Genomic DNA, 130,856 nt, shown 5'->3' on the forward strand with positions numbered 1-130,856 from the left:
GCTGAGCAGAGAGCCCAATGCGGGGCTCGATCCCAGGACCCCGAGATCATGACCTGAGCTGAAGGCAGAGGTTTTAACCCACTGAGCCACCCCGATGCCCCCTGATAATGTTGTAATGTGGATGAACCCTGAAAACAGTACATCTAGAGAAAGAAGCCAGAGCCAGAAGGTCCCATATTACATGATTCCGTTGATCTAAAATGACCCAAAACAGGCACATCCATAGAGACAGAAAGCCCACTGGTGGTTGCCAGTGGAGCTTAGGAGGAGGACAGAATGGGGAGTAATCACCACTGGGTATAACTTGGGGGGTGAAGATGTTTTGGACAGAGGTAGTGTGGGTACAACATCGTGAATATACTCTACGTGACCGAATTGTTCGCTTTAACACAGTTAATTTTATGTTATCAATTTCAGCCCAACTTAAACAAACAACAGTAGGGGCTCTGGGGATGGGCTGCGCTGGGCTGTAACTCCATCTCTGCCTCTTTCCTGCTGGGTGACCACAGGCAAGTCACTTAACCTCTCTCTCCCTTGGTTTTCTCACTTGTTAAGGAGGAAAGAATCAATGAGACCATCTTAAAACCCTCTGTGGCAGGCAGTAAGTGCTGTTTAAATGTCATTTCTACCTGACACGTACCCTTTGGATTCGAAGTTTATTCCGCTGTCCTTTTCTTTATGACAAACTCCTGGCCTCGTCTGCCCTTTGTGGTGTCTTGGGCCAAGGCGATGCGCCAGAAGGCAGGAGTCATATCTGATCGTACTGCTTTGAAAGGGCTGATGAATAATAGACTCCCCTCCACCTCCTCTTCTCCTGGAGACCCTCCAGAGATGTACCCTCCTGCCCTTTTCTCCATATCCCCAGTGCCTAGCTCACAGGCTGGGAAAGGTCACGCCAGGAAGTAATGGCGGCTTGTCTGATTGTGACGGACTGGCTCAGAATGGGAAGGCTGTTTTGTGCCTCACACAGAGTCCGAGTTTTGAGCCCAATAGAGCTGCATTCAAATTCCAGCTCCCAGGGGGCCTGGGTGGCTCAGTGGGTTAAGCCTCTTGCCTTTGTCTTGGGTCCTGGGATCGAATCCCGCATCCGGCTCTCTGCTCAACAGGAAGCCTGCTTCCTCCTCTCTCTGCCTGCCTCTCTGCCTACTTGTGATCTCTCTCTGTCAAATAAATAAATAAAATCTTAAAAAGAAATTCCAGGGGCACCTAGGTGGCTCAATGGGTTAAAGCCTCTGCTTTTGGCTCAGGTCATGATCCCAGGGTCCTGGGTTCAAGCCACACATCGGGCTCTCTGCTCAGCAAGCAGGGAGCCTGTTTCCCCTCCTCTCTCTCTGCCTGCCTCTCTGCCTACTTGTGATCTCTGTCAAATAAATAAATAAAATCTTTAAAAAAAAATTCCAGTTACCCTGTGACCTTGAGCCAGGCATGACACCTCTCTGAGTTCATTGGGAAGATGGAGTTAATAAGCATATGTCCTTCATGGGCCTGTTGGGGGACTTCAGTGACATTTTGCAAAGCGCTCAGCTCCACGCATAGCACACACTGAAATGCAGTGGATTGCATGTGACCGGCAGAAAGATAGCTCTGTCTGCTCACCCTCGGGAACTTGAAACATGATATTATTTGGGAAAAGGGTCTTTGCATATGTAATTAAGGACTTAGAGATGAGATCCTCCTGGATTATCTGGTTGGACCCTAAATCCAAGGACAGGTGCTGAAGACAAACAGAAGAGACAAGGCCATGGGAAGACAGAGGCAGAGATTGGAATGATGTACATGAAGAAGCCAAGTCATGTCTGGAGCCACCAGAGGCTGGAAGAGACATGGAAGGATCTTGCCCTAGAGATGGAGGGAGCATGGCCTTGCTAACAGCTTGATTTCAGACTTCCAGGCTCGAGAACTGTAAGAGAATGCATTTCTGTTTTTGTAAGCCACCCAATACAGTGGCAAACTGTAACAGCAGCTGTAGGAAACTAATACATAAGAATCGGGGGGTGCCTGGGTGGCTCAGTCGGTGGAACATCTGCCTTTGGCTCAAGTTATGATGTCGGGGTCCTGGGATTGAGCCCTGCACTGGGCTCCCTGCCCAGTGGGGAGTCTGTTTCTCTCTCCCTCTGTACTCAGGCTCATGCTCTCTCTCTCATGCTCTCGCTATCCCAAATAAATGAATAAAATCTTAAAAAAAAAAAAAAAGAAGAAGAAGAAGAATCTGGAAATGTTATATGCTCCCAATATTATTATTATTATTTTCATCATCATTGTTTCCAGTCAGCATAAAAATGCAACCAACTTTTACTTGTCCCAAAGAAAGCCACTCTCTCCAAAGTTCTTAACTAATCCTATTTCTGAATGTTCAGTACCATTCTGGTGCATCAAGAAACAAAAAGTGTGGGGCTCCTGGGTGGCTCAGTCATTAATCGTCTGCCTTAGGCTCAGGTCATGATCCCAGAGTCCTGGGATCAAGCCCCGCACTAGGCTCCCTGCTTGGCGGGAAGCCTGCTTCTCCCTCTCCCAGTTCCTCTGCTCGTGTTCCTACTCTCGCTGTATCTCTCTCTGTCAGATAAATAAACAAAATCTTAAAAAAAAAAAAAAAAGAAACAAAAAGTATAAGAATGTTTATGCTGCGGTATCTCCTTCCCAATCTCAGACCCTTCCTTTCCCTTCCAGGTAACCCATTGCTCTTGATTTCCTGCGTATCTTTCTTTCCTTCTTCTTCTTAAAAAAAAAAAAAAAAGTATTTATTTATTTATATTAATAAATTATTATTTTTTAATATATTTATCTGACAGAGAAAAAGAACACAAGCAGGAGGAGAAGCAAAGGGAGAGGGACACACTGACTCCCCACTGAGCAGGGAGCCCCACACAGGACTTGATCCCAGGACCCTGAGATCATGACATGAGCCTAGGTCAGATGCTTAACTAACTAAGCCACCCAGGGGTTCTAGATTTATTTGTTTATTTATTTATTTTTTAAGATTTTATTTGTTTATTTGAGAGAGAGAGATCACAAGTAGGCAGAGAGGCAGGCAGAGAAAGAGGGGGAAGTAGGCTCCCCACTGAGCACGGAGCCTGATGCGGGACTTGATCCCAGGACCCCGAGATCATGACCTGAGCCGAAGCCAGAGGCTTACCCCACTGAGCCACGCAGGGGTCCCTGATTTATTTATTTTAGAGAGACAGAGACAGAGTGCTCATGTGGAGGGAGAGGCAGAAGGAAAAGGAGAGAGAAAATTCTCAAGCAGACTCCTTGTTGAGCTCGAAGCCAGATGTGGGGCTCAGTCCCCAAACCCCGAGATCATTATCTGGGCTGAATTCAAGGGTCAGCTGCTTAACCAACTGGGCTACCCAGGCACCCCCTGAGTATCTTTTCAGAATTTCTATGCACCTGTACAAACAAATATGAATATAGGTTCTTATCCGCCCCCTACACACACACCTGTCTTTACATAAAAGGGAGCATTTAAAATTGTTTATTGTTGTAAAATATGCATGACATAAAATATATCACTTTAACCCATTTTAAGTGTCTCATTCAGCAGCATTAAATACATCACATGTATAGTGTGCAGCCATCACCACCATCCATCTTCAGAGCTCTTCGTCTTCCCAAACTGAAACTCTGTCCCCACTAAATATTAACTCCCCATTTCCCCCACACTTCCGCTCAGCCCCTGATGCCCACCATCCACACTTTCTGTCTCTGGATTTGCCTATTCTATTTCCCTTGTGTAAGTAGATTCATACGGTATTTGTCCTTTAGAGTCTGTCTTCTTGCAGTTAGGACAGTGTTTTCGAGTTCATCCACGTGCAATTTCAATCCAAGGTAGCTTGCTTCCCACACTCTGCTACACCTTGCTTCCCCCACCCCCTGGCCACTTAATAAATGCAGGAGATCTCCTCTTATCAAAATTCTCTTCAGGGGCACCTGGATGGCTCAGTCAGTTCAGCATCCAACCCTTGATTTTTGGCTCAGGTCATGAGCTTAGGGTTGTACCTAAGTCGCTACTCAGTACCTTTTGGCTCAGTACCTGAGCTTAGGGTTGTACCTGGTTGTACCCTGTATCTGGGTCCACGCTGGTCCTACTTAAGATTCTCTCTCTTCCTCTCCCTCTGCTCCTCCCCGACTTCTAAAAAAATAAATAAATAAAACTCTCTCTGTACACTTTGTTATTTTTCTACAGCTACATAGTATTCTGCTGTGTGGATGCCCCCTCGTTAATTTCACTCCTAGAGATGGACATTTTCCCATCCATTTGTTTTTAAGCTAACACTGCAGTGAAAAACTTTGTAGACACATCAGTGCACACATATGCGAGTGTATCAGTGGAAAAATTCCCCAGTGTGAGATTTCGGGCTTGAAGAATATATGTATTTGTGCTTTTTAAAAATCTCATTTATTTTTTATTTTTACTTATTAAAAAAATTTTATCTATCTATTTGAGGGAGACAGAGAGAGAAAATGTGGGGGTGGGGTGGTCAGAGGGAGAAGCAGACTCCCCATTGAGCATGGAGCCAGACGCGGAGCTTGATCTGGAACCCCAGGACCACAGCCTGAGCCAAAGGCAGATGCTTAACCAACTGAGCCACTCAGGAGCACTGTGCTTTTTTTTTTTTTTTTTTTTTTTAAGATTTATTTATTTATTTGAGAGAGTGAGAGCAAGGGGAGGGGTAGAGGCAGAGAGAGAATCTCAACCAGACCCCCTGCTGACCTTGGAGCCCAAAGTGGGGCTCGACCTCATGACCCTGAGAGCATGACCTGAGCTGAAATCAAGCAAGGCTTTACTGACTGAGCCATTCAGTCGCCCCTGTGCATTTGTACTTTTTATAGACATTTCAAATTTTCCTTTTGGGGGATAGATTAATTCACACTCCTTCTGGCAACTAATGAGACTTTTGTTTCTTTATAGCCTCCTTGACAGAATGTATCAACCTTTGGATTTTTGCCAGTATAAAGGATGGAAAATGGTATGTCAGAACGGAGAATATTTACATTTCTCTTCCACAAGTGGCGTGGAACATATTCCATATGTTCCAGAACTATTATAATGTTCTCTTTCCTCTCTGGCCACCTTCTTTATCCATTATTTTTTGGGTTGTTGATCTTTTTCTTCTTGATTTCGAGGGGTTCTTTATATATGAAGGAGATTTACTGTCTGGTTGTAAGATGCATTGTAAATATTTTTCCCAATTTGCCCTTTCTCCAAACTTTTATATTAATTAACACTAACATTTTTTAAGGATTTGATGGGTGCCTGGTTTTGTGCTAGGTGTTTTAAACACACTATCTCATTTCAACCTTATGACAGCATTTTTCATCTCTAAATACCATAGCATGCCCTTCTGGAAAATAAGGACATTTACACAAAGACAAATGTACAATCATTATTAACTATCGTCTTACACCACACACATATTCAAGTTTTCCTGGGTCTCTGAAACATCTTTTCGGGATTGATTTAGAGCATCCCAGGTCAATAGAACTTTCTACAATCATGGGAGTGTTCTATATCTGTGCTTTCCAACATGGTAGCCACAGGGTACATGTGGTTATTGGGTGCTTGAAATGAGTTCGGGAGGAATAAGGAACTAAATTGTTCATTGCGTTTTTACTTTAGTTACTTTTAGTTTTAATAACCACATGGAAAATTATAGGTCAATATCCCTGATGAATACAGGTGCAAAGATCCTCACCAAAATATTAGTGAACCAAACTCAACAATACATTTAAAGGATCACACACCATGAATAAGAGGGATTTATTCCAGGGAAGCTAGAATGGCTCAGTATCTGCAAATCATGTGATACACCACATTAACAAAATGATAAAAGTCATATGATCATCTCTATAGATGCAGAAAAGCATTTGACAAAATTCAATATATTTTCATGATGAAAACTCTCAACAGACTGGGCATAGAGGGAAAATAGCTCAACATGATAAAGGCCATCTTTGACAAGCCCACAGCAGACATCATACTCACTGGTGAAACACTGGAAGCTTGTCTTCTAACATAGGAACAAGAGAAGGGTACCTGTTGCCATTACTTTTATTCAACACAGTACTGGAAATGTTAGCCAGAGCAATTTGGCAAGAGAGGGAGGGTGCTCCTGGCATCTCATGGTGGCCAGGATACTGCCCAGAATCCTATGATGCAGAGGACAGTCCCTTGCCACAAAGAGCAGTTTAGCCCTGGAAAATCCCCACTCCTTTTTTCCGGGACTGACTTATTGAAGAGACCCCCCCCCCCCTCTGCTCTGGATTTATCTGTTGCTTCCTGATGTTTTCTTTTGCTTTTTTTTGTTGTTGGTTTTGTCTTAAGATTTTATTTTAGAGGAGCAGGGAGGGGCAGAGGGAGAGAGATGAATAATCTCAAACTCCTTGCTGAGCTCAGAGCCAGACAAGGGGCTAGATCCCATGACCCCCAGATCATGACCAGAACCAAAACCAAGAGTCAGATGCCCTATAGACTGAGCCACCCAGGGACCCCTGATGTGGACATTTGTCTCTATTCTTTCCATTTTGTGCAAACTGGATGTTAGGTTGAAAGACTTAATCAGAGTCAGGTTTAACATGTTGGCAAGATGTGTCATAGGGGAAATTGTGAACTTACTTCTGAGGCCACAGGTCCCTTTCCTGTGGTGCAGAGCTTCATTGCAACTAACGCTGGTGACAGTCTGGCTTCCGTGATGAAGTCCACTCTTCTACATCCAGCAAGCCACCCGGTACCTGGTGCGTGTTTTGTTTCCTACCATCCCTTCACCTGACCCTTTATAATGCCCACTGATGATCACTGCCAAAATCAATTATTTCCTCAACTTTTGCAAAATGGAGATTTTTCTTTTTTAAAATTTATTTATTTATTGGGGCGCCTGGGTGGCTTAGTGGGTTAAAGCTTCTGCCTTTGGCTCAGGTCATGATTCCAAGGTCCTGAGATTGAGCCCTGCATTGGGCTCTCTGCTTGGCGTGGGGTGGGGGGCTGCTTCCCTTCCTCTCTATCTACTTGTGATTTCTGTCTGTTGAATAAATAAAATCTTAAAATATATTTTTATGACAAAAATAGCGAGAGGGGGAACACAAGCACGGGAGAGCTGGAGAGAGAGAAGCAGACTCCCCACCAAGCAGGGAGCCCGATGTGGGGCTCAATCCCAGGACCCTGGGATCACGACTCCAGCCAAAGGCAGACGCTTAACCAACTGAGTCACCCAGGTGCTTCAGAAAATGGGGATTTTTCTAATTCTCCCATTCCTCCTAAATTTTTAAGCTGGCATTCTTCTTGGGCTGTTAGTAACCACTACAGCTAACACCGGGGAGGCAAGACCATCCTTAATCCCTTACTTTTAAGTACCAGTGTGTCTGAGGGGCGTTGGTCAAACAGCCACTTCCAATAGTATAATGTGTGTAGTACGTGTTTTTAACTTTCAAATTGGAGCATAATGTACATAAAGTGCACAGATTTTTTTTATGATTTTATTTTTATTTACTTGAGAAAGAGAGTGCGAGCAAGGGGAGGAACAGAGGGAGAGGGACAGGCACACTCCACACTGAGTGCAGAGTCCTACACAGAGCCTGATTTCACGACTCTGAGATCATGACCTGAGCTGAAATCAAAAGTCGGATGCTTAACTCACTGAGCCACCCAGGTGCCCCAAGTACATGGTCTTTGAATGGAGAGCTCAGGGCATCTTTATATACCCATGCAAGTACTATCAGATTAAAACAAAAAAATTAGAACATTTCTAGCCCACACTGTCTTCCCTGCCACAAAGGCTTATGAATATTTGTGATTGAAGAAATAATTTTCAGGCTTGGCTGTGCCCACCTTGGGGCTTAGGGATGCCAGAAAGGTGGGGAAATGGGGGGGAGGTGGAAATAGGGCTTCTAGTCCCCATTCCCCATAGGACTGGCCCTGCGACCTCCACCTGTCGCACAGCAGCTGCAGGGCTGAGTGACTCGCTCTGCCAGCTCGGATTTATCCTGGACACCTTATGCCTGGAAGTTTCATGAATTCTTGGGGGAACTTGTCAGGGCTGGGGCTCAGCCAGTGTTTCCAGGCAGGTTGGGACTGCTGCTGCATCGCTTCTTCCTTCGAGGTTCATATCCAGGGGCATGAAAGCACATTGGAAAGTCCCAGAAAAGGAGACAGGCTGTCTGGGCTCTGCTGCCTCCAGTCCTGTGATCCCAAGGGAGCACCTTCCCCCTCTGGGATGCTGCTTGCTTACCCAGCTAGTTGGGTGGGGGGGGGGGGGAGAGAGAATATTCCACTTTGCTGAGTTGTTGGGAGGATATCCGAGAAGTCATCTGGCTACCTGTATTTCTCTGACTTCACCTCTGACCACTTTTCTCTTTGCTCATTCTCCCCCAGCCAGATGTTTGTTCCTTTCCTGCCTGGCTTTTGCCTCTGCAGTTCCCTCCAGCTGGGTTTTATGGGGCTTGCTTCTCACTACTCATGCTCAGTTTGCTTGACCCCTCCTCTGGGGACACAGGCTACAGCACGGACTCTCACTCCTCCCCACATCCTCTTATGGTGCTCTTACAGCCCGCAGAAACGTATCTCATGTATTAATTTCACTAATGATTGTGTCTCCCCTGGTAGAATGCAAGGTCTAAGGATCTGTCTGCTTTCTTTACTTTTACAGCTCGGGCCTTGCACACAGGAAATGTGAAATTGGTTGAACCACGAAACAAGCTCGGAGATAGAGACACTTTGTATCGTTGTCACACAGCCGAAGTCGAATTAGAACCATGGGCTCTGAGTCTTGGCTTTTATTTTCCCCACCGCTTCTGGTGGAGACGAGGGCGCAAAATTTGAAGAGCGGGGTGCCAAAACCCTCACTTATCAAGATAATATTTTGAAAAATCAAAATTAAAGCAAAAAAATTCAATGATTAAAATACGTTTTTGTTTTTAAAAAAGTAAAAGACAAGATCCGATCCTGCACTTGCATGACTCACCTTACCTTAATCTCAGTCCTGGCGGATCTTACCTTTATTTAAAATTTCGGTATTTTGCTCTTTATGGATTTTTTTTCCGTTAATTTTGATACTTAAAAAATAGTGGATTAGAATGTCATTTATCTTGAGTTTTGGCGCCCGAGGCGCGCTCACCCTAATCTTAACCCGCTTCTGTCTCTTCTCGCCGGCGGAAACGGAGGCGAGGAGTACGGTGTTGGGGAGCGCAATGGGGTGGGGGGGTGGTGTGGAGCCCTGAAGGGCAACCGGAGGTCCCCCCGGAGGGGCTGGGTGCCGACCTTTGCTTATCGCCCTCGCTGGAAGCCTCTAATTAAATCCACCGCCTGCGGGAGACCTTTCCCAGGGTCCTCCGCACCGCCTGCGGGGCCGAGATAGCCGCGGCTGTCCCGGCAGCTGTGACCTTTCCCGGCTGGAGAGGGCGGGGAAGCGCGAGCAGGCGCGGAGGCCGGGTCTAGACAGAGGTGGCCGCGGGTGGGGCGGCGGGGCAAGTTTGCTCAGGGGACGGGATCTGGGACCGAACCCCACCTTGGTTCCCCACGACCATCCCACCGCCAGAGGGCAATGAGGGTAGGGTAAGAGCGCCCCGTGACGTCATCGAACCCCTAGCCCGGCCCCCGCAGCTGACGTCACAGAAGAACAGGACACGTCACCATATTCCTCCCGCGACGTAAGCGCCCGATGCCAGGAACTGACCCGCCGGGGAAGCGAGCAGTCTGAAGGAAGAGCGCTTTCCTTTCTCGCCTTTTACAGTTGGTAAGGCGTTTAAAGTACGCAGAGCGGACTACCATTCCCAGTTGGCCTTGCGTAGCGCGCATGCGCACGGTTCCCAGCCAGGGAGCGCGGCAAACCTTTGGAATAGACTGACGTCCCCTTAGGGGAAACATAAGGCAGGTTTTACAGCCGAAAACCAATCCCTACCTCACAGACCCCACCCCTTTATTCTTAGGCCGCGGCTTCCTTGCGGGAGTGACGGGTTCTCCTGCCTTTGAGGGCTCAGTTTCCTTTGATGGACATGCACACCGATGAATCAGAGCTCTGAGAAGTCGAGAGTGTGTTGAAAAGCGTGACTTGGGACCAATAGTTTAGGAGCAGGACCTAGCCCCGTCCAATCACTTCTCTCGGCGCCGCCAATCACCCGGGACTCCGCCCCCGCCAGTGACGTGTGTAGGGTGGGTAGCAACAGTTGCCCCGGTGAGGGAAACGGAGGCGCCATAGCCACGGTAGTCGTGGCGACCAAGCAACCCGGCAACGCGAGTCAACAACAACAACCGCCCGGCCGACCCCCACCCCCACCCCCCCCACCCGGCCCAGGGACCCCGGCACGTTCCGTCCCCCTCCCAACATCGCCTCCGAGACCTCTGGAAAGCCCTTCTGCGGACAGAAGTAGGAAGAAGCCGAGGTAACCGGGGCGGCCCCAGGGTGGCGGGCCGGGCCAGGGACAGCGGCGGGGCCCAGGCGGCGGGTGTCGCTGTAATCATAGTCCGGGGGGAAGGGGCGGTCGGTCAAAATGGCGGCGGCGACTGTCGGGGCCGTGGGGGAGGGGGCCGGGGCCCGGCTGGGGCGACACCACCCGCCCCTGGGGTCCGGGGCCCAGCCCCCGCAAGGGGCGGGCGCTAGCAGGCCGGCGGCGAGTGGAGGTCGGCGGGACGGGGCGGGGGGCTTTTATATGTTGGGAGGTGCGAAGAGGCGGGCCTGGGGAGGCTGGGCCAATGGGAGCGAGGGAGGGGCGAGGCGGGGCCGAGGTGAGTGGGCGGGACCAGGTCGTAGGTGTGGGCGGGGCCGACGGGTTCCGGGGGGCTTGGGGGGAACCGGGTGGGGCAGCTGCCGCCTGGGCCTTACAGCGTGCCAAAGGGATGGGAGGCCACCTGGGCCGCGTCGCTTTAGAATCCCCCCTCCCCTTGCCCAGTCATTCCCACTACACAGTGTGTGCCACATCTCAGGCCTCAGTTTTCCATCCTGTGAAGTGGGGAGAATCGTTGCTGTCGTCCCTTTTCTGCATTTCAGGGACTCCTGACTCCTTTCAGAAATTTCTTTAGGGCTCATCTTTGAACTTTTACCCCATGTGCTGTTTTTGAATGTGGTTTGATAGAACTGTTAGCTAATCTTAATTTCAAACACCGCTGTCCGCTCATAAATCTGCCTTCTCTCTGAGAAAAGGCAAAGGGGAACAAAGTTTCGTGGAGAAGCTGTGGGCTAGGAATATGGCTTTCACGGGGAGGATTTAGTCTGCAGAAATCGGAGCCCATGGCAGGGAGGAGTGATCTCGGGTGACTGAGACAGCACAGAAACTTGAATGCTTCTCCGTGGGCTGTGCTCTTAGGTCTGGTGTCCCTGAGCAGAGGATTTGTTTTCTGGAGCTGGATTGATTTCTAACCATTCTACCCATCAAGGTCTCCCCTTCTGGGGATGGTTAGCAAATGGCGCCGAGGAAGTTTCTTAGATTTCTTAAACTGCTTCTCTTGGCCAGACACATGTTTTTGTGTCAGTCTAGTTGGTGTCAACCGGGTCACATGTCACTGAGGAGGTACCGGCCTCCAGAGCCATGTGGGCAGGCGCAGGACATCAAGATCAGAGGGAAAGGGAAGTGTTCCATGTTTGTTACAGGAGAATCTGAGCGACTGCTTTGCCGGGCAACAGGATCTGCCAGCTTGAGGAAGAGTTTATTTTTTTCAAACAGCCAGCTGGGCCAAGTCCACTTTGCTTATTCTCTGTCTTGCTTTGGAGCTTGGCATCAGCAGAGCAGAGTGGTGGTGTGCAAATTTCAGCCTTTTTCTTTTAAAATCATTAAACTTCAAGGAGAAGAATTATTTCAGGCTCTCCTAAAGCTTTCCCTCAAGAATTTGAGATCAGGTTGCGTGGGGGAGCGTCTCACTTCTCCAGAGACTTTTTCTAGACCAGGTCCTCTTTGAGAGGAGACAGGACCCCTAGGAAGGGTGGAGATTAATTTTCAGTACCAATATGGAAATGCCAGGTCTGCCTGAAAGGTCATCATCACCTGTTGGAAAGGCAAACTTTGAGCAGAAGGTGATACTACCGATCACCTAGTCTTGTTAACTGCCTCTCCCCTGCCGTAACTTTTGTATTTGAAGGGCCCAAGGCCAGAAGGGTCTTTCCACGAGGGTAGAGAGCACTGGTTTGGTTTGCTTTTGGAAACAATCAACTGCTTTCTAGCTGTGTGCCTGTGGATGCATTACTTTACTTCTCTGGACCTCAGTTTCCTCCTGTCTAAGCTAGGGGCAGTGATCATTGGTAATGATTTTGAGCTCATATCACTGTTATGGATCTCGTAAGAGAATACACGTTGAGCATCAGATACCTAGTAATTGCTCAGATGCTCTTAGCTGCCACTGTTGTTCTCAGGATTGGCCCTTCTCGCTCAGCTCTCTGAATTACACCGCTCGCATTTATTTTTATCATTTTGAATTGGGTGAGAGCCTAGTGGCTTAAAAGGTTGACTCACTTGCTGGGCTGTGTGGGCTGATGACAGAGATGACAGAGATCCCAGGAAGCTGGATACCAGGACTCCAGTTTCTAGTGAGAAAATGTCATTCCCCTTGATCCTGAATAGCCTTTCTGCCGCTTTAGGAGAGTAGCCAAAAAGAAAAATTCTCCTGGGCCTGGGCCCAGACTCAGCCCCAAGGCTTCCAAGAGGCAGCTGGGTGAGCCAGGGGTGTGGGTGTCGTGGGAATGGAGCTGAAGTCCTTGTCTTTCCCTCTCCATGTACGTCTCAATAGCTCGGGGATGGGCCAGACAGACTTCCCCAGGGACGTGGTCTGCAGATAGCCACCGGACAGTGCTCTTCTTGGGCTGGGTGCCCCATTCTGGGCCATTGGGCACCAGCCACCCCTGCTGCTGAAGCCTGCTGCCGTCAGAGGCAGGAGGCAGGAACTGGTTCACAAGGGCTCATCAATTGGTAAACTCAAACTGCCCTTTGACACTTACTAGCAGGGTGCTCCTGGCATGGGGACACGTATTTGACAGTAAAAGTTGAGCTCCGACTGTGTGCCCATCAGTGTTCTAGGAGCTGGAGGTACAGTAATGGGCAAGGCAGGCAGGGTCTCTGCTATTGAGGAGCTTGTATTTCTGGTCATGGAGGAAAGGGGAACTATGAATATGAAAATAAACAAACAAGGAAATACAGGGCCCGGAAGAAAACAAAATAGGAGTGTGTGCTTCAGAGTACTTGGGGTTGGGGGAGGAGAGTACACCTGAGACCCAAGAAGGTGACATATAAGCTGAGATCTGAATGATAAGCAGCCAGCAGCAGAGAATGGGGGTAGAGGTGAGGAGAGCATGTCAGTCAGGTGGAAGAGTCTGGTACAAAGGTCCTGAGGCAGAGGAGGCCTGGAGCATTCTAGGAGCAAGAGCCAGTTTGACTAGAACATTCAAGGTGAGATAGGAAGGACCTCAAGGCCCCATAACGCTTGGGAAGGGCTCTGGATTTTATTTCGTCTCTGTGATAAGAGCTGTGGAGCCTTCTGAATAGATGGGTGACAAGATAGGATTTGTGCTTTCAAAGGATCTTATTTTTTTTAAAAAAAGGTATTTGAGAGAGAGCAAGAGAGCAAAGTGCAAGCAGAGGGCAGGGGTAGAGGGAGAAGCAGAATCCCTGCTGAGCAGGGAGCCCAGTGCAGGACCTGATCCCAGGACCCTGGGTTCATGACCCAAACCAAAGGCAGATGCTAAACCGACTGAGCCACCCAGGTGCCCTCAAAGGATCTTAAGGACTATAGAGGCCAGAGTGGAGCGTGGAGCCAGTAAGGAGGATGTTGGAGGGGTCCAGGTAAGAGATGGAGACTGGTCAGAGTAGCAGGGTATTGATGAAGGTGGAGAGAAGTGTCCAGCCTTAGGATCTATTTTGAAGGCATCATTGAGAAGTCCTGAAAACTAACTGGATATAGAAGATGAAGGAAACCTACATCCTTGTATTTATTTTCCCTATTCCACTGCAAGTTCCTCAAGAGAGCCATTCTGCAGATGAGGAAAGGGAGTTTTCTTTCCATATCTTTGGGAGGGCCTTGTGCAAGACATAAACCATTCAGTTATAGAATCTGGAATCCAAACCAGAGGTCAGCAAACTGTGGCTGCCACCTGGTTTTGTGTGGCCTGTGAATTAAAAATAATTTTTTTTATACTTTTAAATGATTGAGGAAGGAATTAAAAGAGAAAATTTTGTGGCCCAAATAAAATGTCAGGACATGTGATACTATGTGAAATTCATATTTCATTGTCTATAAATAAAATTTTATTAGCACATAACCATGTTCGTCTGTTTACATATTATCTATGTCTGCTTTCCCACTGCAGTGGCAGAGTTGAGTAGTTACAACAGAGGCTAGGCTGTCTGCCTAGGCAAAAGTTTTGGCTGTGGCCCTTTATAGAAGTTTGCTGGCCCTGATCTGAAGTAATTGATTCAAACATTCTCCAAAAACAGCTGTTGGCTTTGAAGTTAGATGCAGCCATTGGTGCTTTTCTTGGCAGTTTCATTGCCAAGGACAAATTTGTTGAGGGACTTCCTTGTTTCGTATTCCCTGTTCTGGAAAGAAAGGGATCTCATACTGTTTAATATTTGTGACTTATTTCTCTCTAGAGAGCACCCTGCAGATCTCTGCTTAACCTAGTCATCCACAAATGGAAAGGAAAGTGCTCCCTGGTCGAATAATTGTGGGACACTTGGTATCCTGAATTGCCCTCCTAGAGATTGACAATGACAGTGCTGAGAGGGCCTCCCGTAGAGAAGTGGGTTTAACTGTTTCATTAATCTCCCCTTCACCTTTTCAAACTTGGCTTTGCAGTCTTTGATGTCACCTCCTTCCCCTGCCCCTGAGTGGAAGGGATGGGGCATGCGGGCTTTGTAGCTCAAGGAGGAGCAAACACCTGCAAGTGTGGAGCTTTGAAAGCCCTTTCCTTGTGGGCGGTACCAAGGGAGCACACTCTGCTAGGGCCCAGAAAGCCCAGGCCAGGGTTTTCCAGAGAGTTCCCTCAAGGTCAGCAAGCTTGGAATCCTCCTGAGGGAGAGTCAGCTCAAACAGCAGACTCTGGAGCCATCCCAGACTCCTTGGGCAGAAGCACCCAGGACTCTGCATTTAACTAGCTATGCAGGTGATGCTGATGAACACCAGAGTTGGATTTCCCTTTGGGCACCTCCTTCCTAGAGCCCGAGGAATGTGTGTTTCCTTCCCCTCGCTTCTCCATCTCCACCTGGCATGGGCATTTGTTCAGTTCAAGGATAATGGGGCGCCTGGGTGGCTCAGTGGGTTAAGCCTCTGCCTTCGGCTCGGGTCATGATCCCAGGGTGCTGGGATCAAGCCCCACTTCGGGCTCTCTGCTCAGCGGGGAGCCTGCTTCCTCCTCTCTCTCTGCCTGCCTCTCTGTCTACTTGTGATCCCTCTCTCTGTCCAATAAATAAATAAAATCTTAAAAAAAAAAAAAAAAAGAATGGCTTCCACGTCTCAGCCCTTACTGGGCACTGGGCTTGTATCATTGGATCCTTTTGACAGCCCTCTGAGTTGGTATCCTCATTATCCCCAGTACAAATGGGGAAACTGAGGCCCAGAGGAAGGTCAGTAACATGTTTGTGAATGAAGAGGCAGGTCAGGGTTCATGTCGAGGTGGGTCTGACACGAGGCAGACAGACCTGATCAGCTCCTGGCCTGGACCAGAGTTTGGACCCAGTGGTGTGACGAGCCCCCAGGAGGTAGCTAGCCCCTCTGATGCTGGCAGAAAGGAGTTTGGGAGGGCAGGATCTGGGGGAAAGTGACTTTTTCTTTTGTGTGGCAGGTGTTGAATCTCTGTGGTGATCACAGAGGTGATGCTATCTACTGAGTGTAAGAAATAAAACGAGCCCCGTGCTTGGCTCCAAGTAGGGCTGGAGGCTAAGGACACACATCTGGAGATCAGAAAGACCTGGATTCAAATCGTCTTTTACCAGTTGCTGGGCACCCTTCACACGGTGTTGCTTTCCCCACCCCCTTCCTCTTGCAAATCCTACTCTTAGCCACCTGTGGCTGGAGGGCCGCCCCCTGGCGCATGATGGCACAGAGGCGCTCCAGGGTTAGTGCAGAAAGACCTCTGGCTCAGTGGCCCTGGGGGCTTGGAGTGCCTGCGAGTGTCACTGACAACCGAACGCAGGCAGGACTATTCAACTTAAATACTTCCCTGGGCCAGGCAGGGGCCACGAAAGTATGGAGACTGGAGCTTCTCCTCGTTACCACTCCAGTGTTGGTTCCACCATCCTCAAATGCTCAGGGGTTGGGGATGGCACCGGTTAGTGTGGGCAGCAGGGAAGCCATGTGCCCTTCTTCGGATGAGGCAGGGCTGGGGTGAGAGAGAGGGTGGCGCTTAGCACAGGCATGGGGGGCCGTGAGCTAGAAGGGACAGAGCTAGGCAAGAGGGATGGGTTGCCTAGACCAGGACCCAGGAGAGGGAATACAAGCCCTCAGCAGCCCAAAAAGCTACCTCTGCCTGGTTGGGCCAGTCCCATTCCGAGGTCAGCAGTGACTGGTGAGCCTGCCCTGTGGCTAGGGCCTGCTCTCAGCCCAGCGCCCCTGGACTCAGAAGGGCACTCTTCCTGGGATGAGCTCATATCTGGTATCGTAGCCCATTTTGGTTTATTCAAGGGCCTGAAAGTCCCTGTGGCCACAAGCTGCTCTAAGGGCTTTTCGGACTCAAACACCTTTCCCTTTCTGGCGCCCCACTGGAAATGATACTCAGCCAAGAATCCAAGCCCAAACAACAGGCATGTAGGGAACTGGGACAGGCCATTCCGAAGGCAGCTTTCCCCAAGACTTTACCTTCCAGCAGTTAGCCAACTGCTGCCGTGCTCAGAATGCCCAGGATTCCGCCTCCGCCTGCTGTGTGGTCTGGGTCAAGTTCCTCAACCTCTCTGAGCCTCAGCTCCTCATCTGGCCGAGCAGACCCAAACCCAGACAAGGTTGTTGCAAAGTTTAAAATGAAACAATGTAGAGGAAGCACTCCGCACACACACAGGCTGCATGAGCCCTTGGGAGAGAGGGGCCGTGTGTCTCCCACCGTCCCAAACCTTCCATTTTAGCACAGGGGTCCTCCGGGCACCAGGGCCCGGGGAGGAGGAAGGCAGAAGTCCTGGACTGGGGTGAGTGGAAGAGGCAGAGATCAGTCTCAGTCCGTAACCAGTTCCCCTCAGTGATGGGCTGGCTGGATCTGGCCACCAGCCGCCAGATTTAATTAAGTTAGTGACGAACCTAAACATGTCTCTAGGGAGCCAGGAACTGTCCCTGGTTTCCTCTGCTTGTCGATTAATTCTTGTTTTTCCTTTTTTTTTTTTTTTTTTTCTGTTTCCCTCCTCCTCTTCTTCTTCCCAAGGAAGAAAAAAAAAAGCCTTATTTATTATCATTTTCCCCACTGTTGGCATGGCAACACCAGCGTACGTTACCGAGCTTCAAGCAGCCCCGCAGCCAGCCCCGCCACCGCAGGCCCCGCCCCAGCCCCCGCCGCCACCAGCGGCGCCCCAGCCCCCCCAGCCGCCTGCCACCGCCGCCACCCCCCAGCCCCAGTATGTCACTGAGCTGCAGAGCCCCCAGCCCCAGGCGCAGCCACCAGGCAGCCAGAAGCAGTACGTGACAGAGCTGCCGGCCACCCCCACACCCTCACAGCCGGCCGGTGCCCCCACCCCGTCCCCGGCGTCTCAGCAGTACATCGTGGTCACCGTCTCTGGTAAGTGGACACGCGCTCGGAGCCAGCGTGCTCTGTGAATAACTCAGAGAGGAGTTTGGGGAGCCAGGTATCCTGGGTGTGGGGGGGCACAGTGATGCCCTCCTGCTGTCAGTGTGCCTGTCACCAGCACGGCAGCTTTCAGATCCGCTGGCTTTCCCCTGGGAGACTTGGGAGGGTGTTTCTGGGGAAGGAGTTGTTAGGCCAAGCAGCGAGGCTTCTGTCCACCTAAACTCCTTCCCACTGGGGCAGCTCTTAGGGTTGTTTCTGTCTCTGTCCCCAAGTAAACTGCCACTTGAGGGAAGGACTGGGTGGGAGACTTAAAGTTTGCAAGCATCTCTCGGAGATGGAAGGTGAGGGCGCAGCGGCTGCACTCCTGGCCTGGGTCGTTCCTTACCACACCCTCGGCCGCTCTGCCTGTTTCCTCCTCTGTAAAGCGCTGGTAACAGCTTCGTGAGCTCGGGATACGTGCGAGGTGTTCACGGAGGCATTTCATGGAGGCCAGCTGGGAGGCCTCCCCCGAGATGCAACCTTTTTGGTTCTGGTGGGACCCAGGGGCCGAGGGAGGCCCATTGGTTGGGCAATTTCGTGATCATATGGCCAAGGACCCATTTCTTGGCTCCCCTTACAGCCATGGAGAAAGTGATCCAGAAGCTCAGGTTGTGGCACCCTGATTCCTGCCTGGGCCATCTTCCTCATGCCCCAGTTCTTCCAGGATGGAGATGGGCCGAGCTGGGCCGAGCAGAAGGAACTGGGAGCAGAGGGTCAGGGCAGGCAGTCATTCCCCTGAGAAGGTGGAGCTCAGACCAGGATTGGGCATCATCTGTGGCTTCCAGTGTGTTTAGCGGAGCGGGGAGAATGTGGTGAACCACACACTCCACCCCGGCCTGATCTTTCCAGAGTGGAAAATGAATGGATGGAAATCATAAAGGTATCTTGGGAGGCTGTGGAAGGGGCAGGTCAAGACTGGGTTTAGGAAGATAGGGCAATGTAGAGTGACACATCACAGCTGACATGGCCCCATGGGACCAGAGCAGGTGTAGCCGGGTCCCTGAGCAGCATCCTTTAGGCTCCTGGCAGTGTGGAGGCCCCCAGAGAGGGATGAGGGTGGTGACTCTTTACCACAGGGACTGGTCTGGAGGGATGTCACCTGAGAGCCATGTGAGAGCACCAGCCATGGACGTGGCCAGGGTCTCCAGGCCACAAATCTCTGGCCTGTTCCCGGCACCGCCCAGTTATTCTGCTAGGTTTTCTCACCAGCATGCTCCCCCGACCCCAACAAGAAACCCACCCCCACCTCCATCGTCTTGTCTGATTCCGTGCTCCTTACCCCTGACCCCACTGCCTACCTCCCTGGGAACAGGTGCCACCACGTATCAAGAAGGACCCCATCTCACCTGAGCCAGCCTCTCCCCTCCCAGGGTCATCTGGAGCCACCAGCTCTGCGAATCCGAGGGCAACCCCTCCAAGGCTTTATCGCTTGGTCCCTCTCTTGCCAATCTTTCCCGCCGACCTGCTGAGATGAGACACCTTCCGATTTAATCGGAAACCCCAGTTCCTGTACCCTTTCAGCTGCTGCCCACGTCTTCACTTCCTTTTAAGTCGGAATTCCTTGGAGGATTCACCCTCCCTTCCTTAACTCGTGCTCTCTCCTCTGCTGCCTCTGCCTTTCCCCTCCTGCACCCCAGTCACTCCGGTCGCCCACAGCCCCCACCTTGCCCATCTGCTGCTCATTCTTGGTACTCCTCTTCCTCGGTCCCTCGGAAGTACCTGACATACTTGTCCCCTTCCTCCCGGAACCGCCCCCTGCCTCTACCTACTTTCCCGCCTCCTTTCTCCATCCCCTTTGCTGCTTCCTCCTCTTCGCCCTTCATGGGGGCCTAGTCCAGCGTCTCAGCTTCCACTGCCACCTTGGTGCTAACAACATGCCCACGTCACGGCCTGTGCCCTGGGCTATGGCCATGAACCCCAGCCACCTGTGACGCATCCACTCAGGATGGAACGGGCCTCTCAAGCCAGCAGTGCCGAGTAGAACCTTGGATTTTTCCCCTCATCCAATCACACCCTCCCTCTTCTGAGACTTTTTCATCCTAACAAACAGCAGCCCTGGGCCTGGGTCAGCATGGACTCCTGCCCGGCCCATCTCAGAACCAGACCTCTCGTCCCCGCTTCTGCTCCCAGAAACTACCACCTCTGCCACCTCCAGGGCCCCCAGCCCAGTTCAGCCTCCGCCCTCGCCGGTCACTGTCCACCCCTGCAGTGACCAGGAGGGAGCCCATCACAGCCCAGTTCGATGCAGATGATTCTGAGGCAGATGGCCCTGGAGTCACTGCCTGAGAAACTGTGACTTTGGCGTTCTCCTCTGAGGACGGCTGGCCCCTGTGGCCCCTTCCACTAGGGAAGGGCTTTAAAAGCTCCACACTGCCTGGATCCCCTGCTGACAATTTCCTAGCCTCCCAACTTTGGTCTTGAAGGCCTGTCAGCCCACCAAGCCTCAGCCGGCCCCATCCGTTCCCTCCCACACCTGCTCCAGCCCTCCTGGCCTTCCCGCAGCGGCAAAAACCCACAAGGCTCAGTCTGGCCTCCAGGTCTTTGCATTTGCAGTGCCCTCTGCCTGGAGCACTCCGTCCCCAACCCCCTGGTGGCTCGGCCCTTGTGTTCTGGTGTCTTTGGCTCAGATGCTGCTTCCCTGACGCCCACACCCCCCACCTCCACTGCTCATGCCCTGTGTCCTCACTTTGCTTTGTTTTTCTTCTTAACACTCATGTCACCTGAAGTGCTGACGATGGTGAGGATGTCCATCTCTTGTCCCTGAGGGCGGGGCTCTGTCCGCCGTGTCCCTGTGCCATGAACAGCCACTAGAAGTCTGGCCCGACCCATCGCAGCCCTCACAGTCTGCTAGCCCCCGGCAGCTGAGAGCAGGTGGGAGGCCTCGCCTGTCACTGCTGGAGGACTTTGGTCAGCCTACAGGGCATCCCGTTGGCTCTAGACCTCCTAGGTGCTGGCTTTGGCTGCTTTGGGGCTCCAGGGTCCTCAGGGCAAGGGTCCGGAGAGGGCACATGGCTCGAGGCCCCAGAGCACCCCGACTCCCGGCACATTCGTCTCTCCTTCTCAGCCTCTCCAGTTCCTGCTGCATGCCCCCGGGGGTCTCTGGTGCTTAGAGGTCAAGGCCTTTGTTCCCGCTCCCCGGATCCCCCATCGCACCACAAGGCCGGTCTGTGCTGCTGGGCTGCAGTGAATGGGCTGCTGGTGCAAGTCTCAGGATTCCTTCTTTGGTCTCATGGTACCTTGACGGCCTTTCACAGGGGAAGTGCTGACGATGGTGCTGCCCTGTTGCTCCCTGTTCCAGCGGCAGTGAGGCTGTCCTCAGAAGGGTGACTGGGTGATGCTTCCTTGATACCTTTTCTGAGGAAGAGGAGGTTGGCTGCACCTTGTCATTCCATTGGCCCCTTTTACCCTTCCCCCACCCCCTTGCAGTGATTTCCCAGCATTCCTCTGTGACCCTCTCCTGGGCTAGTGTCCCTTTTCAGCTAAGGGTAGCCTTTGGGCCACTTGAGCCTGTCCCAGGCGTGGCGGGGTGGGGGTGGGGAGTAACTGACACCAGTAAAGGCTACAGCAAGGTGCCTGGGGCTCCGCAGGAGCCAGAGCAATCGGATCTGACCAGGGATCCGGGGAGGGGAGGGAGGGGACAGGGAGGGGACAGGCGGGGCCCCGGACCCACCTTGGAGCCCAGGCTGGAAGCCAGCTGGCAGCTGGCACCACAGGCAGCTCATCCAGCCCGGTCCTCGTGGGCTCTGCCCTAAGGTGTCTTTGGAGCTGATGGGAAGGGAGCTCCAGTTTCCCTGCTCAGGAACAGCCCTCTAGATCTGTAAGGCCCTGTCCTCGCAGGTTGCCACACTCGCACCCGAAACTCAGGGCAGAAGGAGGACACTGTGGGTCCTGACAGCCACCCCCAGGAAGGTGAAAGCAAACCTGCCCGCGACAGACAGCGCTGGGCTGAAGGGACATCTGCGGCTAGCCTTTCTTCCCTGCTTCTCTCACACTCGGAGTCTTGGGAATCCAGCAAGATTTGTGTCCGTGAGAGAGATGGGGGGCTGTTTCTCAGCATCTCCCAGCACAGTTGGGGAAATGGTCAGGACAGACAAGGGCCCCAGGAGCCACCGGCCCTTTCAGAGGCCCTGACTGAAGTCCTCTCCAGGAGCAAAGGATCAGGAGGGAGGGAGCCAGACGCCCCCCCGCCTCCGCCATCCGAGAGGCGTGGGGCCCCAGCTCGTCATCAAGCCTCTCGGGCTTCCTTCAGTCTTCCCCCTCAGAGCTCGCGGCACTGGAGACATGAACAGGTCTCAGTGGGGAAGTGCAGGGCCCAGGGAGGAAGAGATGCTCATCAGATTGAGGGACAGGAAATCAGCTGCCACTTCCTGACTACAGACTTGAGACTGTGGGGGCCCTCCCTGGTCTCATGCACATGCCCAGAATGGAGAAGGCGGACAGACAGATGCAGAGGCTTGCAGACTTAATACGCCAACCCCCAACACATACACACACACACACACACACACACACACACACACAAAACGAGGGCAGGACATGGGCAAGCAGGGACGCACACACACAGGAAGCCTTTCATCCGGACAGTAGACTCTAGAATCTCACCTGCTTATCCTCAGGGTACAGCCCGGCATGCCTGGCAGATGTGAGGGTCCCAGCCTTGAGAGCCAGCCTAGACTGTTTCCTGGGGCTTCCCCATCCCAGGCAGATCCCTGATAGCAGCTCCCCAGGCCTCCCAAATGCTAAGGGTCCCACTGACTGAAGGATCAGCCTCGGCATTTTCTTCCGAGCCTCCAGGCCCCCACTCACTGTCCACCCTGAACTAGGCAAAAACCCATCCGAGGCCGCCTCAGTTGGGTGCCATTCCTTGGGCTGGGCCTGGCTCCCCGTGTCCCACAGACACAGACACCCAGGTGTATCACGGCCCCACACGTGACTTAGGGCTTTCTCGGGTTTCTCCCCAGGGGCCCCTCTCAGTGAGGGCTCCCTCCCTCACTGCTCAGAGAAGCCTAACTAGATGCAGGGGAAGAGTGTAGCCAAATGGAGGAGATGGTGTCTCCTGGAATTGGCTACAGAGGCAGCTGGCCAGGCAGGCCTGAGGTGGTTCCAGTGCCCGTCCCACGTGTGGCCAATGGGAGGCTTCCCCCAGCACCACCTCCCACATCTGGCCGCCACTCCCCCTACACCCAATACATAACACATTCATGAGCCCTGCCCTGGACTTGGTCCCTGAGGTTCTTGCATCTACCTGGGACTGCACTTCTGCCCTGGCCAGGCCCCCCCTCCCTGTGTCCCTACATAGCTGAGGCCCAGCTTCTCACTTTGGAGGCTAGGGATGCTCTGGTCCTTAAATGGTGTTCCCATAGACCCTCACCTTACGGGTCACCACTGCCCTTGGGGTGTCAGCCCAAGAATGACCTGAGGCTCTAGATTTCCATGCACAATGTGAGGTTTATGTGGGCACAGATAACGGGCCAGCCTCCTGGCATGTCAGTTCCCAGCTGGGTGAACTTTTATTACCCCATAATGGGGGTAATAAAAGTTCTTTCTGTCTCCAGCTACCCAGGAAGACCCTAGCACAGCACCTGGGCCACTGGAAACACTCTAGTTACTCCTATTACTCCTTCCCCACCCCCTCCTGTCCTGCCAGGGGACCCCCTCCCCCCACCACGAGGTAGCACTGGGACCTTGGCTGCTGGTAGCAGACCGGAGGAAGGGCAGGCACATATGCGCCCCACAGCCCCAGCCTGTCCTCTGGAACTGCTGGGAGCAAGCGAGGCCTCATGGAGGGGGCGGGGTGGATGGTGTCCTGGCTGGGGATTGGGTGGGGGGGGTCTTCCATCCAGCATCTCTCAAGGACACTTGCCCTCTGAGCCTCTCCCCTTTTCAGCTCCCTTCTTAATCACTCAGTGAGATGTGCATGAAACTTGACCTGTGCCCACCCGATAGCATCTCCAGGTACCAGCCTCCCTCCTGACTTCATAGCAAGGCCCCAGCCCAGGGAGGGCCATGCTTGGGCCACGCCTGCGGGGAGGAGGGTGTTTATTCCAAGAGGGCAGCTGGGGAGCTCTGCATCTACGGGGTGGGGGATTAGCTCCCCAAGGTTGCAGGTATAAAGCCGCCCGCGCACCCTGCTGTTCCCAAAGAGGTGGGTGAGGAGTGAGGAGTGTGGGGCAGGTTCCCCTGGAGAGACGGGGGCAGGAGCGGGGTAGGGGCACCATGTTCTACGATTGCCTCTTCTCGGCTGCCTGTCAGCGTGAGTACCTGCCTGTCCCCCTCCAAGCCCCCTCCTGCCCCCGTCCCACTGAGGACAGGGAGGCTGGGGCCGTGGAGAGGGAGGGCATGCTTGGCCACCGGCTGGCAAGGCCTTCTAGGGTCACTCTTCGGACCATCTTCTATTCTTGGGAAGCCAGGAATCATCTCGAGGAAGGTGGCCCCAGCCCCTTGGTCCTTCTAGGGCAGCTGAGACTCCAGGTTAGGAGGCCAGTCCCTGACCGCCCACGGATCCTATCTGTTGGGAAAAGGGATCCAGGCCTCTGGGCCCCTGCTGCACCTTGGCTCCTCAGCCACCACTTCTAGTCTGGTTTTGGGACGAGGTGGGGTGGGTGGAGCTGCTTCTGCCTGGCAAGGACCAAAGGTCCTTTGGGCTCACCCCCATGGGCAGTGTTAGGGCTGGCCAGGAGGCAGGCAGGATTGCTGGAGAGGCCCGGCCATTCTCGTGGGTTCAGGCTCAGGTTCCGGGTGGGGGTAGGGACGACAGGCAGAGCTGACCCAGTGACCCGTCCTTGCAGAAGGCGCTATGCGGGCCAGTGAGACTGTATCAGAGGCCAGCCCAGGCTCCACAGCCAGCCAGACCGGAGTCCCCACTCAGGTGGTTCAGCAGGTGCAGGGCACCCAGCAGGTAGGACACACTCCTCCCCCCGGGGCTGGTCAGGAGCGTCCGTGAGGGGGCGGTGGTGACTTTGGTCACGGGTGGTTGGCTTCGCTGCCCCCTGTCTGCTCCCATGTTCTTATCAAGATGCCCACTTCAGCCCCCGCTTCCACCCACCTGGGCCAGGCCTCCCCGGGGAAGCTAGCGTGGCTCAGGTCCTTACTCCTTGTCCTCACAGCGTCTGCTGGTCCAGACGAGCGTGCAGGCCAAGCCGGGCCATGTGTCACCCCTCCAGCTCACCAACATCCCAGTGCCCCAGCAGGTAAGGCTGCCACACCCAGCCCTGGCCTCACAGTGCTCCCCCTGCCCCCACCCCCCACCCCTGCCCTGGGTGCACCACCAACCCCCTGTGGCCTGCGCAGATCTGCCCGCAGCAGCATCAAGGACAAAAGCTCTATCCGGGCGCCTCCCCACCTGCTGCCTCCGGCAAGTGAGACCATGGCAGTCAGGGGCCATCGGGGAAGGACGATCTGCACGCCTTCTCTTAATAGACAGAACTGAGGAGTAGCAGTGAGGAAGGCGACTTTCAGGTCCAGCCCCAGTGTCTCAAAGCAGAGAACCCAATGCCAGTTAGGAGCCAAGAGCCCATAGCCAGCACAGGGACTGTGAGTGCATGGTGGTGGTCTGTCCCCCAGAAGGCAGTGGGCAGGGTGGCAGGGCTCAGCACAGAACAGGACAAAGTCCCATCAGGCTTCAAGGGTGAGAGCCATCCCGCGTGGCCTGTGGAGCTGGGCTCCCCGAACACAGACCCTGACTCTGCCACTTACTGGTCCAGGACTTCTGGCAAGCACTCTTCCCATCCTGAGCCTCTCTGTGAAGTGAGGTTACTGTTAGGGCCGCACTGGGACTTGGGGGGCAGTTCTGTGAGCTAAGAGGTGTGCAGCACTGGGGCGTCGCCTGGGATGCTGCCCTGTGCTTGGGAAAACCAAGAGTGAACTGTGGTCCTTTTCCCTCCTGGTTCTAGGCTCTCCCCACGCAGCGTCTGGTGGTGCAGAGCACAGCCACAGGCGGCAAGGGTGGCCAGGTTTCCCTGACGGTGCACGGCCCCCAGCAGGTGCACTCACCGCCTGAGGTAGGTAGTGGCCCCACCAGCTGTGCCTGTACCTCCCCAGGTTGGCCATGTACCCCCAGCATACACCTGGAGGGGTCCCTGTCCCCCAAGCCCACTTGTTCCTCCAAAGTCCAGCCCCACTCAGGACGGGTAGAGGCTCCTCAGACTACCAGGGTGGGCTCTGGGGTCCCCCTCCCCAAACACCAGTGAGGATGTCAGAGGCCGGTAGGCCACAGACAGCTGGGAGCATGGGTGGCAGCATCGGGAGCTTGGGGTCAGGGCCCCAAGCTCAGCCATTTCTCCTGGGGGATGCTGGCCGGGGCTCTGAAGCCTTCTGAGCCCAGTGTTTTCTGTGTGAAACAGCTGATGATACGCAGTGCCACAGTATGGCCCAGAGCCAACAGGGACCTGTAGTCAGTCTGCCTGGGGTCAGTGCCTGGTGCCACCACTCAGCTGTGTGGCCTTGGGACATCCCTTCCCACACGTGCTTTAGCACGTCATCTGTTAAGTGGGGATTCCCTCACCTGAGGGCTGCAGTGTGTCTGATTGTGGCAGCAATGGGTGGCCTCTGAGCTGAGGCCATCTTCGCTGGGGAGGATGGGTCTACCAGTACCTCTGGGCCGGACCCCCAGCTTTGCCTGGGAGGGATCGGGGCAGGAACTTGGCATTCGGATTCATGGAATTTGACCACTTTCCAGTAGAGGAGGTTGAGATCTCTGTGGCTTGCCACCCGCCCCCAACAGCTCTTGGGCGAGCCCTCCTGAAAAGGGTTTTGTCAGGGCCTGGGTGCCCAGATGACACCCCGTGTCTCCTTCCCTTGCAGCGGTCGCCAGTGCAGGCCAACAGCTCCTCCAGCAAGACAGCCGCGGCCCCCACGGGCACAGTGCCGCAGCAGCTGCCGGTCCACGGCGTTCAGCAGAGTGTCCCCGTCACCCAAGAGGTGCCAGGCCAAGGCGGGCAGTGGCTGGGGCAAAGGGCCCTGGCCAGGCAGCCTCTGCAGCCTCCTTAACTGTCTGTGGGAGCTGTGGTGGGGAAAGTTGGTGGGAGCCAAGCAGATGGGGGGACAGCCTCAGCAGAGCCCTCCCCCGCAACCCGGGCCATTGGCAAGCGCCACTATCTCACTCCAGACTCAGCATCCTCATCTAAATAATGGGTTCTGCCCTGGGAACCTGGGGGCAGGGCGGTTGGGGCTGCTGGGAGGTGAAATCTGGTCCTCATTTGGGGGGCGGCACCTAACACTGGGCTCTCAGCAGGCGCTGGAAACAATGAGAAAAGATGCAGCCTCTTTGGGCTCAGTTGCCTAGAGGAAGCCCCAAGGCCAAGTCCTGGCTTACCCCCCCCCCGCCCCCCCAGGGAGCCCAGCGGGAGGCCCAACCTGCAAATCCATGGCCAGTCTTTGGGAGGGGGAGAGGCTCTTCCTCGGACTACAGGGTGGATTCTGGGGACCCCCAGAGTCTGTTGCTCTGAGCTGCCAGTCATGGCAGCTGGAGCAGGTTAAGCGGCAAGGCGTCTCTGCCATCTGGTTGTTATCAGTCAAGTTGCAGGGTTCCAAACCCTTCGGAAAACCAGATGAAAGGCATAGACTCTTCCCCCAAAGGAAAGCACAGACCTCATCCTGAAGGATTCACAGATGTTCCTGCCAGTACCACAGACCCTCTGACCCTCCAGGCCTGGATCTGAGTCCTAATCCACCGCTCAGCAACCCCCACATCTGCCCCCAGCCTCTGCCCCTCACTGTGGGCCCTGATGGTGATATCAGGATTCCCGGGGCACCGTGGGGACGTGGGGGTGTGGGATAACCCATGTAGAGAGTAAGGGGGGAACAGCAAGGACTCCCTCAGACCCAAGTTCAACTTCAGTTCTGACACTTCCTGTGGGCCTCACTCTGATGAGCCTCTGTTCATACGTGTAACTGGGCACCCAGAGTCAGTGCAGTGATAAATCTAAAAGGCACTTGGTGAAGGGTGATCCGGGAAAAGTGGCAGAACGGTGGCCTTTCCCACCAGGCTGCCCTGACCCTTACATGAGGAGTTCATGTGGGCGTGGTGTCAGGGTACTCCGGCATGGGTGGGCCACCAGGGCACCACGGTTACCAGTCTGACTTGCCTTTTCCCTCCACAGAGGTCCGTGGTCCAAGCCACTCCACAGGCGCCCAAAGCCGGCCCTGTGCAGCAGCTCACGGTGCAGGGGCTCCAGCCAGTTCATGTGGCCCAAGAGGTGCGTGTCTCCTCCATCTACCTGGAGGCAAAGTGGGATGGGGCCCTGGCTGGGCTGGGGAGGGGTGCAGTTCTGGCAGGCCGCAGGGAGGGAAGGGAGCTGGGGGTCCTCCAGGGCCCCAGCCCTGCCCCAGGCTCCACCTGGGGCTGTGGGCTGCAGACTCAACCCTTCCCCCTCCCCCACACACACCTGGCAGTTCAAGGGCTCAGGTTTTGCTAAGAAAGATCTGGCTTCTCCCCTTCCACAGACACCGGGTGGGAGATCTGTCGGGTTGCTGCGTGAGCTCAGCTACCCGGTGGGCGGCGGAGGCCTGGAACCCCGCCCGCGGCCGCCCCCGGTGACCCCCCAGTATCTCTGTTTGTCCTCCAGAGCTCAGGCAGTCAGTTTCCCGCTAGGAAGGCAGAGCAGCAGGAGCCCCGGCCCACGCCGCCGCCGGAGCCGCCGCCCCGGCCACCCACGCCCGGGCCCCGGTCGAGCGCGCTGGCCCCGGAGCCGCCGCCGCTCCAGTCCGCGCGCAGCGGCGAGGTCCCGCAGCTAGGCAGCCCCGAGCCGCCGCCGCCCCATTACGAGCCGGGCGCCGAGCAGTGGGTGGAGCTGGTGGGCGTGCTGCCCCCGCACCTGCTCCTGCCGCAGCAGAAAGTGGTCTTCGAGCCACTGCCCGGGCTCCCGGCCCGAGCCAGCCCCGACCAGAGGGTCAGGATCCAGAGAGTCCCCCAGGTGCTAGTGTTCGGCACGGCCGCCACGGCCCTCAAAGTAGGTGGCGGACTTCTGGGCGGGGGGGCATCGGGCGGGCGGGGGCGGGATCCGCCGGCCCCGGCCCGCACCCGGCCCCGGGCTGCCCGTCAGGCGCCCCCAACCTCGGCGGGGCCAGTCTGGGGACCCGCCTCTGACCCCCACCCCACCCCAGGCAGGTTCCTGGTCCCAGGCTTCGCTACCATAGAGGGTGGGGGATGGAGTGGGAAACTCAGGCCCCGCCCCCGAGGCCCTGTCAGTGATTCCAGGCTCCGTCCCACAAACCCGGGCCCCACCCCTGAGCTCTGACTCCGCCCCCAACATCCTGTACTTAGTTTCCAGGCTCCACCCCTGAGGCACTGTTTGTAGTTTTCAGGCTTTGGCTTTGACTTTAGCTTCAGCGACAGCCATGTCCCAGTGCTTGGCTGTCCTCCTGGGGTCCAACTTTCATGCCCACAGTAGGACCCTGGGGTCCCCTCAGGCCCCACTCTTGCTGTCCCCAGCCTAAGCACAGAGTCCTGGCACTCCTGACAGACCCTCACCCGATTCCCAGTCCCGGTGGAGAGTGCAGTCCCTGCGCCTCTGACACCTGGCCCTGTCCAGGATGTGTTCAGAAAGCCCAGAAATGCAGCCTTCCAGCCGGGGAGCCAGGTGTCCTTGCGAGCTTGGACAGCCAGCAGCCCTTTAGGGACAGAGGCAGAGGAGCTGGCCCACCCCTGACCTTCTGTGTGCCCTTCCTCCCCTGCCAGGTGCAGCAGCTCCAGCAGGTGCCTGTCCCACACGTGTACTCCAGCCAAGTGCAGTATGTGGAGGGTGGTGATGCCAGCTACACAGCCAGTGCCATGTGAGTGGGCAGAGGGCTGGGGGAGGGGACGGGAGATGGAACCTTGGTCTGCCCAGGGCCCTGCTAGGACTTGTGTGTATGTGTGTGTGCACACCGGAGTCCCAGCGCCAAGCGTGACAGGGGCTGGTGCTTCCCAAGGATAACCTACAGCTACCAGGCAGGGGGAAAGCGGAGGGGACCCTCACAGCTTCGGAAAGGCTGTCATTGATCTAATGATACCTGGTATCATTTAGGGCTTTGGAGTCAGATGGGCCTGGTTTTTAGAGAAGGAAAAAGAAAATTCCATTTTTACAAGACAGAATTTCTTAAGAGGGAGTGGGAAACAGTAAAGAGGAACTCTTCACGGCTGACCCCAACCCTGCTCCAAAGGGGGTGCTGTGACCTGTTTCTTCGTTTCCTCCCAGAGATACTCTGAGAATAGCAACTACCCCCTTTTTTGTGCAGAAACAGGCACAGTGTTCTGTCTCTTATTTCTTCTACCAGCGGTGTATCTTGACGCTCTTCCATGTTTCTCTGAGTAGCCCCCAGTCCCCCTGCCTAAACGGCTGCGTGGTGCTCCACTGTGCAGATGGAGCGTGAATGACGTGGCCAGTGCCTGCCCGGCCGACCCTCGGTGACCCCTGACCCCCGCTGCTGCACACACACATTGTAGCATGACCGGGTACCCCAGCGGGCGGATGCCACGCCTCAGGCCTGCCCTCGCACCAGCTCTGGCTCCCTCTTGCCCTGGATCCTCCACCCACTACCTTCCCTCTCCTATCATCTGTAGTAATGATTCCAGGATTATAGTGATTGTTGTTTTAATTTTTGGAAGTTTCCCTTGGTTTTCTTTACATTTGTCGTTGTTGTTTTCTTACATCCCCACCTTTGTCCTAAGTGGGGCTGATGCTAGGGATTTGCTCATAGAGCAACTTGGTCCCGGGGTCATGATGCTGTGGCAGATCCCAAGGGTCATGACCCTGGCACCTGAGTCATGGTCATGGTCATGGTCCATGGCATCCACCTACCTCATAGCTCTATTGATTTATTTCTGGTGCTGCCAGTCCCTTAGCCTTGCAGTTGCCCCCTAGGGCCTCCAGGGGTGTTAGAAGCAGAGCTGAGGCACAAGCCCTGGCCCTGCAATACCACTCTGGCTTCTTCTGCCTCCCCTGGTAGCATCTGTGGTTTGCTTCTGTTCTTCTTCCCACCGTGATTGGTACGTGTGATTGCACGTAGCCCCGCATTGCCATCAGATTCTTCTGCTGCGCGAAGTTGTTAGGAGCAGTGTGTCTCTGTCTGTCTCTCGCAGTGGATTTTTACTGGGTGCCCAGCCCTTCGGCAGCAGGTTCCCCAACCCCCGGCCAAAGCCACAGTCCCTGCACCTCTTTCCCTGGCTCTGTCCAGGCCGCATCCAGAGACGCACACATTCAGTCTATCATTCAGCAGATAGCTACCAAAGTCGTATTTTTGGAGCATGTGTTGCGTGGGGGTGGGGGCTGGGCCGGGCTGGGCCAGGGGTGGGGTGGAGGGGGCACTTGATGGTGCCGCTTCAGGCCATGCACTGTTGGTGCTGCTCAGTGCCATTTCAGTACGCGTGGACTGGGGTGCTTTTATCTTGGTGTCCATCAGGCTGGAGGCTCACCTCGGTGACCACGCCTTCTGTCATTCCCCACTAATCCCAACACCCCCTCCCTCTCCTCACTGCCCCCAGAGGCCTATAAGTCTCCTCCCCCTGCTTCCTTCGGGAGACTCCCAACAGTGCCTTTTGAGGCAGGCCCCACCTGGCCAGCCTTGCTTCCTTTTTGGATTTTTAACATTTAATGTTATTTTTAGTCACTAATATGTTAAGAGGGCTCGAAATCGAAACTGTGCCCCCACAGTGTCTTATGAGACACCTGCCACCCTCCATGGGCCCTCCACCACCATGGATGGAGACGGGGATACGAAATGGCCCTCGTCTCCCCCCTCTTCCAGAAACCTCATCCTTCCGTTTCCTCACCTCTTCCGTTCACCTGACAGAATTTTCTGGAGCTGCTTCTTCGGCAGGACCTTCCTCTTTCTCTCTCACCCATCCATAGGATCTCGTCACCTTTCTCTTAACATTCCTCCAAAGATGGACCCAGTTTTCCCACTCTTGCGACGACCTCAGCCTTGTGCCTGCATTCTCTGACCCAGGTCCTGGGACGGCTTGAGGACAAGGCTCCAGGTCACGATGTCGCTGCCTCAAAGGGACATGCATCTGCACACCAAAAGTCATCACTGAGTGGCTCCCCAGGGTGGCCACTGGATGCAGACATAGAAACCACCCCCCCTTCCCCAGCACCCCCCTCCTGCCTTGTTTACCACCTGGGCATGGCCCACCTTCTGCTGTGTCCTCGATTTACCTTCGTGCTTGCTTCTCTGGCTTCCGCACCACCACATCAGCCCCCAGGCAGGGCTTCCTCTGTCTTCCTCTGTTGGGTCTGCAGTGCCTAGAACAGTTTTCAGCATACAGTAGGTACGTGACTTTTTTTTTGTGGATTGACTGAAGCGTGTGGCCTGTTCCAAGTTACCTAGCCATTCTGTCTTGGCTTCTTCACATCTGACACGTGGACTCCCATGCCAGGGGCCGCTTTGATGATTAAATGAGAAATTGTGCCCCGCCAAGCCCTCGGGGGTGCCTGGTCTGGCACAGATGACTGTTGGCTGCACTGGGCTACTGCTCCTTGCTACCTTCCTGGGAGGGGTCTGCCCCACAGGAACCCTCTGGCCCTCTGGCCTTCTGACTCCTCCCTCTGCTTCTCTCTCAGCCGCTCCAGTACCTACTCCTACCCAGAGACGCCGCTGTACACCCAGACAGCGGGCACCAGCTACTACGAAGCCGCGGGCACCACCGCCCAGGTCAGCACACCTGCCACCTCCCAGGCGGTGGCCAGCACTGGCTCCGTGCCCATGTACGTGTCCGGCACCCAGGTGGTCACCAGCTCCACCAGCAGCGGGGGTGGGGCCAGCAGTGGTGGCAGCGGCGGCAGCGGCGGCGGGGGAGGCAGTGGCGGTGGCGGGGGCGGTGGCAGCGGCGGCGGCGGCAGCGGCGGCGGCAGCGGAGCAGGAACCTATGTGATCCAGGGCGGCTACATGCTGGGCAGTGCCAGCCAGTCCTACTCCCACACCACCCGTGCCTCGCCAGCCACTGTAAGTGCCAAAACTCGGGGCCCAGCAGAGTCTGGCAGTGGGAGGAGGGGGGCTGTGGGCTGTGGTGGCGGGTGGGGGGAGCGGGTGGTAGGGGTGGGTGAGTGATCAGTCGCCACCATCAGCCACCGTAAGCGTTGCACCAGAGTTCTCAGATGCAGGTATTCTGGGATCAGATCCTTGCTGGGTAGCCTCAGACAAGTTACTCAGCCTCTCTGGGCCTCAGCTAATATGCATGAAGCTGTTAGAGCGGTGCCCCAAGAAGCGTTGTTTCCTGGGATTATAGCTGATGACAGGTATAGAGTAAGGGGAGGGAGAGGCAGGCCCCAGCATGGGGGGAGCTGCCCTGAGCAAGGTTCTTTGTCCATCTGGAAGGCAGTGAGATAACCTCTCTCCGCCCAGACATGGGCTTATCTGGAGTCACTTGGGGGAGGGCCCCTCACTAGCTCTGTGACTATAGATAGTTCAGGGCCTGGTGGTCCCATGGCAGTCCTCGTCCTTTTGGACCTTGGGGTCTGGAGTGATTTTAACTGGGGCCCTTTGACATAGCAATGCATCCTGGACCACATAATTAAGACAGAAGCTTTCTCAGAAAGTGGGCAGACTCTTCCTTATGCATCCATGTAGCCTGGCTTCTAGTCTCTCGTTTTAAGTGCTGGCTGTGACCCACCTAACTGATTTCATGACCCCGTAATGGGGTCCCTTCTGGGTCCTTTCCCAAAGTTTGCAGACATGCTTCACAGAACAGTGCTGTCCTAGAGAACATTCTCCATTGATGGAAATGTCCCCTCTGTGCTGTTCAGTACAGAGACCTCTGGAGTTTGTTTTTCTTTAAACTATTTTGATATAACTGTAGATTCATAGGAAGTTGCAAAAATAGTACAGGGAGATCCCTCTGGGCCCCGCCCCCCAGCTCCGTTACCCATCTAGTTATGTTTTTTGTAACTGCAGTACAGTATCCAACCAGGAAACTGGGCTTGGAACCGTGTGGGTGTCTACTTGTCTTTTTATCGCGGGTGTACGTTTGGGAAACCACCACTACGGTCAAGATGCAGAACTGTTCCATTGCCACAAAGATCGCTCTCCTGCTCCCCCTTCGATAGTAACCCCCGCTCTCCTCCCTCCCAGCAGCCCTAACCCCCAGCAACCATGAATCTGTTTCCCATTTCTATAATGCTGTCATTCTGCGAACGTTCAGTGACTCATCCTCCATGTGACCTTTTGACATTGGCTTTTTCCACTCAGTATAAGTAAATTTAAATAGCCACATATGATTGGTGGTGACTACATTGGACAGTGCAGCTCTAGAGAATTCCATGGGATTTAGTCCCCCCACCGTGATTATGATATGATGTCCCCTGCAGTGTGGCTGTCAGGATCACAATTGGAAATAGGTACCGAGAGCACTTCACAATGAGTACTCGAGAAACTGAAGTGATTCTTAGTGTTCTTCTGTCCCTGGTCCGGCCCCAGGTTCAGTGGCTCCTAGACAACTATGAGACGGCAGAGGGGGTGAGCCTGCCGCGGAGCACCCTCTACTGCCACTACCTGCTGCACTGCCAGGAGCAAAAGCTGGAGCCCGTCAATGCCGCTTCCTTCGGCAAGCTCATCCGCTCTGTCTTCATGGGCCTGCGCACCCGACGGCTTGGCACCAGGTGGGCCACCCACCCCTACCCGAAGTTCTCCACGGCCACATTTACCACTCTCGTGCCCTCCTTCACTCTGCTCTAGCCCCACTGGCCCCTTCCTCTGATACCCACACACTCCTACCCCAGGGCCTTTGCACCCGCTGTACCTTCTCCTTCATGCGCTTTTCTCCATCTCGTTACTCAGATGCCCCCTGGCCTAACTAAAACAAAAGCCTTCCCACTCCCCGCCTCCCACCTCCCTGACACTCCCCACCATCCCCTTCCCTGCTTGCTTTTCATCCTTACTACGGAGCACCATCCCACATGCCTTTTGTGTTGCTTCTCTTGTGGCTGATCTGGCTTCCAGTGCTAAAATGCACATAACTTGAGGGTGCAGGCACCATACATGGTTGGTGCTTTAATCAGGGCCTTCAAGTCTGGATTCATGTAGGAGGGAACAAGGGGCCCTCCCCTGACCCCACACTTCCCTTCTCCTTCGCAACGCTTACACCTCCCTGGGGTGAGCCCTGCCCATCTCTTGGGTCCAGTTCCCTTCCCGGCTTACGTGTCACCTCATTCACTTACACGTGCATAACCCCTGGGCAGAGTACTGTGTGTCTCTGTGCCACAGTTTCTTCCTCTGTCTCCAGAGGGTGCCAGGAGCACCCTTCGTAGGACAGGGTTAAGGAGCGCGGGGATTTGTATATGCTAAGGGCTCAGAGCAGTGCCTGGCAATTTGTTGTAACTAGTCATCGTCAACAAGTACGTGCTGACTCCTGCCCCGTGCCAGGATCGGAGGTCGAGGAGTTCTCCAGACACTGGCCCTGTCTTCTCAGAACTCAGTTGGTACACGGGACCTCTCTTGGCACCCACAGTCCCTGTACTTCCCCAGCACGGCACCCCTGGCTCCGTGGAACGTGGGTCTTTTCCCCAGGCCATTTGGCCAGGGGGAGACAGATGTGATGCGAAGGTCCCCGGTGGACAGCTGGAGGACCCCCAGCTCTCAGCCTCTGCCCAGCTCTCAGCCTCTGCCTCCCTCTCAGGGGCAACTCTAAATACCACTACTACGGCCTGCGCATCAAGGCCAGCTCGCCCCTGCTGCGGCTCATGGAGGACCAGCAGCACATGGCTATGCGGGGCCAGCCCTTCTCGCAGAAGCAAAGGTAGGAGGACGGGGCCAGCCCCTGGGCTGGTGGGCGGGGAAGGGCGTGCTGGCCTGTCTCAGTGCTCCAACCGCCCCTTCTCCAGGCTCAAGCCCATCCAGAAGATGGAGGGCATGACCAACGGTGTGGCTGTGGGGCCGCAGCAGGCCGCTGGGCTGTCTGACATCAGCGCCCAGGTCCAGCAGTACCAGCAGTTCCTGGGTGAGAGCGCTCTGGCCCATGGGGTGGGGTCTGGGCCAGGGTCTGGGCCAGGGTCTGGGGCCTCTGGAGAGAGTGGAGGTGGTTCGTCTGCCTTCCCGGGGCTGCCTCATTCCCCACTGCCCGTGGGGGACCCCCGCTTGGGAGGAAAGCTATGATAACTTGATAAGACCCCAGGGAGAGGCATGAGGGGGGCAGGCAGGTGGGAGGATGAAGGGCCTCACGGCGCCCCCTCCTGCCTCCAGATGCCTCGAGGAGTCTCCCTGATTTCTCAGAGCTTGACCTCCAGGGCAAAGTCCTCCCCGAGGGCGTTGGGCCTGGGGACATCAAGGCCTTCCAGGTCCTGTACCGGGAACACTGTGAGGTAGGGCAGCTGGGTGAGTGGGCATGGGCGAGGGAAAGCCATGCTGCCGCCCGCCCCCATGTCCCTGAGCATCCAGCCTCCCCCACAGGCCATTGTCGACGTCATGGTGAACCTGCAGTTCACCCTGGTGGAGACGCTGTGGAAAACCTTCTGGAGATACAACCTCAGCCAGCCCAACGAGGCACCTCCACTGGCTGTGTGAGTCCCTCGGTGGGAGCGGGGAGGAGGGAGAGAAGGGGGGGCCCGGTGAGAGTCAGCACCCAGGGGTGGCCAGAGCTCAGACATCAGGTGGAGGGGGGCATCTGCTTGATCCCTGGGGTGTGCGGGGTGCACACAACCTTCCGACCCCCGCTCCAGGGCTTGTGTATCAGTCTGACAGCGTGTGGGGTAGTGTCCCCCGCTAAGCTGTTTCCTCCCTGCAGTGGGTGCACGCCCGTGCCTCATGTGCAGGGTACAAGATCCCCAGCTGACCCCGGGGGCATCGGGGCCCGTGTCAGCCTGACCTCAGGGCTGGGGTGGCTGTCTACAGGCATGACGAGGCTGAGAAGCGGCTGCCCAAGGCCAGCCTGGTGCTCCTCTCCAAGTTTGAACCAGTGCTGCAGTGGACCAAGCACTGTGACAATGTGCTGTACCAGGGCCTGGTGGAGATCCTCATCCCGGACGTGCTGCGGCCCATCCCCAGTGAGTGCAGGACGGCTGCCCCACCACCGGCCCCATCCCCACGTGCCACGGTCCTGATGAGCCCCCGCTGCCACCCACAGGTGCCTTGACCCAAGCGATCCGGAACTTTGCCAAGAGCCTGGAGAGCTGGCTCACGCATGCCATGGTGAACATCCCTGAGGAGATGCTGCGTGTGAAGGTGAGGGTGTGAGGAGGGGGTCTGGGCACAGCCTCACAGGCGGGGGCTGAGCGGCCAGCCTGGGTGCTGGGCCCAGCTCCTGCCACCTGGCTGTGCAGCTGTGGGCTGGGGGCCTCCCTCTCCTCGCCCTCATAGAGGCCCTAGGATTTGTCCCCATGCCTCTTCCCTCACAGTGATCTTCGGGTTATCGTCTTTACCCCCTTCTGAAACACAAACCCTTTGTGGTGTTTTTGTACACAAAACGGTATCTTAAAAAAATAAAAACCAAATGCAACTTGAAGTAATTCTCTTCAGGCAGTTTCAATAGGGGGGCGGGAAACATAAGGGAACAGAGTAGTGGCCCTCTTCGTCAGTGCTGCGTAATCACGAAGTATGCTGAAGTACTCTGACGTGAGGAATTAGATGGGCTGTGTCTGCTCTTGAGCAAAAAAATAAAAGGAAGAGAAGGGGGTTTTTGTCGTCTTTAAAATGTTAATGAGACGGTTATACGGAACTGGGCCTTGAAGCATTGGCCCTGGGCACACTGGACAGGGGTGAGGAGTGGGGAGGTGGGAAGAGTAGAAGCTGGAGCCAATGAAAAAATGAGCAAATGTATTCATTCATTTATTCAGCATGCATTTATTGAGTACCTGCAGTGTGCCAGCGTAGTTCTCAGTGCTGGGAGCACAGCAGTGACCAAGATGGACAACGTTCCACCCTCCCTAACCTGACATTCAAGGGAATAACAGTTCGAGCCCTTTCTAGGCAGTGTCTTCGGTGAATTTCTCGTGTCCTTTCATTAAAAATAATGACGCTGGTCAGACACATTATATTGATTTTTTTTTTTTTTTTTTTTGGTCCCTCACTTCGGGTGTCCACCCTAAATTTGAAAATCCCGACCCCTTGATCCAACAAAAGCAACGACGTACATCCTCCCTTTGGGGAGAAAGAAAGGCTCAGAGAAGTTGCAGCGGCTGGGGTAGGGGATGGGGGGGTTCTCACCAGCCCCAAGCACATCTGCCCCCCCCCCCGCGCCCCGCAGGTGGCAGCAGCCGGCGCCTTTGCGCAGACGCTGCGACGCTACACGTCGCTCAATCACTTGGCGCAAGCAGCCCGCGCGGTGCTGCAGAACACCGCGCAGATCAACCAGATGCTGAGCGACCTCAACCGCGTGGACTTCGCCAACGTGCAAGTGAGTGCGGGACAGGGCCGGGGAGCGCGGGGGCGGCGCGGCGGGGGCGGGCGGGGGGGCGGTGGCCGCTGAGCCACGGGCATTTGCCGCTGTCCTCCAGGAGCAGGCCTCGTGGGTGTGCCGCTGCGAGGACCGCGTGGTGCAGCGGCTGGAGCAGGACTTCAAGGTGACCCTGCAGCAGCAGAACTCACTGGAGCAGTGGGCGGCCTGGCTGGACGGCGTCGTGAGCCAGGTGCTTAAGCCCTACCAGGGCAGCACCGGCTTCCCCAAGGCCGCCAAGCTCTTCCTCCTCAAGTGGTCCTTCTACAGGTGCGCTCCGGCTCGGCGAGAGCCGGCGGGGAAGGGCGGGGTGGGAGGCCCCTCCTCCTGGGGGCGGGGTCTCGAGCCGGCTCCTCCTCTCCGAGGGCTAGCCAAAATGGGATGGGGAAAGAAGCCATTCCTCCTCGCGGAGTTTGGGACCAGGAAGATCCCGCTTCCTTGGAGCTCGGGTCCCTTTTCACCAGGGCAGGGGTCTGTTGGCAGTGGGCAGAGTGAGGACCCTGTGCTCTCACCGCGGGGTGGCATCGGGCCTGACGGCCTCCTCTCGGCCGCCCGCAGCTCCATGGTGATCCGGGACCTGACCCTGCGAAGCGCTGCCAGCTTTGGTTCTTTCCACCTCATCCGGCTGCTCTACGACGAGTACATGTACTACCTGATCGAGCATCGAGTGGCCCAGGCCAAGGGCGAGACCCCAATCGCGGTCATGGGCGAGGTGCGCGCGGCGGGGCGCAGAGGGCGCGGGCGGGGGACCCCTTGGCGGGACCCTCACCCCTTGTCTTGCCTCCTTGCAGTTCGCCAACCTGACCACCTCGCTGAACCCCCTAGACCCGGACAAAGGTAGGCGGGGCGGGGCGTGTCTCTGTCGTGGGGCCGAATCCCAGGAGCTGCAGACAGGGCGGTGGGGATGGAGGAGGCGCCGGCGGTGCTCTGGGGGCGCCGCTGCCCCGCGCTGAGTCGGGCCTCCTCTGTGTGCCCCAGACGAAGAGGAGGAGGAAGAGGAGGAGAGCGAGGATGAGCTGCCGCAGGACATCTCGCTGGCGGCCGGCGGCGAGTCGCCCGCTCTGGGCCCTGATGCCCTGGAGCCGCCTGCCAAGTTGGCACGGACAGACGCGCGTGGCCTCTTCGTGCAGGCGCTGCCCTCCAGCTAAGCCCGCGGCCTCCCCTGCCCCGCCCGCCCGCCCCCGCCGCCCATCCACGCCAGGGTCCCTCACAGCTTCTGTGGCTTCGCTGTCACCGGTCCAGCCTCGGGCGGGGAGGGGGCCTCCAAGACAGGGAAGGCTAGGGGGTCCCTGCCCCCAGTGGGGGCGGCACAATCACAGGGCCAGGCGGAGCCGCAGCTGCAAACTGACACACAAGACGTGCCTTAAGGAACCCGCCGCCGTGCCCAGGTGCCCCGTGGGACAGCCAGCTAGGCTCCTTGGCCCCGAAGGCCTCAGCATCTCCCTCCCCCAGCCCCACCCTCCCCTGTCCCAGGGGGCACGCAGGCAGGCCCCCTCCCCTGTGGAACTGTTAACTTATTCAGCTCGCTGGCTTTGCACAGTCTGTCCCGGACCCAACCCTGAGCCCCAGGTGGGCACAGGTGGGTATCACCTGGGGACCCCCACTGTCAGCAGCAGCCCCGGGACCCCTCCCCCCAGCAACCCCACCGCTCCCCACTCCTTGGTATAAGTGCAATTAAAGCCGTGGGTGTCGCATCTTCTCCAGAGCTGGGCCCTCCCTTGCCCCGCAGCCCTCAGGAGGGCACTGTCCAGCCTGGTTGGGGGGAGGGCGGCGGGGGGCACCGCCTCCAGCTTCCAAAGAGCAGCAGGCTGGGCTGGGGGTGGGAGCCCAGAGGGGCCTACTGCCAGCAGTGGGGCCCAGAAGTGCCCACGCCTGTCCCAGCCCCAGCTAGGGGCTCGGCTCCCAGATCCAAGACCCCAGCATCCCAGGCCACCCGCCTCTGGTTTGTAATGGAACCTCTGTGCTCCTTCTCTCCCGGGAGACTGTGCTTCTCCTCCGTGCAGTGCGACCCGCCCCCCACATGACTATTGTGCGATTTGTGAGCCGCCTGAGCGGAGTTGGTAACTTGTTGGTTTTTTTCCAACCATCATGGCCTTATCTGTTCCGGTTTTCTCAGTGTCTTCAACCTGTGAGATAGATGTTTATGGCAAAAAGCAAAAAAACAAAAAACAAAAAAAGACAAAAAAAGATCTGACCTATTGTATAAAAATCACTATTTTGTGTGCTCCGCGTGCTACAGCTTTTGGGGTGGCCCCCCGACTTCCCCTCCCCACTCCCTCGGGGCCCCCCCTCTCCTGGCCGTGAAAGTGTCCACGCGTGTGGTAGTCTAGTGTGCCGAGCTGTTTTCTACCTTTTTGTAGTCTTTCTTAAAACACAATAAATTCCGCTGTGGTATGTGGCTGCTGCTGACTCACGGGGCCTTGGGGCTGGGGACTCCAACTGGGCCCCGAGCGGCAGTAAAGGGAATTCAGGGAGGTTCAGAAATAAAACATTTATTACATGAAGAGGAACGAGGGGCAGAGGGAGGGGATGGCCACAAGGTCTGCCGCCACAAGTAGGGGGGAGGCTGAGGCAGGGGAAGGGGGGGTCCATTCGGCCTCCCTGGGGGGCAACGTCCACACCTGTAGCCAAGGAAAGGGGCAGATGCGCAGAGAGCAAGGGCCTGTGCCCAGTGCGGGGTGAAGGTGGGCGCTTGAGGCTGGTGGGTCAGGGGGCTCCCTCCCTCTGCCCCTTCCCAACTTAAATAGGCATAAATAAGAAGCGTCCAGACTCTCAGGCCACGAGGGGCTGCCCCGCCCAGCTCCCTTCCCCGCAGCCTAACACGAGCGCTGGTCCGTCGGTCGGTCGGTCATCGGTCGGTCGGCCGGCCAGCCGGGGAGAGGCTGCCAGGAAGGCAACCGGCTCCCAGGCCGCGGAGGTAGTTGGAGTCAGTGTCCAGAGCGGCCGGGCCCTCACAGCACAATCCACGTGTATCGCTCACTGTCTGCCAGAACCTTCAGCGAGCACCCTGCAAGGAAGGGGCAGAAGGGAGCCATGAAGTCCACAGGCCCAGGCTGAGGGGAGGTGCCTGCCTCCTGCCCTGATGTGATTTGGGCCACAAGGTTCCAGAAGGCAATTACCCTGCTGAGTTCTGCAGGCCTCCCCCCGGCAGCTACCCAGTAGAGGTCTGCTCAATGAACGGACTGGCTGGGGGTCCCCAGGCGCCACAGCTGCCAGGTCCTCTGCGAGCCTGCCCTTCCCTCCCCTCACTCCATTCATGGCCAGTGGACTCCATTCAGGAACACAGAGGAATCCACACCTGTTCTAGACCTGACATGGTGCCAGAGGACCTCAGTCCTGACCGTCATCGGGTCCCAGGGCCCACCTTTGTGCAGCGCCTCGTTGGTCATCCTGTTGACATAGCGGCCGCTGCTCTCAGGCACCAGCCACTTCATGACCATGTCCACGCAGCTCTTGCGGTACGAGCTCCAGACACTGCCGCTGAGGGCAAGGGGGTGAGGGCTCTCATCACCCGGGTCGCCCACCCCGGTCCCTGGCCCCCAGCCCTGGCCCCAGCCCCACCTCACCTGGTCTGCCCCTTGACCTCAGTGAGGTCGCCTACACTGACTGTCACGAAGATGCCTGTGTTGAGGTCCCATGCCACCTTGAGGCTGGTGTGATAGGTCTTTGGTCTGCAGTGGGGTGGGGGGCAAAGGAGAAAGGGCTGGGACCCCGGCAACCCTGAGGGTCTGCTCTCTCTGGAGCAGTTACGGTGTGCCTGGTCCAAGTTTTGGGGGCAGGGAAAGTCGTCTCCATCCCCGCTTGCCCACCCCCACAGAAGAATCTGAGTGTGGCTTCCTGCTGGGCAGAGACGGGGGCCACCTCTACTCCCACCGGCTCACCGGAGCTGGCCCTCCTCAGTTGGGGATGGGAATGCCAGGAGCAGCAGGCCAATGTTGATGAGGACTTGATTGGTTTCCGGGCAGACCTTGGTGGGGGCGGGGCGGGGACAACAGTGACAGCTATTGAGGTGACGCCCAGAATACAGAGTCCCTGGGCCCACCCTGTCCCCTCCCCAGGCCCACCTCCAGGATGACAATGTCATAGTCGCTGAAGGAACAAAACTGGTGGGCCCAGGTGGCGTCATGGCGGATGACCTCATTGATGACGTATTCAAAGTCCAGTGTGAGCTGCTCCACCGTCAGATACTGACCCTGTGGGTGGTGGGGAGGGGAGGGTTGCTGTAACTGCGACCCCAGCAGGCTCCCAGGGGCTGCCCCTCGGCCTGCCTCCCACAGGCACCAACCTGGACGGCAGCCCGCTCCCGCATGGGCCGCAGGTTGCGGCCCCGGAGATCAGTCACCACAAAGGGCAAGGAGATCTTGTCATCCTCAAACTCTGAGGGCACAGGAATTGGGAGTAGGGGTGGGAGGGGGAACTTCCACGCCCAGCGCCCTGCCTGCTGCGTGGGTTCCTGACTCACCATCCTCCGGTTCTGTCCCTTCGCTGGACCCCAGCACATAATACAGCTTGGTGTAGTTGACGTAGCCCGGCTCTGGGGCCGGTGCTTCCGCCGCTGGGGGGCTATCTCGGGGTGCCACCTCCCCGCCTGGGGCCAGGGGCTCTGAGGGCAGACGGCAGCGGCTGCCCGAGGGCCCTGGGCAAGGGGGTGGCCGGGCTTCCTCCAAGGTCCCCCCCTTGGCCTCCCTGGCCCTGCGGAAGATGTCGGCCACAAACTCCTTGGCTTTGGCGATGGCAGGTGAGGGCTCGGGGGCCCCAGGGGGCCGGGCGGGAGCTGCTTCAGGGCAGGGGCTGGGGAGGGCAGGGGCCACCTCAGGGCTCTGGGGCCCAGGGGGGCTCGGGGGTGCTGGAGGGGAAGCGGTGTGGTCATACAGAATTTGGCAGAAGCTGCTCTCGCCTGAAACAAAAACAGAGGGAGGTAGGGGTGCTCAACAGACGAGTTCAAGTTTAGGACACTGCCAACCTTCCTAACCGCCCTAGGGCTGCTTCTTAGAAATCCACCTTGAGGAGACCCTCCTAGAAGACTTACTTATATTGAAAGATCAGTCAGAAACACTCAGGAAAAAGGCCTTGTACATGCACGTGTGCACATAAATGACACTTTCATTCAGACTTCAATTTTGAGCATTTACCGAATGCCACACACTGAGGACACGAGTGGAAAGCCACACAAATCCCTGCCCCTGGGCGGCTGACAGTGACAAAAGCTAAAGATCACCGAAGTCTGAGTTTCCTACACAGCCATTCATTGTTCCCAAAGGGAGCTGACTGGCTTGGGCACTCAGCAGCCAAATCCCAGGCCTCCGTCGCTGTCCGCCTGACTAGGGACTGGCTCCCCTCTGGGAGCGTGAGCTCAGCATGGAGAACCCTGAAGCACAGAATGAGCAGCACCAGGACCTCTGCCCGCACCACCTCCATAGGGCCCCCCACAATCAATCTTGAGCGGGGAGGCTGTGTCCTCCCAGTTCAGAGACTAGAGACCGAGGCTCAAGGAGAAACTTGTCCAAGGTCACGCTGCAGGACAGCACGAACCAATGCGCTCCTGTCCACCAGCACAGAAAATGGCCAAGTCAAAACTCACTGTCCCTCTGTAAGTGGTAAGGTGTTAGACATGGGGGACAGTGGCCCCCTCACCCCCGAATGCGTACAGCTGAGTCCTTTCCCACGTGACCCTTCCTACAGGGAGCCACAGCCACAAGTCCAGGGGTATGGGCTCAGCCAGCCCCGGCTTGTTGGGGGCTCACAGCCTGATGAGGGGCAGGGCCTTGCCCACAGTGGCAAAGGCGGCTAGGGCCAGGAGGCCCCTGGATGGGCCCAGAAACAAGGCGCCCTGGCTCTTGCTGATGTGTGCACTCCGTTATATACATTTAATTCTCTCTTCATATCCACTCCCCTCCCCCTCCCAGGGGAAACCATTATCATGTAGTTAGTGGGTGTCTTCTCATTTGACTGCATTCTTGCAAAATCAAAACATTTTTAATTTATATGTGAGTGGTATCATTATCCGGTTATAGGTCTCCCTTCGTTTCATCTGCACTCAAGCACATCTTTAAAGCACGCTCCATGGTCACGCGTGCTGGGGCACCCACTGAAACTGCTCATCCAAGAGAACATCTGCCTTGTCTGACCTCCCTGAGCCCCAGGGATGGAGCTCGCAGCCCGCAAAGCCTTGGACGTGGTCAGGCACAGGACCGCTCACATGTGCGGTCCTGAGAGAGCGGCGGTGGGGGAGAAAGCGAACATCCCCACCAGCCCGTACCACTGTCCAGCTTCTTAACTTCAGCCACTCTGTCAAGGGACATCACCTTGTGATCTCCAAAAATTGGAAATTTTTGGAGAGAGCACTGTGCCGTGCAGCATGGTAGCCGCGACCACATGTGGCTTTTTGAACTCAACTAAAATGAACTGAAATTAAAAACTCAGTTCCTTGGTCACACGAGCCACTTTCAGTGGCTACTAGGGGCAGCTGTTGCAGATATAGACCTGGCAGATATAGACCATCCCAGCCCTGTGCTAAGTTCTAGAGAACAGCGCTGGGGTGGAGCATAGCTAGCTTGAGAGTCCATATCCCTGCTTTCCAGCTGAGTTACCTTGGACAAGGGACTTCACTTCTGAAGATCTCATTTGGGATCAGGGGACTGGGGGCTTGGAGGATTCCAGAAGGCACCAGGCCCGTCCTCAGACCCAGGGGCCTACCTGCCGAGTGGACGGAGACGGCGCAGGCCACTAGGGAGTAGCTGGTGTTGAGCAGCACCACCTGGTCCTTCTTGAGCTGGAAGGCGGGCTGGAAGGTGGGGAAGGGGTAGACCACCTGGTACTTCGTGTGCAGTATGAAGCCATGCCGCAGGCACTGTGCGCTCGGGTCACCTGCAGCAATACACGCACTGCGGGCTCACGCGTGGCCTCGGGGCAGGGAGGCAGCCCGCACCCCGAGGCCCCCAGCCGCTCACCTGGATGGGCCCGGCTGGCTTCCCGGCAGGCGGCACAGCGGCCTGGCGGTGGTACCGCCACGGTGCTGATGTAGATGTCTCTGTGGTTCTCGTCACTCATCATCATCATGTTCATGAGCATCCCGTTGGCTGAGCGGGTGCTGGGGGCCAGCATGCCTTCAGCAACCTGGCCCACGCACCGCCCTCCCCGGGTCCCCAGGCCTCCCATGTCCCCAAGTCTTACTTGAACCCAAAGACGATGACCTTGGAGGCGTCACTGGGCCACTCGCACACGGTCAGGTACAGGTCGCTATAGATCTCCTCATCCTGGAAGAGCCGCACCTGCCGGACCTGAGCAGCACGTTCAGGGTCGGTATAGGATGAGAGCAAGTAGGGTGGGGGTGCGTAGGGGACCGAGGATGCACAATGCTGGGCAGGAATTGGAGCTGGGGCTGAGCTGGCAGGAGCAACCTTTTGGGTGGGGGGGGTGGCTCGACCCAGGGAGTCCCAAGCAGCTCCTACACCACACCCCTCTGCCTTCCTGAGGACAGGCTGGGGAGGCTCCCCTTAGGAGGAGGGGAAACAGGGAAGCCGGCCTGGCAGAGGAGGAAGCTGAGGAGAGAGCCCAGCCCCGAGAAAGGGGACTCTGCCAGACACATCAGATCCACACGCTATCCACCCCGAAACCTGTTCACCTTTCCGAGCTCATGTGTAAACTGGGGTAACAGCACTCACCTCCTGGGGGAGGGGGGTTCAAGGAGTCAAAGTCAGGGTTAAGTGCACAGACTAGCAAAGCTACCAGGTCCCACCTGGCCTGAGCCTGCTGTGTGCTTCTTAGGCTGAGTCGAACCACACGCAAGTGCTACCACCTACCCACTTTCAACTATAAAAACGGCGGCTGCACCTGGTTTGACCTAAGACACGGAATACTGACAATGACCCTTGGAGTAGAATTTCTCCACTTTACAGACAAGGACTGTGAGGCTCGGGGGATGCTGTGATCTGCTGGTCACGTTGCTGGAAGGGATAGCCCAGCCCTGGGCCCGGCCCTACCAGCTTGAGCTTGCTGTGGACGTTGAACTCCCACCAGTACAGATGATAGATGTAGAAGGAGAAGTCATCATCCCCACTGCTGCTGGTGTATGAAAGAACATAACGGCCGCACTTGGAAAAGCCCAGGAAGATGTGTCTGTGGGGGCAGGCAAAACAGCCAGGTCAGGACCGACCTACCACCCCACCCAGCCACCCCCCACCAACCCCCACCCCATCCCAGCCTCACGCAGCCTCACCCTGCGTAGAGAAAGTCCTCATCCACAATGTTCTTGAGGGAGACGCAGACCCTGGGCGGCAGCTTCCGGAAGAGGCGAGGGGAGAGCTGCCCACTGATCTGGGGAAGGGGTGGCCCTGGCTCTTGAGGCACCATCACGCCCCAGTCCCCTCACCTAAAGCAGAGTAGCACCCCCAGGGTCTGGCCCAGACACACAGGCCCACTTCCCAACAACCATGACGGTCAAGAGCAGTCCAAGCTCTGGAAGGTGGGAATAGCTGGGGAAGATGGATCAACTGGGCCTCACTTGAGCCTCCCCTTCCACCAGGGACCCATGCCCTGGGCCTCACTTGAGCGTCCCCTTACACTAGGGACCCATGACACCCTCCCAGTCCCATATCTCTTCAACCTCAGAGCCCCTCTTGCCCAAGCACCCAGGTTCTAAGGACCGGCACTGTCATTACCCCCCACCCCCAGGAAGGTTTCCCATTCACCCTTGGCCACAGTGTGCCACTGGCTGCCTTCCTGAAGGCTTCTTCATGGTACACTGAGCTGTAGGTGTCCTTGGCCACTAAGGAGGCTTGACCAACTGAACTCACCAATCCCTAACCCATTAGCCTACACACACAGTGCTCAGAACCTTTGAGAGGGCCCTGGCCTCACCTGGGGACCTACTGAGGCAGAAGAGGGGCTAACCAGTGACCTTCCAATTCCTGCCCAATTCCCCCTTCTCACTTAACCTAGCCACCTTCTAACCATCTCCCTCATCCCAAAAACTTCAAGGAGGGGACAGGCAGGCACAAGCTGTGTAGTAGGGGATCAGAGCACCCTGGGTCCTACAGCCCAGTCTGAGTGAGACACTTGGCCTTACCCTCAAGAGTACTGATGGGAAAGAGACCTATCTAGCGAGCTCCCTAGCAGATGAGGGAGAAAGCCCACTCCTCAAGGGGATGCCAGTCTTCTGGAACAGCTCTGTTGGTGAAGCCCAGGCTGACCGGGGAGACACAATCCCTGTCCCAGGAGCTTCCAAGCTAAGGGTGGAGCCACAGCCCAACCCGGGAACAACCAAGCTGAAGGCGGAGACAGTCCCTGCCCCAGGATCTCGTCAAAAGGAGGAGACACAGCACTGCCCTCACAGAGTTCCCAGACTAATGGAGAAGGCACTTTCCCTATCCACGGGAATATAGTTCTGCCCAGGTTGCTGCTGACCTGACAGCAGATTCACATGTCTGCCCTCCCAGAGCACCCCAAAGGATGCGGGAGAGACATGCTGGCACGTTGTGAGTTTACTGTCTGATGGAGAAGGCAGAGCGGTGCTCAGGGAGCTCCCAGTCTGAGGGGGAAGACCAGGCTTTCTCCAAGGAGGTCGCTCCCATTCAGTGGGGGAGGCAGACACAGGTACAGGAATTCCCTGCTCCCGTGCGGTCGGAGCCGGGACAGAGAGAGGAACAGCAGGCAGAGGAAGCCCAAAGCCGGTAGCAGGGGCTCCGCCACGGGGGTGGGAAAGCTCCATAACGGAGGGGCCATGGGAGCAGGCTTTTGAAAAATGAGTCTGACCCTGGATCGCCCCCTTCCTCCTCATTCCTCCAGCGACCTCCCTCTCTCCAAGCCTTTTCTCAGCCACCACACCAGCCTTTCCATCAGAGCCCCCTCCCCCGGAATCCGCCCCCAGTCCTCTCCATCCAAACCCCCGTCCCAGCCCCCTCCATCCAAGCCCTCTCCCCCGGGCCCCGCCCAGCCCCCTTCCTCCGAGCCCCCTCCCCCGGGGCTCCGCCCCCAACCCCTCACCCCGCGAACGCCTCCTTCCCTCCGCCTCCCTCGTCCCTTCTCCCCACCCTCCGGCGCGCTCCTCCAAGACTCCAGGCCTTACCTTGACCCGCTCCAGCTGCTTGAGGACGTGCTCCCGCCGCCGCCCTGCTGCCCGCTTCCCCCCGGCGCCCCCGGGGCCGCCGCCGCCGCTCCCGGCCCCGCTGTTCCGCTCCGATTTCGAGCTGGGCGCCATTTTCACCCCCTCCCTCCACTTCCGGAGCAACCGGCCTTTTTGTCCCACCCCCGCCGCCTCCTCATTGGCCCTTTCTCGGCATTGCGGCCGGTCGGTTGGGTGAAAGCCCGCATTCGGGGCCTCTTCCCGCTAGGCCTGTCCATCATAGCCACCTCGGCCCTTGATTGGTTGAGATGATACAAACCCTGTGGTTCGCCGCCGTATTCCCGCCTTTCCGCAAGGACGCACCCGTCAAGAGGCCCGGTTTACACCCCTTGCCGAGGCGACTTTGACCGGATAGGCGAAGGCCCCTATCCCTCTCGGCGGCGTCACGCCCCACTGTGGCTGGTGGGTTTCCATGGAGACCGCGGGCGGTCCAGGCCCGTGGGCGGGGCGATGAGAGCCTGTGGTCCAGACCGGGCCGGAGTCCCCACAGCGCCCTATCCAGATGCGAAGAGGCCTGGCGACTATCCTGGGGCCCTCACAGGCCGGGCCAGGCCAAGGAAAGATGATGTTAACGATAGCATCGATGGCTTCTAGAGCACAAACCATGTGCTAGACATGGTTCTAAGCTTACAACAATTCTATGCAGTAGGTCACTGTTGTGCCCATTTTACAGATGACAGTAATAATTGTTGAATGTCTGCTAGAAGTATCATCTTTTTGTGGCGTTTGCTCATTTAATCTTCGCAACAGTTTTGCAGATAGGTCCTTTTATTATTATAAATAATACATTTATAAATAATAATCTATTACTCCAAGGGTCATTTCATTCTCATGAAACTGAGGCTTACAGCGTAGTGCTCCCGAGTACCTGACATGCATATACCTCAGTTGTAACTATAATCAGGGAAGAAGTGAATGGATCTCAGACTTCTCGTTTGTCCAGCTGCATGCATTCATTTAGTCAACAAATATTTATTGAGTGCCTACTATATTCTAGAGCTGGGGAACAAGACAGGTGATAAAGAAGGAAATGGATTTTTGGTTATCTAATTCCAGGTAGGATTAGAAATCAAAGGGAAGGAAGAAGGCTGCTCAGGGCAGTCATAGAGGGGCCCTGTGCAGGTGAGGAAGAGGAATATTCCAACAAAGAGAAAGCCTTCAGAGGAATGAGGGTGACATGACTGAGAGACCACAGAAAGTCCAGTTTGGGCCAAAGCAGGAATGAACAAGGGAAAAAATAAGCAAGGAAGACACAAGGACAGGAAAGCAGGCAGGGAGTGTTGGTAAGCAAGATAGCTGGATTTTACTCCTAAGCATAAAGGGAAGTCTCTGGAAGGTTTTTAGTATATGATGGAATCTGCTGGGAGATTTAAAAGATTGTGATCCATGGAGTATCTCACTGGCTCAGTGGGTAGAACATGCAGCCCTTGATCTCAGGGCCTGGAGGTCATGCCCCATGTTGGATGAAGAGATTAAAAAAAAAAAAAAACTAATAATGAAAGATCATCGTGATCCAAAGAAATAAATACCAGTGAATCCATACTGGTATAAATAAATGATTGAATAAAAAATGGGGGGGAAAGAGATGACCCTTCCATATAGAACATGTTCAATTAATAAGTATAGAAGGAATGAGGGAATTAAAAAAATCATTATCAGGCAGACATCACAGATATAATTGCAGCAGTCAAAATCTACCAATGAGTGTTAAAATTAGTGAATGAAACTTCAAGGAGGAAACATGACATTCGCCAACCCTAAAAGTATGTCTCCTAAAATATTTATTTGCTGGGTTTTTAAAAATATATGTCCACAGGGGCACCTGGGTGACTCAGTAGGTTAAGTGTCTAACTCTTGATTTTGGCTCAGGGTCCTGGGATTGAGCCCTGCCTCAGATTCTGGGCTGGGGGTGAAGCCTGCTTGGGATTCTCTCTTTCTCTCTACTTCTCCCCACCCACGAACCCTGCCCGAGCACATGATGGAGCTTAATTCACCTTGTTGGGTGTGGGCTGGATTTAGAGACTTGTGTCTAAAGAATAAAAGTATGGAAAGTGCAAAAAGTAACTTGATAGTGGAGAAACGTGGCAGATACTACCACAAGCAGGTTAGTTAACTGTCTGCTTTCAGTTCATGTCATATCCCGGGGTCCTGGGATCAAGCCCTGCATCGGGCTCCCCCACTCAGCGGAGACCCTGCTTCTCCCTCTACCCTCCCCCCATGTTTGCACTCTCTCCCTCTCTCTTTCTCTATCTCAAATAAACAAACAAATAAACAAAAATCTTAAAAAAAAAAAATATCGTAGCCATGAGTCATGTGCATGTACCCCTGATAGGAGGTGATGAAGAGGACACATCACGTCTCTGGTATCGTCCCTTAAATCCATAACCTCAGTCCACTCTTGAGAAAAGACAAGACGTTTGTCCCAAACTGAAGGATATTCTACAAAAGACCTAGTTAGGACACTTCAGAAACGTCAAGGTTATGAGGGGGAACCTGGGTGGCCCAGTTTGTTAAGGTCCAGCTCTTCATTTCAGCTCAGGTCATGATCCGGAGGTCCTGAGACTGAGCCCCGTGTCGGACTCTGCTCACCGTGGAGTCGGTAACATGAGATTATCTCCCCTGCTCCCTCTGCCCCTCCCCTCCATTTGCATCCTCTCTCTCAAGTAAATAAATAAATCTTTTTTTAAAAAATGCCAAGGTTGGGGCACCTGCCAAGGTGGCTCAGTGGGTTAAGCCGCTGCCTTCGGCTCGGGTCATGATCTCAGGGTCCTGGAATCGAGTCCTGCATCAGGCTCTCTGCTCAGCAGGGAGCCTGCTTCCCTCTCTCTCTCTGCCTGTCTCTCTGTCTACTGTGATCTCTCTCTGTCAAATAAATAAATAAAATCTTTAAAAAAAAATGCCAAGGTTGTGAGAAACAAAGCATGACGAAGAAATTGGCACAGATTAGAGAAGTCTTAGGAGACACAGCCAATGAAATGTGATGTCCTGGTTAGGATCTTGGACCAGAAAAAGACATCAGAGAGAAAACTGGTGTAATTCATAATAAGCCTGTAGTTTAATGAACAGTATTGTGCCAATGTTAATCAATCTCTTAGTTGTGACAACTGTACCATCGTTATGTAAGATGTTAACATTCGGGCCAATGGGGTAAAGGGTAGACAAGAGCTTTGCAACTTTGCAGGGTGCCAATTTTGCAAATTATCTTAGCCTGTTGAATTGCCATAATAAAAATACTATAGACAGGGTTAATTTATTTCTCTCAGTTCTTTCAGTTCTGGAGGCTGTGAAGTTCAAGACCAAGGCACTGGTATAGCCAGTGTCTGGTGAGGGACCACTTCCTAGATTGTAGACAATCGCCTCCTCGCTATATCTTCACGTGGCTGAGAGAGACAGAAAGAGAGAGGGAGAGAGATTTCACCAGCTCTCCTACAGGGTCCTAATCCCATTCATGAAGTCTCCATCCTCGTGATCTAATCACCTGCCTTGTGTCCCACCTTCTATTCCATCACATTGGGGGCTCGGTTTCAACACATGCATTTAGGGGAGACGCAAACATTTAGTCCTTAGCACAAATCCTCTGTAACGTGATCATTATTTCAAAATAAAAAGTAGTTTTTGAAGAGTTTTGGTGAAAGATCATTTGGTTTCTGTGTGGACAATGTTTAGGGGACTAAGGGTAGTGGGCAAGAATCGCCTCAGGGAGGCCAGGGAGAAGTTATGGTGGCTTAGATTCATTCATGTAATAGCATGGAGATGGAGAGAAGTGGCCATATTCGGAGCCAATGGGTCAGTTCATGGACCCCAGGTATTTGGGTGAAGATGGGAAGGGGTTTAGAGGTGGTTGTAGCACCTGAGTGGATAGTGAGTTCCAGTTTCTCTACATCTTTGCCAACATTTGTTGTCTTCTGTTTTTTGATACAAGCTGTCCCAGTGGGTGTGATCATTTACTTTTAAATAAATATTACCTTTATGCAGTTTGAAATTCATCACGGGGAAGACATAGAATGGTCAGTGATTACAAGAAAAGATGTTTGACATTATTAGTCCTCAAAGAAACGCAAATCTAGCCACAATGTCATACTATGACACACCCACCAAAATGGCTAAAATTGAAGTCTGACCATAGCAAGTGTTGACAAGGACTCGGAGGAACTGAAACTCTCACAGAGTGCCCGTGGGAGTGGAAAGTGGCACAATGACTTTGGAAGACAATTGGGCAGTTTCTTAAGTTAAATGGACACTCACTGTATGATTCTGCCATGTTACTCCTATGTATTTACCCAAGAGAACTTCTCGAAGACATGTTTACTGCCAGACTGGCTCAGGACCATTCATAGCAGTTTTATGCAACAGCCCCAAATAAGAAGAAAGTAGAATACCATCAACATATGATAAACAAATGGTGGCCCATCCAAGTAATAAACAAAAACAAATTATGGTCCATCTAAGACTCATGTTCTATGCCAGTTCTATCTCAATTTTTCAAAATTTTAAGTAAATTTTAAAAGAGTAATGAACTTGGGGTGCCCAGGTGCCCAGGTGCCTCAGTCATTAAGCATTTGCCTTCAACTCAGATCATGGTCCCAGGGTCCTGGGATCGAGTCCTGCATTGGGCTCCTTGCTCAGCAGGGGGCCTGCTTCTCCCTCTCCCTCTGCCACTCCCCCTGTTTGTGCTCTCCCTCTGACAAATAAATAAATAAAATCTTTAAAAAATAAAAGAGGAATGAACTCTCAATGCATGTAACACAGATGAATCTAAAAGTCACTGTCCCTTGGGGTGCCTAGGTGGCTCAGTCATTAAGTATCTGCCTTTGGCTCAGGTCACGATCCCAGCATCCTGGGATCGAGCCCCACATCGGGCCCCACATCGGGGTCCCTGCTCAGCAGGAAGCCTGCTTCTCCCTCTCCCACTTCCTGCTTGTGGGAGGGAACAAGTGTTCCCTCTCTCATTGTCTCTCTTTCTGTCAAATAAATAAATAAAATCTTAAAAAAATAAAAATTAAAAAAATAAAACTCAACTGTCCCAATTAGAAGAAGCCAGACACCACAAACTACACACCTCATGATTCCATTCATATTAATTTCTAGAAACTGTCACCTGATCCACAGTGACAGACAGTAGATCTGTGGTTGCCTGGGGTTGGGCGTGAAGGGGAAGCGGAGGGAGGCTGACCCAGCGGCAGAAGGATGCTTTTGGAGGTGATGGTAATGTTCAGTAACTATGGTTACGGTTTTCTCAAGTGCAAAATTGCTGAGGTTTGGAATGATGAGTTTTGACTCATGTACACTTTAAAATGTTTTCATTCTGGGGGCGTCTGGGCGGCTCAGTTGGTTGAGTGTCCGACTCTTGATTTCGGCTCAGGTCATGATCTCAGGGTCGTGAGATGGGAGCCCCGCATCTGGCTCTGTGCTCAGCAGGGAGTCTGCCTGAGATTCCCTCTCCCTCACCCCACTTAAGCTCTTTCTCTCCTTCCCAAATAAATAAATAAATTATAAAATCTTTAAGCATTTTCATACTACTGCATGTCATGAATACTGCAGTCAAGTTTTGTTTTTTTTTTTTTTTTAATTCAACAGACGTACAAGGACATATGGTGGCAACACCTCCTCTCCCCTTAGCCCCAGCTGCCCACCCACCCATCAAGGCAACAGATACCCTTTTAAATTTTTTTAAAGATTATTTATTTATTGGGATGCCTGGGTGGCTCAGTGGGTTAAGCCACTGCCTTCGGCTCAGGTCATGATCTCAGGGTCCTGGGATCGAGTCCCGAATTGGGCTCTCTGCTCAGCGGGGAGCCTGCTTCCCTCTCTCTCTCTCTGCCTGCCTCTCCGACTACTTGTGATTTCTCTCTGTCAAATAAATAAATAAAACTTAAAAAAAAAAAAAAAGCCTCTGCCTTTGGCTCAGGTCATGGTTCCAGGGTCCTGGGTTCGAGCCCCGCATCGGGCTCTCTGCTCAGCAGAGAGGCTGCTTCCCTTTCTCTCTCTGCCTGCCTCTCTGCCTACTTGTGATCTCTGTCTGTCAAATAAATAAATAAATCTTTAGGGGAAAGAAAAAGATTATTTCTTTATTTATTTGACAGAAAGATAAGAGAGAGAGCACAAGTAGGCAGAGCAGGAGGCAGAGGGAGAGGGAGAAGCAGGACTTCTGTTGGGCAGGGAGCCCGCTGCGGGACTCGATTCCAGGACCCTGGGATCATGACCTGAGCCGGAGGTGGCCTCTTAACTGACTGAACCACCCAGGCGCCCTACCTTTTTTAATTTATGAAAATGATCAAAATTGCCATCCTTGTTCTGCACCTTTTTTTCCCTCCAAGATTAGCCCGACTCACACTAATCCATACAACAGTTTGCATGGCGACCCACAAAAGGATATTCTGATGTCCTGACCCACTAAACATGTGAATATGACCTTATTTGGAAAAAAATGCGTAATTAAGTTAAAGATCATGAGATTATCCTGGATTAACCAGCTGGGCCCTAAATCCCAAGACCAGAGTCTTTATAAGAGAGAGGAGGAGGAACAGACACATACACACACACAGGAAAAGGCCACGTGGAAACTGAGACAGAGAGTGCAGGGACGCAGCCACAGACCCAAGAACATCAAAGATTGCCAGCAACCACAAGAAGCTGGAAGAGATACAAGGAAGGAGCCTCCAGAAGGAACAAGTCTGCCAACACCTTGACTTTGGACTTCCAGTTTCCGCAAGTCCACATAAATAATTTGAACTTCTGAAACGAATAAATGTCTGTTGTTTTTAAGCTGCCTTGTGTGTGGCCCTTGGTACAATAGCTCCAGGAAACTAATGCATGATGTAGAGATCGAGTAGTCCCTTGCAAGTCTAGACCTGGGTCTCTCTTATTTTAATAGGACACACTTTTTATTTGTTTGTTTTCCTCTTATGGGCTTTTTTAAAAAATTTGCTAACACAACGGATGTTTGCTGACCCCCGGTATGTACTAGACACCGTTCCAGGTGCTGGAGAACAGAGGTGACTATGGCCAAGGGCCCACCTCCACTGTGGGGGAGGACCATGGACAGTGGGCAAATACATAAATTAGAATGTGAGAATTTACCAGAAAGAAAAATAAAGCAGGGAAGAGGAGAGAGAGACAAAAATGTTGCTTCTGGGGGCACCTGGGTGGCTCAGTGGGTTAAAGCCTCTGCCTTCGGCTCAGGTCATGATCCCAGGGTCCTGGGATAGAGCCCCGCATCGGGCTCTCTGCTCAGCAGGGAGCCTGCTTCCTCCTCTCTCTCTGCCTGCTTCTCTGCCTACTTGTGATCTCTGTCAAACAAATAAATAAAATCTTTTTAAAAAAATGTTGCTTCTGATTGGGGGGTTCTGGTAAAGGGCTCTCTGAGGAAGTGACGAGAATTCAAATCACAAGCCGTGTGGGATCCAGGGCAAGAGAGAATTTTCACTGTAATAAAAGCGCCCCACAGGGAATGTCCTTGCACGTATCCGTTACCCGTTGTGTAAGAGTTTTTCCAGAATAGGGGCGCCTGGGGGGCTCAATGGGCTAAGCATCTGCTTTTGGCTCGTGTCATGTTCTTGGGATCCTGGGATTGAGCCCCGCTCAGCAGGGAGCCCGCTTCTCTTTCCCTCTGCCCCTCCCCCTGCCGGCTCATACTCTCTCCCTCAAATAAATAAATAAAATCTTTTTATTTTTTAATTTTTTAAAAAAATTTTACTTATTTATTTGACACAGAGAGAGATCAGAAGCAGACAGAGAGGCAGGCAGAGAGACGGGGAAGTAGGCTCCCTGCTGAGCAGAGAGCCTGATGTGGAGTTCGATCCCAGGACCCTGAGATCTTGACCTGAGCTGAACGCAGAGGCTTAACCCACTGAGCCACCCAGGTGCCAAAATCTTTTTAAAGATTTTTTTTTTTTTTTAATTTGACAGAGAGAAATCACAAGTAGACGGAGAGGCAGCCAGAGAGAGAGAGAGGGAAGCAGGCTCTCTGCTCAGCAGAGAGCCCGAGGCGGGACTCGATCCCAGGACTCTGAGATCATGACCTGAGCCGAAGGCAGCGGCTTAACCCACTGAGCCACCCAGGCGCCCCCAAAATCTTTTAAAAAGTGATTTTTCAGAATAGACTTCTGGTCCTTGAGTGCTGCACAGAGAGTAACACTCCAAATATTCCACTGACTCCTCCCCATCCCCCAACCCTTGCCCTCAGTTTCTCTGTCTCTCGCAGTCAGGCAGGACTATGTGACTGATCCTGGCCCATGAAGCAGGAGCAGAGGGTTCGGTGGTACTTCTGGATGGAAAACCCTGAAAAGCTGACTTGCAAGTCCTGTCTCTGTTTTCCATGGCGCCCGGCAATGGTGGGGGTGGGGGGGGCTGTGGTTCAAGATGGGGCTGCTTCTGTTGGGCTGGCTCCCTGCATGGCTGTGGGGCTCAGAGGCCCTGCTGATCTGTTGGGATCATATTGTGTGGATGATCAACTCTGGTGTTACTCACTGACCTTCGGGGCTGTTTGGAACACAGAGTGATCTCGCCTGCCTGTCTAATACACATGTGAAGCAGAACCAATGTGGTATGTATCTGTATGTATATATGATATATCTTTTATATATATATATATATCCTTTATCCTTTATATATATATATATGTGTGTGTGTGTATCCTTTTATACATGCATATGTGAAATAGAGCCAATAAGTAAATATATCTGTACCTGCATATACCTCTTTCTTTTTTTTTTTTTAAGATTTTTATTTATTTATTTGACAGAGAGAGATCACAAGTAGGCAGAGAGGCAGGCAGAGAGAGAGAAAGGAGGAAGCAGGCTCCCTGCCGAGCAGAGAGCCCGATGCGGGACTCGATCCCCGGACGCGAGATCATGACCTGAGCCGAAGGCAGCGGCTTAACCCACTGAGCCACCCAGGTGCCCCACCTCTTTTTTTTTTTTTTAAAGATTTTATTTATTTATTTGACAGACAGAGATCACAAGTAGGCAGAGAGGCACACAGAGAGAGGAGGAGGAAGCAGTCTCCCTGCTGAGCAGAGAGCCTGATGTGGGGCTCGATCCCAGGACCCTGGGATCATGACTTGAGCCGAAGGCAGAGGCTTTAACCCACTGAGCCACCCAGGCGCCCCCTGCATATACCTCTTATTATATGTTTATTTTTTTACATATATCTCCATATATATATGTATATATCATTATAGATATATAATATCTTTGATCTATATATATAGATCTATGTCTATTGATTGATCTATCCATAGGTATATCAATATCTCATCTATTATTTATCTATAGAAAGATTTAGGGCCAGCTGGTCAGGATCTCAGAGTCCTGCTCAGCGGGGAGCCCGCTTCTCCCTCTTCCTCTGTCACTCGCCCTGCTTGCACTCTTTCTCTCTCTCTGTCAAATAAATAAATAAAATCTTTTTAAAAGAGAGAGAGAGATTTATAATGAGGAATTAGCTTATGTGATTATGGAGGCTGAGAAGCCTCATAATCTGCCATCAGCAAGCTGGAGACCCAAGAGCCTCACGGTATAATTCCAGTCTGAGCACCCAAGGCTGAGGACCGGGGGTTGCTGATGGTGTAAATCCCAAATCCCAGTCCAAGGGCAGGAGAAGATCAGTGTCCCACTCCCAAGTCAGACCGGAAGAGAAAAGGACCAATTCCTCCATTTGAAAGAGGGCTTTGGCTGCCTCCGTTTGGACCTCAGACTTTCCAAGTTGGGTTCTTTTTCCCAGATTGTCTCGTGGCTTAGGCGGAAGACTGAAACTACCCACTCAAAACACAAGGACAGCCCTGAGCCAGCCAGACCCTTCCATGTTCTCCAAGACAATGATGGATTTGACCTTCACTGTCCACCTGCGTGTACCCACCCACCTTTGCCCCACATTTTCCTTCTATAAACCTGGAAGTATTTTCTGCCCTTGGGAGACCGTCTTTGAGACACTGGCCTGAGGTCTTTCCTGACGTTGGCCTCCCTGTAATAGATTCCCTTCCTTACTCTTGGATTTTGTCAGTGGCAAGTGGCTGAACCTGGTCTGTTTGGGGCCCCAGGAGCCAGGGTCTTGGTCCTGCTCTTGGCCCCCTGAGCCCCGGCCACACCTTTCCTGCTTTTTGTTCTATTCAGGCCCTTCATGGATTAAATGATGCCCATCTTGGGCAATAATGCCCCAGATGCTTTGGGGAGGACAACTAAAATGCTAATATCTTCTGGAAACACCTTCACAGATGCACCCAGAAATCATGGGAAATCTGGGTACCCAATGGCCCAATATCATTTTATAATATAACCTCCACTTGACCTATACAATTAACCATCACAAGAACAGGGCAGGCACAATTTCAGTTTTACCGTCTGGTTCTCTTTCTGACCCTCCTTCTTCATGACCCCTGCAGGCTCTTCTTCTGCCCACCCCTCAGGCATGAGCCTTCCTCATTTTATACTTTCTCCTTGGCTAATGCCATCTGTGTCGTGGCTTCCGCTCTCACTCTGTGGATTGCTTCTGCAGTTGTTAAGACAAGAGTATGTTGTTTTTTTCAAAGGAGAAAGAAACAGAAATGGTGGCTTACACAAGAAAGACCTCTGGGGCACCCGGGTCGTGCAGTCAGTTAAGGATCCCTTGGTTTTGGCTCAGGTCATGATCTTGGGGTAGTGAGATCGAGCCCCGTGTCAGGATTCATGCTCAGCACAGAGTCTGCTTGGGATTTTCTCTCTTCCTCTTCCTATGCCCCCCTGCCACCTCTCTCTCTCAAATAATAAATAAATCTAAAAAAAAAAAAATCTTAGTGGGATGCCTGGGTGGCTCAGTGGGTTAAATGTCTGCCTTCAGCTCAGGTCATGATCTCAGGGTCCTGGGATTGAACCCAGAACTGGGCTCCCTGCTCAGCAGAGAGTGTGCTTCTCCCTCTCCCTCTACCCCTCCCCTTGCTTGTGCTCTCTCTCTCAGATAAATAAATAAAATCTCTTAAAAAAATCTTTGAGCGTCATAGAGCCCCAAAGGGGCTTAACCATGAGTTTCCCCACTTTTGTGAGACATGCCCCCCACCCAGAGGGAGAGGCTCCCTGCCTAGCTAACTGCGCTATCAGCCTGACCAGCTGCACCCCATCTGGTCCTCAGCCTAATGGGCTCATCTCTCTGCCAGGCTGAGAAATTATCCTAACATGCCCAACATGTGGCTCTGCGTATTGTACAATGTCCTTCCCCTCCTCCGGGCCGTGAGTGTATACGACTAATAAGCCAATGCTGATTTTTTCTATACAAGCTTGGGTGTCAGACACTTGACTACCTTATGTCATTTAGAGCAGGAGATCTCTCCTTCACCAGCAGGGTAGATAGGAGGTGATCAAAATCCTAGTCATTGTAGGAATGGCCTTCCACCAGACATGTGATGCAGGTTGCTTCTATCCTTTTTTTTTTTTTTTAAGATTTTATTTATTTATCTGACAGACAGAAATCACAAGTAGGCAGAGAGGCAGGCAGAGAGAGAGGAGGAAGCAGGCTCCCTGCCGAGCAGAGAGCCTGATGCGGGGCTCGATCCCAGGACCCTGGGATCATGACCTGAGCTGAAGGCAGAGGCTTTAACCCACTGAGCCACCTAGGTGCCCCCTGGTTGCTTCTATCTTGTTGTTCCACCACTCAAGGCCACTATTCTCAGGCTAATGTCATGGCCCAAGATGGCTGATGGAGTCCCAGCCATCACACTGAGCTTCCAATAACAAAGAGGAGAAAGGCACTCCCATTCCCTCAAAGTTATGCATACCATGTCTGCTTACACAGTTGTAGGGCTGTACCTAGCTGCAAGGGAGGCTGGGAAATGTGGTTCTTCATCGTAGGCAGTCATATGTTAACTATCAGTAATTTTAAGAATTTGGCCCAGATCCTGAAAGGCTAATTAGCCAGATGAAGCCTGATTGAGTTTGGCCTTCGCCTGTGTCTTGAGGTTGAATGCCATTAGAGGATAAGAAGGGGTGGGCCCAAGGTGTACCTTGGGATCATTAGTTGGTCCTGATTTAAGACCCTTCCTTTCCTTCTCTGATTGGGAGACTACACTTCCCATCATTACCTTGCTCTCTTTCACATCCACCCCCACCTCCTCCCAGTACCCCCCAGCGCCCAAAATGAGACCAGATTGCTGCACTAGCTGCCCAGGGTTACTGCAGCTGTCCCTTGTTCCCATGACTCTGTAGTCCTCTCTACTCTGAGGTCAGAACCAAGAGACACCAACAGTCGCTCCCCGTGCAAACCTTCCCACACATACAGACACAATCCTACATGCACTCCCTGTGCGCTTATGAAGGTGTCATAAGCGGTGATTATACTAGGCTCTATGCCTGGTATGGGCCACTACACTCCGCCACTACAGTTCCTGCAGTACTCTTTGCTGGGTAGGGGAAGGCTAGACTTAGCCAGGCAGGGCTAGGAAGGGCAGAGCAGGGTAGGGCAGGGCAGGGCAGGGCTGGGCTGGGCTGGGCAAGTGCAAGGTAGAGACAAAAGTGTTTATTGTAGAGAGATAAGGCCAGTGGGTCATCTATAAGATCCGTGGTTAGGTTCTTAACCAATCAGCACATTCCATCCTTCTGGCCACAGGATCTGGTTCCAGAAGGACATGTGACCAAAGCTGGGCCAATGAGATTTAAGCTTAGGGCTGGGGGTGTGCACATGTTGCTGCTGGGGATATCTTGGCCCCACACAGGGAAGCTTGCTAGCAGAACCAAGAAGCAGAGAGGGAATCCATCCTGAGGATGTCATTTGAGCTCCTGGATCCAGCTATGCCTGAAAGATACACCCATTGAACATTTCTGTTCAGGAGTCAATAAATCCCCTCATTTGCACTAGCTAGTTTGGTTTGGGTTCTCCATCCTTTGCAACAGAAAGAGGCCTGTCGGAAACAGCTTGGTTCTGGCTGGGGCTAGGATCAATGCAGTAATTCAGTAGTCTGTGGGGCTAGTCGCATTACTCTGCTAGGGAGACCAGGGAGCTTCTACCCAGTGTCCAAGCTAACAGTCACTGGTCCTACATGGAGAAGTTGGGCTGGGGACTGTTGTTCTCTTCTGGCTGAAGCTAAGACCCATCTCCTACCCCAGCCCAGAGGGACCCGGAGTGTCTCTTGTCCTGTGTGTCCCCACACAGTCCTGGGAAATGTGGGCAAATGACCGCCCAAGTTTCTTCTTCCGTGGGAGGGGGATTAACAATACACATGCCCTCTCTCTCCACCATTCTCCCACATCTTGGCCCCTTCTTCCCACCCCCGCCCCCTGATGTACTTCACTGACCCCTACCCTCCCGTAACAGGTGCTGCCTGGAACCCACCAGGCTCCACTCAGACCTCACCGCTAGGCACCTCTATTTGTTTAGGGCTGGTGCCTATTCTCCCCAAAGTGCCAGTGAATTCAGACCCTTCGGGGGCAGCCCTCAAACAGAGCCCGATGGAGGGAGTTGGAGAATCACTATCCCAGCTCTCCCCACCCTCTGCCCAGGTAGGACATGTGTCCTATGCAACCTGCCAGGATTCCCCAGCAGGACTCAGCCCCATGTGCCTCTGCTGGGCACTTGCTTGATAACAAGAGTGACAAACTGTGCCAATTGGCCCAGGACGAAGGGTTTCCTGGGACACAGGGTTTTGAGTGCTGATACCGGTAAGCTCCAGGGAAGCTGATTGTCCCAGCAATAACTCATCGTTGACTGCTCCCTCCCTTTCCTCTGTCATTCCCTTGCTCCCCTCCAGCTTCCTTCTCTAAGACAAATGCACTCAATCCTTGTCTCGGGCTCTGCTTCTAGGAAACCTCCCCCACTCGACCTCCTTTACCCTCTTCCCACAGCCCATCGGCTCAGCCACTCCTGAGCTGGGCCTTCATGAGGGTCAGATGTGCTTAGAGCTTTGTCCACTACCTGGTATTTGCCTTGTAAGAGCCCTTCGAGGAAGAAAGTGTTTTCTGTCATCTCTGTCTTATGTGAGGGAAAACTGAGGTTTGGGCAGGAAAACAATTTGCCTGAAGACACCTTGCTGGCAAGTGGTGCATCTTGGGAACCAGGACCTGGGGCGAAGGTCGACTACTTCTCCCCATGCTGCTGCTCTGGGATAGAGGATGTGTGCCAGGCACTGTCTCACCCACCCCATGTGGATTATCTCCTTTGATCCTTATACCGCTCTTGAGGTGAGACAACCATCGCCCCCACTCCCGACTTTGCAGAGTAGGAAACCAAGGCCCAGAGAGGTGGCAGAGCCCAGGTTCAGGCCCAGGCAGGCTGGCGCTGAGCACATATCCTTAACCACCGGGCTGGTGCCTCAGTACGTGTAATTTCCTTTCAGGCGGCGGCCGTGGCCATTGGGGGAGGAGGGGGAGGGGCCCAGATGGCAGACCTGGCTGAGAGCCCCCAGGCTGGCATCTGGGCTGGCGGGCTGAGCCCAGACCTGCCCTGACCCCTTGCTACCAGCCCCAGTTCCTTGGGGACCCTCCTGTGGCTTGAAGCATCCTCCACTCCTCTGCCCCCACCCCTATTTCTGTGGTTGGCCCAAATACCAGACAGGGCGAATCTTAGCTTTCCCCCAAGCATTCCATGCTCCTGTGGCCCGGCCCAGGCTGGCCGAGGTTACGCAAGCAGCGCTGGGGTGGTTGGTGGGGGTGGGACCGAGGGGACGGGCTGGCGTGTCCTCACCACCCCATCCGGCAGCCCGCCCACCCTCCCCAGGGCGGGGAAGGGGGTGGGCCAGCTAGTTCTCCACATCCCCCCTCCAGCCCCTGGGAGAACAAGCTGGGTGAAGGGTGGCCCGTGCCAAGAGATGGGGGGCAGTGGCAGCCACGGAAGAGGTTCCAGGAGGTGACAGCCTGGTTTCCATTAGGGAGACCTGGTCGGCATTTCAAGCAAGACGGCAGAGCTGGGGCTGGCTATGGTAAGGTGGGGGTGGGGTGGGGGAGAAGAGGGCAGGGGTGGGAGGGGAGTCTGCCTGCTCCCCCTACCACCCCCACCCAATGTGGGGATGCTCCTGTCTCCATGGTGACCTGGTGCCCGATATGGGGACACCCTGACCCATCTGTCCCTCTGCAGCGGCTGAGCCTACTGCTGCTGCTCCTGCTGCTTTCCGGCCCCCCGCCCACGCCCGGCATGGAGGACGCTGCCTTCCCCCACATGGGGGAGAGCTCGCAGCCCCCGCCCCGGGCCTGCCCCCCACGCTGCTCCTGCCCCCGGGCGGACACAGTGGATTGCAATGGCCTGGACCTGCAGGTGTTCCCAGACAACATCACCAGGGCAGCTCAGCACCTCTCCCTGCAGGTGGAGCCCGGGGCGGGGTTGGTAGGATGAGTGCTGGGGTTGAGGCTGATGGGGTACGGGGTCTGTGGGTGGGAGTGAGGTGTTGGCAATGGTGGAAGCTGACCTTGATGAGAGTGTTGGGGTCTGTGCATTGGGGGCAAGAGGAGGTGGTGGTGCAGATATTGGAAGTAGGAGGGGCTGAGGGTTTAGAGGTGTTAGAGGTCAATGTCTTGGCAGTTACAGGGTTTTTGGGGGTCAGAGAGATGGAGCAATTGGGTGAATGGTTGTGGGGATGGAGTATCAGATGTCAGCGTCTTTTTTGGTTATGGGGTTGTTTGGGGCCAGGGGGCAATTACAGGAACAGATGGGGTGCCGTGGGTCAGCATTTGGGTGGTTACAGGGTTGTTCTAGATGCAGGGTAACAGGGCTCTGGGGATCAAGTGTAGGGGTGAGGGGTGGCAAGGCTCCCTTGATTAAGGCAATGGGGTGCTGGCCACCGGCTGAGGCTCAGGGGTGTGACTCCCTCCCCCCCAGAACAACCAGCTCCAGGAGCTCCCCTACAATGAGCTGTCGCGTCTCAGCAGCCTGCGGACCCTCAACCTCCACAACAATCTCCTCTCCTCTGAGGGTGCGGGGTGAGGGGACCCCTGGAGGCGGGAGGCCGGAGGCCGCCCCTTCCCTCCCCTGCCGGCTCTGTGGGCAGCTCTGCGGTACTTCCCAGAACTGTCCTTTGCTGAGCAGGATGGAAACTCGGGGCATGGCGGGGGCTGTGGCTTTGGAGGGCGGGTGGGGAGGTGTGTGGGAGGGCGCCCGGAGGGGCCTCCGCTGGTCCCCAGACAGGAGCCCAGGGGCAGCTGGGGGTGTGGACTCCCTCGCTGCCCAGCTCTGGGCCAGGCCCGGGGTCCTCTCACTGCCCGTCCCGCCCCCAGGGCTGCCCGATGAGGCCTTTGAGTCGCTCACACAGCTGCAGCACATTTACGTGGCCCACAACAAGGTGAGCGTCCCCGCCTGCCCCGGCCCCGGAGGCCTGGCCTGGTTGGGCACACAGGGCAGGCGGGACAGCAGGGCGCCGCAGGGGAGGGCACCGGGACCAGTGTGGCTGTGCTCCCGCAGCTCTCCGTGGCCCCCCAGTTTCTGCCCCGCTCCCTCCGAGTTGCAGACCTGGCTGCCAACCAAGTGACAGAGATCTTCCCGCTTACCTTTGGGGAGAAGCCTGCGCTCAGGTAGCAGCCCCTGGCCCAGCCCGGACCTCTCACACCTCAGATGTGCCTGAGGTCACCCCCGTCCCTGGGAGTCTGAGGGGATCCCGCACCTGCCCGTGGGGGTTCGAGGGGGTAGAGCCCTAGCCTGGCAGTGTCTGAGGTGGGACACCCAGGAAACTCGGTCGGGAGAAGTCCAGGCTGAGACAGCAGCCGTGTGTACACAAGCACACCTGAAGGCAGCTCTGGGGAACGGGGTAGGAATGGGGGTCGGTGGGAAGGCCCGGGGCAGGCTGGTGGCCGGAGCCTGGCTCCCCTCAGGTCCGTGTACCTCCACAACAACCAGCTGAGCAACGCCGGCCTGCCCCCCGACGCCTTCCATGGCTCTGAAGCTGTGGTCACCCTCAGCCTCTCCAGCAACCGGCTCAGCTACTTGCCACCAAGTCTGCCGCCCTCGCTGGAGCGGCTCCACCTGCAGGTGCCCCCCTCGCCCCCCTGCCCCCACATTCCCGCCTCCTCAGGGGGGCCCCCTTGCCTCTCTCCTGGGGGAGCCCTCCTCCTCCTCAGGGTCAGGAATATCTTTGAGTCTTGTCCATGGGTCATTCACAGGGGCTCTCCGAACAGCCTTGCTAAAGTGAGCTCCTTGTCACTCCCTTACTCGGGAGCCTTCCATAGCTTCCCGCTGCCCTTGCTCCCTGACCACCCCTGCCCCCCATTTCATTCTCTCCTCCCTTCCCAGAACAACTTCATCTCCAAGGTGCCCCGAGGAGCCTTGAGCCGCCAGACCCACCTCCGCGAACTCTACCTCCAGCACAACCAGCTGACGGACAGCGGCCTGGATGCCACCACTTTCAGGTGGGGCCCAGGACAGGGTAGGAAAGGGGTGCGGCCTAGTGCTGGCAGGAGGGGTTGAAGATTCAGAGCCTGGGTACCCCAAACCTCTATCCCCCTCTGGCGCATGACTCCCAAACTGGGGCCTCGTTGGGTGAGCTCTTGCCAGTGCGCCAGGCTCAGCCAAGCAGCTAGAGGCCGTCCCTGCTCCGGGCTGCTCTGTGCTCAGTTCCACCATCCAAACGTCATCACGGCCGCATGCCTGTCTTGGACCCAGAACTCTGTCCTGCACTCCACATCTACCCTCAGGCTGGCGTCTGCCCTGACCTCAGCAAGCGGGCCTCCCGCCAGATCTCTCAACTCACCCAGCCCCAAGCTGGGGTCTCCAGTTTTTATCTCAGGACCGCTCCTCAAACCCCCGCCCCTCACTCGCGGCACCCAGCCCGACGCCGGCCCTCTCTCCCACCAGCAAGCTGCACCACCTCGAGTACCTGGACCTGTCCCACAACCAGTTGGCCTCGGTGCCTGCCGCTCTGCCCCGCTCCCTGGCCGTGCTGCACCTGGGCCGCAACTGCATCCGGTGGGTGGAGGCGGCCCGGCTGCGGGGGGCCCGGGGCCTTCGCTACCTGCTGCTGCAGCACAACCAGCTGGGAGCGACGGGGCTGCCCCCTGGGGCGCTGCGGCCGCTGCGGGGCCTGCACACGCTGCACCTCTATGGCAACAGGCTGGAGCGTGTGCCCCTGGCACTGCCCCGCCGCCTGCGGGCCCTGGTGCTGCCGCACAACCACGTGACCGTGCTGGGGGCCCGCGACCTGGCCGGCATGCCGGGCCTGGCCGAGCTCAACCTGGCCTACAACCGCCTGGTCAGCGCCCATGTGCACCGCCGGGCCTTCCGCCCACTGCGCGCCCTGCGTAGCCTCGACCTGGCTGGCAACCGGCTGACCCGGGTGCCGAGCGGCCTGCCCGGCGGCCTGCACACCCTGCGGCTCCAGCGCAACCAGCTGCGGGCCCTGGAGCCCGAGCTGCTGGCCGGCCTGAACGAGCTGCGGGAGCTCAGCCTGGCGCACAATCACCTCCGGATCGGAGACATCGGGCCTGGCACCTGGCATGAGCTACAGGCCCTCCAGGTCAGGGGCGGGCTGGTCAGCCGCACTGTCCCCATGGCCCCTCAGCCTCTCTGAGCAAGACCTTGGGAGGCCACAGAGAGCCTGGCGAACAGGCCGGGGTTGGGTAAGACAGGGGCAGCCTCTGAGCCTTTGGCCGTGCTGTCCCTGCCACCGGGTCCTCTGCGACCACCGCATCCACCTCCCCCAGCAAACACGGCAACGCTAGCTCCTTCTGAACACCCCAAGTGCCAGAGCTGAGAGCCTCTGTGGGTGCCAGGTGCTGTTCTAGGAGCTGGGCACAAAATCGCACAGCTCCTGGCCCAGCCCGGACATGCTAGTTAGGGAGAGAGCAGTTGGCAGCCATCCCAAGTAATCAGGGTCAGGAGGGCACAAGATAGGGGAAATGCCACCTTTGGCATCCGTCTGGCTGGCAACTCAGCGTCTAGATCATGGGCTGCCCCAGAGGGAAGCCAGTGTAGCCCTGGCCAGAGGAGGCATTTGGAAACTATGAAGGGGCCACGGGGAGGGGCAGAAGGCCCAGGCTGGTGTGTGCCCAGGAGGAGAGGCTGGGGCCTGGCTGAGTGGATGGCTCCAGGCCCGGGGCCACCACGGTGCCATCTCCATCCTTCTGCCCAGGTGCTGGACCTCAGTCACAACGAGCTGTCCTTCGTGCCCCCTGACCTGCCCGAGGCGCTGGAGGAGCTGCACCTGCAGGGCAACCGCATTGGGCATGTGGGCTCCGAGGCCTTCCTCAGCACGCCCCGCCTGCGTGCCCTCTTCCTCAGGTGCCCCGGGGCGGTCAGGCAGATAGGGTCCAGGTGGGTGGGGGGCAGGCTGGAGGGCTGTGGCGGACCCCAGCAGGCGTGGGTGGGTCGGGATGGCTGTGGCCCCCTCCCTTGGCACCCACCCTCATGCCTGCCTCTTGGTCCAGGGCGAACAGGCTTCACATGACCAGCATTGCACCTGAGGCCTTCCTGGGCCTCCTGCACCTGAGTGTGGTGGACACAGCGGGGAACCCTGAGCAGGTCCTGGTCCAACTGCCACCCACAGCTCCACGTCAGCCACGGGCGGGGGGCCCCTGAGCCTGGAGGGGCCCGGCACTACAGCCTGGGCCTCTGGGCTCCACTGGGCCATGGACTGAGGAGACTGTCCACAGGGACCTCAACCAGGCTCTCCTGAGAGAGCCTGAGCCTCGAGGGCCGCCCAACCTGTGCCGGCCAAGAGGCTGGGGCAAGGGCACCCCCTCCACACACGGGGCGCCCTGGGAGAGGCTGAAGCGTGCAGCTCACACACCGGGCACACAGACAACGCCAACCCTGCCAGACACACACCCTACTCCCTGTACAGGTGGAGACGGCAACAATAAATCCTAACAATAAAGCTCACCACCCCCCAGCTACCCTTCACCTTGCGGGACAGGCTCTCCCCAACCCCGGCAGCCAGCTGGGGAAGGGGAGGCCATGGGAGGCTGAGAGGGTCAGGCAACTTGGTCCTGTAGCCGGTGAGCAGCAGGCATGGCTCTCAAAGCCCTGATCCACATGTGGGCCACCAGGAACCACCGCGTAAAGCCTGACCACGTGTGTAAACCCAGACATGCCCAAGGCCACCAGCTCCAGAAATACACGGCATGGCAGACACCTCGAGGCAGGCCACAGGCTCTCATGTGTCCTTGTATCAAGTGTGCGACATGGACACATCCTTCACGGGCACACTCCCCTCACAGCCTGTCCCTCTTGCAGACACATTGGCATCAAGCCCAGGGGTGATTGTGGGGGGCCCCAGCTAGTCACAGAGGATGGGAGCAAGAAACAAAGATAGGACAGAGTGAGCCAGGCGCGGCCCTGGCTGTTTATTCCCTGTGTCAGCCCTGGGGAGCCAGCTGGGCTCTGGCTGACCTCAGCGGCTTCTTTGGGGTGTGGGTGGGCTTCAGGGTTAAGGCTGGGGAGGGACAGGAAGTAAAGTGCTTGCAGGGGCCCTTGGGGCTTGGTCCTAGCTGCCCCCCGCCCCCACCTCCGGGGCAGGCCAGGGGCCCGACGCCCCAGGCTGTGCAAACAGGACTGTCCAGGACCCACCCAGCCGGGCCTGGGTTAGAGGCATGAGCCGGCTGGCAGTGCCATCCCCAGCGCCCCCTGCCAGGGAGCTGCCGCCTGGCTGGGGGACCCAGTAGGGGGATGGGTCCATCCGGAGCTGACTGTCCGCTGATTGTCTGCTTCTCTGGTCCTTGGCTGTGGCTTTGTCTGCTCCTCCCAGGGCCAGGGCCTTGGATCTGCTCCCCACTCTCCAGGGGCCGCCCGCCTGGTTGGCCCCTCACCTGTGGAGCCGCTGCAGCTGCGGGAGAGGCCACAGGGGTCAGGGGGTGCTCACAGCCACACACACACACCACCCCCCCACACCCCGGCCACTCACCTCACTCTCTACCAGGTTCCGCCTGTACAGTGCCTCCTTTGCAGCCTCCTGAAGGCCAAGAGGTGGTCAGCGGGCCACTATCGCCTCCAGCAGCCCTGTACCCGCTACCCCCCAGCCCAGACCCGCCTGGCCCTCGCCCAGCTCACCCTGCTGCCGTCATTGCCCAGGCGCCGGGCGGCCTCTGTGTAGAACTGCAGCTGACGCTCTAGCTGGGCTGCGTACTCTGTCGGGGTAGGGGAGGAACCGGGTCAGGATGGGGATGGCTGCCCCGCCCTCCCCCATGCATCCCTCCCTGAGACCCTACCCCTCCGGATGCCCGGGCCCCCCTGCTCCAGTTGTGCCCTCTGCCACTGGCTGCGTTGCACGATGTCCTGGTACTGCTGGGCCACTTCCGGGGGCACCGGCCGCCGCGCCTGCCTGAGGGCCAGAATCTGGGGGATGCAAAGCAGGGCACTGTGATGGCCCTACCTCAGGGGCCTACAGAACCCCCAATCCTGCCCCACTGCAGCAGGCACCCACCTTCCGCTCCAGACGCTCTTGGTCAAAGGCCAGCACGCTGAGGCTATGCAGGGGCCGTGCAGATCTATGGAGTTGGGCAAGGGTAAGGGGCAGCAAGGAACCCCCCAGCCCTGATCCCATGAATTTGACAGACACACTGGGCCCTGGAGAACAGCAGGAGACAAGCCAGGCCCACCCTGCTGTTGCTAAGCCCGCAGCCTAGTGGGATGATGGCTGTTCACTCAGGCGACTGCAGTGCTGGGTGATCAGGGAAGGCTTCCTAGAGGAGGCCATAGTCAAGTTGGGAGCCAAAGGAGTCAGAGCCGGGCAGGAGAGTGGGGCAGGACACGTTTTGGAACACAGGAGAGACACACTACAATTTGTGCCCGGTGGGAAACTGACCAGGAGGGGCTAAGATGGGAAGAAGGGGCTTCTCTCCTGGATGGCTAGACCCAGCCACCTACCTGTTCCCTGGTTCCCTCGCAGGGGCAGGCACGGGAGGGGCCTTGCCCTTGGGCCCAGCAACCTGCTTCAATGGACAGAACCAGCGTTGTGATTGTCGGCCCTGCCCCCTTGCACCAAGCCTCCCTCCCTGGGGTAGCTGATGGGTAGGACTCTCACTGTGGGCACAGCTGCTGGCACGGGGTCGACGACCAACCACCTCTCAGTTGTGGTCTCCAACTGCTGGGCCGTCAGCGGCTCCCGAATTCGGACCATCACCTCCAACCGCCCCCCCGTGGGCCTGCGACCATCCAGGACCTGCGTGGAAATGAGGGGAGGCTCCTAAGAAGCAGGCAGTGGCTGGAGGCCCAGGGTCGGGATCAGGGGGGACCAGCGTGATTTCTAAAATATGAGCCCCTGGGTATGCTGAGATATGAACTGGTCAAAATGGAGCAGGGTGCTGGGAATATTTAGAGCTGGGTAGTAGGGAGGTCTGGGAACTGCCCGCACTGCCGGGGGAGAAGCAGGTCACCGGAGGGGACCCTTGGGAGGCCCTGGGCCTGCAGGAGGAATCTGAATCATGTTAAACGTAACAGAGCCACACCAGAGCCTGCGGACAGATGTCCAGGCCTCACCTCCAGGATCTCCCGGACCTCGCATGCGGTCTCCAGGGCATCCAGCTTGAGCTGGGCCGTGCCCAGCACCCGGTCAGTCTTGAACAGCCCCCTGCATGTGTGACGGGGACAGGACGGTTAGCCCAGGGCGGCTCTCCCCACCCTCCCAAGTGTACCCAGCTCCTGTACCCCCAGCTCACCCCTTGTGGACCACTTCGAATTTGATGCCTTTGGTCTGGATGGCCCTTCGGAAGCCACGGTGGCTGCGATTGATGCAGAGCTTGAACTGCTCCTTGAACTCTACTCAGGGGGTGAGGACCGGGTGGGCGAACAAGAGAGAGGGAGGGGTCAGGCTATGGTGTCGGGTTCTCGCGGCATGGGGCTGGGATGCCTCCCGCCTCCGCTCAGCCTCCGCTCAGCTCACCGGGGGAGTCCGTGTTCTTAACCACACTGGTCTTGTCTTTCTGAGCTTCTTCCTGCAGCCAAATAGGAGCAGGAAAGCTTAGGGAGGCTGGGGCCTCCCCCAGATCCCTGCCCACCCATTCCCAGCCCGATGAGGCTTGAGTCTGTTCCTCCTGCGCTCTCCACGTACCACATTGGGATAGGGGAAGTCAAACCGAACAAAGACATCCAGGTCGCTAGGAGACAGTCCTGTGGGCAGACAAGGGTCAGAACTGGGCAGAGGGGCAGTCCCACAGCCCTGACCCCAGCCTGCTGCCCCTCACCTGGAGGTGTGGGCAAGTTGATCCCCTTCACGATGAATAGGAGCATGTCATTGCTGCTGAGGTCAGGGAAGATCCTTCCGGGAGGGCAGATGGAGAGACAGAAGCACCTCAGCCCCACTGCCCACCCACCTTCTCTTCCCTCGGCGGGGCCAGAGAATAACCCCCTGCTGGCCTTTGTGGGCTTCGGTTTTTGGTTTTTTTTTTTAATTTGACAGACAGAGATCACAAGTAGTCAGAGAGGCAGGCAGGGAGAGAGGAGGAGGAAGCAGGTTCCCTGCTAAGCAGAGAGCCCGATGCAGGGCTCTATCCCAGGGCCCTGGGATCATGACCTGAGCTGAAGGCAGAGGCTTTAACCCACTGAGCCACCCAGGAGGCCCGGGCTTCAGTTTTAAAATCAGACAGACTGACGTTCTTTGTACCATTCAGCCAATGACTTATGTTTGAGACCTTTCTTCAGTCTGCATGGATCTGTCTGGGACCCACTTTGTGCCAGCTGGTGGCCTCACTGCCGGGGGAGCCTTCCCTTCATTTAACATTTCTGGGGTCCCTGATATTCATCGTCCAGTGCCCCAGCTGCCTGATTCGCTTCACCTGACATTTCTTGAGCATCTACCATGTACCAGCCAGTGAGTGCCCTAGCCGCTGGGGGACCTTCCCTTCCTTTAGCAATGTTTCTGGAGCCCCTACTATGTGTCTGCCAGTGTCCTCGCTGCTGGGGATATGGTAGAAAGTGAGACAGACCCCATGCCTGTGCTCATGGAGCCCAAGCTACCTCAGTGAACAGTGGACCAACGAATACCTAAATAGAGAAACAGCAACCCTGCAGAGAATTAAAATAGGGGAGAAGGTGGAGTGCACTCAGGAGGGGCTGCTGTAGACAGAGCAGTCAAGGAGGGCCTCTTGAGGGAGGTGACATCACAGGTGATTCTGGATGCTGGGGAGGTACTGCTACATGGAGACCCAGGGAAGAGCGTCTAGGCAGAGGAAATAGCCAGTGCAAAGACCCTGAGTAGGAATAGGGTTGGTCCATCTGAGGGACCAAAAAGAGGCCTGTGTGGTAGAAGGCAAGCAAAATGCGGACAGTGGATGGAGATGAGTTGATGGGAAGCCGGGGTGAGGGGTGTGACTTGTCTTACATTATTGCAGTGGCTACACCTAACCTCATCTATAAATGGGAAAAATGACCCCAATTCCCAGGGTGTGGGAAGGCTTGAAAGGAGCAGGACCAATAATCACCTCGAGGGCTCACCCAGGCCTTGGAACAAGGCCCATGTCTGCACTCACTAGATCTTCTCCAGTTCCCAATGTGTCACTGTCAACATTCCATCACCATCCTTCACTTGCACCTCATAGCTGCCTCAGGACCCTTGCATATACCATGCTTTCACCACCCAATCAAACTCTCCCCTGGAGGCAAGCCTTCTGCTGGCTTCTGGGGAGGGCAAACCCCTCTCCAAAGGGACATCTGGGCCAAGGGGCATCAGGGCCTTACTTGATGACGCTGAAGGTTCTCTGCTCAAAGCGGGCAGTGGGCGTGGGGAGACCCCGGGCGAATGCCTGCTTCAGAATCTCCATGCTCCGTTTACAGTCCTCTGCTAGCTTCTCAAATCTGCCACCAAGAGAGCCCTGTTCAGGTCCCTAGTCCCAAGGGTGGGCTGGGGGTGCAAATGTGTGGCAGAGGTGCGGACAGGGGCACTTACTTGCTGGTTTCGGCAATGTTGCCCAGGTGGGTGAACTGGTTAGAGTGGTTGAGGCACATCTGAAGAGCAGGAGACAGTAAGTGGAGGGTTGGGGGCCATAACCCTGAGGGAGGCCCGCTGAACTGGGCCAGGGGCCCGCCTCACCTCGTGCTGCTGCCTTATGAGCTTGGTGAGTTCGCCATAGCGGCGGGCAGACTCCTGAGACAGGCCTGGGCCGGGCCGCTGGACCAGAGAGAAGTCGTCCTTGTTGACGGGGGCGGGTGGCACCTGGGGAAGACAAGGCTCATGGGGAAGGGCTTGCTGGTTAGCAACAAACAGGCCCACCCATGGAAATGTCAACCCTGTTTGGAAAGGCCTTCCTGGACCACTGTTTTGCCCCCCGCCCTGGTCTTTTCTTCTTCCCGAAGGTGAAAAGTGGTGCAAAGAGAAAACTGGATGGTCCCTCCCAAAGTGGCAGCATCTGTCAACTGTCTCCCCCAGATGTGACCCTTACCCTGTCTCCCCTAGTAATGGCGTTCTGGCTAGGCACACAGCCAAGAGACTACATGTCCCAGCATCCCTAGGTACAGCCATTTGATTCAGCTCTGCCAGTGCAAAGTGAGCAGAAATGATAGTACACCATGTCACTTCCTTTAAAGGAAACTGCTTGCCTTGCCCTTTCTTTTTCTCACCGTTTCCCACAGACCGAATGCAGACAGGGCATCAACCCACTCTCACCATGTAGACAGAAGTGACCCCCTAGGGTGCAGCAGAGCAACAAGACAGAAGGAACCTGGGCCCTAGACGGCTTTGTCTTTCAGAGCCCAGACTGCCCCAAGTGTTACATGCAAGAAATATGTCTGTCTTCTTTCAGCCACCATCTTCGAGGGACCTATTTGTTATAGCAGCTTCACCTAGGCCCTAATATTACTCCTAGTCACATGGCTAAGTGGCCAGAGCCCCATGGGTGGGTGCCTGGGAAAGTCCAGCAGGTCTAGAGAGTTCACCTTGGCGATGTCCACAGGAAGCCCGTTGCGTGAGGCCTCCAGCATGGGCTCCAGCCCCTTGGCCTGGCGCAGGTGCATTTTGGCCCCCTCCACGTCATTCTTCTGCTTGGCTCGCAGTGCAGCCTGCAGGAGCTGCTTCTTGCGGCCTTCCAGGAAGGCCAGCTGCTGCTGGGCTGTGGGTATGGGGGTGTCAGTGGCTGCTGCCCAGCCCATGGCCAGGCAATGGGCCTCCAGGGAGGGGAGGACGGACCTACCTCTGGTGGATGTGCCCTTGGGGGCTGTTTTAGCTGCTGGGGTGGAGCCTGACGGGGTTGCCCTTGAGGGTGGGGCCTTGGGCTGGGCTGCGGGGGTTGGAGGGCTGGTGGGCTGCAGAGGGATGGAGAGGGATGGAGAGGAAGTCAGGGCTCTCCCAGTGCCTGCGGTCCTTCCATTCCCCAAAGGGTCAGGGCCTGATGCTGACAACAGGGGCTGTCTTAGTTTCTGTTTCCTCAGCACTGAACACAACCTATGGTCCCATTCTCGCTGAATCTTTGCAACAAGACTGGGAGACAGAGACTGTCGCCACGCCTACTTTATAGATGACGAGACTGGATCAGAGAGCAAAATGACTTGCCATGGCCTCAAAGCTGGGAAGAGGCAGGGCAAGGATAAGGTCATTCTTCCCCAATGTCAAGATGTTGCTTTGCTGCCACCCTACTGCCTCACCCCAAGACCCCAGCTACTCACACACACCTTCCTAGGTTCTTCATCCTCTTCATCCTCTTGGCCTTCATCCTGGTTGGCCAGCTTCATGGCAGTTTCCAGGACCCCCACCAGGCTCTGCTGGGTGGGCTCAGTGGCCTCCAGGCCCTGGATGGGGGGAAAGCCTGGGCGGCCAGTTAGGGCCCAGTCAGGAGGGAGAGACCCATGCCACTCCGGGGAGACCTGGGTTCCTTCCCCTCCTAAGGAGCTTCAGGGCTTTGGATATACTCTGAATGCAGGAAGGAGCTCCTGCTGGTTCTGTGGAGACACCAGACCATTCCAATCTCCCTCCTGCCTCTTGGTGCCTCTCACCTGACCCTGGGCCTCGACCAGACTCCAATAAGCAAGCACCAATGAGGTGGGTTACTGGGCACAAGAAGTGATCACAGGCCTGGAGGGATTCCCGGAACACCGAGGTGCTGAGCGATAACTGCTCCCATGGGGGATACCCAGGCAGCTCTGAGAACCCAGAGGAGACCCCCAACCCACTGGGAGGCTGATGGGAGCCTGAGTAGGTACGTGTAAAGCTGAGAGCTGATGACTAAGAGAGAGTGAGTTGAACAAAGAAGGAATGGCGGGATCAGATGGCGGCGGGCTGATGAACGGGTTCTCCAAATAAACGCCCCTGATTTTCAGTGCCTGCCCATTTCCATGGTATAAACACTCCTATTGGGACCCAACTTTAAGCTACCAACTGCCTAACAAGTTTGCAGAATTCCTGAATGCGTAGCAGAGAGCTCCCTGGAAGGTACCACTGGAAGGAATAGCAGCTGCAAAGCCTCAAAGGCCAGAGAGCTAGGGGGAGGGGCAGCGCCTACCTGGGGGCACCGGCAGCTCAGCCACATCTACAGCCCGGCCAGCCTTGTGGGCTCGGATAGCGTCTTGGTATTGCTGCAACAGACACGGTATGAGGGCCACCTGGCCAGGTCTCCGGGGGCTGCCTACCTACCCACCAGGCCCCCACACACCTTCACGATGCGCTCATGCATGCGAGCCTTCCGCTGGTCCCCTTTGGCCTTGGCCTGGGCTGCAGCCACGTGGTATCGCTCCATCCGCTGCTCCAGGGCCTCCAGGAGAGTCCGCGGAGGTGGGGGAACCTCTGCGGCAGACGGGGGAGACCGGAGGCGGGAGGCAGAGGGGCAGGGTTCAGAGTCCTGGGAAGGAGGGAGACTGTCTTGCCCTGGCCTGCCCACCACACGGGGTTCCCAGGAGCCTACCTGGCGTGGAGGACATCGTGGTGGGAGTTGGAGGCTGTGGTGATGGTGATGGTGGGTCTGGGGGCAGCTGGTCTGAGGGCAGAGAGGTCCAGTCCAATGAGGGGCTTGCTTGGGCACCCCCTACCCCCAGGCTGGTGTGGCCTGAGGGGGTTCCCAGGTGACCGGTGACGGTGACGGCATCAGGTCCTGAAGGGTGAGCAGGGTAGGGTTCTCACCAGGGGGAGGTGGCAGGCGGGACAGGTCCACAGGCTCCCCCCGGCTCAGGGCCTCCAAGACGGCATCGAAGCTCTGAGAGAGAAAAGGAGGTCAGGGCAGGAAGCTGCAGCTGGGGGCCAGGACCCTGTGGGGAGCCTCTGGGCCTCACCGTTTGACTGAGGACTCCTAGCTCTATCCATTCCTCTGCACCATCTTGTTTAAGCCCCTTCCCATGTTTATGCCCATTTCATAGACAGGGTAAACTGGGGCTTTAAGAGGTATAGCAAACTACAGCTCCAGAGTGAGCGGCAGCCAGGACCCAAATTTGGGCCTGTGTGACTGCAGAGCTCCTGTTCTATGCAGCCATGCAAAGTCGAGAGCATCCTGTCTTCTCCCTCCGACCCCGTCCGCCTGCCTGGACGCACCTTAGCCACACGGAAGTGCCTGGCAGCAGTGACAGTATCTCCCTGCTGCTTGGCATGGAGGGCAGCCAACTTATATTCCCGCTGGCGGCTCTGCAACTGGGCCAGGGGGCCGGGGCTGCAGGGACCTGGAAGGGGGGACAGTATATGAATCATTTCTTTTTCTCTCTCTCCTTTTTTAAAGACTTTATTTATTTATTTGACAGACACAGATCACAAGTAGGCAGAGAGGCAGGCAGAGAAAGAGGAGGAAGCAGGCTCCCTGCTAAGCAGAGACCCTGATGTAGGGCTTGATCCCAGGACCCTGGGATCATGACCTGAGCCAAAAGCAGAGGCTTTAACACACTGAGCCACCCAGGCGCCCCTCTTTTTCTTCTTCTTCTTTTTTTTTTTTTTTTTTAAGATTTCATGTATTTTAGAAAGAGAGAGGGGAGAAGGCCAGAGGGGGAGGAAGAAGGACAAGCAGACTCCATGCTGAGTGCAGAGTCCCCTGTGGGGCTTGATCTCATGACCCTGAGATCATGGCCTGAGCTGAAACCAAGAGTTGGACACTCAACCGACTAAGCCATCCAGGCACGCCTGAACCAGTTCTAGTTAATCCTCACAACAAAGACTGTTCTTGAGGTCCATTTTAAGGATGTGAGAACAAGGCTCAGAGGGGATGTCGCCTCCCTGAGGTCACAGCCTGAAGGCGGACACCCAAGCCCAGGACTGGTGGCCTTCAGAGAATTTTGGAAAACTTCTGTACCCTCAGGAATTTTTAAGTTGGCATCTAAAAGTTTTTGTATGGGATGCCTGGGTAGCTCCGAGGATTAAAGCCTCTGTCTTTATTTATTTTTTTAAATTGTGGCAAAATACACATGAAATTCACCACCTTTTTTTTTTCTTTAAGATTTTATTTATGTATTTGACACACAGAGAGAGCATGAACAGGGGGAACAGCAGGCAGAGGGAGAGGGAGAGGCAGGCTCCCCGCTGAGCAGAGAGCCAGATGCGGGGCTCGATCCCAGGACCCCGGGATCATGACTTGAGCTGAAGGCAGATGTTAACTGACTGAGCTACCCAGGCACCCCCGAAATTCAGCATCTTAACCCTTTCTAAGTATACAGTTCAGTGGCATTCAGTGGACCGCCCTATCATATACTTGTTCAGCCAAAATCCATCCCCGCAGTGCGTTGGCCAAGCGAGGAAACAAAGAGTTCAGCTTCTTTTCAATGTGTTAGTTACAGGATCAAATAACACAGTTCAGTAGGTTTTCAGAAGAAGTATCTCTAAACTGAAAGTAATCCGTGCAATTTTTGGTATAAAAAAGACAAAGTGTAATAGATACACCACCCAGGGTCCACAAATCCTAGAAACGCCTGGAAAGCCGCATGCGTTGTACCTTCTCAGACTGACAACCGCACCTACAGCTTTCAGTTTAGGTGTAGTTGCTGGAAAAGCTGTCTGTAGGTTGAAGCAAAAACACCTTGACGTTTGCCTGGTTTTACAACACATCACTGCAAGTCTCTGAGTTAAGAAAACGTTCTTCCAGGTTCAATCACTGTTATTATTAGTGTGCAAGAAAGCAAAGCCTAAATATGTCAAGCTTCCAGATTATATGCCAAGAGTAAAATTTTGTGAGCAAGGTACCTCTTGCCTGGCACGGTCGGGCTGGGCCCATCCTCTACCGATGAACTGTTTCCTGGTTTACTCTTTCCCAACTTCCCTGTTTTCTTTTTTTAATGCATACAGAAACCTGCTTCACACCAACAAACAGATGGCAGGAGCTGGAGTCTTGTCATCACCCTGCCAAGAGATCCCCTGAACCCCTGCCAAGCCATGTGCCTAAACCCCATCGTGAAAAATGTTTTGGTGATTTTGGCAGAGAAGTTCGGGTGATAATGTCCAACAATCCTCCTTGACCTTTGCCAGAACAACGGCTTAGAAACTAGTCTGGCTGCGGGAAGATTGAGACCTGCTGTTTACTTTGTCAACCAGGCCAGCCCAGTTTTAAGTGTCTCCTTGGTTCACTTGGGGAGTGTCTGCCTCTGGGGCAGAGCCCGAGTTGATATTCTAGAAGGCACCGGGGCGGGCACTCCTTTCCCGTAGTGGGAGGAGGGCAAACAGAGAAGGAAAACCTCTTGGGAGGTTGGAAAACCTCCAGCAGGTGAGTTTTAGGAGAGAAGACAGACAAGCTGAGGGCTTGGAAATTATCCACTTACAACTCTCTGTGTGAGAACAGTAGCCCTCCAAAAGAGCAGAGCTCTGATGCCCGTGGCCACATTACACGAAGTGAAAGAAGCTGGACCCAAAAGGACAAAGAGCATGTGGTTCTGCTTACACGAAAAATCTAGGAGAGGCAAATCCACAGACAGAGAGCAGATGGGGAGAGCCCGGGGCTGGGGGAGGGAGAACGGGGAGTTAGTGTTTCATGGGGACAGAGTTCTTGTTTGCGCTGACAAAAATTCTTTGGAAAAAGATAGAGTGGTGGTGGCACCGCGCTGTGTGAGTGTGCCACAGGCCACTCCATTAATTGCACACTGAGAAATGTTACAACGGCCAATGTTATGTTACACCTATTACATCACCACACACAGAAAAAAGGTATTGGTGAACTCCAGAGGCATGAGGACCTAAGAAGGGGAGGGGTGTTCAGAACATCTAACAATCGGGGTGCCTGGCTGGCTCGGTTGGTTAAGCCTTTGACTCCTGATTTCAGCTCAGGTCATGATCTCTGGGCTGTGGGACCGAGCCCGGCGCTGGGCTCAGAGCTCAGCACAGAGCTGGGATTTTCTCTCTCCCTCTGCCCCTCCCCCTACTCACACGTGCCCAATGAATGAATGAATGAATGAAGAATATTTAATGAATGAATGACTCAGCACCCCCACAAAATGGCCAACTGCTGAATACCACCCCCACAAATCCCACGTCAGCCCAGCCCCGCCCTTGGCCTACCTGGAGGAAGCTGGGGCTTAGTCAAGCCGATGGATGTGGTGGGAGCACTGGCAGGAAGGCCTTCTACTGTGACCCTGGGCTCTGGCACTGGCTGGTGTGCAGATGACGGCTGGGTGGGTGTCGGAGTGTGGCAGGGCGTGGCTGCCGGGCCCTTCCCCACTGCCACAGGTGGCGGGATGTCCCCTTCATCGATGGTATTACCCTTCCGGACTGAGGCCAGCAGGTTTTCAAGTGTCTGAGATAAGGTGTGAAAGCGGGTTGTAGAGGACCCTGGAGCTGGAGGCAATGGGCAGTGGTAGGGTGCCAGCACCCTCCTGTCACATGCCGTCTCACCTTAAGCCCCCGGTCGTAGCGCCGCATCTTGGCACCATCTCCAGCTCGCCTAGCGCTTTCGATCGCTGTCTGGTAGAGGGCTAACCTCTCCTGCAAGGTGGCCTCCACTCCTGGGCTGGGGGCTGTGGCCTTTGGCTGCAGGAGGGACCGGGGCATGGTCTGGGTGGCGACCCCACCTGAGTTCTCCCCAAGAGTTCCTTTGTCAAGTGTCTCCACACACACCAGGCATGTTGCCCCTGGCCCAGCTGTCCCCAACTGCCCCCCCCCCAACCAGGAAACCATTATCCCTGTTCCTGGTGCCGAGAACTGGGTCTCAGAGGTGTGTCATGTCACGTGCCCAAGGCAACATGGCTGAGGGGCCAGGAAAGGCCTTGAACTCTGGGCAATGGGGAGCAGGTTGCTGGGCTGTACCTGAGTGGCAGGAGGATGGGACTCCACAGTCTTCTGCTCCTCCCCAAGGACCTCGTTTAGCTCTGCCTGCAGGGGCACACGGCCACAGGCCCAGCATGAGGGCCCACTGGATGGCGCAATGACAGCACGCGAGGCCCCCTGCCTTGCCCCGGGGTGCTCACCAGCAGGTCATCGTCAGCCTCCACATCCTCCTCGTCTGTACCCTCATCTTCACCCTCATCCGGGTCTCTCATGCACAGGCTGGCCATCTTCTCAATGGCCTCCATGGGCAGGGGGCCTGGTGACAGGAAGAGGCCCCAGCTGGACTGGGATCCTTCAAGAGTCCCCAGCCTCCCATCCCAGTGACCCACTGTCCCAAAGAACAGGGCAGCGTGTCCCCCTCCCAGCCCTTCCACGGGCACCCCACCATGGTCCTTGGACCCACCAGGTACGATCCTGATCCCCGCCAAAGCCCGCCTGCCTCGTCTCTTCCTGATCAAGCCTGCCTCGGCACCCTGGCTCTACAGCTCTCTCGCTCTGGAGCCCTGGGCAAGTCACTTGCCCTGCCTGGGACTCAGTCTTCCCATCTATTGGATGAGGACAAGAGTTTCTCTCTCACAGGTGGATGGTGGGAAGTAAAAATGGAGGAAACTCCAGAGCAGCACGTGGTCAGCATTTTCTCGAGTTATTCCCATTAACTGCTTTAGTTCCGTTCTATGAAGCTGCCATAAGCGCCCACTCCGTGAACACTCGACCACTGCCCCTTAGAGGAGATAGAAGCTTCGGGTCCCATGAGCCTCTGGGCACAACATTTTTGTCAACCAGTCAATCTGTAACCTTGCTTGATGTGTGTTTCTATCTAACGATACCTTTTAAAAATAGATTGTTGACTTGTGAACATCGAACTCAAGGCCAACAGCGGCCCTGTAACTCACGTCTGAATAAAGCTCATCTGCTAAATCTTTCCTCCACAAGACACTTCACAGCCTTCTTGCTCTCAGAGACATGAGACAGCACTAAGCCCTACACTCGGGAGCCACTCTGAAGAGCAAAACCACCAACAAAAGCACCACAATGAGAAAAAAAAAAGGCAGTCTGACACAGACTGTGGAAAGGAGCCTTGTTCACAGCCCACCCAGGGACAAGAAGGCAGAATAAAGCGTCCCCGTGCTCTGCCTCAGCTGGGAGCATCTGTGCTGAGCGGCTCCAACTTCTGGCAGCTCGGCACACGCCTGCCAATAATAGCAAAAGCTCCGCAAGCATTGATTTGGGTGTTACAAATAAAGTTGAGCCCGTAGGGAAAATTCACAAATATGGAATCCATCAATAATGAGGACTGACTGAATTACTGGTAAAGTATCAAGGTTCCGTTTGCCCTCGGAGCTCCAGCCCCTCTGTCCACTACAGAGCTGCTGCCCTCTGCCACCTCCCCTAGGGGGCTTTTGCAGGGGCTGTGGCCTCTCCCAAAAGCGCTACCTAGCTCTTCACCTGGCCCTCCTTACTGTGGGTGCTTCTTGCGGGCATCAGGTCTCTCCCACTGCTCTGTGATTCCCTCATCCCAGCCCTGATCATGGGACAGCAAGCTGGAGGAAATACTAGACCCTCTGGGAAGTGCTTTACGAACACCAGAAGAGTAACTCCCGTGATTAAGTGCAGTCATTATTCCCATTTTGCAGATGGGGAAACTGAGGTCCACAGAGATGTTAGGACTTATTAAGTCATAGAGCCAATAAGTGGCAGAGGTGGGATTTGAACCCTCACCCTAGGTCCAGAGTTCATCACTTCACCTCTTACCCAGGCTGTGGGTTCCAGGAGGTCAAAGATTTTCTGTTTCCTTTCCTCCTTCTCCCCAGGGTCCAGCACTGAGCCCCGCCCACAGCAGGAGCTCAAAAACTGTTCAGGGGTGTGTTGAGAGTCTTACCTTTGCCTTTGAGCTTCTCCAGGACTTGGGGCTGGCCTCCAACCAAGGCCAAGAACTCAGCCTCCAGTTCCTCATCATTAACTCCATCCTCAGGGATCATCAGGCCGTCTGGGGAGAGGTCAACCAGCAGGCCCAGCTGAGGGAACAGCAAGGGTCCAATCAGACGTCGGAGGCAGCCAGGATGGACCCAGAGTTCCCTCAGGAGGAAGGAAACCCAGACCTCCTGGGGAAAGTCGTTCTCCCTGGGGAGTGCTAAGAGGCCGGAACAAGCTCAGAATGCAACAGGTGTCCCAAGATGGGCCAGGCCCTCTGGCACAGATCAACACAGGGCAAAGGGCAGGCAGAGACCCTGCTCCCTGCTCTGAGCCCACGCCCATGATATGCTGCTGACCAAGTTCAGCGGGAAAAGCAGGCCCAACACCCTGCCCAAAGCAAAGCCACTCTGCACACCTGGGCTTTTCCTTCCAGCATACTCAGCAGAGGGGGCCATGCAGGAAGGCTGCAAGGGCAAATAGAAGCCCAGACAACAAAGAAGTTGAAAGTGGGGTTTTTATTGGATAAGGGACCTGGGACAAAGGAAGCTATCCCCTCCTGGTTCATGACCAATCATAATGTGATACTATTATGTTGAACTATACAAAATTGCCTTTTCTGTGGGTCAAAATGGACAATTATGTATGGCTCCTTTTAAGAATAATAACGAAGTTATACTTACTGAGTGCTATGTTCTAGCACTTTCCATAAACTATCTCAATGAATTTTCACACCTGTCCTGTGACATAGGGACTGTTAGGGCCTCCATTTTATAGATGAGGAATCTGAGGCACAAGCCTGTGAAGCCGAGTGTCCAACGTGCAAAGGCCAGCAGGGAACTCCAGGCTGGCCAGACTCTAATACCCGGCACTAAGCTGTGGCCTGGGCTTCTTCCTTCAAAGCTGAGAAAAAACAAACTGTCCAGGTGCCTGAGGCAGAGGAGAGGGAGGAGGGAAAGGAGAGCCACACATAGTCCCATGGGCTCATGGCAGCAGCTCTGGATTTGCACTTAGCTCTGGCCAAGCTGTTAATCCCTATGACCTTGGGAAACTGTCTTCACCTCTCTGGACCTCAGTGTCCTCATCTGTACAGTGGGGATAAAAAGAGTCTGATCTGGCCTGGCCGATGGGAGGTTCCGTGCGTGTTTGGGCCAGGAGTGCAGGAACTATCCATATCCCAGGTCGGAGGCCTTCCCCTCCCAAACTGGAGAGGCTGCGGCAACAGGTGGCCCTGAGCCCAGGGCGGGGCGCCAAGAGCTGAGAAGCTGGGGAGCCAGGGCCAGCAGGCCCCACTCTGGGGGCAGAACCTCATCTGGAGGGCGGGGACCGGGGCTTACCTGCGGGTGGTGATCGGGTTCCCCTGGGGGGTGGGGCCCTCTAATGAACCTGTGATAGGGCTGAGTAGGGTTCCCTAGGCGAGGCCGTGGGGTACAAACTCACCTGGCGGGCGGCGGCGGCACCTCGGCCTGGGGGTCCCGGGGGTCCCTTCCTCTTGTGCATTTTCCAGGCTGGATGCCCAGGCCACTGGCCACCTCGCCTGGCCTTGCCCTGCCTCCTCCCCCGGGGCCTATTGCCGCGCACGCGCACTTCCTGAGCCCCGCGCCCCTCGCGAGCTCCCCGCGACCGCTGACCCTGCGCCCTCGACCCCCGGTGTGGCCGCCTCACTTCCGCCTCGGCCCTCAGGCGCCGCGGCACCGCAGCGCAGCCACTGGACTTACTGGGCCCGCCGCAATGAAACTACGACTCCCGGCAGGCAATGCGCGGGTACGCGTGCGTACTGCGGGGCGGTGGGCGGTGCTGTGGGCTGCGCCGGGAAAGAGGCGGGTCGCGCGTGGTGTGTGAGTGTGAGGGGCGGTGCTATCATCGCGCATGCGCACGACGGGGCCGCTGGTTGCGCGGGAAAGAGGCAGCGCGCGCGAGCAGGTGTGAGGGTCGGTGGCGGCTCCCGGACTCGCGGCGTCCAGTGGCCACCTGTGGGCTCTGGCTTCTCCTGGCGGCCCCGTTCTGGGCATTCCACACTTTTAGGTGGCCGAGGTGGAGTTAATGTAGGTTTGGTCACCGAAAGTCGGGTTCATAGCTCTCAGGCTTCGGGCCTTCCCGCCCTTCAGCTCCAGACCCGCTGCTGCCCGGCCTCCGTGAGAGCCAACTTTGCCTTTTATTTTCTCAGAAAATCCTAACGCAAATGACTTAACCGAATTGTTTCCCAACAGATCCGGGCAGACCTACTCAGTTCCTGATAAGGACAGAGCGACCTTGACAACTTCAGTGGCCCAGGTCGGTTGGGGCTTGTCTGGACCCCAGGGCTGGCAGGAGCTGGTCTGTGGTGACTCCTGCATCCGGGCCCCAGGCATCCCCCACAAGGCTCCCTGACCCTTCAAAGGGCCCCAGGTGGCTCCTTCCAGAATCCTCAGGTGTCCCTGCAAGGGTCTCAGACCACAGCCAGAGGGGAGGCGGCTTCACATAGCCTGTCCCAATTTAGGGACTAGAGTTGAGGTCCTCAGGGCTTCCCTGAATGGGCAGATGGGCAGTTCCCTCTGCTCCCTGCAGCATGAAGGAAGGTTGAATTCTTACCGGGTCATGGCCCAGGGTGGTTGTGACTCCCCCCACTGTGTCCCCTTGGAGCCCAGCTTGGCCCCCCAGCCAGATAGGGTGCGGTGGGGCGAGAGTGATTTCTGCCCTCTGCCAGGGTCACTGGGTCTGTCTGTACCCAGAGACAGGGACTACTTGTAATGATGGGATTTTGCTCGTTTTCAGATTTTTCAAAAGAGGGATAAAATGAGTAAGAGGAAGAAGCTTCGGACTTCAGGTATTTGGACATTCAAGTTGGCACTGCTTTATTGCTGCTTCTGGTTATAGGAGGATTGTAGGTTTGTTTGTTGCAGAAATGCTAACATGACCACATCAAGCTCCTCGGGGAAAAAAGTGATTTAGTACATGCTAGTAAGAAAAGTATAAATTGTGGGAAGTTCATACAGTAGAAAGTGAAAGCTTTCTGCAGTTTCCTCCAGTCTCTGGTGGGATCCCATGGGCTTAGGCCAGGGGTACACTCTCAGAGACAACCTTAGAATAGAAGTACAAGGTCTTTGAGGTGCTACAGGGTCATTGGGTGTGTAGTTAATTGTTATGCTTTGGAACCAAAACCCTGGGTTCATCCCAGCTCTCAGGCTCCATGTGCTATGTCAGATGACTTACTCTGTACCTCAGTTTCCCCCTTTTGTAAATAGAGGATAATAAAGGCACCTTCCCTTTCCATTCAAACAATGATTCTCAACCTGGTTAGGGGAGGATTTGTGCCCCTCAGAGGACACTGGAAATGTCTAGAGACATTTTTGGTTTCTATAACTGATGTATGTGGTGCAGGCTGGTTACTGGCATTTAGCGGGTTGAGGCCAGGAATGTACTAAATCCTACAGTGCACAGGACAGTTTCCCACAATACAAAATGATCTGGTCCCAAATATCAAGAGTACCAAGGCAGAGAACTTGCCCTAGAGCTCATATGTGGATTAGTATTTGTAAAACACGAAGGATAGACCTTAGGTAGTAAACAGTGTTAGCTGGTATTATGATTCTCCTCCCAGAATTAAATACAAAATAAAACAAAACCCCACAAATCTTTTCATTCTGAAATAATTTGGGACTTACAAAAAACTTGCAAAAATAGTTGAGCTCTTTCTACTCTCCCTCCAGCTTCCCCTAAGGTTAATGTCACAGGACAATGAGAAATCACAGGACAGCATCAAAATCCAGGCACTGAACCTCAGTACCCTACTTCCAAACTTCTTTGTATACACAAATACAGTGGTTTTTTTTTTTTTTTTACTAGACAATAGAATCATCACACATGCTGATCTGTAATCCCCATTTTTCTTTTTTTTTTTTAAAGATTTTATTTATTTATTTGACAGAGAGAAATCACAAGTAGGTAGAGAGGCAGGCAGAGAGAGAGAGGAGGAAGCAGGCTCCCTGCCGAGCAGAGAGCCCGATGCGGGACTCCATCCCAGGACCCTGAGATCATGACCTGAGCCGAAGGCAGCGGCTTAACCACTGAGCCACCCAGGCGCCCCATCCCCATTTTTCATTTTATGGAATATCATGACCATCTTTACTTGTGTGTGTGTGTGTACACACATATATGTATATATGTAGTTTTCTCACGCACAAAGAAAAACACCTAGCACGGCATAGCATAGCTCCATTTCCTTGTCATTGTTGAAGATAATTTAAACTTCTTGAAAGTTTAGAAATGAGGGTGCCTGGGTGGCTCAGTTGTTAAGCATCTGTCTTTGGCTCAGGTCACGATCCCAGGGTCCTGGGATCAAGGCCCTCATCCGGTTCCCTGCTCAGCTGGAGGCCTGCTTCTCCCCCTGCTTGTGTTCCCTCTCTCACTGTCTCTCTCCATCAAATAAATAAATAAACTCTTTGGAAAAAAAAAAAAAGTTTAGAAATGACTACTTACTGGATAATGAGCATAGGGAGTAGCACTCATTTTTTTTTCCCCACAATGTGGGATAGAAAAATTAGCAATGGATTAAAAATGTTTTGTGTAGAGATGAGCAACAGGCTGCTCGGAAACATAGGAATTTCACTGACCTTGCCTGGGGAAGCTGGGGACAACCAGGCCCACCCACAGCAGGTCATTTGGGGCCTCTCTTGGCAGTGGGCTCCCTAGCTCAGTGGATCCAAGGCTGGTCCAGAACAGCTGTTTCTGTGTGTCCTGGAAGAGGTGGGGAGAGAAGAAGACGATTCTGGCAGGTGGTGAAAGAAGCCCTTCCCTCCCAACATCTTTGGCCTTTGGTGTTGAACATAAGGTTCTGCCTTTAGTTTTTCTTAAATTAGTCCTGTGGGGATAGATCACAGGAAGGAAATGGGAGGCTCTTCACTTCTGTTGATATTTTGGTTTTTATTTGGTGCACATGTCCACTGGATGAGCAAAGTGAGCTAGTGTTTGGGCATCTTAAGAAACCAAATAAACAAAGCTGCTTAATTTTGCCTCTTTTTTTGGCAGACCACAAGACGGGAATATGGTTGTGTAAGAAGCATTCATTGGAGCCTTGCTCTGAGTGCAGCACTGGGGTGGACACCTAAGCAGGGTGGGATGACAGGCAGGACAAAGAGATCCGTGGGTGCAATAGACTCAGTTCCTGCCCTTGTGACCCTTAGGGTCTACTCAGGGGAGAAAGAAAAAATGCTTCTAGCTGAGAGCACTAATCAAATACACAGCAGTACAGTGAAGTTCTAAATGGGCACACCATAACTTACAGAATCCAAAAATTATAGGAAAGTCACGGTGGTCTTCTGGAACACAAACAGCTGAGTGAATGCTAATGAGGACCCTGGTGATCAGTACTGGGGAGAGGGAGCTTATTCAATGGGTTTGCTTCAAGCAAACCAGTCTCAGTCACGACCGGTCCTTAGGTAGAAAGCCTTTAAATCCCATGGCCACCTAAGCTCTTGGACAAGGTGCCATCCCATCTGTCTCTCTCCGGGCTAGAGTCAGAGCAGGGGTTTCCTATCCTTGGAATAAGCTTGCTCATGTTGCAGCTGTGGCCCTGCCACGTTTGGTGTCAGCCATGGCAGTGCACACTTCCTGCATCTCCCATCCTTTTATCTTCCTTTCTCTCTAAATCAGGAGGAGGAGTCCGTCCTCCAAAGGCCCCAAAGAACCCAAGGCTAGAAGACTCTGACAGGCCCCCCCAGAATTCTGAGTGGGGCTCTTCATGTCTCCCTGAAGAGTCAGAAAGCAGATCAGAACCTGTTTCCTCTACAGAGCAGAAGACAGAGGAACCAGTACAAACAGACTCCAGGTGGGTGCCTTGGAACATTCCAGCCAGCCTCCCCACCAACGGAGACCTCAGCCCAGTAGACAGGACACAAAGGGGAGGGGACCAACGTAACCCATCCAACTCCACACCTCCCCCTGGGCAGGGCGCAGGGGCCCTCGGGTTGCTTCTCAAAGACTTCCTCCCCAGACTCTCCTCTCCAGCAAGAAAGGTTGATATTTTAACCAGGAGCAAGGAAAAACTTGAATTTTTCAATATCACTTAATAATAGAATGCATCTTGTCCTGTCTGCTGGTCAGACCCATGTTAATCTTGCATTCCTTCTTGACCAAGAAGGGACTGATGGAGTTGTAGGTCTGCGAAATAATAACTCATGAAAGGAGATAGTAGTTATATGCCAGACAGTATGCTAATGATAAACACTTTACCACCTATCCATTCGTTTGTACTATGAGATAGGTTTTTATCCTCATGTCACAGGTGAGAACTCTTGAGATTTGGAAAGATCAAATGACTTATTTGCCCAAGGCCACTGAGCTGGTGCAGGGCAAGCTGGGGGCCTAACTGTGTCTGGCTCCTGTGCTCGTAACCACCATGTGTTTCTCAGTTCCCCCCCCCCCCCAGGAATATGTAATGAAGGGCAGTGGGGGAAAAAGGAGGATCTGGACAATAGCTTGTTCATGGGGTTAAACCACATATAACTAGAGCAAAGTAGAAAGGGTTAGCAGGGGGTGCCTGGGTGGCTCAGTGGGTTAAGCCGCTGCCTTCGGCTCGGGTCATGATCTCAGGGTCCTGGGATCGAGTCCCACATCGGGCTCTCTGCTCAGCAGGGAGCCTGCTTCCCTTCCTCTCTCTCTGCCTGCCTCTCCGTCTACTTGTGATTTCTCTCTGTCAAATAAATAAATAAATAAATCTTTAAAAAAAAAAAAAAAAAAAAAAAGAAAGGGTTAGCAGGAGTTAGGAGAAGGAGGGTTCCTGCCACCAGAAATCCTCAGAGAAAGCCTCATGGACTGGTCTACAGGTTTTCTGAGTAAACAATTGCAGCACACAGTCTGCCCAACAAAACTGTTTTTGGAGGTGGAAGATGTGTGATCTCAGGTCACTGCAGTTTTAAGATTAAAGGCAGCACTGCTGTGTGCATGATATGAAGAGGGGCCACATGTCACACCTAAGCCATTCTCCCAGGCCCCACAGTATCACGGTACTCCTCCCTCCTGGTGAGGCCAACAGGGCTCATGGGGTCCTAGGCACTGCCCATCTTGCTGTCTGAGTCCGTAATAGTCAGAATGCATATAAGTGGGTTCCCACCCTCTTTTTTCTATTTTTGTTTTTAAAATGTTTTATTAAGAAATACCATGTGTGTGGTGTCTGGGTGGCTCGGTGAACCGTCTGGCTCTTGTTTTGGCTCAGGTTGTGATCCCAGGGTCGTGGAATCAAGCCCTGCATTGAGCTCTGCAGTCAGTGCGAAGTCTGCTTAAAGATTCTCTCTCCCCTCTCCCCCTTCCCCACACATGTGCTCTCTCTCTCTCTTTCCCCCTCAGATAAATAAATACATCTTAAAAAAAAAAAAAAAGAAAGAAAGAGGGTCACCTGGGTGGCTCAGTGGGTTAAAGCCTCTGCTTCGACTCAGGTCATGATCCCAGGGTCCTGGGATCAAGCCCCACATCGAGCTCTTTGCTCAACGGGAAACCTGCTTCCTCTCTCTCTCTCTGCCTGCCTCTCCACCTGCTTGAGATCTCGGTCTGTCAAATAAATAAATAAAATCTTAAAAAAAAAAAAAAAAGGTTGAGTGCCTGAGTGGCTCAGTTGTTAAACATCTGCCTTCAGTCTAGGTCATGATTCCAGGGTGTTGGGATCGAGCCCTGCTCAGGCCCCCGCTCAGGCTCAGCGGGAGGCCTGCTTCTCCCTCTCCCACTCTCCCTGCTTGTGTTCCCTCTCTTGCTGTGTCTTTCTCTGGCAAATAAAATCTTAAAAAAAAAAAGAAAAGAAAGAAAGAAATAGCATGTGCATAGAAGTATAATAGAAAAAAAGGCAATATAAAGCAAACATACCTAACACATTTATGTTGAGAAATGAAATATTGACCTTACAGGCCACCCAAACAACCCATTCTGAATAAAAATTTTCAAATAGGGGCACCTGGGTGGCTCAGTCGTTAAGTGTCTGCCTTCAGCTCGGGTCATGATCTCCAGGTGCCGGGATTGAGCCCCTCCTCAGGCTCCCAGCTCAGGAGGGAGTCTGCTTCTCCTTCTCCCTCTTCCTCTCCTCCTGCTTGTGCTCACTCGCTGTCTCTCAAATGAATAAATAAAAAATATTTTTAAAAATTTCTTTTCACAGAGACTCTTGCTGTCAGTATGTAGATTTATTCTTTCTCCAACAGCTCCCTAATACAATTCAAACCTGTTACACATCTTCATGCTTTTTCCTATTCCACTTCTAAAATTTCTAAAATTGAAATTTTAAAAAAAATTTATTTATTTATTTGACAGAGAGAGAGACAATGAGAGAGGGAATAGAAGCGGGGGGAGTGGGAGAAGGAAAAGTGGGCCTCTTGCTGAGCAGGGAGCCTGATGCAGGGCCCAATCCCAGGACCCTGGGATCATGATCTGAGCCGAAGGCAGATGCTCAACGACTAAGCCAGCCAGGTGCTCCTAAAATTGAAATGTTGAAGTTTTAGTTCCAGATTTTGATCTTTTTTCTTAACTATATATATATATATATATATATATATATATATCCCCATTTATTTAGATAAAACCATAAGTCTCAGATGCTTTTTAAAAAGACCTAGTTTTGGGGTGCCTGGGTGGCTCAGTGGGTTAAAGCCTCTGCCCTTGGCTCAGATCATGATCCCAGGGTCCTGGAATCGAGCCCCACATCATGGTCTCTACTCAGTGGGGAGCCTGCCTCCCCCTCTCTCTCTGCCTGCCTCTCTGCCTACTTGTGATCTCTGTCTGTCAAATAAAATAAAATCTTTTTTAAAATGTTAAAAAATAAATAATAAAAAGACCCAGATTTTTAGAGATGTTCAGGTTTATAATTTAATTTTTTTAAAGATGCTATTTATTTATTTGAAAGAGAGACACCAGTGTGAATGAGTGAGTAAGCACGAGCAGGAGGAAGGACAGAGGGAGAGGGAGAAGCAGAGTCCCCACTGAGTGGGAAGCCCAGTACCGGCCTCGATCCCAGGACCCCAGGATCATGACCTGAGCTGAAGCCAGACGCTTAACCGACTGAGATACCCAGGCACATGGTTTACAATAACACTGAAGAGAAGGTATGGAGATTTCTCATAGCCGCCCCCCATGCCACCCCCCTGCCCATGATCACCATCTCACCAGAGTGGTACACTTGTTACCAAGGATGGACTTGCACTGACATGATAATCACCCACAATCCACAGTTTATTTTTGAGTTCACTCTGTGTTGTATGTTCTTTGGGTTTGAGCAAATGCAGGATGACATGTATCCACCATTATAATCTCAAACAGAATATTTTTGCTGCCTAAAATCCTGTGTTCCATCTGTTCATCCCTCCCCTCCCCAACCCTGGCACCACTGATCTTTTTATTGTCTTCATAGTTTTGCCTTTTCCAGAATGTCAGAAAGTGGCAATCATACAGTATGTAGCCTTTTCAGACTGGCTTCTTTCACTTAGGAATATGCATTTAAGTTTCCTCTCAGTCTTTTCATGGCTCATTTCTTTTAGCGCTGAATAATACTCATTGTTAAGAAAAAAGATCAAAATCTGGAACTAAAACTTCAAAATTTCAATTTTAGGGGCGCCTGGCGTCTGAATGCACGAGGTTTAGCCATTTACCTGCTGAAGGCTGCCTCAGTTGCTTCTGCATTTTGGCAATTACGGATACACCTGCTTTTTTATTTTTTATTTTTAAAATATTTTATTTATTTATTTGACAGAGAGAGAGAACACAAGCAGGGTGAGTGGGAGAGGGAGAAGCAGGCTCCCTACTGAGCAGGGAGCCTTATGCAGGGCTCGATCCCAGGACCCTGGGATCATGACCTGAGCCAAAGATGGAAGCTTAACCGACTGAACCACCCAGGCACCCTTACACCTGCTTTTTAGACACTTTTTTTTTTAAATCTACAACTTCATTTCTCTAGAATTTATAGAGTTGGGGGTTGGAGTGTTATTCCAAATGGGAATTCCTATTCTTATTTTAGGAGTCAATTCTTGGGATTATAAGGATAAACTGCTGCAGGAGCAGGCAGCCTGGATTCTAGCTGTGGGTCTCTGCACCCTTCTTGTCAGCTAAGTGTCACCATAGGCACTGCTTCCCTTCTCCCTCCCATCCGCTCTAAGCACGTGCTCTAGGGCCTGCCTCCCTTACAGGAGACTGAGCACCACGTTCCTCTGTTTGCCTCACCACATGAACTGACAGCGTCCCAGGACTTCCGAACCTCCCCTGTTTTTGTCTTTCTCCATCCAGCTCCCATGATGAAGAAGCAGGAACTCCCTCCAGGCTCCTCGGGCAACCAGAAAAGGAGCCAGTTCCCTCTCCTCTTTCCCAGGTGAGCCTGTTTTAGGGCCTCATGAATGAACCAATGACACTGCCTCCCTTAAGCTGGAATTCTTGTCTCCATTCCTCACCAGAAGGCTGGCAGGCTGGTGAGTCTGTGCGCTGGGGATGGAAGGCAAGGGCTACATTTGAGGCTGCAAGAAAGAAACTGGTTTGGCATTTGTTTTCTGAAACCTCATTCCTTCCTTTATCTTTACTGCTGTTTTGTTCTTGTTTCCGGTTCACAGAACCCAGCCAGGAGGTTTGTCCCCCAGTTTGCAAAACCCAGGAAGACAGTGTCAGGACAAGCAGAGCTGAGGGAAGAGGACCTCAGGGATGGAGCCCCTAAAATCAGCCAGGTCAGCCCCGTAGATACAGCTTCTTCTTGGTCCATCCTTGGCAGCTGACTTCAGCCTTGGTTTTCTTTGGTACTGGCTAGACCCGCACTGGTCAGCGTACCCCTTTTCAGTACACCGTGCTGCAGATGTCTGTGGAGTGCACACCAGGCCTATGCGAGGTGCTCAGGACAGCTGTGTCTGCAGCAAAGCAGTCAAGGCCACAGCCCTCTTTCCCAGGATGCATAAGAATAGTAAAAATGCAGAAAGACAGCCCATATTCTATCCCTGAACCCCTTTGCTTCTCGGAAGATTTTGTGTGGTTTGGGGGGAGGAGGGGTCTTACAATATACTCTCTCGTCCTTTCCACTGTGAGCTCTGAGGGTGATGATGTCTCTGGCAACAGAGGCCCCTGCAAAAGTGAGGGGTGGGCATTCCCAGCAGCTGTGTTTGTAATCATCCCAAACTGGGAAGACCCCAGATATCCTTCAGTGGGTGAATGGCTGAACACGCCATGGTGCACAACCCAGCAATTAAAGAGCAACAAACTAGTGAAACACACAACAATCTGGATGGACTTGCAGGGCGTTGTGTGGAGTGGAAAAAGCCAGTCCAAAGAGGTGATACACTGCAGGGTTTCATTTGCATGACGTTATTGAAATGAGAAAATTATAGAGATGGTGGGGAGGTTAGTGGTTACAGGGGGTTGGAGCAGGGTTGGCAGGGTGGAGGGAGGCGAGTGTGGCTACACATGGCAGCACAGTGATTCCATGGTGGAGATTTTCCGTATCTTGTCTGTGTGGTGGATGCACAGCCTCCACCATGAGAGGGAACTTCATACACACATCCAAACAAGTAGAGCTCAAACTGGAAAGCCAAACAAGGTCGGTGAACTTTATCGACATCAGCGTCTGGGTTGTGATATTGTACTTGAGTTATGCAAGATGTTACCCCTGGGGGAACTGGGTAAAGGGCATGAGGAGTCTTTCCCCATCATTTCTCATAACTGCATCTAAATCTACAATGATCTCACAAAAAGTTTAATTTAAAAACAAGAAGCGTCGGGGCGCCTGACCAGCTCACTCAGTGGAGCATGTGACTCTTGACCTTGGGGTTGTGTGTTCAAGCCCCATGTTGGGAGTAGAGCTTACTTAAAGTTAACTAACTAGTAAGAGTGGTCCTAGCTTTGCTGTTGACTGTGGGAAATACTGTGTAACTCAGCAGCTGGTTGCCAGTGGCTTCTCTGAAGCCAAATTGACAGGCTCTGGCCTTCAGTGGTCTGATACTGGCAGTGCAGACCCTCCTGGAAAGGCTGGGCCTGATTGGTGTAGGGAGTACCTGTGGCAGAGGTTTCTCCCTCAGCGCTGGTCACTGCATGAGAGAAGTGTGGGAAGGCGGACAACTGCTGTCTGTAGAGTGCCCTTGGGTACAAACCTCGGTCCCTACCTACCAAATGTCATTATTTGCAGTCCAGTTTGGAGGGAGACTTGATGGCATGGATGTGAGGGGAAGGGAGTCAACGGAGGGCTGACTCCGTGGTTTGGGGCCTGAATAGCTTGAAGGATGGAGTTGTTGTAGTCGAGACAGGGAGCCTCTGAGGGCACGCTCAGGAGCCGGTGTCAGCCGTGTATCGTCGGAGATGACCGGGAGATACCAGGTGAAAATGTTGGCTACCAGCATCCAGAGCTGGGGGAGATCCCGGGCTGCAGCGCTTCTGGAGGTTTAGGACTGAGAGCCTGGATTGAGCTGCCATCTACCTAAAGGACAGTTACGTATCTACGTCCCAGCCAGAACCCTCTTTTCGCACCCTGCTCTGGTTATCTCTACCTCCGTTAGGGACATTTCACTTCACTTCCTTCTCCTTCTTGCTCTTTTAAGTCCTTATCTTGAAATAATTATGGACTCCTAGAAAGTTGCAAGAATAGCACAGACCCAAGTGTCCATCAGTAGATGAACAGATAAACAATATGTGGCATATCCATATGATGAAATATTATTCAGCCGTAAAAAGCAAAGACATTCTGACACCTGCTACAACATAAATGAACCTGGAGGACATTATGCTCAGTGAAATAAGCCAGCCACAAAAGGACAAATACTATAGGATTTCATTTATAGGAGGTCCCTAGAGGAGACAGGGGCTCTTGGGTGGCTCAGTTGGTTAAGAGTCCAACTCTTGATTTTGGCTCAGGTCATGATCTGAGTCATGGGATCAAACCCCACATTGGCCGCTCTGTGCTGGAGCCTGCTTAAGATTCTCTCCCTTCTGCTCACCCACCCCTCATGGTGCACACACACTGTCTCTCAAAAAAAAAAATTGTACAGTGAGAAAATAGTTGGTGGATACCAGGTGCTGGAAGAGAAGGATGGGGAGTTGTTTCATGGGAACAGAGTTTCGGTTTGGGAGGATGGAAAGAGTTCTGGAGATGGATCGTAGTGATGTTTGTACAACAAAGTAAACGTACTTTATGGGGCTAAACTGTACACTTCAAAATGGTTAAGATGCCGAGTTTTATGTAATGTGTATTTTACCACAAAAAAACAAAACACTTCAGAGAGATCTGTGTATGCCCTCCTCCCGTTTCCTCCAGTGGTAACATGTTCTGTAACTAGCATCTTTTGCCAGCACCAGGCAGTCAACATGGGCACAATCCACAGGCCTCCTTGATTTATATCCTTGATCTGTCCAAGAGCCTCTGTGTGCCTGGTGCTGGTGGAAAGGAGCTGATGGAAGGAGGGATTCCTGTGCTTCCTCTTGCCCGTGCAGCCCCTAGTTCTAACTATGGCCAGCACTGGTACTGAATGGGGACATCATGTGCAGCGTCTGAGACTTTATATGGGAGGTAATTACAACTGGAAAAGTCTTGGGGCACCTGAGTGGCTCAGTCAGTTAAGTGTTCAGCTCTTGATTTCACTCAGGACTTAATGTCAGGGTCATAAGTTTAAGCCCCACATTGGGCTCCATGCAGGGCATGGGCCTACTTAAAAAAAAAAAAAGAAGAAGAAGAAAAGTCTTTAGAAATGGTTGATAATTGAAGGCTCGAGGCTGAGTGTTTTTCTCTCCACAGGAAACACCACCAGAGCCCAGTGCCCAGCAGGACAGAAGCCAACCAGGGGAGGAATCCCTAGGGCTTGCTCCCTGGGAGGCCAGGGAGCTGAGTGCCCAGACCCAGAGAGACAGCACCCACCCTGAGCATAGAGACCAAAAGCCCATGACACGTGTGCCTGGCAGTGGGACCCCTCAGCCCTCAGCCTCCATTGATGCCTCTCCAGAATGGGGGACAGTGCCCTTGGCCTCCAAGAGGGCCAGCCAGGACCACCTCTTGGAGCAAGTAACCAACACACCAGAGGGTGAAAGCAGGGAAGGGTGTTGGATTCTAGGCTATCATGGCCAGAAAGGTCCCCTGCTGAGTAGTGGTGCTGCAGAGAAGGAGTCAGAACAAGGAGCAATCCAGAAAGCAGGTCCCCGAGGGGGAGCAGGGGCTGACCTGACTGAGAGGCATCAGGAGGAAGGAGACAGTGTCGTAGGTCCCATCACTCAGGGCCCGGAGCCCAGATCTGCAGCCCAGGGCCTCCCTGACACCTTGCAGATAACCAGCGAGACTGGCAGGGAAGCAGAACAGAATTGTAGCAGCCCAAGACACTCCTCCCTTGGGACCGTTGTCATCAAAGATCTGAGCACACATCCCACTGAGCCAGAACAGAGGGCTCCGGAGGTTATCGGGCCAGATGAGCAGGCCAACACGAGGGCACCTACTTGTCCCAGTGGGAAGGCCCCTGATGGAGGCTGCAGTAGGACCCTGCTCAGAGGCACGCCTCTCATGGGGGGGACAGGACACAGAGGGGAGGCAGGGTGGGAAGACAAGCTCCCTGGCAACATTCCAGGGGGCCCTGCATCCTGCCTGGCTCTGGGTCACAAGATAAGAGAGCCCACGACAGGTGCAGGAAATTTCAGTCTTCTAGCCTCGGAAATGGGCCCAGGTATTAATCAGACAAAGGTGCCTGGCCTGGATCAAGAGGGGCTGGGAGGTGTGTGTGCACTGCCTTTACTGTTGCAGTCCACAGGTAAAAAAGCAGTTGAATTAGGTCGCCAGAGCCCTGAACAAAACCTTGAGGGATTCAGTCTGTCTCTTGGAGCCTTTGCTCCACCAGTGCACAGAGAAGCAGTGGGTGGCCCTTCCCAGGAGACCAGGGCCTGCCAGGACAGCATAGATGTCCCTGCGGACCCCACAGGCTGGCATGAGCCCCCTCCTGGCTCTGCAGACCAGGCTGTGTTGGGGGAGTCCTCAGCCATGGAACCTGACTTCCTGCCAGACAGCCAGATACGGGATGCCCTGGAAGCCCCTGACTTCGAAGCCTCACCTGAACAGGTAAGAGCTTCCCCATGTTGTGGCAGACCATCCCAGGACAGGTGTCAAGTGGCCACGAGCCTCTTCCAAACCACCCAGTAGTGGGTGCGTGGAATTTGGGGTGCATGACAATCTGTTTATATGCCACACATATCTAGAGGAATGAGTTGCAGATTTGGTGGGTATGGAGTCAGTGATTTTCTGGAAAGGACAGACCTGGCTTTCTGTAAGGGGTCTGCTTGGGAGCTGAAGAGCCCCGGGCAGTGACCTGCATGTATTTTGTCAGCCTCGGCAGAGTTAATGGAGGTTCTCGCTTTCCTGACTGGAGCCCCCAGTTCTCTCCACACTTCAGGGCCTGAGTCAGGCAGCAGGTTTCTGAGAGATATACAGAGACTGCCTGAGACCTTGAGCGATAACTTTGAAAAAACCAGCCATGTCAGTGCTGGGCTTAGGGGAGAGGACTTCAGTCCCCAACTGGAAAGAGTCTTTGTCCACCTTAAAGGTCATTTCAGGGTCCTGATACAATTTTTTTCAAACATAGACAGAATTTTGCTTTCCTGCTTGAATTTGTAGGGACTCTGCTTTCCTTCAGGGGTCTGCCTGCTCAACAGGCAGTGGGAGAGCTGCCTAACATCTCCTTCCCCAGCGGCTGAACCTATGCAGCCCATTGGCATTCACCTGTCTGGGGCAGGTAGCAGCCTTGCTCTGGCCCCGCCCCCAGGGAAGCGCCACATCCCTCGCCACTGGCACACGGGGGTCTGGGTTAAGTGCTTTGCAGTCACACCCTGGGAGGTAGGTGGTTCTCTTTCCACATTCTGGGTGTGGTTAGGAGGCTGAAGGAGTCGAGGCACCTGCCCAAGGTGACACAGCTAGGAGGGAAACAGGCTGGGTCTGCTCCCAGTTTGGCCTGATTCCACACCTGTGCCTCAGATGCCTTGTCCTGGAGCACAGAGCCCAGCTTGCTTCACAGACCGCGGCCTCTGTTTTTCTGGCTGTCCTGTTGAGATCTTTAAAACATTAATTCAGTTACGTGCTTATCAAGGGCCAGCTCTGCCAGGAGTCAACAGATTAGGCGTGGTCCCTGCCCCTGCGAGGTTTGTGGTAGTACCGTTCCCACCTGTATCCCAGAGTGGACATTCTGTACCCTATCATTTCAGCACTTGAAGAGTCTTTTCATATGACATGGCCCTGAAACACAGGATATTGTTTCCTCTGGTACCGAGCCGAAGAAAGCCAGCTGCTCCAGCCGCAGAGGGGAATGTGGCTGGGTTGGGCAAATGCAGGTCTCCAAGGTGCCGCTTTCCCAAGGGAGGGCCAGGGGTCATTTTTGGCTCTTCACAGTGTTCACCTGCAAGGTGACGTCAGACCAGGCCCTCCCTGCCACACGTGGGCCCCCTACTTCTTGTGCCACCCATTTCTCAATCGCCAGATGAGGAAGATCATGGGAAGCAAGTCACAGTGCAGTTTAGTCCTAGGGTCTGAACACAGTCACCTAGGATAGGTAGGCATGCAGTTGTGGGCACAGCTGAAATTTTATAACTGGAGTCTCATCCATTAAACAATATAAATCCTTCCCTTGGAAAGAAAAGGAGTCTCTTACCCCAGTCTCTGGCTGTTGGTCAGTGGCTAAAGGAAAAGTGGTCAGGATATTCAGTGGCATCCAGCAGGTAAAGGAGCAAGCCCTTCCTGGTAGGCTGGCTATCATTGACTTTGGGCTTTAAAACACCAAGGAATCCGCAGGCAGGGAATGGCAGACAGCCAGGGTGGTCAGACCTGAGAGGCCCTCCAGGGGCAGAGGCGCTGCCCTGACAAGATTGCTGACGTCCAGACACATTTTGTTTTGATACCGGGCGTTCCCAAGCATGTCAGGGCGACCTCGGCATGAGCAGGTTCCCACAGAAAGGTACCAGATAGAGCCTGGCAGGAAGGCTGGTGGACAGGGAATCAGGTAGATGGAGAAATCAGGTGGATGGAGAGAGTGGCAGCAGTGGCCTCCCACCAAGAGGCTCTCCCCGCCCACAGTGGGCCAGCTGTGAGCACTGCTTCGGAGGAGGCCTCACAGAGGTTACACAGCAGTGACAGACCAGAGTCAAACCCAGGTCCTCCTATGGGAAAGCATGGTATTTTCTTTTTTTATAGTAGCTCCCTTAGGATGTGACACTCACCACAGTGCTGGTAGAGCCTCTGTATGCCGCATAAGGAGTGTCGTTTAAAAGCTGATTCCAGGGCGCCTGGGTGGCTCAGTGGGTTAAGCCGCTGCCTTCAGCTCAGGTCATGATCTCAGGGTCCTAGGATCGAGTCCCGCATCAGGCTCTCTGCTCAGCAGGGAGCCTGCTTCCCTCTCTCTCTCTCTGCCTGCCTCTCCATCTACTTGTGATTTCTCTCTGTCAAATAAATAAATAAAATCTTAAAAAAAAAATAAAATATAAAAGCTGATTCCAGGGCGCTTGGGTGGCTCAGTTGGTTAAGCATCTGCCGTTGGCTCTGGTGGTCCTGGACGGAGCCCTGCGTTGGGCGCTGTGCTCAGTGGGGAATCTCTCTCTCCCTCTGTTGCTCCCCCTGCTGAGTCAAATAAGTAAATAAAATCTTTTTTTAAATTGTTTTAATTTTTTTAAGGTTTTGTTTATTTATTTGAGAGAGAGAGCATGAGCAGGCTGGAAGGGCAGAGGGAGAAGCAGGTTCCCCGCTGAGCACGGAGCCCACTGTGAGGTTGGATCCCAGGACCCTGGGATCATAACCTGAGCCAAAGGCAGATGCTTAACTGCATTAACCAGGGTGCCCCAGTAAATAAAATCTTTAAAATATACAAGTTGATTTCAAGGCCTTCTTGGGTCTTACAGTGATGGCTTCCAGCACATTCAGTACAGGGACTGCCCTTTTTGTGTCAAACATGTACACAGCCCAGGTGGGAGCAGTGGTTGGAGTGTTAGGAGAGGTAATAGTCCTCACGGCTGAAAATGGTGCAGTGAGTTGGGTGAGTTGTATTTTAAACCAAAGAACCACTTACCTGGAACAGGAGGCCAGATGCCTGGGAGATACTGTATTGTCTACAGCAGACTTCCGGTTCGGCACTGCTGCCAGATAGTTCTCTGTGTTGGGGCTGTCCTGTGCAATTTTGGGTGCTGAGCAGTACCCCTGGCCTCTACCCACTGGATGCCAGTAGCAGTCTCCCCACCAGAGTGTGCTGACCAGCATGAAGTGGCTCAGGGTGATCGTCCCCCTGTGAGAACCGTCGGGCTACAAGCAGTTCTTCGCATCTGTTCTTGAGACTCAGGGACGATCTGCAGCTGTAAGCTGTAGCCCAAGCCTTCCATCCCATCCCCCACCCGGCAGGGGAGAGGGGCCTGCTTTGGAAATTATGTCTTTGGAACAGATCCCTTCTCACTCCAGGACTTTGTCTCCTCAGAAGAGGCTGTGGACTGGCCACTCCACCCCAGCCTCTTTGCCTCTTCGCCTCTTCAGAGGGACCCATGTCCCCTCCATGATGGAGCTTGACATTTTCCATGAAAATTAAACCACCGTTGACATTTAGAAACTTAAGCTTCTCCGGTTTATCTGGCTCTCTCCCCTATTAATTAAAAAATTTCCCTTACAACATATTTATAAAAATCTTTCCCTGATACATAGGTGGCTTACTTAGCCAGCCTCTTCCCCTCAACACCAGATGCCCACTTCGCCGCAGTCACCATCACGGAGGGTCTTCTCTGTACCTTTCTAGATACTGCAGGATGAGCAGGAGACAGAGCCACGCCTCAGCCGCCAGGAACAGAGCCATCGTCCAACACAGATCAGCCCTTCAGAAAGCACAGGCTCAGCAGGGGACACCAGGGTCAGGCCTAACATTGCCCTGTCTGCTCCTTCTGAGTAGGGAGGGCGAGAGCAACCCGGGTTGGTGGCCCCCGGGTTTAGCTGTCATGGCATCCTGTCCCTTCACTCATCACTTTTCTGCAGGGGTCTCTACCTCTGTGCTCCTGGCATGGCCCAGGAGAATTGAGAGGTTTCCTGCATGAGCTCTTCCTTCCCCATGCAGGGCTCAACCAGCTAGACCACTCACGTGTGTGTGCCCTCTTTACAGTTGTTTCCTCCCGGGAGCAGGCTGGCCTCTTGCTGGCCTGGCACAAGCCCACATGGTGATGGAAGGCTTCTCACGGAGCTCCAGCTGAGGTAGGCGAGGGGGAGGCTAACCCAGGACTCTTGTCCCAGCAGCAGTTGTCCCTAAGCCCCTGGGAGGGGAGAGTGTCACTGCTTTCCTGGCACTGGCACCCCGACACTCTCCCTCCATGGGCCTCCGTGAGGGAGCTGAGCCCCGTCTTTCACACTGTGCAGCCCTCATTCTACGCAAGTTCAGCGCTGGTGATCTCCACCCACAGCTAAACCGGAGTGTCTCCCCGGGGCCCCTGGGGTAGTACCCCCAGTTCCATAGGTTATTTTAACATTCTAGGTGTTTTTCTGGAGAGAGGATCTAGAGCTTACCCTGAATCTCTGTGGAGGGGAAGGGGACCCAGACGGGGGTTAAAAATCACTGGTCTTGGGGCCTCTCCCCACTCTGGCATCCAGAGGGCCCTGCAGAGTTCCTAACTTGTCCCATCTCCTCACTTGGCTCAGTGCCATGAGGCAGGCTGCTTTCTCTCCCTCCTGCAGGCCATGGAGAGAGAGAGAGAGAGAAAGAGAGCGAGCGAGCATGTGTGCGTGTGTTGGCGGGTCCTCTGTCTCCACCACAGAGCCTCTCATAGTCCCTCACCTCCCTTTTTCCCAGCCCTGCCAGCCGTTAGCACTGGGTGACAGTCCTCTCCTATTACCTTGTACTTGAACTGGCCTCTCTGCAGAGGCTGCAGCTTATCGATTATTCATGGCCAAGTTTCTGTTTGTGTCTGGCAAGAGGTGTGGAGGAGGGGTGAGGGACACAGCCCTTGGCAGAGCAGGTCTCCTTGCTCTTTCTCCTCCTCCTCCTCCTCCTCCTCCTCCTCAGGGTAGAGGGTGACCACGTTCTCACCTCCCGCTCATGCACACATTTGTACATAGTACCTGCTGTACCACTTGTTGCCACACACGCGCACGCGTGCATGCACACACACGCACACACATGCCCTGCATGGGATCAGAGGCAGTTTAGCTAGAGCAGCTCTACTATTGTTTGAGCAAAGAGAAGGGAGCTTCTTGTCTGAATCTCCAGTGGCCTCTGATGTGACCCACACGGACATGTGGAGGCCCCCAGGCAGGTCATGGGTCTGGTGCAGTGGCCTATGGCTGAGTGAAACAAGCATCGGCTAAGGCCAGGCCCACATGCCATCTCGGGGTGACTGCAGTGGGTGGTGGAGCTGGAGTTCCTGTGGTGACAGCCCAGGAGACCCTGGCATGCTGGGGTGGAGGAGGATTTAGGAACAGCTGCTGACCTGAGTCCAGGAGGGCAGCCCTCGGCCCACACCCACAGGCCGCATGCGTTAGACACAGGGGTGCTGTGGTGCTTCCGCCCCTTCCATGGATACTAACGCCATCAGTGCCAGCTCGTTGAGGCATTGCTGTGGGCATGGGCAGACAGTGTGGGACAAAACCCACAGCTTCCCTCTGGTGGGGGTGGGAAGGTGAGAGACAAGCAAACCCGTCAGATGGTGGAGTGTTGAGGAGAAAAAGACAGTGAGGAAGGGGTTAAAATCTTAATGTGTTGATCAGAGAAGTCTCCCTCCCCCCATCAGGAGACTTTGGGGAGAGAACATTCCAGGGCCCTCAGAAGTGCTCAGGGAACAGCCAGGAATTCACTGTGGCTGGAGCAAGGGGGAAGGGGAAGGAGAGGGGAGGGGATGGGGGTCCGGAGGTGTTGGCAGATGGTGCAGGGGCTTTGAGGAGGGATGCTGGGCTGGGTTTCTGTTCTCACACCCCACTCCACCCCAGTGCTGAGCGGGGAACGGGCTGTAGGGGCAGGAACTGGGAGCCAGAGAGGCTGTGGCAGCAGTCCAGATGGGGACCGAGGTGGTGGGGAGAAGCGGCTGGATTCTGGGTGTGCTTTCGATGGTAGAGCCAGCGGGGCTGGCCATCAGGGCTCTGCCTCCAGGGGCTTCGTATCTGGAAAAGGTATTAGTATCTGGAGAAGACCACTCCAGGCCCTCCAGAAGCCCCCAGAACAGAGTTTGGCAGAGCTGTCCAGTGAGGTCAGACCTCCTGTCTTCTCTCCTTTCCCGCCAGGACCTGTGTAGGCCTCAAAGGCTGTGAGGCCGCCAGGATGGAGGATGCAACAGACACGGTGCTGGGTCTCGTTGTTGAGCTCTCCCACCTGAAGTAAGCCCTGGGCTGGGATCCACGGCAGAGGGGATGGGGCCTTGGGGGATGGCTGGGAGGGCCCAGTGCCTGTATCTGCCTGTGTGTGTGTCCGAGAGCTGGGAGTGTTCGAGTGTGCGAGCTTGTGCGGGGGCGTAAGCAGCCCCTTGGGGGTCTGGTGGAGCCCACACAGCCCCCGCTGACGCTTCCGTGCAGCCGGCTGATCATGAGCACCCACCGGGACCTGGAGGCCCTCAAGCGCCTCGGCTACAGGAAGGCGAAGGCGAGGCTGGCAGGGAAAGCCCCGGCACCCTATTCATCAAAGGGGGCTGGGAATCTCCCTCCAGGGGAGCGGTCCTGGAGGGATTTGTAGATTACTTCCAGAACACCTCAGAAGCGCCTTGTGTGTACACATGTGCGCGAGGGCTCAGCGCCTGTGTGCTTCTGCTCTGCAATGGCCCCAGAAGTGCTGCTGCCAAACAGCTGGGAACAGTCCCTCAGCAGACCCCAGAAAGCCTGCAGGGCCCTGTGTGCCCCCTGGTTTATCCTGTACGATGCTCCAGCAGGCCCTGGTGGGCCCCGAAAGCCTCCCCTCAGATGACCCGGAATTCTGCGTCCATGGGACACCTAAGAGGCCAAGCCCATGTCAACAGCCTCTGAGGGATGTAATTTGTTCCCTCCTGGGGCTACAGCAGAGGCCACAGGCACGACGCTGGCTGTGCCCCCCCACGTTCCAGAAGCCAGCTGCTTCTGAGCAGAGCCCAGAGCCACCCAAATGTTTATCTGGATTTGCAAATTTCGTTCTTTAGCTTGGTTATGGGAGGTTCAGTATTTGTTTTTCTCCTGGTAGAGAAAAGGGCTCCCTTTGTTGGTGGTACCTCTGTTTTTTTCTAGATTTCCATTTTATCTCTTCTGGTTAAACCCTTAATAAATCATTCCCTAGTGTGGATCTGTGACCTGCTATTTGGGGTTTGAGGTATTTTCAGTTCTTTAATGTTCCGCCCACAAACCTCCCTAACCACCTCTTTCTCCTTTTACTTCTCATCCTCCCCAGGAAGGTAGGTTGGGCTACTACAGGGCCCGGTGAATCAGGGGGTCCCCACAAGTTACTGAATGTGTCCAGAGTCTCCAGGAGCGGGTGGCTGTGTGTGTGCACGTATGTGTACACATTCGAACACAGACACCCCTGTATCTGTGGAGAGCAAGCCCACTGAGACATCACAGCCAATCACCCAACTGAAGAGTTGGCAGGTTTGCTTTCGGTGCTCTGATGGGCTCAGGTGGCCTTGCCCATCCTCCAAAGCACAAGCTGTTTCTAGGCCCCAGACTGGAAGGAGGCGGTCCTGGGGGACTGTTACTGATACACAGCTCGTGCCTGCAGGGTGCTGAGGGCAAGGCTTACACATCCCTGATGATGATGTCCTAAGAGGTGCTGCTGCCAAACCCATTTTATAGAAAACTGCTTCTCAATTGCTTACCAAAAGGTGGGCCAGACCTGAAGTTTTCTTAAGTCCTTTGGCCTGTGACTCCCACACCCCAATTCCTACAGTCAAGGCAGGTTCCCCCCTCCCACTGCCTTCTTAGACCCTGGGAAACCCCATTCTGGAGGGAAGCTAGGCAGGGTCAAGGTCCTCCACCACTTCTGGCTGGATGTGCAGCTCCTTCCTTGAACCTGCCGGGACATGCCCGTTCTCCTGGTTCCCTGGGTCTCACACCCCAGCGGCTCTGGCGTATACAGTCAGCACTTGCAAACAGCTGGGGGCAACTGGGAGTATGTTGTGTCCCCTAACTCAGTTAGAAACTCTTAGGGCTGCTAAGGAGCCCTCCTCTTCTTTCTCCTCCTCCCCTCCCCTGGGCAATAGGCTATCTTCAAGGGTTGTCTCTCATCCCCAGCTCACCCCAGCCCTCCTCCTTGGGTGGCCTCAGGACCCAGTTCAAGTCCAAAAGCCAAGGGCAGAGGGTCCTCCAAAGTCCAAATCCTGCTCGCACTGGGAGACAGTGTGGGCTATTACGGATGGAGCCCAGGTCCCGAGGCCAGCCCTTGGCTTGGGGGAAGAATTTGAACAGACACTTGCCACCTGCTGCCCTCTGGAGGCCAGAGGAGCGGACAGGGAGTAGGGATTCCCACAAGCACAGCCCTGGCCTGGGAGAGCTGGATCCCACTGCCTGGGCGGTGATAGTCTCCATCTCCCTCCCATTTCTGCGCAAGCAGAGCCAGATCACCTCCATGGTGCCTCCAGCTCGAGGTCTTGGCTGGCCCAACCCCCCAGGACATATTCTCTTCTTTGCCTAGCCTTGCCCTCCCCCCCGCCCAGTCCTTCCCTATATCTGAATGGTCTGGCATGTGGCTCCATGGCCCTGGCTGCTGCGGCATCTGTGAGGACCTTATCATTCACTGAGGGCCTCTTTGGTCAGGATGATTTGAGGGAGGAGGAGGGAGGGCTCGGTCTAATTGTCTCTCAGATCCCCTCTCAGATGAGGCCCCCACCTCCAGTGTGGAGAATTCTACCCACGTGGCATGTCGTTGGGTGAGGGATGGCTGGAAGGGAGTTTGAAAATACCAGACATCACAGAAATGGCTTCATGGGCTAACCTAGTGGCGAGTGCCATGCTCAGAGGTGCTGGGCTGGGGTGACCCCACAAAACCCCACAGTCCCCCTGTGGTGCCCACTTCCATTTCTCAGCATAAAGCAGCTCACCCAGTGCTCCAGGATGAACCACAATCCAGGTAACAGGTGGGGAAAGTGGGGGTCAGAGTAACATGTGGGGGGCTGATGAGTGCAACCAGGGTAGAAGAGCAGTGCCCCAGACCCTCTGGAGCTGTTCACGCTACTTCATCCCAAGACCTGGCCTACTCCGCTGATCCATTCATAAGCATTTATTGAGTGCTGACTGGGTGCCCAGTGCTGGGGAGGAAGGGCCAGGGGATCTGAGGGCCACCTCCTTCCTCATGGGGGCGCTTTCAGCTGTGCTCCCAGGCCCTGCTTTCTTACCAGGCCTCCAGGCTGGGGTAAGGGCCCAGGGCCAGGTCCTTGCAAGGTGGATCTTCCCTCAAAATACATCCTCCATGGAGCCTGGGTCCCCACACCAGGGGAAGGCAGCATCTCCATCCTCCCTGCACCAGTCTCCTAGGCAGACGTGGAGGGGCAGCAGGAAGAGGGCGAAGATCCAGCTGATTTCCCAGCACCTTTGGAACCTGGATTTTTAAAAGTGGAGGGGAAAAGGAGAAAGACAGTAATAGGGTATGATTCAGTGCTCCCAAAGGACAGGTTAAAACTTTAGAACTGTTGGGGCTCTAGTGCCACCTGGAGGCCTCTCCTGGAATAGCACCCCTGTGACACTCCAGGCCAGGCCAGCCCAGGGTGGGACCCGGCGGAGCTGGACACAAAGCACAGAAACTCTTTAACTCTGGCTGGCTGTGCTGCCCCCTTGCGGCCGCAAGGCTCCAGGAACCCCAGATTTGTTACACCCAGAACATTACTGAAGGCCTTCCAGGATGGTGGTGAGAGCTGCTCCACCCCACCCTCCAATGCCTGGGGAAGGGAACTTTCCTGTTCCCTCCAACTTAACAGAAAAAAAAGAAGGCTCTGAGACCATCATCTCTGTGTCCCTTTAGCTTCCCCTACCTCCCAGGTGGGCCTCACTGAGTCTCTTGGGGGAATAGTATCTACTTGTGGAGGCACTCAATTCTTCCAGCAAATGTTCACGGCACAGCTGCTGGGGGTGAGGGTGGGGTCATCCCGCCCAGTCACGTCCCTCAGGGAGCTCACACTCTGATGGGGAGGCTGTACCCACACAGGGCACCCAAAAGGGCAGGAATACGGCACAGGCCCACCTCCCCTGTTGGCTGACTTCTGCAAAGACAAAGTTGCTAAAACAATTTCTGTTTTAAAACCCCACAGGAGCTGAGCCCTTTCGCATCTACAATACCATGTTCGCTCAAACTACTCAAAGCCTGCAGCCTCCCTGCTCCCTGGCCTTCCCACATGGCTGGGGAGCTGGTTAGTTAGAAATGCAGGTCCTGCCCCCGCCCAGACTTGCAGAAGACATGCACAACTGGAATCCGCATTTGATGAGACCAGGTGACCCCACACAGTGGGCCAAGCAGGGTGGGGAGAGCCAGACCGCCGTGAGGCTTCAGCCCCAGCTCCCCCCAGTTCACACAGTGAACTCACAGTGCTCCTCTCCAAACACACATTTCCCCAGGTGCCAGGCCTCTCTCCCTCCTTGCTGCCATCGACACCTCTGCCTGGAGGACTAGTGTTCTGCCTTCCAGCACTCTTAAATCTGTCCCCGCAGTCCAACCAGTCGGCCAAGGTTGAACACACTCTCACATGCAGACCTCATCTTGCCCCTTCCGTGGTTCCCTAGTATCCAAATCCAAGACCTATAGACTTTTCTACTGTCCCCCAAATCTCTGACATCTCCCTCTCTACCACACATACACACACATTTTGTTCCAGATACACTGAATTTCACCAAGTTCCTGAACGAGCCCCAGTGCCTGGGCCACACTTCTAGCACTCCATCAAACCAGATTAGACTTCCAGAAGTCACTTTCTCCAGGAAGCCCTCCTGGACCCCTTTATCTGGATCAGGTGCTTTCTTTAGACTCCTCTATTCAGCACTCATCACAGTGTTCTGCCATTCTCCCTTTTACCCTTTTCCACTGCTGGCACAGCCCAGCACTTGGCACAAAACACACACACGCCATTTGGTTAATGAATGAACAGAGGAGGAACATGAGGAAAGGGGTTCAGAGAGGCTGAGAACTTCTCTCAGGTTGCGCAGCTCCTAAGTGCCAAGCAAGACTGGAGCCCCTGCTTTCCCTAACCGTAGATCCTGTCTCAAGTCCTCATAGCCTCCCGACAGAGCACCCATGCCTGGAAAAAGACAGCAACTTCCCCATGGACCCAGAGAGGTCCCCTGCCCAAGGCCACACATTAATCCCAGCTCTAGCTTATTCACACTGGGCAACATTTCTAGAATATTGTGCTAAGTTTTCTAAACTGATTTTCTACACGCCCCCCCAAAGTGGGCACAGGAGTTAATCCTACTTCACTAACCCCAAGAGCTTAGCCGCAAGCCCAGGGCTGGCCCCCTCCACACCAGGTCCCCCAGCCACCTGCACACGCTGCAGCTCCTGCGCCGCCTCGGCGATGACCTGGATCTTGCATCCTTGCCTTGTCAGGCCGGGACACCTTCTTGCCAGCTGAGTTGCGAGTGGTGTAGCTGTAGACAGAGGTGTAGCCCTGGCCGGTGAGCGGGCAGAAACGGCGTGTGTGGGCACGGTCACGCGTGGCACCGCACTGGGGGCACACATAGTCACGCAGGATGGGACACAGCACCCGGCCCGCCTCATCCTTGAGCACGTGGGACTGATAGATGGCCCGGGACTCGCCGTTGTGTTTGCAGAAGGAGCACAGGCGTTCAGGAGCTGGTGACGATTCCAGGCTGGGTGTCTGACCCTCTGCTCCTGGAGTTGGCTGCGGCTGGGGGTCCAGCCTGGTTTCAGGCTCCTCTTCCCCACGCAGAGCCCCCACCAGGCGTGCCAAACCCAGGTAATCTGTCCATAGGTCAAAGGTTCCCATAGCTGGGCAACACTTGCCAGGCAGAGGGGGCAGAGAGAGAATAAACCCTGCCTGCCCCAAGCTTGTCTTTCTACCCCTTCCTCTCTGCCCCTCCCTTCCCCTCTCTGGAGCCTTGGAGTCTGGGCTGTCAGTTCCCTCCTTAGACCTCCAAAGGGGTGTGAAGGGGGAGGAGCAGGCTGTGGGAGGTTCCTTACTGTCACAGGGGGGCTTGCTGCTGCTCCCCCATAAAGGCACCTGTGAGGGGATGCATGGTCTCTGGGTGGGCTGGGGGCAACGGGGTGTGTGTGTGTGTGTGTGTGTGTGTGTGTGTGTGTGTGTGACAGGACACAGTCTGCAGGGGGCACCTGCAATTGGGAGACACACATCCCCAAAGGGCTTTGGGAGGGCTACCCCTGCCTTCACCTCTTTGGAGGAGGTCTGTGAGGCCTGCCACTCCTGCCCCACAGGCTTCCACACCCCCACCCCTAAAACCAGCATTATTGTAGTCAGTAACTTAGTAACTTCTTTCTTCCTTCCCTTCGGCTGGGGGAGGAGCCAAGTGCCCCTGGGCTCTTTGGGGAAGGGGGGAGCTACAGATGCTCCAGTTGTCTCAGGAAGGGGGATGGTGCCTGGCTCATTGTGGGGGAAAGGACAAGAATGAAGGCCCCTAGCTCAGATCTCCCTCAGGGAGCTTTCACACCCATTATCTCAGCAGAACACCCATTTAATGGATGAACTCACTGAGGTATAAGGCTTCCTGCCCATACTTATTCACAAACACAAACACAAAAGCCTGTCTCCCCCATTCAGTTACCATAGCCCCCAGGACTAGGTGCTGGCCCTAATGTAGACAGGAGGCGAGAGAGACAAAACATTAAGGGGGGGGGGGGAGCAGAGACACAGGCTGGGCTGATGGTGGGGCTCCCAGCACTCATCAGTGCCTCATTCCTCACCCCCTCAAATGAGACCTCCAGGAGTTACCCAGGTGGGGCAGAGACTGGTAGATGGAGGGATCAGTGGGACACCAAGGTGTTCAGTGGCCAGGGAGTCGAGGGTAAAGTAGGGGTCTGTGGGTCCTGGGCAAGGAGAGGGAAAAAGCTGGGCCTGGGACTTGGATACAGAGAAGAGGAGTTATGCTGCCTGCCCACCCCATCCATCCATCCGTCCATCCATCCATCCATTCATTCAAGAAACCTTTACTGAACCCTCTAGGAACAGGGCTCACCACCCCCTCAGAAAGATTTTTCAGATGCCCAACCCTGAGCTTGTGATCTGCCCTCCAAACTACTCCCCCACGCACACACTCAAGGATTTATCCCCCAAATCAGGCCTGTGTCCATCAGGATCCCAGATGCCAGCTCCCCCCAAGGGGTGAGAGGCTGAGATCAGAGCACTGTATAAGTGGGTCTTGTTCCCTAGCCCATTCCCCTCCGGCTGTGTCCGGCCCAGCCACAGTGACATTCATCCCTCGGTGGGTCTAGCCTCCGTCCTCACAACCCACCGACAACAATGAATGTTGATTGTGACCTTCGCTGTGGCCTTAAAAAAGGGGATGCTCAGGTTGGATCTGGGAGATACCCTGGCCCCCCAGATCTGGAAGGTAGGGGTTATGATGGGTGGATGGCAGTTCCAGGCCTCGGGGTCCACTCAACGGTCGATGGTTTGTCTGAGCTGCCCAAACTCACCGACAGGTTGAATGTTCCCCCAAACCCTTGGCAACTTCTCCAGGGGGCCCAGACTGGGGGAGGAGGGGCAGAAAACCTAGACAGGCATAACATGGGGAAGGAGAGAGGAGGGAGGGAGGAACCTATTGACTCAGTAAGTCAGCAAGCAGGACCTGTCTGCTCCAGGACCTGGAAAAAGCACAAGATAAATATAAATAATAATTACTGTAGATATTTATGTAGCCTTTGCTACAACATATGTAGCAGCACTGGGCACCAGGCTTGCTTTTTGACACATTTACTCAAATCATCTTCACAACGGCCCTAGAAGGTGCAGATTACTCCTGTGTGTCAGTTTGAGAGTCTGACGCCAAAGGGCTCTGCTAGTGAGGCAAAGGAGCGACTGCTAGTGGCCCCAAGACGTCCAGCTGCCTGGCGGTTATTGCCCCCAGGACATCAATGCAACAAAGAGATAAACAAGTCATTTAAATACAATGTAATACCTTCGGTGAGTCTCAGTGTTCTGGCACTACTGTTTATGAATCACAACAACCCTGGGGGATTGTTCCCCTGTGCAAATGCCGGGCCAACGTGGGGGGGCGGCTACTGTCCCGCCCTCCCCAGGGTCCACTTGCCCTCAGGACCAGGGAGAAGCCAGAGGACTAGAGGGGACACCTACTGGCAGCCTGAGGAGTCTTGACACCTTAATTCATCTGAGGTTAGTGCCCATGCAAACAGCGACGCGGGGGCTGGGGCGGGGGACTGCCCTCTTGATGTGGGGGTACAGGGCTGCTCACCCTCGGGCTTCAAGATAGGCGTCTGTCAGATCCCTGTTCGAACTCCGACTACGCAAAGATGCTGCCCCTCTATTCCCTCACCTGTAAAACGGGGCCCCAAGTCCCTCCTTCCAGGGGCTCACCGATTTGGGCGCCTGTCCCTCAGGGTCCCCCGCCTCCCGGCACGCAGTCTCAGAAAAGGCCGCCCCCACCTGGGTCTGGGGACCCCCAGGGATTGCCTGGGAAGGGGCCTTCAAATTTCCGGTCCCTTCCCACTTCCCTGGGGAATATTAAGTCCTAAAGAAACCCCCTGGAGTAACCCTAAGACGGATCAGGGATCCCAAGTGTGCAGAACTTAAATGAACCGCAAAACGCCCCCTGGCGGAGGCAGACTGAACCGGCACAACTCTCCAAGCCCGGTCCCCAAGATCCCCACCCAGAGCCTGCCCACAGAGACAGGCCCCTCGGAAGCCACCCAGCCAAGCCCTTCCCTAAAACCTGGCCCTGAACGCCCACCCACAGGTGGCCGGTTCTGAGGACCCGTCTTTTAAAGCCCGCCCGGACAGACTCCCATGAAGCCCGCCCCCAACTCAACCTTCATAAAACAGCCCTCTAAGCCCATCTTCAAAAGCCCAGCTCTCCAAAGGCCTGCCCCCAGACCCCGCTATCAGAACCCACCCCTTCTCCGCACACTGCGGGCCTCACGAGCACCTAAGGCCACTGAACCCCACCCCTCAGAAACCGCCTCTGAATCCTGCCTGCCTAGACTCCCACGGAGTCCCCAGGGCCACTCCCTTGAAGCCCAATGCCCCTAAGGTCCGCCTTGACGGGACCTGTCCCCAAATCAGAAACCTGTGGAGCCGGAACCCCTAAACATTCGCTTCCCGTGGAATTCCCTTACCTCATGAAGCCCCTTCCCCAAAGCTCACCCTCTGGCCCCTGGGCAGGGGTCCAGTCACTTCCCACACTTGTCTAGACTTCAGGGTAGAGAGTGCTCCCTCACGGCCCATCAACCCAGCCCACAGGGCTCCATTCAGGCGATGGGGTGAGGACTCCCCTTTGCCAGGCTCAGAATATCTGGGTCCTTCTAAGGGAGCATGTGGGGTCTCCTGCCTTGAAGATCCAAATCCCAAAGAGCAGAATGCCTAGAACTCTTAGGGAGAAGGGTAGTTTAGGAGGGCAGGGTTATAATAATGTTTTACAGGGGCGCCTGCGTGGCTCAGTGGGTTAAAGCCTCTGCCTTCAGCTCTGGTCATGATCTCGGTCCTAGGATCGATCCCCATATTGGGTGCTCTGCTCAGCAGGGAGCCTGCTTCATCCTCCTCTCTCTCTCTCTCTCTCTCTCTCTGCCTGCCTCTCTGCCTACTTGTGATCTGTCTGTCAAATAAATAAGTAAAATCTTTAAAAAAAAATAATAATGTCTTACATACATCATTCTATTATTAGGAGACGCATTTTATCAATGAGGATAGTCAGGCTCTGAGAGTTTGGAACAGAATTTTGTGATGACTATAAAGCTAGAAGGAGGGGTCATCGGGCATGGGGTACTGGCCACATTAGTGGGGAACTCCTCAAGACATCCTTTTCCTGGGGTGCCTGGGTGGCTCAGTGGGTTGAGCCTCTGCTTTTGGCTCAGGTCATGATCTCAAGGTCCTGGGATCAAGACCCATATCGGACTCTCTGCTCGGCGGGGAGCTTGCTTCCTCCTCTCTCTCTGCCTGTCTCTCTGCTTACTTGTGATCTCTCTCTGTCAAAAAAATAAATAAAATCTTAAAAAAAAAAAATCCTTTTCCTTCTGTGCCTCCTCTCTGGCTTGCTTCCTTGAGAGCTCTGACCTTGACCTACCAAGGAGAGAAGTCTCTAGAAGGATTGACCTCAATAAAGGGAAGGACCATCAGAGGGTACCTGGTCTAGAGGGTCAGGACTGGGATAAGAAGATGAGGTTTCCAGTTAAAGGAAGGGCTGGAAGGAAACCCCGCAGTCCCGCCTTATAGGGGTCTGACCGCCGCCTTTGTCTGCGGTGGTCAGTGCAGCCTTCTGCCCTTGCCCGCCATGTCTGTCTGGGTCTGACTGGTCTTCATGAACCAGTGTTTGGGTCTCCCGCCCTGGGTGTGCTCATATCTCTGGCTGTCTGGGTCTGCCTGTGTGTGTCTGCCTCTTTATACCTGATCTTTGTCTGTCAACCGGGCCCTTGGTGAAGGATGGCCTCTGTCTGCATCTCACTCTCTGGACTTGGGGTCGTTGAGAAGGTAGGAGAGGGGAGGCTGACTATTCTTCCCGTCAGGCATCCTAACAGCCTTCTGGAAGACCAACTGGGTTTCCATTTGACTTTGAAGCCCAGCATGGGGGTGCGGAGCTGTCTCCTCCTACCCCCAGGCTCTGGTGCAAGGGAGGAGCACTCTTCAGGGCCTTTTAGCTCTATTCTGCCTCTTCCCATTCCTTAGTCCTTGGAGTACACCCCCCCCCCCCCCGCAACATACATACACTCTGCCACATCCCAGCTTGGGAGGATTTGTCTAGGCAGGGGGTTGGGAGTCATGGGATGAGGGGAGCTACCCAGAAGCCACACTGACCTGCCTCCACCCTCATGCCCACCCTACGCTCCGGGAAGGCAAGGCAAGGCAGCTGGCGTGGGTCTAGGGGTCAGAGTTGGAGGTGAGAGGTCCAGTGGAGCCAGATGGGGAGACGATAGATGGAGGCAGCTCTGCTGTCAAGTTGAAGAACATGGAGCAGGGGCATGAGGTCAGAGACACAGAGCTTCCAGAGGGTGTCTGGCAGCCTGTGTGTCCCTAGATATATGTTCATGCACGTGTTCCTGTGTGCATGCTCTGGATGTATGTCCCAGTGTGCAAGTGTCTTGGTGTGTGTGCCCTTGTGTGTGTGGATAGACATTGGTGGGGACATGCAGGAGGAGCTGGAGAGGGCCTGGCAGACAAAGAGGCCATGATGGAACGTGTAACAAAAGTGCACTTGGGCGTCCCCAGGTGGGGTCCAACTGAAAGCCCAGGCTGTGTAGGAGAGGGGGCTCCTCCTTTCCCTGCTACCTCCATGGCCTCTCAGGTTCCTGCCTGTCCTCCCCATGCTACCCTCCTGGCTTCCTCTCCAGCTGCCTGGCCTTTCAGGTGGGGTCCTCTGCCAAGGGGTTCATCTGTCCCAAGACCTGAGGCCACGCAGTGGGCTGGGAGCCTGAGTTTCTGTCCCAAGGCCACCAGATACGGTGCCAGGGAAGGGGGAGGCAAGAAGGCTCGGGCTTCTTCAGGGCTAGGGCTGGGCTTGCAGTGGGGCCTTGGGCAGGTTGATGGGAAATTCAGACACTTCTGCTGAGGTTCACGGAGCAGGGGGACCCTGGGTCTGGGTCCAGATGGATTCCATTTACCATAACGCAGGCAGCAGCTACCGATGGACCTGTTACTGGGGGGCTGCAGTGGGCTTGGGTTCCAAGCTACTCGGGTGGGCTATTCTGGGGCTTCTGTGGGTGTCTGTGTATCCAGGTGGGTGTGCGCTAGAGTGGGTGCCTGTATCCGTGCCAGCGGTGTCTCTGTGTTGGCACAAGTGTCGGCACTCCCGTGGGCTTCTGTTTGTGTGTGGATGTCAGTGCGACTGTGGGTGTGTGTCAGGCTAATTGTGGGTAATTGCAGGTCGATGCGTGAGCCAGGGTGTGTGGGCGTCTGTCGTCTGTCAGTGTCACTGTGGGTGACTGTAGTCTGTGTGTTACCTGGTGCCCCCCATTCCTCTCCCTAAAATGCCAGCTCCAGGAGGGCAGGGATTTTGATCTCTTGCATCCCTGGTGCTAGAACAGGACCCGGTACATAGCAGATGCTCAGTAAACAAGTGTGGGGGTTCTGGCCATCCAGGCGACTGTGCATTTCTGCCTGTGCCTATCATTTGCCTGTGGGTGTGTGTGCCATCGTGCATGCGATATGCTGTCTGTGTGCTGGCATGATGGTAGGTGTCCAGGGGTATAATCAAGTGTTAGGGTAGGTGACTACAGGTATAGTTACTGACAGACTGTTCATAGCTGCATGTGGGTGATTGTTATAATGGGTATCTAGGAGGTCAGTTTTACCATGGGCAACCATGTGTCCTCATGTGCAATTGTGCTATAGGTGGTATAGGTGTGACGATTACAATGACCTGAAGTCAGCATCTGTACGGGCCTCGTAGCAGCCATGTGTATGTGTTGGTTATTCGGGTTCCTGGGTGACAGTGGTGATGGTAGGTCCCTGCTCAGGCAGACACATGGGTGCCAGTCCTTGTGGATAACGGTATCTATCTATCCCCATGTCTGGGCATTTCATATATCCGTGGTAGTCACAGGGTAGCACAGCCCTTGGGTGCCCATGCAAAAGCAAGTGCTCCGCGTGTGCAGTAGAGAGCCATGAGTGTGTCCAGGTTACGGGCAAGGCTGTGTCTACACTGTGGCCACCATCTGTGGCGGCTGCATTTTTCAATGTAGCAGTGTTTTCCAGCTGTCAGCGCTGGATGTCCTCGTCATTGCGGGTGATGCGAGCGCCCACGTGGCAGTCTTATTGTGAGGGACTATGTGTGCGAGCGTGTGTATGAGCATCCCTGCAGGTGATGTAATAATGGGGATGATGCCTGCCCACGTATAAAGTGTGGATTGGGAGACTTTGGGATTTGGGAGTGTCTAGCCGTGGCTCCGTAAATCTATCTGTGAGTAGTCCGGGGCAGCGGGGAATGGGTGGGAAAGGAGATGGGGGGGGGGGGTGAACTGCACTGGGGTGCAAGGGGGCCGCTTCTTAGCTCCTATCAGCCAATGAGAGATCTTCATCCCGCACCCTCGGCATGCCCTCCAGGGCGAAGTCCCTGTGAAAAGGGCCCTGTCGCTTTAAAAGGGCTCCTCAGCAGTGGGATTCTGGGCCATTTTTCCCTTCTATGGCCAGTTTTGGAGGGCGTGTTCCTGTTAGCAAACCTCGGCCCTAGTAAATACCCTGCAGCCTCGGCCGGTAATGACAGGACGGCCGGGAGCCCTCGGAGGGCGCTGAGGCTCCTGCAGGCTTCGCGGCTGCAGCCCCAGAGCCACGGCCACAGCCAGGCCCTAGCCAGGCCCCCGCCGAGATCGATCTCCGCAGGGCCCGCGCAGGCCCGCGCGCCTGTGAACTTGGCCGGGGCCGCCTTTCCGAACGCGCGCGCCGGGCCGGAGCCTCTCCCAGCCCTGGCTATCCAAGGCCCCCACCCGCTCGGCTCCCCCAAGAACAAAGCTCGCCGCCGCCCGGCCCCGCGGCCTCCCGGTGGTCAGGTGTCGGGCGGCCCGTGCTCCGCGTCCCCTAAGCCCCTCATCATGCGTCCCCGCCCCGCAGGGGCTTCTCGGCCTCCCCTCCCCTCCCCCCTCGCCTTGGGGACTAGAGGGCCTGTCCTCTTTGGGGGATTTGGCCTTCCCCGCTCCCCTTCTCGGGGAAGGCTAGACGCAGAGATGCCGCCGGGCCCTCCCCGCCCCCCTCTCCAGCCTCCGCAACAATGGAGGGCCGGGCAGCAGAGGCCGGGGCGCCAGCCCCCGGGCCGTGAGCAGGTGCGCGAGGGGGCCGCAGCCGGGTCCCGCCGCCGCCCCGCCCCGCCCCGCCGCGCCCCCTCCCCGCCGGCGGCACCCCCGCCCGCCCGGCGCCCGCGCTCACCTCGTTTTGGGCCGCCGCCGCGTTGCCCCTCTGCTTTCCAAACCAGCCCGGAAAAGCCCCCTGAGTCGAGGCGCCTGCACGGGAAATTGCATTTCGGCGGCTTCGGTGCTGGGCGTGGGGCTGGGGGGCGGGGGGCCAGGCCGCGGGCCGGGGGAGGGGGCCGCGGGGCTCCGGCGCCGGCTCGAACCCGCGGCCGCCGCCTCCCTCCCGCCCGCCTGTCTGTCTCGGTGACGTGCCCGCGCTCCCCGCCGCCGCCGCCCCCTCCCTCCTCCCTGCGCCGTGCCGGGCGGTCGGTCCCGCGGCGGCCGTCTGTGTCCTGAGGCCTCCCGCCAGGCGCACCGGGACGCACGCGGGGATGCCCACGGGGCGTCAGGACGCAGATCCCGGGGCCCGCGCGGGGGACACGGGGGCGCAAGCGGGCACACGCAGGGACCCAGACGCACGTAGACCTCAAAGGCGCACGGGGAGCACACGCGCACAAAGGCACGCGGACCACAAAAACAGGGAAGGGTGTGCAAGGGGTTTCCAGACACATACCCATGGGAGGGGATGTCAGGACATGTAAGGACACTGGGGTACCGGCCACACGAGGATATCCATAAAACCTAGCTACACACACAGACCCAGGGAGCACATAGACACATGCAAAATGCAGACACATTACTTGCACAGGACGAGAGGATTGTCGTCAAAACTGAAATACGCGGGGGGTTGGAGTGGCAGGGACGGACACACAAAATACGGACAGGCACGTGCACAGACTTCACCTGGCAGGGATGGCCTCTGAGCGCGCGCGCGCGCACCCACACGGACAAGAGCACATACCACAAGATAGAGAGGGATACACACAAAACCATCCTAGCTCCCCACCTACCAGGTGCACAGTCATGGGAACACCCCGGCGCACAATATCTGAACACACATGGACATACACACAGAACAGAGACATGTCAGGCACACAGACACACAAGAATGTTCACAATACTCCTGTACAAAGGGCAGATAGATATGCTAGAATTCATCGAACCAACACTCATCCCCACGAAACCCACCAGGTGGGTCCCCAGCACCACGGGGCCGGGGGTGGGGGGGCATAAGGACACGGGAAATACAGAGACACTTGGGGACATATGTCCCTGCGGCCATCTGGCATAGGCACATACACAGGCCAGATACACAGGCCATATACAGGAAGTCAACTCAGAAGTTGTACACACAACGGGGCTCCCCTGAGGATCTGGAGATGCTTACATGGAGCCCCCATTCCCCACCCAGGTACTCAAGCACCCGCAGTGGGAAATGGACACTTGCTGAGGCTCCATCCAGGGATCCACATGCCCATAGCCCCATAAACTCCCCAACACACACGTAGTCCCTGCTTGCTGTGGCCACGGTGGCTAGTGGCTGATGGAAGGAGGTCACCTCAGGGCAGACTGTGGAGCCAAGTGGCCTCCCATTGGCCAGGGCTGAGCTGACAAATTTCTCATTCTGTTTATTTATTCCCCATCCCAGTCTGACTGGGGGCCAGAAAAACCTTCCTGCACCCCGCTCAGGCCCAGGCTTTAACCCTTATTGGGCCATGGCCCTCCTCTACCTGGCCATCCCCTTCCCCATTCTGTCCCCCCAAGACAGCCCTGCCTGGCCCTCCCCTTGACAGGTCCGCCTCCCCACACCCTGCCCCCTTCCTCAGGTCTCAGCCCAGAAAGCCAAGCTCCAGCTGGCCCAGGCGGGTGGATGGCTCTAGGCAGCCCCTCCCCAAAGGCTTCTAGGGTCCAGCCCCGCTCTATCCCAAACTCCCCCTGAGAGGGAGGGCATGCAAGGAAGAGGGTGAGAGTAAATAGTAATTGGGCCTTAGTGGGTGGGGTCATCTCCCTAGCGCTCTCCTCCCCTAACTGAGAAGGAATATACAATGTTCATTCATCCATTGACAATCATTTCACACTTTTCCTGGCGAGCCAACGAAGTGAATATTGTCCTTTGCCCCCGGTGGCACAGCCCAGAGGCAGCAGCATCACGATCCCGCGCGAGCTTTCGCCAGCTCCTTCCCTTCCAGGGTTGGCCTAAAGAAGCGCTCCAGCAACTCTAAGCGAAGCTTCCCGAGGCCACCGGCAGGGGGCAGCAGACTCCAGCGCCCTCTCTTCGTGAGGGAGGGCCGGGAGCTCCCGTCGCCTCCCACACCCCTTACTTCTCAGCAGCTGGGGACTGCGCCTGCATCCTACCCCCGGCCCAGGCTGGACCCTCCATTGCCAAAATCCAGCGGGCCCAGAAGGAAGGAGCTCTTCTTAAATAGAACCCCCCAGGAACTGAGGTCCCCGAAAACGGCGCCCTGGCACGTGGTCCCTCTTAATGGCTCGCTCTACTCCTTGCTGCAACATGTTTGTTGGGCGGGCAGCCTCCGCATTCCTGAACTGGGTCAGACTGGGAGAGGATTCCAGGAGCCCAGTCTAGTGGTCAGCCCCCCCCCCTTCCCCACTTCCTTCCCCCAGAGTCCTCTGAATATCCCCCGGAGCCCCGCACAGGATGGGAGAGGCAGTGGGGGAAGCCCCAGTGCCCCAACCGCCTGGTTCCTCTGGGCGTGGGAACTGCCCTCCCCAGCCCAACCCCAGCCCCCAGTTCCTGGGGCCCCTGCCAGTGCTGACTCATAGGGGACCCACGGCTGTGACTCAGCAGCGGCTCTTCTTGAACCTCCCCCTGAGAGACTTCCCACCCCATGTCACCTTCTGTCCACTCAGGGGTCTCCTTAGAGACCCGGATGTGGGCCAAGTGGGGGTGCGAGCCAGAAGGCCCTTCTAAGCCAGGAGGGCGCAGAGCCCCAGCCCCAAGAGGTCCACAAGGTTGTGGCCTCGGATGCGCCTGCCAGGTCAACAGGGTCTTGGGTGGTGGCCGCTGGTGCCCAGACGGGTGTGTAGCTTGCACACTCAGGACACCTTCCTTTGCGTACCACCAGAGCCTGGACAGGGAAATCTGGACGAGGCCCCGGGCAGGAGCTTTTCCTTCCAAGCGCGAACTAACTTCTCCAGCCATCTTCTGGGTCCCCGGAAATGGCAGCTCTACCATTCCAGCTGCTGCGGCCAAAACCTTTCTTAACGAAATGTGCCCACGAACACCTTCAGTTTCTGTCCCTCCTAAATGCTCTGGGGCCTCTATCAAGTTTCTCCCCGGTCCCATGCACCCACCACCTCCCTGCTCTCCTGTCCCAGCTTCATACAGTCTGGTCCACCCACGGCAGCCCGAGGGCACCTGGGAACCCTGGAATTAGGTCGTGTCCCTCCTCTGCTCAGAATTCTCCATGGCTCCGATTTCACTCAGACCTAGCTCCTGTGCTCACCACTGCCCTGCACACTCCATCCTGTCCTACCCCTGCCACCCTCGATCCCTCCACTCCTTTCCTTGCTCACTCTGCTCTGGGGACATGGGTCACTGTTGCTCAGACACACCCGACATAGTCTGGTCTCAGGGTCTTTGCACTGGCTGTTCCCTCTGGGAGAGACTTTCCCCGGATACCCCACTAGGCTGCCTCCCTCAGGTCTCTGCTCAAATGTCACCTCCTCAGTGACATCTTTCCTGGCTGTTTCAGATCACACCCCCTTGCTTTATCCTGCCCTATCTTTTTCATCACTCTATCACCTTTGACCACACTGTATGTTTTACTGCATATCTCATTTGTCGTCTGTCTCCTGCACTCTGTTCCTTTGGGGCAGGAAGCTTCGTCTTGATCATTGTGGCACCAGAGTAGAGTCTCAGACAGTATCTGTTGCATCGATGTATTGATAATTACCATGTTCCTGGCACGCTGAGGAACAACATAGACGTGGCACCTGCCTGCCACGGTCACAGAGCTAGCTGGTTGTTAAGAAGGAGTTTTCAGAGAGCTGGAGGCGCACATGAGTGCAGGGGAGGCCTGGGGGCCAGCCTGCAGGACAGGGTGCAGTCAGGGAAGGCTTCTGGGGGAGGTGGGGTCATGCAGGGCCGCAAAGGTCACAGAGGAGTTTAGATTTAAGTAAGACAGGAAGATTTGGAGGGTTTTTATTTTTAGTTCAGTTTCTTGAGGTAGAATTTACAGAGAGTAAAATTCAGCCTTTATACAAACTATGAGCTTTGATAAATAAATAGATCTGTGCAGCCACTGCCTGAATCACGAAAAAGCAGAGTCTTTGGGAGGTTATAAGCAAGGACACGAGGTCATGTGCACCAGCTCAAGCGCCTGGCCAAGGGTACAAGGTTGGAAGCGGAGGGTCGGTGGGAGGCAAGTGTGGCTGTCCAGGGGGAACTACACGGGACTGGACTAAGGGGGCCCTGGGGGACAGGTGGGAGTGGACAGTTTCGGGAACTGGGGCCGACAGGGCTGAGGGATGGACCAAGTGTGGGGGTGAGGAACCAAGGAGGAAAGGTGGGGGTCTGCTGGGGTGGGGAGAGTCGGAGGCCCCCGTGGTGGGGGGGGGCACTCTGGGGGAAGGCATTCAGAGAAGGGCCATAAATATACGGTGCCCAAAGCTATGCCTGGGGAGGATACACTTGGGAAGCATTTCACAAAGAGGACTGAAGAGGGTGAGGGACACCAAGAGAAAGTAGTGTCCTGAGGCCGAGGCAGAAGAGACCAAGGAGGGAGGCCTCGGTGGCTCTGTCGGCTAAGTGTCGGCCTTCGGCTCAGGTTATGATCCCAGGGTCTTGGGATCGAGCCGTGCATGGGGGTCCCTGCTCTGGGGGGAGCCTGCTTCTCCCTCTCCCTCTCCCTCTGCTGCTCCTCCTGCTTGTGCTCTCTCCGTCAAATAAATAAATAAAATCTTTTAAAAAAACAAGACTAAGGTGACAGGTACTACCCAGAGATGGAGGACAGTGATGACTGGGCAACTTGGTGTCAGTGGTGTGATCAGGCAGCTGCCGAAGTCCCTGCAAGGGAAGGAAATGGGCAGCCAGCAGAAGGCTCCTGCGAACCACAAATAACCACAAATGTGAGCTGCCACAGGTGCGATTTTTTTTTTTTAAAGATTTTATTTATTTATTTGACAGAGAGAGATCACAAGTAGATGGAGAGAAAGGCAGGCAGAGAGAGAGAGAGGGAAGCAGGCTCCCTGCTGAGCAGAGAGCCCGATATGGGACTTGATCCCAGGACCCTGAGATCGTGACCTGAGCCGAAGGCAGCAGCTTAAACCACTGAGCCACCCAGGTGCCCCACAGGTGCGATTTTTAAAAACCTTTAGTAGCCACATTAAAAAAGAGAAGAGGTGAAATGAATGTTAATAATGTATTTCATCTAGACTAACAGATCCAAAATACTATAATTTCGACATGTAATCAAATAAAAAATAATGAAATTGTTTATATTCTTTTTTTTTTTTTTTAAAGTCATCTTTACAACCCAATGTGTGGCTTGAACTCACAACCCCGAGATCAAGAGTCGAGGGCTCCACCGACTTCGGCCAGCTAGGTAGCCCTGGTTTACATTCTTTAAGGAAAAAATATAATCCACACTTAAGACACATCTCCATAGCCCCGTGTGACCAGCGGTAACCTCCCCGGAAGGCTCAGGTCTAGGCAAAACTCGATTTTGCTCACTTATGATTCACCTCTCTCACATCTCCCTAATACCAGCCCTATCAGATCCTGTCTTTATTTAACATGTTGATATTTTGGGGGGTACCTGGATGGCTCAGTCAGTGGAGCTTGTGACTCCTGATCTTGGGGTTGTGGGTTTGAGCCCCGGTTGGGTGGAGAGATGATTTAAAAATAAAATATTTGGGCACCTGGGTGGCTCAGTGGGTTAAGTCTCTGCCTTCAGCTCAGGTCATGATCCCCGGGTCCTGGGATTGAGTCCTGCATCAGGCTCTCTGCTCAGCAGGGAGCCTGCTTCCTGCCACCCCTGCCCCGCCTGTCTCCCGCCTACTTGTGATTTCTCTGTGTCAAGTAAATAAATAAAATCTTTAAAAAAATAAAATCTTTGGGGCGCCTGGGTGGCTCAGTGGGTTAAAGCCTCTGCTTTCGGCTCAGGTCATGATCCCAGGGTCCTGGGATCGAGCCCCGCATCGGGCTGTCTGCTCTGCGGAGAGCCTGCTTCCTCCTCCTCTCTCTCTCTGCCTGCCTCTCTGCCTACTTGTGATCTCTGTCTGTCAAATAAATAAAAATAAAAAAAAAAATAAAATAAAAAAAAAAATAAAATAAAATCTTTTATATATATGTGTGGGTATATATATATATATATATATATATATATTATTTATTTATTTATTTGAGAGAGAGAGAGTGTATGCGCACAGAGAAAGAGGGAGAAGCAGGCTCCCCGCTAAGCAGGGAACCTGATGTAGGACTTGATCCTAGGACTCTGGGACCATGACCAGAGCCGAAGACAGAGGTTCAACCAACCGGCCCACCTAGGTGCCCAAAAAGAAAATCTTAAAAAAAAATCAAATAAGGGTGCCTCGGTGGCCCAGTGGGTTAAGCCTCTGCCTTCGGCTCAGGTCATGATCTTGGGGTCCTGGGATTGAGCCCCACATCGGGCTCTCTGCTCAGTGGGGAGTCTGCTCCCACTGCCTCTCTGCCTCCTGGTGATCTCTCTCTTTCTCTGTCAAATAAATAAATAAAATCTTTTTTAAAAAATTAAGAAATATATATTTTCAAAATAAATATAAATAAATAAATAATAAAATAAAAATAAATAATATAAAATATTATTTTAATTATTTAATACAATTTATATTACTATAATTATATTAATTATAGTTATTTAATATAACTTAATATATACTATATATACTAAATAATTATTTAATTGTTAAATAAATAAATAAAATATATAAAAATAAATATTTTTAAAATTTTTAAAAAGATTTTATTTATTTGACAGACAGACTTCACAAGGAGGCAGAGAGGCAGACAGAGAGAGAGGAGGGAACAACCTCCCTGCTGAGCAGAGAGCCTGATGAGAGGCTCGATCCCAGGACCCTGGGATCATGACCCGAGCCGAAGGCAGAGGCTTTAACCCACTGAGCCACCCAGGCGCCCCTTTAAAAAAATTTTTTTTAAAATTAAATTGATTGTAGTGGTGGCTGCACATTTCTGTGACTCCATTAAAAACTCCGAATTGTATACTTTGAATAGACAATCATAAGACATGTGAATTTTATCTCAATAAACTCTTCTAAAAAGTGTTGCGGGGTGTCTGTCTGGCACAGTCAGTAGAGCATGTGACTCTGGATCCTGGGGTTGTACATTCAAGCCCTGCATTGAGACTACTTAAAATTAAAATCTGTTTAAAAAAAAAAAAAAAAACAAACCAGGGCGCCTGGGTGGCTCAGTGGGTTAAGCTGCTGCCTTCGGCTGGGGTCATGATCTTAGGGTCCTGGGATCGAGTCCCGCACTGGGCTCTCTGCTCAGCAGGGAGCCTGCTTCCTCCTCTCTCTCTTAAAATCTTAAAAAAAAAAAAAAAAAAACCCAAACAAAAAATATTTCATCTTGACGGAGTGCGTGATCCCTGTGAATTCTGGGACCTAACCCTGCAGAGTGCCTCACTCTCCTTAGGTTGAGGATAGCGAAGGTGGGGAGAAGGCCCCATGGTAGGCAAGCAGGGAAGATTGGGGGGAGAGGTGGTAAAGGGGGGGGGTAGGAGGCCAGATGTGCCCACAGCACCCCTTTTCCTGCCAGAGGATTCCCTGAGCTGTAGGCTCCCAAGCAAGGGAAGGAGGGGAGCGGGAAGGCTCTTCCTGGGGTTTCCACAAAGCCTGAGTCCGAGGGCCCCTGCCTGCTGGCCTTACCAGACGGCCTGACTCAGTTTGTCCACAGTGTGCATGTGACCCACTGTTGTCCCTGGAGTGACTCAGGCGGCCTGGAACCCCATTCCCAAGGGGACACCCCGCTGCCCACGGTCACTTCTCACAGACATGGCGGAAACAGACTGTCTCCCCAGACTGGCCTCCCTGGCCAGGCAGGGCTCCTGGGGGCAGCCCATCAGGGTCTTGGCCTCACATCCCAACCTCCAGAGGGCCTAAAGGACCGGAGGAGGGGGTGGGGAGCTCTTCTCAAAGAGCCTTTGTGGGAGCGGCTGGGGGGGCTGCTGGGGGACCCCGCCCTGCATGACTCACGCCTCATTGCTGGGCAGTGACTCACGCCCAGGCCCCCCTCTGCCCGCCTGCAGCAGGTGCTGCCAGCTCCGGCTTCGCGATGGGGGCCTCTGCAGCCGCGTCCGTGCCATCCTACGGCAGGCCTGTGACCCACACCCATTTCCATGGGCACCCGCCCTACGCTGACCTCCTTGCCCTCCAGAGAGGGCTCAGACCACCGAGAAAACTTCCTACACTCCTTCCATTCCTTGGAAGGGGGCAGACCCCCCGGGACTGAGATGTGCCAGCCGCTGTCTCCCTATTGATGCCTGGATCCTCAAACCACTCGCGAGGGAGAGAATTCTTGCCACATCCTTTTAAGGTGGGGAAACTGAGGCTCCACGAGATTATGGAGTTTGCCCAGAGACACAGGAGATCAAACCGAGTCGGGGAGACCACAGCGGCTGGCCTGGAGTGTTAACTGGGTAATGATGCCAGCTGCCTTGTGCACCCCTGGTGGGTTACTGCATCCTGCAACGTCGCCTCCATTTTACCGATGAGCAAACTGAGGCAAGGAGCGCGTCAGTCACAGACCAACAGTGAGAAGCTGGGTCGGAATTCGAACCGAACCCGAGAGCTGGGGCCTTGCTCCGCCGCTTCCCCATGGGCCGCGGGCACCCACTTGGGGGCTGGGACGCCCCCGCCGCCGGGCCCCTCCAGCCGCGGGGGCCGGCAGAAGCCGGGCCGCCCGCCAGGCTGCCGGGCTGGATGCCCGGCCTCATCACGCCGCGGTGAGTCACCGCGCGCGCCGGCCCCGCCCCCCGCGCTAACAAACAGCAAGTTGCCGGGCAACCGCCGCCGGGGGCCCGCCCCGTCCGCACGCGAGAAGCGGGTTCGAGCCTCCCGCCGGGTGGAAGCCGTGCGGGGCTCAGGGACCTGTGGCCTTACCGAGATTAAGGACTCCGATCAGGCCTGCAGTCCTGGTGGGCGCACACAGGGCGGCTCAGGAGACTGCTGTGGTTCCGTGGGGGTCGGGGGACAGAGGGTGCATCGCCCAAGGCCGGTGCGGGGTCAGGGGATGGTACCGTGCACTCGCGGTGGAGTGAGAGGAGCCCTGAGGAGCTGGGACGGAGCTGTGGCCAAGGGGTCGGAACCATTTTTGTAGAGGGACTTAGGGTGCCTGCCTGGGGTTAGGGGATCAGGAGGACTAGTAGTGGGAGATTTTGGCTTCTCCTCATCTTCTCCGCGCCTCCTCCCCTCTAAAGGAGTTAACACTTAATGAATACACTGTGTTCCAGGCTGGTCTACACACATGTGTACCTATGTATATTACCTAACTTAATGTTCACAATTGCCATCTGACAGTTCACACGTATTATTCCCACTTTACAGATGGTGAAACTAAGGCTCAGAGGCAAAATTCTTTGCCAGAGGATGGGGAGCTCCAAGTTTGAATCCAAGCAGGGTGTCGTGGGCTCCCATGCCTCTCTCAGCCAGGTGCAGGCGGAGCCATCCGGCCCCGATCCTACCTGGGGGAACTGGAGCAGAGGTATGAGGCCAAGTCCACCCCGAAGGTTAAGTGGGACATGCAAGGGTGTGGTGGGGCTTGTCCACAAGACAGCTGAATGTCTTCCCCTCCAGATGCTGTACCAGGCTCCCTCCCGGACTGCCAGGCTATCTGAGGGCAGGGAGAAAGTTCCCAGAAGCCAGTTATCACTCCGCTCTGGTTCCCCAGGACCTCACCAAGCTGCCCACTGGACCCCTAATGGGTGGGGAACAGAGCAGGCACCAGCACTAGAGCAGGGTGGGGTGCACATGTGCCTCTTCCTACCCCCTCACCTCCACTGGGAAGTGACCATCTGTCTGGAAAGGGATCCCCTCTGCATCATTTAAGAAATATATATATATTGGGGGCGCCTGGGTGGCTCAGTGGGTTAAGCCTCTGCCTTCGGCTCAGGTGGTGATCTCAGGGTCCTGGGATGGAGCCCCGCATCGCATCACTCTGCACAGTGGGGAGCCTGTTTCCTCCTCTCTCTCTCTGCCTGCCTCTCTGCCTACTTGTGATCTCTGTCTGGCAAATAAATAAATAAAATCTTAAAAAAAAAAAAAGAAATTATATATTTTTTACTCAAACGATTGAATAAATTGCTCACATGGTTAAGTGGAGTACAGAAGAGTATCCGGGGTTCCTGGAGAGCCTAAAGTCAGAGGGTCATGGAGGGAGGTAAGGAAGGCTTCCAGGAGGAGGTAATGCCCTAGGATCTCCAGGAAGCTCCGGAGCAGGCAGGTGAGTGTGAATGGCTGGGAAGAAGTGGGGATCTGACAAGCAGGGACTGTCCTCAGAAGAGGTGGGGATCACGGAGGAACTTTCTGTTCGGGATGGTAGAGGGAAAATGTGATTTTATTGTCTCCGGAGAAGGGGTGAAAGGGGTAAGGCCAGAAGCAAGGAGACCCGGGAGGTGTCTGTTGGGAGTGCTTTCAGGCCAGAGATGATGGTGGTTGCCAGATGCAGCAAATAAAAATACAGGAGACCCACTTAAATTTGATTTTCAGGTGTAGAACAAGTAAACCACTTTTTAAGTATAAATATGTCCCAAGTATTGTGTGGGACTAAAAAATGATTGTTTATCTGAAAATCCAAATTTAAGAGGGTGTCTTGTGTTTTATCTGGTGGGAGTACTCCAAGGTCTCAAGTCCCCTATTCTCCGCCTCCCCAGGGATGGGGAAAAGATAATAGTTAACAATATTGCGCCAACGCACTTTGAGGGGAACACTATCGTCCCATTTTACAGGTGGGTAAACTGAGGCCCAGAGAGCTTTTGGTAACCCCTCTGTATAATGAGTGACCCTGGCCTGGAAGCGAGGCTTGTTGGTTGCAGTCCACCAGCGGGTTAAGACTGGCACACCCCCTCCTCCACGGAGTGGGGGACGGGGCCCGGACACTAAGGTTCCCTCGGTTTCTCGTGGCCCGAAGGCAACAGAATCCTCGGTCCCCTCCCGCAGCCTGGGATCTGTGCCACCCGCCGCCCCTTGCGCCCCTCCTCCCAGGACACCGAGGCAGTGGGAAGGACGGGAGGCGGCCTCTGGGGGGCTCCTCTCTACGGCGGCGGCTCGGCCTCGTCCTCCTCCAGGCCGGCAGGATCCGCCGTCCGCGCCCGCCGGCAGGGGGAGGGGGAGGGTTATTTTTACCTCCCTCCAGGCAGCCGGGGCGACAGGAAGTGAGCGCGCGGCCCGCCAGATGTGGGGAGCCAGGCAGCTGGGAGCAGCCACAGCTGGACTGGCGGCCGGCCGGGGTCGGGGCGGGGGAGGGGGGCGTGGGGAGGCGGGGTGTGCGGAGGGCGGATCCCAGGCGTCGGGTCCCCCTTTGTTCCCCGCCGCCCTAGCCTGGCGTCCGAGGTACCCCCTCACCCCCATCCCCAGCTTCTCCGGGTGGTGGCCTCGCTGTCCCCAATCTGTGCCCCGGTGCCCTCGGTGTTCTAGGGTCCCGGGCGGGAGAGGCGGGGGGAAACTGCTCCCCGCCGTGGGGACCCCCGGGTCCCAGCGGAGTGAGGGGTGGGAGGGGGAGACGGCCCCTCGTCGGCCCCGCCCGCCACCGCCATTGTTTACCCGTCGGCTGCCTCCTAGGAAACTTAACCCGCCCGCGGTAATTTTATTTGGGAACTTCGGCCAGTTGCCATAGCAACCCCCAGTGACGTCAGAGGGGCTGGGGCCCGAAATCCCCGGGAAAGGGGGGGGATGGGATTATGGGGGAGACCCTCAGGAGGGCCCCTCTTTAACCCTGCGCCTGCCAGGCCCCAGTCCGAGGGGAGAGGACAGCCAGATGGGACACCTCTTGGGCGCCCCCATTCTGGCGCGGCGCCAAGTGAGGGTGGCAGGCCAGGCCCTGATGTCATCTGGTGCTGGGTGGGTGGTGAGTCAGTACTCCGGTGGGGGCTGGGCCAGGCCTGGGGGCTATTCCTGTCTGACTCACCCCTCCAGGGCCCCGGAGCAACACCCAGACCCTGCCCTAGGGATTTCAGGCGCCAGGCTGGGGGGAGGGGGTCCCCACAGGTCTCCAGAGAAGCAGAGGCCTCTGCTTCTCTGAACTCTAGGTGGGTAGGCCAGGGCTTTCCTGGTGCTCCCACACGGGTGGGAGGCGCAGAGTGGAAGGGTGAGTGGCGGCGAATCGGGGACGCCTCATACTGTCCTTCTCCGGAGCCCCAGTGGGGAGACAGGTGGTGGGATCCTGGGTCACTCCTGTCACCAGGGCGATGGGAGGCAGGGACCCTGACTGGCAAGGAGGAGCGCGCGCGCGTGTCAGGGGGGCTGGGCTGGGAGGAGCCACGCTAACCACAGTGACGTGGGACTTCCTCGGCAGGGCCTGTTTGATGTCTCTGTGTGCTGCGTTGCCATGGGGCCCGGCAGGCAGCCCTACGTGTGAGCTGGGGTGACCTACGGGGCGGCTGGTTCTATCAGGGTCCCTTGACCCAGCGCCCCCCATCCCAGGCCTACAGGAGTCCCTAGACCAGGTAGGGCTTTGCACACACCCTTACCCAACTTTCACTCCACCCCAGGCCCTGGGCCCGGAGAGTTCTCATCTCCTCTCAGAGCCTTGTGACTACTGCGAACTGTACATTTTCAAGATGAAGAAACTGAGGTTCAGAGAGGTACGATCATTTGGCCAAAGATATTCAGCTAGAAAGTCAGGGAGCAAGCATTTGAAAGTCAGTTCTTCTTCCACTCCGCTCCCCTCCTCTCTCCAGCACACTGGTCTCCTCATTGTCTCTCAAATCCCCCAGCATGTTCCTGCCTCAGGACCTTTGCACTGGCCGTTCCCTCCACCTTGGACTTTTCCTCCAGATGTCTGCAAGGCACCTCCTTCACCTCCTACAAGTCTTTGTTCAAATGTCACCTCCACCTCATGCAGCCTGTCCTGACCTGGTCCCCACCGGCTCCGTCCTCCTCTCCTTTCCCCCCTTCTGTCCTCCCTTAGCACCTAGCACCCAACATGCAGTGTATCTTTACGCCTATCTGTTTCTGTGTGTGTTTATTTCCTTTACAGATGTCAGCGCCATGACGGCAAAGATTTTTTTCTGGCTTGTTCTCTGCGGTGTCCCCCAGTGCCCAGAACAGTGCAGTGCCTGGCACCCAGCAGGCACTCAATGAATGTTTGAAGAATAAACAAATGGGCGTGTGTGAGTGTGTGTGTGTGTGTGTGCGCATGTGTGATCACTGTCCCACTTGACCACTTAACCTGGCCTCACCCGGGCCCTGTCCCCCTACCCCTCCCTGTCATGACAAAGGATCAGCTGGCCAGTTTGGAGAGCTCCTATCCCTGTTGGCTGCTGTCCCTGGGTAAATTGGCCAGCCCAGGACGAGGGCATGTGGGGCAAACGTCGGGGGATCCTGAGGGAGGCTGGTGGCACTGGGAGGTCCCTCCAAGCTTGTGCTGAGGGATGCTTAGTGAGCTGGGATGATTTGAGCCATGGGCAGGTAATGTTTTATACAAGGCCATGGCACAGATATCCCTGGAGGACAGCATGGAGGAGGCATTTCTCTTAAATGTGTGCCCAACCGGATTACTAACGGAAGAAGGATGGCTCTGGATGGGAGGCTTTGTCTTGGGGTCCGAAGGAAGCATTCTGGAGGGGCAGCGTGGAGGGGGTGCCCTGTTGTAATTTGGTCACTTTCTATTTAGGCAATGAGAAGCCTGTGTGTGTGTCTCCACAGGGAGACCCTGGACCCTGAGAACTCCATTCCTCTGTTTGTAGCTGCTCAGGAGGCCATGTGGCAAGTGCCCCACCCCTCTCTCGGCCCCACCCTGAGTCGGGGAATTCTGTGCCACCCCAAATCTTCC

General features: G+C 55.0%; 6 protein-coding genes and 2 long non-coding RNA genes across 20 annotated transcripts; 5 read left to right on the forward strand and 3 right to left on the reverse strand.

Moving 5' to 3' along the window:
• The first annotated feature begins 10,125 nt into the window (after window positions 1–10,125).
• Window positions 10,126–40,449, forward strand: RFX1 (regulatory factor X1). 3 transcript variants are annotated; one of them, XM_082688303.1, is made up of 22 exons: window positions 10,126–10,371; window positions 17,316–17,666; window positions 24,503–24,612; window positions 24,821–24,904; window positions 25,607–25,714; window positions 26,517–26,633; window positions 27,815–27,910; window positions 28,280–28,663; window positions 29,392–29,486; window positions 32,255–32,636; window positions 34,107–34,288; window positions 35,305–35,424; window positions 35,510–35,625; window positions 35,868–35,986; window positions 36,075–36,184; window positions 36,516–36,667; window positions 36,748–36,845; window positions 37,867–38,016; window positions 38,117–38,325; window positions 38,614–38,767; window positions 38,847–38,892; window positions 39,034–40,449. In XM_082688303.1, exons 2-22 carry the CDS (start codon window positions 17,363–17,365, stop codon window positions 39,201–39,203), a joined length of 3,306 nt encoding a protein of 1,101 aa, XP_082544429.1. In that variant the 5' UTR covers window positions 10,126–10,371; window positions 17,316–17,362; the 3' UTR covers window positions 39,204–40,449. The 3 variants fall into 3 exon arrangements, with proteins under 3 accessions (XP_082544429.1, XP_082544430.1, XP_082544431.1); XM_082688304.1 differs by lacking the exon at window positions 28,280–28,663 and having other exon boundaries at window positions 10,131–10,371; XM_082688305.1 differs by lacking the exon at window positions 28,280–28,663 and having other exon boundaries at window positions 10,131–10,371; window positions 17,320–17,666.
• An 82-nt stretch (window positions 40,450–40,531) lies between these two features.
• Window positions 40,532–48,278, reverse strand: DCAF15 (DDB1 and CUL4 associated factor 15). Its single transcript, XM_082688339.1, has 13 exons — window positions 48,122–48,278; window positions 46,274–46,371; window positions 46,038–46,173; window positions 45,229–45,335; window positions 45,006–45,145; window positions 44,752–44,922; window positions 42,518–42,952; window positions 42,341–42,432; window positions 42,120–42,248; window positions 41,937–42,022; window positions 41,622–41,726; window positions 41,420–41,535; window positions 40,532–41,062 (listed from the first exon to the last, which is right to left on the reverse strand). The coding sequence occupies exons 1-13, from the start codon at window positions 48,251–48,253 to the stop codon at window positions 41,007–41,009; spliced, it is 1,803 nt and encodes a 600-aa protein (XP_082544465.1). The 5' UTR covers window positions 48,254–48,278; the 3' UTR covers window positions 40,532–41,006.
• A 14,495-nt stretch (window positions 48,279–62,773) lies between these two features.
• Window positions 62,774–67,943, forward strand: PODNL1 (podocan like 1). Of its 3 annotated transcripts, none has more exons than XM_082682248.1 (10): window positions 62,774–63,053; window positions 63,209–63,433; window positions 63,947–64,040; window positions 64,342–64,406; window positions 64,526–64,635; window positions 64,933–65,089; window positions 65,351–65,466; window positions 65,912–66,569; window positions 67,185–67,333; window positions 67,480–67,943. In XM_082682248.1, the coding sequence occupies exons 1-10, from the start codon at window positions 63,051–63,053 to the stop codon at window positions 67,628–67,630; spliced, it is 1,728 nt and encodes a 575-aa protein (XP_082538374.1). In that variant the 5' UTR covers window positions 62,774–63,050; the 3' UTR covers window positions 67,631–67,943. The 3 variants fall into 3 exon arrangements, with proteins under 3 accessions (XP_082538374.1, XP_082538376.1, XP_082538375.1); XM_082682250.1 differs by having other exon boundaries at window positions 62,848–63,053; window positions 63,947–64,047; XM_082682249.1 differs by having other exon boundaries at window positions 62,849–63,053; window positions 65,020–65,089.
• A 420-nt stretch (window positions 67,944–68,363) lies between these two features.
• On the reverse strand, window positions 68,364–83,866 carry CC2D1A (coiled-coil and C2 domain containing 1A). 2 transcript variants are annotated; one of them, XM_082729604.1, is made up of 29 exons: window positions 83,547–83,866; window positions 82,075–82,210; window positions 80,336–80,451; window positions 80,175–80,240; window positions 79,764–79,898; window positions 79,431–79,665; window positions 76,497–76,621; window positions 76,092–76,164; window positions 75,877–75,948; window positions 75,628–75,758; window positions 75,478–75,550; window positions 74,651–74,784; window positions 74,173–74,284; window positions 73,919–74,091; window positions 73,077–73,199; window positions 72,933–72,991; window positions 72,725–72,841; window positions 71,233–71,306; window positions 71,100–71,158; window positions 70,932–70,983; window positions 70,708–70,807; window positions 70,529–70,619; window positions 70,074–70,211; window positions 69,917–69,978; window positions 69,474–69,537; window positions 69,259–69,385; window positions 69,101–69,177; window positions 68,955–69,002; window positions 68,364–68,876 (listed from the first exon to the last, which is right to left on the reverse strand). In XM_082729604.1, exons 1-29 carry the CDS (start codon window positions 83,604–83,606, stop codon window positions 68,856–68,858), a joined length of 2,853 nt encoding a protein of 950 aa, XP_082585730.1. In that variant the 5' UTR covers window positions 83,607–83,866; the 3' UTR covers window positions 68,364–68,855. The 2 variants fall into 2 exon arrangements, with proteins under 2 accessions (XP_082585730.1, XP_082585729.1); XM_082729603.1 differs by having other exon boundaries at window positions 69,917–69,981.
• Window positions 83,785–104,305, forward strand: BRME1 (break repair meiotic recombinase recruitment factor 1). 6 transcript variants are annotated; one of them, XM_082729617.1, is made up of 11 exons: window positions 83,785–83,870; window positions 84,317–84,380; window positions 84,861–84,912; window positions 87,738–87,912; window positions 92,340–92,421; window positions 92,657–92,767; window positions 95,812–97,113; window positions 100,811–100,921; window positions 101,168–101,256; window positions 103,273–103,365; window positions 103,561–104,305. In XM_082729617.1, the coding sequence occupies exons 1-11, from the start codon at window positions 83,863–83,865 to the stop codon at window positions 103,715–103,717; spliced, it is 2,244 nt and encodes a 747-aa protein (XP_082585743.1). In that variant the 5' UTR covers window positions 83,785–83,862; the 3' UTR covers window positions 103,718–104,305. The 6 variants fall into 6 exon arrangements, with proteins under 6 accessions (XP_082585743.1, XP_082585746.1, XP_082585748.1 ...); XM_082729618.1 differs by lacking the exon at window positions 83,785–83,870 and adding an exon at window positions 83,972–84,151; XM_082729620.1 differs by lacking the exons at window positions 83,785–83,870; window positions 100,811–100,921 and adding an exon at window positions 83,959–84,029.
• Window positions 104,306–106,207: 1,902 nt separating this feature from the next.
• Window positions 106,208–117,063, reverse strand: NANOS3 (nanos C2HC-type zinc finger 3). The gene is made up of 3 exons (XM_082729778.1): window positions 116,988–117,063; window positions 108,470–110,767; window positions 106,208–106,540 (listed from the first exon to the last, which is right to left on the reverse strand). Exons 2-3 carry the CDS (start codon window positions 109,410–109,412, stop codon window positions 106,473–106,475), a joined length of 1,011 nt encoding a protein of 336 aa, XP_082585904.1. The 5' UTR covers window positions 109,413–110,767; window positions 116,988–117,063; the 3' UTR covers window positions 106,208–106,472.
• An 8,758-nt stretch (window positions 117,064–125,821) lies between these two features.
• Window positions 125,822–127,133, forward strand: LOC309864377. Its single transcript, XR_014311487.1, has 3 exons — window positions 125,822–126,003; window positions 126,413–126,569; window positions 126,662–127,133. It is a non-coding gene; the product is annotated as an uncharacterized lncRNA (long non-coding RNA).
• A 548-nt stretch (window positions 127,134–127,681) lies between these two features.
• LOC309864370 lies at window positions 127,682–130,029 on the forward strand. 3 transcript variants are annotated; one of them, XR_014311480.1, is made up of 3 exons: window positions 127,682–128,930; window positions 129,378–129,528; window positions 129,799–130,029. It is a non-coding gene; the product is annotated as an uncharacterized lncRNA (long non-coding RNA). The 3 variants fall into 3 exon arrangements; XR_014311481.1 differs by having other exon boundaries at window positions 127,682–128,923; XR_014311482.1 differs by having other exon boundaries at window positions 127,682–128,663.
• The last annotated feature ends 827 nt before the right edge of the window (window positions 130,030–130,856 follow it).

This window comes from Mustela nivalis (assembly GCF_964662115.1).
Source record: "Mustela nivalis genome assembly, chromosome: 1".
Lineage (NCBI taxonomy): Eukaryota > Metazoa > Chordata > Mammalia > Carnivora > Mustelidae > Mustela > Mustela nivalis.

Excerpts from the sequence above, each read along its gene's own strand:
- RFX1 (XM_082688303.1), top strand. The coding sequence starts at position 17,363 with ATGGCAACACCAGCGTACGTTACCGAGCTTCAAGCAGCCCCGCAGCCA. Across the intron at positions 36,668-36,747 it reads CGTGCTGCGGCCCATCCCCA|GTGCCTTGACCCAAGCGATC; the intron begins GTGAGTGCAGGA and ends TGCCACCCACAG. Across the intron at positions 36,846-37,866 it reads AGGAGATGCTGCGTGTGAAG|GTGGCAGCAGCCGGCGCCTT; the intron begins GTGAGGGTGTGA and ends CGCGCCCCGCAG.
- DCAF15 (XM_082688339.1), bottom strand. The coding sequence starts at position 48,253 with ATGGCGCCCAGCTCGAAATCGGAGCGGAACAGCGGGGCCGGGAGCGGC. Across the intron at positions 45,336-46,037 it reads TCCACAGCAAGCTCAAGCTG|GTCCGGCAGGTGCGGCTCTT; the intron begins GTAGGGCCGGGC and ends CGTGCTGCTCAG. Across the intron at positions 44,923-45,005 it reads AGCCAGCCGGGCCCATCCAG|GTGACCCGAGCGCACAGTGC; the intron begins GTGAGCGGCTGG and ends GTATTGCTGCAG.
- PODNL1 (XM_082682248.1), top strand. Across the intron at positions 64,041-64,341 it reads CAATCTCCTCTCCTCTGAGG|GGCTGCCCGATGAGGCCTTT; the intron begins GTGCGGGGTGAG and ends TCCCGCCCCCAG. Across the intron at positions 65,090-65,350 it reads TGGAGCGGCTCCACCTGCAG|AACAACTTCATCTCCAAGGT; the intron begins GTGCCCCCCTCG and ends CTCCCTTCCCAG.
- CC2D1A (XM_082729603.1), bottom strand. The coding sequence starts at position 83,606 with ATGCACAAGAGGAAGGGACCCCCGGGACCCCCAGGCCGAGGTGCCGCC. Across the intron at positions 70,620-70,707 it reads TTCGAAGTGGTCCACAAGGG|GGGGCTGTTCAAGACTGACC; the intron begins GTGAGCTGGGGG and ends TCACACATGCAG. Across the intron at positions 69,178-69,258 it reads GGGCCCGGGCATCCGGAGGG|AGTACGCAGCCCAGCTAGAG; the intron begins GTAGGGTCTCAG and ends CTACCCCGACAG.
- BRME1 (XM_082729617.1), top strand. Across the intron at positions 92,422-92,656 it reads TTCCCTCTCCTCTTTCCCAG|AACCCAGCCAGGAGGTTTGT; the intron begins GTGAGCCTGTTT and ends TCCGGTTCACAG. Across the intron at positions 100,922-101,167 it reads GCTCAGCAGGGGACACCAGG|TTGTTTCCTCCCGGGAGCAG; the intron begins GTCAGGCCTAAC and ends CCCTCTTTACAG.
- NANOS3 (XM_082729778.1), bottom strand. The coding sequence starts at position 109,412 with ATGCTGGTTTTAGGGGTGGGGGTGTGGAAGCCTGTGGGGCAGGAGTGG. Across the intron at positions 106,541-108,469 it reads AGGAGCTGCAGCGTGTGCAG|GTTCCAAAGGTGCTGGGAAA; the intron begins GTGGCTGGGGGA and ends TTAAAAATCCAG.